The 144,179-nt window shown below is 41.8% G+C and overlaps 1 protein-coding gene across 1 annotated transcript; it reads right to left on the reverse strand.

The window, feature by feature from the left end:
* Nucleotides 1-21,122: 21,122 nt before the first annotated feature.
* On the reverse strand, nt 21,123-95,322 carry Gda (guanine deaminase). Its single transcript, XM_032891710.1, has 14 exons — nt 95,129-95,322; nt 57,467-57,555; nt 51,349-51,520; nt 48,224-48,311; nt 45,617-45,722; nt 40,812-40,839; nt 38,372-38,479; nt 35,973-36,080; nt 33,852-33,949; nt 32,741-32,808; nt 26,611-26,757; nt 23,480-23,610; nt 22,025-22,052; nt 21,123-21,285 (listed from the first exon to the last, which is right to left on the reverse strand). The coding sequence occupies exons 1-14, from the start codon at nt 95,249-95,251 to the stop codon at nt 21,215-21,217; spliced, it is 1,365 nt and encodes a 454-aa protein (XP_032747601.1). The 5' UTR covers nt 95,252-95,322; the 3' UTR covers nt 21,123-21,214.
* Between the last annotated feature and the right edge of the window lie 48,857 nt (nt 95,323-144,179).

The following is a 144,179-nucleotide window of genomic DNA, read 5'->3' on the forward strand; positions in this document are numbered from 1 at the left end:
GCATCCCTCAGTCCCTACTTAGCAACCAACACCCTCTACCCTGAACTTCCCAGCCCAGGGGCTGGCTTTGCCTCCCCAAGAGGCTCTTTCATATATAATAAAGATATTTTAGTCCCCATCTTCGCTGCTGCTTCTTCTTCTTCTTCTTCTTCTTCTTCTTCTTCTTCTTCTTCTTCTTCTTCTTCTTCTTCTTCTTCTTCTTCTTCTTCTTCTTCTTCTCCTTCTTCCTTCCTTCTTCTCCTCCTCCTCCTCCTCCTCCTCCTCCTCCTCCCCCCCCTCCTCCTCCTCTTCTTCTCCTCCTCCTCCTCTTCTTCTCCTTCTACTCCTCCTTCTCCCCCCCTCTCAATCTCTTTCCCCACTCACCTCCACCACTCTACTCTCCTCCTCTCTTCACCTTGTCCTCCTCCCCTCTGTCTCTCTCCTCATGGATACCTCCCTGGCCTTGCTCCTTGGGACTAGTGAGCAGTGAGCAGAGAGTGGTTTCCCAATAAACCTGTCTTTCTATAAACTTTAATCTGGCTTGAATTGGTTCATGTCCCCAACAGAGAAGTAATTTATCATATTGAAAGGCCACATGTAAGATTATTATTTTATGGGTTTGAAGAACTGTAATTTAACTTCAGTGGTACCTATTATTAGCAAAGATGAACAGCATTTGTTATAAAGAGTCTACCTCATTTCTTCTGTGGATGCACTGTTCCTATCTTTTGACTGATTTTAAAAAAATAATTGAACATTTTCTGATATTTATAGATTTGACAAATTGAGAAAATTACTCCATGACAGAAGCTGTACACTTTTTCCCAAGTGACAAGAAATTGTTCATAATTTCTGTGTTTTTGTTGAGACAGGATCACATTCTGTAGTTTAGGCTAATCTGGAACTCTACATAGCCCAGGATGGCCCAAAACTTTTGGTGACTCTCCTTCTGCCTCAACCTTCTGAGTGATAGGATGAATTTATGAGCCATCATGCCCAACCACTTACAATTTTTTAAAAATTGCTTGAATTTTGACATAATGTTAATATATTTTATGGACATTTCCAAATTAGCATAAAACTCTTAGATGATTATTCATTTGCCTTTGTTTTCCTCTTTCAGGGGAGGGGGGGTTCACAACTTGGTGTGTATTTTGCCTAACCAATTACACTACACTTACACCCTGGGTGGTAAAAAAAAAATCTGTGTACATGTCTCTATGTCTGTGTGTCTCTGTATGTGTGTTGTATCTGGAATTAAACCTAGAACCTTGTACACGGTAGGCAACCATTTTACTATTGTGTCACACCCTTTATAAAATATTTTATTTTATTTTATCAAGACAGGGTCTTTTTAAGATCGGTTGGAATCTTGTGGCCTTCCCACCCCTGCCTCTCAAAGTGCTGGGACGACAGAGTATGCTTTCATGCCCAGCATCAGAAAACATCTTGACTAACATTTTCCTCCTAAAATATGTTGGCATTTTACTATAATACAAATTAGAATGCCCTATGCCAGAATCTCCAAGAGAGGCTTAAGGGGACTGAGCACGTTTGAAGCAGACGTATCCCACTACAGGAGTACTGCACAGTGGCTGCAGAATCAGCTGACTGGGAAGACCTTTCTTTGTGGTAATTAGAAGGCACGGCTACCCATCTCCCAGTTGTCAGCATCCCGTGAATTACAGTCAACCATCTTGAAGCCTGTGGCTGTGCCATATTCCACTTCTAACCCTAAAGGAGCCTGGCCTCCAAACCAAGCCAGCAACAGGTTGGGAATCGGGTTCTATGACAGAGTCATCTAACTTTCCTTTAATCGTTGTACAAGTAGAGTGTCTTTGATGGGTGTAGTGCATTTGGTACCTAGAAACTCCGCTAGCTACAGCAGGAGACCAGCCAGACATGAGTGGTGTCCCACTTTTGTCCCAGATTGGCACGGTAGAGAAAGACGATGTCATGCCATGGATCTTCTGTGAGCCAAGTTATGATCATGAGGTACATTGCGGTGGAGGAGGATAGTGAAGGACCCAGCCAGTTAATTCTATCTTGTTTTCAAATTCCATCTTATGTCCTCAGTTTGAACTTAGTAACTGGAAAAACCACAGCTTGTTCCAGGAACTGACACCCCCAAATAACAGCCACTCCACCCTTGATAAGGGGAAATGTCTAGTGTCATATCCGGGGCAAATGACTCACATTATAGCAAAGTGCATGATGCTAGCTAAAATTTTATGCAAACTTTGCTTTCTGAAATGTCAACCAGTGATGTAACTGCCAAGTTGAAAAGCCCATTACCCAGCTTAAACTGTAAATAAAGCAAGGCAGGTACCAGCTCAGCCCCAGAGATCTGAGCTCAAGCTTGAATAAAGACTCTTTGCTTTTGCGTATGAGTTGGACTCCTAATGGTCTTTGGCAGTCTGTGGGGATCCCGAGGTCTGGGCATAAAACCTAGCAGTCATGCCCTTGGGTGAGGCTAACCTTCTGAGCCCAAGTGTCTTCAGAAACAGAGATGCTTCATCCTATAGAGGTCCTGAGATCTCCTGGGATTTGAAGATCCTCCACTTTTGGTATTTAGCTATGCACTGAAGGGCCTCCAGAGGTACACACAGCCTTGGATTCTAATATTATACTAACAGTATCTAAGTGTCTAAATACTTCATGGATTATAACTGGCTGGGTCCTTCACTGGCCTCTTCCACAGCAATGTCTTGCCTCGGCAATCATGCCTTGGCATGCTCACAGAAGATCCATTCTGTGGCCTGGCTTTGTCCTTTTCTACAGTGCCAAATGGGCCCTGTCTTAGTCAGGGTTTCTCTTCCTGCAGAAACATCATGACCAAGAAGCAAGTTGGGGAGGAAAGGGTTTATTCGCTTACATTTCTACATGGTTCATCATCAAGGGACGTTGGGACTAGAATTCAGCAGTCAGGAAGCAGGAGCTGATGCAGAAGTGGTGGAGGAGTGCTGCTTATCGGCTTGCTTCCCCTGGCTTGCTCAGCCTACTTTCTTATAGAACCTAAGACTACCAGCCCAGGGATGGCACCACCCACAATGGGCCCTCCCACCCTTGATCGATAATTGAGAAAATGCCTTAGAGCTGGATCTCATGGAGGCATTTCCTCAAGGGAGGCCCCTTTCTCTGTGATAACTCCACTGTGTCAAGTTGACACACACAACCAGCCAGGACAGGGCCAGATGTCCTCTTCTCATTCATGTCTTGCTGGCTGGGAAAATTTCTCCAGTCTTACAAGTAGTCTTCGATTCATGGAGTCATCCTCCAAAGAGTGATTGCTTCTATGGAGGGAACTGGTCATTTTATCAGCTGAATTTGCCCTCACTGTTCACTTATTCTGTAAGTGGCCTCTAATGACCTTTGTTTCTCTTCCCTCTCCCAGGCTTCTAGCATGAGCAACTGAAGGAAGCAGGAGACCCCGTTAATCAAAGCTGTTACGAGATCCTGAAGAAATAGGTTTGGGTGGTAGTTAGTTACCTTGTAGGTACAGAGGGCTTGGGAAACAGAGAGAGGCGGGGGGAGGGGACTGGTTCGATTTAATATCCTTTAACATGGGATTTAGCTCCTTTTCACTTCCTGATGACCCCTTTGATATTCCAACCATATATTTTATATCTTTCCTTTCTAATCGTGCTACACTTGTCCAAAATGCTCTTCATGAGGCTTAACCAGAGAGTAAAGTTTCTGCTGGGTTTTTTGAGATTTCCTTTGTCTATGCAATTGATATAAATCTCTTTACCTTAACCTCAGGTAGACTCTTCACACGAGGGCAAAATGCAGCCACATTCTTCACCAAAATACCACCAAACAGACTCTATGCCACACACTGAAATTCTCTTCTGAAACCTCTTGGGCCAGGTCCGCACAATTCAAACTACTCACAGCAACAAAGTCTTCCATATTCCTACTATTGTAGCTCATTAAGCCCATTACAGCATTCCACTGCTTTCCAAATCCAAAGTCCCCAAATCCACATTCTTCCCAGCAAAAGCATGGTCAGGCCTATCACAGCAATACCCCAGTCCTTGGTACCAACTTCTGTCTCAGTTAAGGTTTTACTGCTGTGAACAGACACCATGACCAAGGCAACTCTTATAAGGACAACATTTAATTTGGGCTGGCTTACAGGTGCAGAGGTTCAGTCCATCATCATCAAGGCGGGAGGATGGCAGCATCCAGGCAGGCATGGTGCAGGAGGAGCTGAGAGTTCTACATCTTCATCTGAAGGATGCAAGTGAAGGACTCACTTCCAGGCAACTAGGGTGAGGGTCTCAAGCCCACACCCACAGTGACACACCTACTCCAACAGGGCCACACTTCCTAATAGTGCCACTCTCTGGGCCAAGCATGTACAAACCATCACATTCATTGTGTGGTTTCTATTCATTTATTTGAAAAAGAAATGGTCCTTCAAAAGACATTGTGTGCTCTCTAAAGTATTCAGACATAGTGGGGGATGCTGGAGGAAATTGAGGTGTTTAGTCTTGGCTCTTGAGTTTGTGATTGTCAGAAACATTACAAAACTAGCTCATGCTAATGTCAGATATCGAAGTAGCTCATAACATGTTGAAGCAATGAGAGTCTTTGTGGCCCAGCAAGTATGATGAGAATTAACAGTCATCACCCCTGGTATTCTTCTTGTCACCTGCTGATGGGAATGTCTGCAAAGTTTGATAATAAGCTTTCTGTCTAATGACAAGCAGAATGATCTTTGCTGCATGCAAAACATGCCATTTCTGGACTCAGAGCGCCCTGTACTCTTCATGAGTAGTTCACATGTGATTCTTTCCACTTTCAAAATGTCTGTTCCCACCACACCTATTCTGTGACTTGACTGAGCTATTTTTTTGATAATACTTTTGTCCCTGTCCAGACCTATAGTATCAAATTCTTTCATGACAAGGGCCTGGGACTCTTCATCTTGGAATGAATGCATCTGTTGTCTCTTAGGAAGACTGACATTTATCCCATCCTAAGGCTACTTCCCTCACAGGTCAGGTTTAAAATGACTGGCCAGGGCTCAGGCTGAACACTCTGTTTGGATTTATGCCTCTGAGAGTCCTCACATAAAATAAATAAATTCCAGGGAGGGGACGTGGCTTAGTCAGCAGAATGTTGCCCCGGCAAACCAAAAGACTGGATGCCAAAACCCAGAGCCTACTTAGAGAAGCCAGCTGCAGTGGTGCACGCCTTTAATCCCGGCAGTGTGTGCCTATAATCCCAGTGGTGCTGCCAGTAACCCCAACGGTACATGCCGGTAACCCCAGTGGTGCTTGCCTGTAACCCCAGTGGTGCTTGCCTATAACCATACTGGTGCATGCCTGTAGTCTCAGAGGCTGCAGTGGGGCGCGCTTATAAACCAGTTGTGCATACTTATAACCCAATAATGCATGCTTGCCAGTAGTCCCAGGGGCTGCAGCGGTGTATGGCTGTAACCCCGGTGGTGCATGCCTGTAATCCCAGGGCAGAGGAGCAGAGGCAGGTTTATCCTTAGGGCTTGCTGGAAAGGCAGCCTCGTCTCATGGTCAGAGAACTCCAGGTCAGTGAGAAGGTCCGTGTGGAAAACTGGTGAGCAGCATTAGAGTGTGTCCTCTGGCCTCCACACGCATACACACGCATGTGGGCCCACACAAACATGCACCCACACATTTGAAAACGTGTGAATAAAACACGTTTTACTCTTTTATCAGTTTCAGAGGACACTTCCTCCGTGAAACATTTACCATCATCCTTTGCTCTCTGCAATCCCTCCAACCACGCACTCAGCCACACACTCCTCCCTTTCGACATCTTGAGCTGCCTCTCTGCCAGGAACTTCACTTCACTGCCTTTCCCACACTTGCCCCTTTGTCCTGCCATTCCAATATGTGGGCTCCTCTAAAAGGTAAGTGTCATTTTAGGCTTTAGGCTAACCTGCCCCTGGTACCTAAAGGATACTTGATGGGGTGGTTCCTAGGTAAATACTGTTTAAAATCCACTAGCCTTATGATTAGTAAACTCGATATGACTTGAATACAACATCATTTGGTACTCTTTGCATGTATAAATTGGTACATTGAAGTTTTTCATGTTTATATGTGTAGTGGTATTTGGTCTGCATGTTTATGTGTGCATCACCTGGGTTCCTGGAACTTACAGAGGCCAAAAGAGAGTGTTGGATCCCCTAACTGGAGTTGCAGATGGTTGTGAGCTGGGAATCGAACCTGGGCCCTCTGGAAAAGCAGCCCATGCTCTTAACTACTGAGTCATCTCTCCAGCCCCATAAATTTGTATCTTAAAAATATTTTTAAGTTTGACACCTATCAAGACATGAGAAGCAGAAGAGTTCATATATGCTTCAGGGTAAGCTATAGTTTTGTTTGAATTCAATCGTGTCATGTAAAATGGCCTGTAGTTTCATGAATGACATTAATGAAAAAACCTATGGGTGCTTATACTTTTTACTTAATGAGAACAGCAGTTTTGTAGGGAACATGGATACTTATATGCCTCTCTATGGATTATTTTTACCATGTAAGCCAGTGGTTCTCAACCTTCCTGATGCTGTAACTCTAATACAATTCCTCGTGCTATGGTGACACCTCTCACCATAAAATTATCCCATCGCTACCCCGAAACTGTAATTATGCTACTGTTATGAGTCATAATGTAATCTAATAAATATTTGTGTGTTCCAATGGTCTTAGGTGTCCTCTGTGAAAGGGTTATTCTACCCTCTCCCCACGGGGTCAAGACTTACAGGTTGAGAACCACTGCTATAGGAAAAAAAATTCATCTACAAGGGATTGGAGTATTTGTCTTGGAGGAGGACATAAGATGTCTGTCACTGTAAAGCATCCAGCCAAGCCCAGAGGTTATTTTATGTAGTGCTCTGACTCAATGCCATGGGATTTTGCTGGGTGCCTAACCTGACACTGCATTCTGCTCATGAAGCTGCTGGTGGGGCCGTGGTTATACAAATCAGTGCAAAACACTCAAGTTGCCAGATGCAACTCACCGCACGGTGCTTGAGTTGGGATAAGCGCTTGCCTTCATTTTCTCGAACCCCGTACTCTAGAATGGCAAACCCCCCCTCCCCATCCCTCTAAACAGACTATGTGCTTCCGCTAAGGTTTTCAGAGCTTCCCAAGAACAAGTTTCTCGCTAGCTCAAGTGTGGCTAGAAACAAGTCCTGCCGAATGTCCCAAACCAAACAAAAGAGCGACAACGACAAAAACAAAAGCAAAAACAGCAAACACCAAAGGTACTCTAATCAAAACTGAAATAAGGAATAAAACTTTTCCTTCGGTTGGTCATGAAAGGCTATGAGTTAATTTGACAGAGGTCAATTAGGAGTCTGTTCACGACTTTCGGGAAAGGGCTCTTTTTTGCAGAGAGCAGCAAGTGCTTGTGGTCATGAAGGTGTACAGAGCCTCTTCAGCCGTGAACAGCAGTCATCCCAGGACCCGGCTTTCTCCTCTGTCTGGTTTCAGACCCCACCACTTTGTTTCTCTTCCTATCCACAAGCCGTGCTGTCTTTGTCTCAGGACAGCCTGACAGAATCTAGGCAAAAGGAGATGTCCTGTGTATTCTGCACAGTTCCATCTTTTGAAAACCCATTTTTTGCTCTGAGGGTAAAACATTTCTTTTCTGAGTGACAATGGATGTATTTTCCCAGCAAAGCTGTTATCATAAAGAATGCTTTTAACTGCCTGTCCTTAGTCCCATTCTAACCAGACTCAGCTATTACAGAAGCACAAAGCTATCAAAAGGTGTACTAAATTAATATATGTTTACAACGACAGTGCTTACTAGAGGTGTGGCTGGACAAAGAAGTGATGCCTGACCAAGGAAATGCGTTTTCCCTAAAATGTCTCTTTATTAATGTGAAAACAGAGAATGCTTCCCCTTTAGCCATTTTCATGAAAAATTTTATACAATAGACTTTGATCATATCCTTTCCCTTCTCCCAATGCCCCTGATCCTCCCCACCTCCATACCCCCCGACTTCTTGCTCTTTCTCTCAAAAAGAAAAAAAATGATTAAAAAATGCCAAACCAAAACAAAAAGACAACAACAACCAAGTAGAGTTCATTCGTTGTTGGCCAACTCCTGCTGGCCTTGGGTCTGCCCTGGAGTATGTTTGACATAACTGACAGGACAAAGGATGACCTAAACCCCATTTGTCTCCATTTGAGGACCAAGCCTGATTCAGAAAAGAAGGTCATATGCACCAAATCCAGGAGCAGACCATAAAATCCAGGAAAAAGGTTTTAAAATCCCCTCTCGAAGAACAGCCTGGGAATAACCACCAAAATGGGGAAATGTCTTCTCTCAGGATGGGCCATCTGCTCCGGGCAGTTCTATCCCATCCTATAAGTAAACGTCATTGGCGTAGGAACGCAGACCACTGACCGCTGTGACTCCCTAGCACCCATCAGTGAGGTTTTAGATTACCCAATCCTTCTAGAGAGTTCCCCAGCTCCCTCTAAGGTCTGTGTGCCTTTGTCTGGGGTCCCCATTTCAAAAACTGGTTGAACCCCCCGCATGCTGGTTGTTCTGCAAAACACTCTTTGCTTTGCATACTATCTGAGTCTTCTGTCAGTGGTTTTCAGACCTTTACAGTAACCAGTGACGAAGACAACTGATTTTCCCTTTGCCAGAAAGTATCAATTACAAATAGCTTCTTGACCAGGTGGGACCTCCTGTCTGCTTCCCCTTCTCTGTGCTAAGATTTTTTTTTTTTCTGGTTTAAACATGTGCAGGTCTTGTACAAGCTGTCAACATCTTTATGAGTTCATGTGTGTCAGTCCCGTTATGTCTGATAGACTATTTCCCTGGCATCATCCACTACCACAGGCTTTTACTGTCTTTCTAATCCCGCTGTTGGGGTGACCCACAAATATTGTATTTTCTAGCTGTGAAAAAGTGTGTCCTTGTGTTTTCGGTTGTTTTTTTGGGAGCGGCCTTTTGGGATTTGTAAAGTCACCCCCTCACTGGCCTTTAAAAGAAAGGCAAGCTGTTCCGGGAAAATAACCTTCCCCAGCCAACTGGTTGAGTAATAATGTAGTTTTTTTTTCCGTAATAAAGAGCTAGCAGCTGGGGTTGGACAGGAAGTTTCAGCATAAAGTCCAGGCAGGCAGCGAGATGGAGAGAGACACAAGCAGATGGTGAGAGAGGCAGAAGCGAAACAAGAAGCTAGGAAACAGGCAGTGAGAACCACGCTGAGAGATGGAATGGCGAGGAAGTCTGGTTAGGTTAGACACCAGCTGAGAAACTGCCCAAGCAAAAAACCAACAGCTTTAAGCTATGTAGATGCCTCTGTGTCTTAATTAAACCTCAAGAGGGACCCCAAAAGTCTGGCATAGATCCCTGAGCATTGAGAGGAGGGAGAGGTTTCATTATGGCATCCCATTTAGGATTGAGCAATCCAAAGGTTTCCTTTTTTTTGTACATTGTGTATTTGTGGGTTTCTGTTTTAATTATCATCTACCATTGAGAAGTTTCTCTGAAGAGGGTTGAGAAATACTGCGGTCTATGACTATTGCCATAGATCACTAGAACATGATTAGAATATTATTATGTTCCGATACCTGAATAGTGGTGGTGCTATTTCCTATCTAATCTCAGGTTCTTTGACACTTTCATAGTGTCTGGTATGGATCGAGTATCCTGGGGTGGACCTGAAATCCAATCAAAAAGTGGTTGGTTGTTCCCATTCTGTGTGCCACAATTACATCACTATATCTTGCAGGCAAGTTTCTGTTGTAGGCCCAGAATTTGTAGCCCCTGATAACTATTTTCCTCCTCCAGTAGCATGCAGAGTACTTTCTGGCATCATGCATGCTAGTCAATAGGTGTGCAGCTTTTAGCTGGGAACCATCTTGATTTCTTCATGTTTCATGGCATATGCAAATGGTCCTTCAGTAATAGGACTGTCAGGGTATGGAGAGTAGCCAGTAGCTTTGGCAACAGCCTGTGATGTTTGAGTGGGGAGTGTCTATGGGGGCACTTTGGCCAAGGATTTAACACGATGGAACCCATTCCTGGTACTGAGTGTTTTATTTTATGGTATAACATGTCCAATTGTACAGTTGGAACATTCCCTTTCTCCCATCATATGGTGAATCCTTCACATGTATGTATATATGTATGTATGCATTTATGTATGTACATATGGTAACATACCTATAAAGAGAATTTGAATATATGTACACTTTATGTAAGTATATATGCTTTAGTAAGTATATATGTATGTGTTTTAGGATTAAATTTATATTTTAGAATTTATATATAATATATGTATGTATACATAGCTAATATGCATGTGTATGAAAACATTTATGGAAGTAAGTTTTCAAAAGGTCTTTGGTGTTAGTTGTCCACATATTTCCTCCTTTACCCTCCCATCCCCCTCTATTTACCACTTCCATTCTTTGAAAGATTTAAACAAAAACCTCCTTTTGTTGGTAATGAAAATTTACTGTTCTGTTCCACTGAGTAATGACTTCATGGATCCCTGAAGTGCCTGTCACTCTCCTGGATTTCATGTCTAAATCTCACTTTATTGAATCATTAATTCAGCGCTGTAAAAAACTGTATCTGTTAATTGCCATAACAGAACGCAGTGCCCTCAAATTGGACATTATTATTATTGCGTATTATACTATTATTGATGATTCACGTTCATGGAGTTTTTCTTCTGGATATGTTTACCTCAATTACTCTGTAAAAGGAAAAACTCAGCGCTGGGTGTGGTTGTTTATAGTGTAATCTCAGTATCTGGAGCATCGGTAAGAGGATCAGGTCCTTCTCACGTACCCAGTGAGGTCAAGGTCAGCCGAGGCCACGTGAAACAGTTTCAACCCTCCACACCCCTCCCAGAAGAAGAACAAAGTGTGTGAGGCCTCCCTCCATGCCAGGTAGGGTCTCTACCACTGCGATGAAACACCATGACAAAGCAGTCCGGAGAGCAAAGGTTTCCTTCATCTCACAGCTTGAAGAGCATCTCAGGGGAAGTCAGAGCAGGGACTTACCTACCTGCAGGAACTGAAGCAGGGGGCACGAGGAATGCGGCTTACTGACTTTGTTCCTCCTGGCTCGCTCAACCTGCTTTCTTATATAACTCATAATCACCTGCCCATGGGTGGCACCACCCATAGGAAGCTGGATCCTCCCATATTCATTGTCAATTTAAAACAAAACCTGATGAACAAACAGACAAAACGCCGCACAGCTTGCCCACAAGCCAGGCTGGTAGGGGCACTTTTTTTTTCCATTGAGCTTCCCTCTTTCCAAATGACTCTACCTACATTGTGTCAAGCTGACATAAAACTAGCCAACCCCAAAACCCAGTTCAGTGTGCATGAGACAGGCAAGACGAAACAGACAGCCGTACAATAAGTCAAATAAAGGAACTTTATTATGGTGGGCACTAGGAGACAATATGACCAGAGGTTTTGCAGAAATAGGGGTCCCCCAAAGTTCAAGAGAGCTGCCTAGGTAGGGTAGGCAAGAGTCTTAGAGCATTTGACATGTGCTTCAGTCCTGGGGCTTTCTACCCAAGGGACTGGATCCTTGGGCCACCTCCATCTCAGAAACCCAGGCGGTTCCTCAGTTCTCAGATATGACCCTCCCAACACAAACCCACATCTGGTCTGAGAAACGGGAAGCCATATGGACTTGTTCTGAGAGCTGCTCAGGCACTGGGGATAGGGGTAAATTTATAGACCAAATCTACAACTGGCTTTAGGCTTCATGCTGTAAGTTAGAAACATGAACAGATAATACTATTAAGAAATCACATGTGGGATGTTTTATATATAAAAGACCCTTAATATCTTGATGAATTTTGAGTGGTTATTTAGGTTAATATTTAAAAAATAAACTGATACATATTTAAGTGGTATAATTAATCTCCAATGTGCATTCCATTTTTCCGGTCCTATCTACTGAATTATGAGCCCCCAGGTGACTGGATGCTGTCTTACGGCTGCCTATGCAGCACATCACTTAATCCTCACAACCTAAGGATGGACACTGTTATCCCTAAACATAGCAGGGACTTTTTCTTAAAACAAAAGCAAAAGACCAAACACTGGGGACATGGAGACTGAGGACAGTTCGCCTACCTCTGCCTCCTCCCCTGCTGTGGGAGGCCAAGCTAAGACTCAGACCCTAGCACAGTGCTGATGGTGACACAAGGGCCTTGGATCTGACACCTCATACAGGTACCCTAGAAGCTACCAAGTTTCTAGAAACTACTTAGTAAAGCACAAATATAGAATAAAATTTAAAGAACGAAATGGAATCTAATAGTAGTAAAAATAGACCAGGGCATCACAGATAAAGTACTATTTTATAAAATTGGGCTTTAAGTTTTCGTGCCCATTTACAGTATGAACTTCTTCTTATCTTGTACAAGTAATAGTTTTATCTGACATTTCTTACATGCAGACAGTGTACTTTGGCCATCCTCACTTCTTCAAATTGCCCTGCCTTCCTTTCTCTCCCCTTGTCTATTCCTTCTTTACTCCAGAAGTCTCCCTTCTTCCTCCGTGCCATTTTGTCTTTTGTCTTAATTCCACAGATGAGGGAAGGCACGGAGCTGTTGTCTCTCCGAGTCCGGCTAGTTTTCCTTGCCATGATGATCTCAAGTTCTATTCCTTTTCCCTTCAAGCAACACGATTCTCATCTCTTCTGTCTTTCTTTAGTTTCTCCTGGTGTTTTAAGACAGGATCTCACTGTATGTCCCTGGCTGATCTAGAACTTGCTATGATCCACCTCCCTCTGCCTCCCAAGTGCTAGGATTAAAGGGACACACAGCCATGCTAGCATGACTTTCTTCTTATGACTAAATTATACATATACACACAGGCGCTACATATTTTTACCTTGGCTATTGTAAATAGTGCTATAATAAATCGGGTATGTGGGTGACTCTGTTATATGCTGACTTGGAGCGCTTTGAGTACGCATCCTGGAGTGGAATAGCTTGGACCACATGGTAGTTACATTTTTACTTTTTTAAATACCTCCACACTGGTTCCCATAAATGGCTGTATTAGTTTAACATCCATCCAACCACCTATTACTGTACCTTTCCTTCTCTAGCATTGTTCTGGTTTTCCTGGGGACAGCATTCTGACCAGGGAGACAGGTGCCATTGATGCAATTTCGATTTGCATCTCCCCAGTGGTTGAAGATGCTGCAAACTGTGAATCTCGTATGTACTGACAGTTTGTATTTCTTCCTTTGAAAAAGTGTGCGCTCAGTTTGTTTGCCCACTTCTTGCTTGGATTACTTCTTTCTTCTGTCATTCATTTCTCTGGGCATCTGTATATCTTGATCACTACCCCTCTATCACAGGAATACTGGGTAAGACATTCTCCTATCTGCAGGCTGTTGCTTCCCTTGATGTGCATACGACTTGAAATTCTGTAAATCCCATTTGACAGTCCTTGCTATTGTTTCCTGAGCTGCAAAAGTCCTCCTCAGAAAACCTATGCCTCTGTATTGACGGATTTGCCTTACTTTTTTCTCTAGTGATCTCAGACTTTGGGTTCTTAAAGTCTTTGAGCCACTGGATTGATTTTCATGGAGGGTAACCTGTAGGGATCTAGTTTTGTTCTTTCGAATACGGGTGTCCAGCTTTCTTGGCATTACCTCTTAAAGAGTCTGCATTCTTACTTCCTTTTGAAGATTTATTTATTTATTGTGTGTGTGAGCACACATATTAGGTAGACGTCTTCAGGAGCCAGAAGACTGTCAGATCCCCTGGAGGATGTGGTTACAGGGCTGAGAACTGAGTTTCAGTCCTCTTAGCAAAAGCAGGAAGCGCTCTTAACCACTGAGCCATGGATCCAGCCCAGTGACTATTTCGTTTCTAATGCATATTTTTGCCACCTGTCAAAATTTACATAGATGGGTGTAGCTGCATGGGTTTATTTCTGAGTCTTCTCTTCTATCTCATTGGTCTACATATCTGTGGTGATTTGGTTAAGAGTGGCCCCTACAAGCTTATATACTTGGGTGCTTGGTTATCAGGGACTTGCACTATTGGAGAAGGATTAGATGTGTGACCTTGTTGGAGGAAGTGTGTCACTTGCGGGCAGGTTCTGAGGTCACAAAAGCTCAAGCCAGGCCTAGTGGCTCACTCTACTGACTGCAGATTTTGATGTGGAACTCTCAGCTACTTCTTCAGCACCGTGTCTGCCTGCGTGCCACCATGCTACCTGCCATGGCGATAATGAATCAAACTCCTGAAACTGGAAGCCAGTCCCAGTTAAATGTTTTCTTTCATAAGGGTTGCCACGCTCACAGTATCTCGTCACAGAAATAGAACACCGACTAAGACTGTTTGTACCAATACCTTGCTGTTCCTCTAAGTGTGATTCTGCAGCACAGTGTTAAAGCAGGTATTGTGACATCTGTCATGTTGCTTTCTTTCCTCAAAAGTGGGGGTATTTTATGTTCTGTATGAATTTAAGTTCAGGAAAGCGTGATATTGAAAATTTTGATGGGACGTGTATTGAATCTGTGGGCGTCTTTTGGTGATGTAGTCATTTTTAGAATCTTTAAATTAAAGATTTATTTTTACTTATGTGCATGACTATTTTGCCCATGTGTGTGGATGTATAGTGTGCATGTGTCTGGGCTGCGGAGGCCAAGAAGGCACTAGGGTCCCTGGAACTGAAGTTCTGGATGGCTGTAAGCCACTGTGTGGTAAACGCAGTGCTTCCATCCCTCCAGCCCCTCAGGTTTAGAATTTTAAGAATGTTGGTGATGTGTGAACATAGGAAGTAAGTCTTTGCGTCTTTAAGGTCTTATTTACTTTCTTTGTGCATTCAAGCTCTCATCATAAAGGTTTTTTAATCTCCTTGATTAGGTTAGGTTTATTGCTAGTGGGATTTATTTTGTTTGGTGTGGGTATGTATGTGTGCTCCTGTTTTTTTTTTTTAATTAATGAGTTGGTATATTAATTTTGTATCCTGCTACTTTTCTGGAAGCACTGGTCAGATCTAAGAGTCTTCTGATAGAGTCTTCAAGGTATTTTAAGTATAAGATCGTAACAGTTACAAATGGGAAAATTGATTTCCCTTTTTCCCTTTTGCATCTCTTATTTCTCTTGTCTTATTACTCTGGCTAAGACATCCAGTTATATATTTAATAAGAGGGGTAAAATTAGATATCCTAACCTGTTCGTGATCTTAGAGGCAGTGCATTCCAGTCTCCCCCTCAGTAAAGTATTGGTTATAGACTTAATAGTAGTGGTCTTTATTGTGTTGGTGTGTGATGTTTTCTATTCCTAAGTTCTTCAGAGTTACTAACATGAAGCAGTATTGAAACTCATCTAAGGCTTTTCTGTATCTATTGTGATGATCTCATGACTTTTGTTCTTGATTATATCTCTGCGCTCTAACATGGTTATTGATGAGTGGCTGCTAAACCATTCTAGCTTCCCTGGAATGAGACCAACTTAGTCGTGATCTTAATGTGTTGTATTCAATTCGCAGTACTTTATTATAATTTTTGTATCTTTGTACATCAAATAAATTGATATTTCCTTTTCTGTTGTTATCTGGCCTTTGTATCAGTGTGTCTTCCTGCATAAAATGAAGAGTTTTGATTCTTTCATTCCTATTTTATAAAATAGCATGAAGTGCACTATTGATAGATCTTTCTGTGTCTGATAAAATTCATCTGTGAATGTGTCTGCTCCTGGGCTTTCCTCTGAGGAGAGACTTCTTGTTCAATCTCTTTTCACCAACTGTTTGTTTAGATTGAGTATATATTCTTTATTCAAGGAGTAAACATATGTGTTTAGAAATTTCCCTATTCCTTTCCAGTTTGTGAGAATGTAAGTTTTCAAAATAATCTCTAGTGATTCTCTTGTTTTCAATGGTGTTTGCTGTAATATCTCAATTTCAACTCTAATTTTATTAATTTAGGTCTTTTTCCTTTAGTTGACTTAGCTAAGGGTTTGTTTTCTTTCTTTTCTTTCATCATTTAAAAAAATCAACCCTTTAATTGTTCCTCTTTGTTGATTTTTTGGGGGGTACTAACTCATTAACCTCAACTCCAAGTTTTATTTTCTTTCTATGGTTTTTAGATGTCTTTTATTTTTGATTTTCTAAGGCTTTGAGCTATATCATTAGGTTATTTGAGAGCTTTCTGGTTTTTAAAATGCAGGTTCTTGTAGTTATCAACTTCTCCTTAGATCTGCCTTTCCTACATCCCAATGAACTTATTTTTGGTATGACCTATATTTTGTATTCTGGCTTATAGCATTTAAAACATGAAAAGTGGCCTGGAGATAGGGCTCAGGAGCTAAGAACACTTGCTGCTCTTGCAGATGACCTGCGTTCAGTTCCTAACACCCACATCAGGAAGCTCACAACCACCTAAATCTCTGGTTCCAGGAGATATGACATTTCCTCTTGCCTTCACAGGCACATGCACATATATGATGTACATAGTAGGCATTTGCATACATACATAAATTAAATACAAATATGCTTTAAATAAAAAAAAAGTCAGCGATGCCAAAACCAAAAGCATAGTGATCTGACTCCACAGGGATGAGAATGGTAGCTATGTTAGCAGATATAAACAGTTTAATAGGTTGGGGATTTAGCTCAGTGGTAGAGTGTTTGCCTAGCAAGCGCAAGGCCCTGGGTTCAGTCCTTAGCTCTGGAAAAACAAAAAAACAAAAAAAATACATAAACAGTTTAATAGAGGAATGGTGTACTTTGCTCACAATACCAGAGGTATCAGTCCATCATAGCCAGGAGGGCATGATAGGAAGATTTGTTTCATGGCAGACAGGAAGCTGAATGGAAAAGTAACAGAAAGAGGCCAAGGCAAGAAATGACCCCTAGTAACATGTTTCTAGTGAGCTACATTCTCCCAAGAGGCCTTTCCTGCTCTTCTTCTACCGCCTCCAAATACCATAATCTAAGTTTGAATTCATTAGTGGATTAAATTGGCACGCCTTGATGATCTAATGATATAGACATTATTTGCACTTCATGGACACAACGAGAACCTGTTTTTACTAATCCCCTGATCAACCCAAACAAGCTGACAGTCTAGAAGAGCTGTTGCAGTGGTTTCGTTTAAGAATCCATGTGTAGTAAGTATCCTAGGACAGAAGATGTCAGTCGGCCCACAGCCAAATATCATAGTCAGTTTTCAGTCCATTACATAAAAAGGAAAAATGATTCATCCTTCATCCATTAAACTGATCTGACTTTCAACCAAAGCAAGGAACAAATACAACACACACCGATGGAAACACAAAGTCTCATTTATTGTTTTTTTTTCTGATGCACAAAGGAGTTCACTCAATACATTAACAATAAGCAAATCATACAGATACTGAGGGGAAGGATGTCCCCTTGACTACATACACATATATGTATCTATTCTTAAGAACAGCAATCAAGAGGTTAACAATAATGGAAGGAAGAAGTAGACAGGTAAGTCACTGCCAAATAACACAAGCTCATAATGATCGGTTACTCAAGTAACCTGGCAAATGCCTGCTCAGAATTTACATTTACTTTCCTCATTGACTTTCTTGCCTTTGTGTTTCAATAAATTTGGACTAGGTCCAAAAACTAACCCTTCAAAACTCCATCTCTCACATTCAGTGCTGAAGATGGGCAGGAAGGTGGGGTAGACTTGAGAACATGCATGGTAACGAATGTCAAAGAGTTTTCTCTCAGTGACCTTTCCCCTGTCTGCTTCTTCCCACACCTTTAGAAATATTTTCATGCTTCCTCTGGAGACATTATAAAATGTATTGTGCGAAGTCATATCTGCAGCAGCTAGTAGATTAGAAATTGCAAACATCTCTTTTCGGTCTTTAAAAAAATTTTTTTATTAAATCATAGAGTCCCTATAATTTAAGATTTATTTCAAATCATTGCTCATGATACATGTCTCATTCTACCTGCTAAGATAACTCTTTTCAGATATTTGAATAGTGCAGCAACAGCAACATTAAAGATGTCCACCAGGCTGTGGAAGTATCCGGTTCTGGGTGTCTTCCACATATATGTACTGATGGAACTGATACAATGTGCTTTCCAGGGTGCCTTGAAGGCTTTCCATATGTCTGCTTCCAAAGTGAAACAGCTTAAAAATAGAAATAATCTGGTAGAGAGTGAAGATTTAGAACGCATTGCCAGATCTGGGAGTCATGTTGCCTCTGTGTGATTTCAGGGAAATTCGAGGGCACACCTCAAATTCAGCTAAGCAACAAAGAGGGGGGTTTTCTATCATTTCCTTTATCTTGAAATGTTTTCACTAAAGAAGAAAAGAGACTGAGTGTTCGCAGAACTAACTTAGAAAGGCTCCCTCTCTAGGATTCTGAAGTCTTTGACAGTGCAAGTAAGAAACCAGCTAAGATAATATAAGAGAGGAATGCAGCCTCTTTGGCCCTGTAGATTAGAACCTCTTGGGACCTCTTGTTTTTAATGCCCCTAACCACCCCATTTTGAAAATCAAATTCAACTTGAATAGTCTACTTTTATGTTTTGGCGATAAGAATATTTTATAACTAAAACACACAAGATAACTTTTAATGCCTTCTAACCTTTTTACAATGAAGTCCATCAAAAACTCTACAGGAATTATTCAAATGGTGGTATGGAGTAGGCAGGATAATGTTTTAATCTTCCTGCCCCTCTCTCTCTCTTTTCTTCCTTCCCTCCCTCCTCCCTCCCTCCCTTCCTGCCCTCTCTGTTTCTTTTCCTTTCATCTAAAGAGAGCAATCCATTTAAATATAAAGTGACAACAGTGCCTACCCATCATCAGGGAAGTCAACCTACAGTAGGTGAACACAGCATTTCAAAGTGCAGGACATCTGGTCCCATGTGCAGTACACGCCAACAAGCATCAGCAACACTCATGAACACTTACTTCACTTGGGGAACTAAAACACACATGTTATGAGTGATGCGGGGAGATCAAAGTACTCAAAGTACATGTAAACACTTCAACACCTTATTCTTATGGGAAGTTATCCATCTGGCAACACGTTATCAGGACGAATTGAATGCTTGACAGGATGGTGCTATATGACCCCTGTTTTTCCTGCGTCCAGGATTACACTTACTTACATTACTGTGTGTGAGTCTTAAGTTTAAAAAGAAGCTGATGTTCAACATCACAATGCACACCCTTAAGGAGGACGAGTGTGGGATCTACAAGGGCTGGAAGCAACTGGTGGCCAGCAGACCCAACACACAAAACCACCTAAGCTCCTCAGCTGCCTCACTCCGCTTAGATACCCTGCAACTCAGTCCCTTTGGCAAGAATCAAAAGACACAGCCAAAAACACTTGCCAGCCTCAGAGAGAAATGGGGAAGGAGGCTTGGCAGATCATTTTGGTGTTTCTGACCTGCTAGAAACACTGGACCTCCAGACTGAAACCAGAAGTTGGATGTACTCACTTATATCCCACACAACAAATTCTTTTTTTAAAAAAATAGAATGAAGTAAGGCCTAAGATCTTGAGATGTAATGTATATATAACCAAATCTAAACGTGCTTCTACCAGGAAAATAGATCTGGACAAGTTACTGCTGAGTTAGCACAGACAGTAGAGGAACCGTGTGTTCTTAGCCATGGAAACTAACTATTGACTGACATTTTTCTGTTAGAAGATAAAATGAAAATTTACCTAAACCCTAGGAATGAAATGATATGTTAATAAAACCTGTTCCTGGTCCTGCTTATTTATAGGAGGTGGGATAAATTAAGTAAATAAAAATGTAGTATTTAAGTAGAATTCACATCACTGCTTCCTAAGCCTCTGCCACATGGTTTTGACCTGTTCTTAATTCTGCTATGAGAAGGGACATTATATTAGTTAGAAATACGAAAAGGCCCTCTTTTGTTTACTATTCCATGATTGTCTACTACAGGTAAGTCCTAGAAACCTAGACATTAAGTGGGATTATTTTTTTTTTTTTTTTTTTTCCGGAGCTGGGGACCGAACCCAGGGCCTTGCGCTTCCTAGGCAAGCGCTCTAACCACTGAGCTAAATCCCCAACCAGGGATTATTTTTTATATCCTTTTCACTATTCTAAAATTTTAATGTCAGAAAAATCTTAAAGAATTACAATGACAATTTGATAAATGAGAAAAACATGGTACTTTCCATATCCAGGCCTTACAGAGCCTCATCCATAATTCTTCAAGGGACTTGCACTTGGCGTTTAAGTTCTAGCACATTGACAGGAGAGTGAACTTTACAGCAAGGATGACACACTGTGTTGGGTAGGTTTAGCATTGCAAAGAACCCTGTCCTGTCCGTGTTAACAGCTCCAGGGAATACAGTTCTTCCCCGGTTATGAAGACTCCAGTCTGCAGAGCGGCAATGCACACAGGGCTTGTTTCTCATCCAATAAGACAGAAGCAGCCACAACACCTCACAGCCAGGAGTCAAGGTGACTTTGAAGTACACAAAAAACACAACTATTTATGCCACACGGCTATGTGAATATTATCCCTAAGAGACTTTAAATCTTTAATACTCAACTTCTGTCAAACACTTTGAAGCATACAACAATATATGAAAAGCGGGCGGCATTCGGCCTCTGACATTCATCCCAAGAAGGGAAAGCATTAACAATCACACACCCCGAAATGCAAACTTCACAAAGTGCAAATTTCCATAGACAAAGTCATTCTAGAAGCATGTTTTAAATCCAGGAAGTTCTCTTTTTACAAGAGTGGTCTCAATATCTAATTTCTAAGCGCAACCAATGATTTTCAATGATGTCTTTTCAATGTCTAGCTTGTGCCCTCTCATTAAAATCGGCTCATTGGTCCATACTGGGGCTTCCTAATTTTCCCAGTTATTAGCACAGAGTGTCTAACCACATAAGGAGATCTCCTCGCCTTGTATATCCCTATATGGAAAGGTTTTACTTCACTATTAGAAGCGCATTGCCAGCTGTTAACACTGCCTTTTATGTGAGCTTAACGCAAATCTAAACAGCCCAACGGGAGGCACTGTCATGAAATTACAAATGCTCCTAGACCAGCGCGGAGAAGCAGCACACTCCCTTCAAACAATTTACCAAGCGAGCACTGGAAGTAGACACAGGAACAGAAGTCATCCAAAGAACACACTACTATTTTTTTTTTAATATACTTTCTGATCGGTCCCTGGGTACAAGGATAGCAGACTCATGTCCTCCCAGGAGAGCGTCATGGATGTCCAAGGGCCTTACACAGAGCTGGAGAATGGAACGACCTGCTTTCCACCCACATAAACCTCCTCAATGTTTCGGTCATCTCCTAAGATTCAAACGGAAGAATCATTCGTACTGTACTTTGAGATTTCAAGTAAAACACTTTTAGAAAAAGAAACACAAGCCCCCCCCACACACACACCAAAGTAGAAACTTTATTTCTCCCAGATTATATATAGTCTCCTTGAGATGACTTGATCAAGACAAGACATTCTAGCCTGTTGAGAATTGGTGCCTCCATTCTGTATCTAAGGTTAAAATCATAGGAAGCTTAATAATCCCCCACCTCTGCCGTTCTGCTGGAGGGGCTGGCTGGCGTTTCCAGTCCCAGGTGAAAGGACTGCTATAGACTCTCTTTACCTCCAGAACCATGCTCACACATTGAGAGAAGCAGCCTGCACATGTGCCCTCGCAACGATGCCCATTGGCAGCACTGAGCTCATTCAATAGAAAGGGAGGCAGAGTAGACTCTCTTGATCCAATTATGTCTCAGGGAATGAAACTCTGACTGGGACTTCAGTTCTGTCCCAGGATAAGGAGGTTGTGGGGCACAAGAGGTCTTGACACCAAGCTCTCTTTCCCTCTCCATCCCAGCTCAAGACTTAAGTGTTCTTGGAATTGTTAGGCATTGAATACCATAGCATGCAAGCCCAGTGCTGAGAACTGTTTGTTTGTTTGTTTTTAAAAAATGAGTTAACACAAATCAACATTCATAGAGTTTAATGTGCACCACAGTCTCGAACAAGATAAGATTGTATTTAGCCCAGAAACATAAATCTACCTACCTAGATAGAGGAACTTCTGGATAACAGCCTAAAAATAAAAAGTAAAGGTGGTAAGGAATAGTACATTGTACATTTAGAAATGAAATTTATGGGTCAATGCCATTGGCAAAGTCCAGAAATTGAAATTTATTGCTCAATGACAAAATTTACATTTTAATAAATAGTCTTATCAAAACCAAATGAACAAATGATAACCTAAGTCCAGAGCAGGCAAACACAAACCACATTATTAGCTATTAAGAAGTACTTACCTCACTTGGAGTTTGTCTATTGATTTTTGAAAACAGGGGCTTTCTACGTAATGCTGAAACTTGCTAAGTAGACCAGGCTGGCCTCCAACTTAGACCTGCCTGTCTTTGCCTCCTTAGTGTTGGGATTGAAGGAGTGGGCTACCATACTCTGCTTATTCCTGGAATATTCTTGACAGAAAACCGTAAATTGTCAGAGGCAAAGTACTACACAAATCAAAGAAATCATTACAAAAAAAGAAATGATGTGAATGTGTCAAAAGGGTATTACAGAAGAAAAGTAATGAACTTAAGGAAACAAGGCGTATTTCTCAGAAGTTTTCTCTAATAATAAGAATGAAAGCCAGTTTACAAGGATGCTTGAGTACACTCTCCTCCAATCAAAAGCAGGAAGGACACTTGGCGTTTTCCTTCTCTCCTGAAGCAGGTCCTAACACCTCGAGGGAATTTCTGGACTTTTCCTGAATCAAAGCCTATGGTGCTCCTGTGGACTTGTGAGAGCGGGCAGACGAAATGTGCTATCCCTACCCCAGGCCATCCTTGTCTTTGCCTTACAACTTGAGCAAGCAGGTCTAAGGCTCCCAACTTAAAATCCTTACACCAGATCCATTTCTCCTCAATTCTCCATCACACTCGGCAGAGGAACACTCAGGTTCGTTGGGATCTCACTTCATTTATGATTTCTTGTATTATAGAAAACATATAGCTGTGTGCTTTGCTCTGGTTAATAGGGATTACTAGTTTGAACCTGAGCCGACAGAGGGACAGTTTGTTTCCCCTGAAACAATAAATGGAACTAACTTCAAATAATCTGGTCACATAGTCAGACCTTGTCGAAAAACAAAAACAATTCCAAAATCCTAAACCGTAAAAATTTAAAAACAGGGCTGGTAGGATGGCTCAGTAGTTAAGAGCACTGGCTGCTCTTCCAGAGGACCTGAGTTTAATTCCCAGCAACCACAAGGTGGCTCACAACCATCTGTAATGGGATCTGATGCCCTCCTTAGTGTGTCTGAAGGGAGTGACAGTGTAATCACATAAAATAAATTTTTAAATAAAGATTTAAAAATAACAAAACAAACAACAACAAAATCCAAGGATTAATTTCTCATGAAAATTAATGACTACAACTTACTAAAGATGATTAGTTCAAAAATAACCCCCCCTCAACCCCTAAATGCATTTTGTTTAACTTTCTTTTACTTACCTCAGAAATATCACCAACAAAATCCCCACAAAACAGATCAATGGGAGAGTCCGATGCTCTGGGGTTGATCAAGAGGGCATCAAAATCCTTGCCGACCTCAAAGTTTCCAATTTCACGATCAAGCCCCAGGGCTACAAAGGGACACAAGTGACCAACAGTCAGAATTACCACAGAGTCATTCCCATGTCCTTGTTTACATGAACGGACTCTGCCAACATATAATTAGACCCTCCAAAATCAGCACCTTATTCGTGAAGCAGAAAAGTACTCCCGTACCAACAGGTCACAAGCCTATGCATAGACAATGGGGAACAGAATAGCTCTATTCATTGCCCTGTCATAGTCCTGATGAGGTCTCCACTTCAGCCCTGTCAGTGCGCTCCACTGAGCCTTCAAAGCAGCAAGCCTGACACAAAACCTACCTACGCCATCCCTCCCCCACATCCTCCCCAACACTTCTTAGCTTTACCTTTCGCTCCATAAGATACTTGGTTATGTGTATTTTCACTGTAGTAAACTAAACCTCATATTAAAAAAAAATAACTCTGCAAAATTTTCAATACAAGTATACCCATCAGGAATCCTTTAATTTAAATATTTTGAACAGGAAAAAAAATCCATCTCAAGTTTAGAGACTCTAACTCAAGAGTCCCAGGGACTTTGTAACTTCCAAGGTATTCCGGTTGCACAACAAGAGTGGTTTCCTAAAATAGGGTACACGCCAATAAATGTCTACTGGCTTCCCCCAGCTTACAGCTGTACAATTCATGCCCATGGTTTCTGGAGGCCAAGAAAGAACATGTGTCATTTTTATAATTTATTAAAGAACTGCAGGTGCCCAGTCCTGCTGGCCATGGTGCTGTTTGATTAGCAGCTGCTTAAAGCCTGCATTCTGAGCAAGAAGTGCACTGAGATCCCAGTCACATGTGCTATTGTCTATTCCAAGATTTATGTCTGCTGCATCCTGTCACTTCCAGTGTATTTTATGATAGGGAAGCATTGGGTAGATTTTCCTTTTCTTTCCCGGTATGGCACAGTGTCTGACATGGAATATTTCTGTGCACAGGCATCCCAAGAACATGACAACTTTCAGAACAGCAAATTAGAAATCATACTTGTTCTTCAGACACTACCTAGAGATTCTTTTTCACTGTCTGTTCAGAAAGGACTTTTTAACCTAAAGACATCTCATAGCCAGAGAGGGGTGTGGAAATAATAACTGTTAAAAGCATCAAAATGACTTCTGGAAGAGCCTGGTGTGAACCAAAACACGGACCCTTTCCATTTATTGGTTGCACGCTTTATGCCCTTGACAAGGGAGCAGCACCACACTTTGAGGGGTTTTATTTATTCGCTTGTTTGGTTGGTTGTTTGTTTGTTGAGACAGGATTTCTCTGTGTAGTCCTTGCTGTCCTAGAACTCTATCTGTAGGCCAAGTTGGCCTTGACCTCAGAGATCTGCCTGCCTCTGCCTCCCAGAGTGCTGGGATTAGAGGTGTGAGCTACCCCCATCTGGCTTACGCTCTGAGTTTTCAGTGACTGCATTCAACCTGAAATTGCATGTACTTAGTAGGTCACAGGAGCTGACAGAGTTGTGAGGTCTGAGGGTCTGGGGATATCTAAACTAAACGGGCTTCTTCCTAAGAAAACAGAGAGTTCGACGATGAGCTATGTGAGAAACAAATGGCAGCTTTTAGTGAACTTGCAAATGGATGTAAATCTAGATCTTTCCATAGACCCAGCCAGGCTGGTCAGCAACTTAGTTGGCTTCAGGAAATGCCATCAGGTAGCCCTTGCTTCTTAAGGAGTGTTGGCTGTGTGGAGGTGACTAACAGAAAAATGTGTGTAAACCTTGTGGCAGAGCTGGGAAATGTCACACTTTAAACAGGAATGACTTTCTCCACTTCACTCAGGTTATACTCTATAGACAAAACCAAGAAGAAAGTCCCGAAAGTAAGCAGCCATTGCCAAACAGCAGTGATTTAAAAGTTACACTCCCGGGGGAAGGATTTGGCAACTTCTCACAGCTGCTTGATCAGAAACAGCCACCTAGCAGAGCGGAACACAGAGCCTACGGTGGGAAACACCACTTCAGTTCAGCTCAACCTCTTTTCATCAGTGGGTGGGTAGCAGACCACTGAGCTAAAGTATGTAGCATATATTATGGTGCTGTGGGAGCAGGGCCACACTTAAGAATTTCAGAATTAAATAGATGGCCAAGGAAAATACACAGGATGTAACTATGATTTCTCTCCCTTGAAATGCTCTTTTGGTGTTCATGATATTCTAGAACATGAGAAGACGATATTCCTGGCCTTCTACTTTTGATTTAGGGTATGTCTCATAAAATGTACATAGATCTGTATATGCATATTTAATTGCTCTAGAGCGCCAGTGGTTCAAAGTTACTTTCACTATATCATATTTCTAGAACAAAGCAAAGTGATTATTTCAACTATAGCCACATATGAGAACTAAGGAAAGATGATGAACGATAACTGTCCATCAACTACACTGTTATTCTTTCTTCATTTAAAGGCTTGAGTAATCAGTGCATGGATTAGGTAGGAATTTACATGGGAAAGACAGCATAACAAGGTCCAATTCTGCACTCCGGGTCAGTGCTTTCTGAATGCAAAACATGGCACACTACCCCTTGGCAGCTGTGTGTTACTCGGGTTCCTATTCTGTAAATGAAATTAATGACAGTGGCTGTGAGGAATGAATTGCAGCACACGTCCAGGGCATTCACCATTCTGGCCCATGGAAAGAATACAATTATCTTGGCAATCACTTTTATTGATAGCACTATTATTCAAGAAAAGATAGTACTTGACTCAGTGGAAGAATAAATTATCTTAACTCATATGCCTATGGCTAATGTCAGTATTCACTAAAAGAATCAACATGGCAACAGTGCATTAAACCCTTAAACAGTTATCCATCAAAGACAGAATTCACTGAAAGAATGGTTGCTCAACCACATGACTATGATTTGGGTATGTTACATGACATACATCAGTAGTGAATATAGGATTTGCCTTATTTCACCATGGTGCACCTTCACACTATAGCCATAGACAGATGTACACAGCTGTATGTGGTGTGCAAGAGGATGAAATTAGTCGTTACCTTGGCTTCCTCCAAGAGTGGCTAGTCTGAAGACTTCTTTGAGGGTGAGGCTTTTCTCATTCACCTTATTAATTAAGAGGACGTTGGAAACCATCACTGCTCTTCGGATGGCGTCAAGCATGGAATAGGAGTAGCCACCAGCCACATCTGTGGTAGGAAAGACAGAATGGTGACTTTATTAAGGTGGGTGAGATAACAGGTATACACGTCCCCCCACCACTCTGGTATTAATGGCAAACATTTTATCTTTCCATTTTGAAAAAGTTCCCACCTGTAAACATATTAACTGTAAACCAACATTTAAATGAATTCAAAATTTGTCATTTGCATAAAAGCAGAAAGGGGCGCCATTTACGAGAAGGAAAGGGATAAACAAGAAGGGGGCATGAGACAGGGGGACAAAAGAGAACAAAGTAATGGCCGTACACATCTCAAAATGACACGCATCTCAAAATGATACACATATCAATATGCTTATTGCTTTGCATGATGCTTAAAACAAAACACCTGACATTAAAATCAAATGTATTCCAAAATTAGCCTCCAGGACAGCTCAAACCATCGCAAGCCTTGTGACTTAAGACCACAGAAATCCCTTCTCTCCCAGTCACTTTTGGGGGACAGAAGTGTAAAATCCAAGCATTGGCAGGGCTGGCTGGGGAGTTGTTTGCTGTGTGCTCAGAGTGTGCTGAGACTGCAAGGGCAGGCTTTTAGACCCCAGCACCACCACAAGTGTCAGCAAGGATCTCAGCCTTCTGGAGGTCCGGGAAGTGTCCTGCTTTGTTCCCTCCATCTTCTCAGGACTCATGGAAATCTACTCTCTGTCCACATTCACACAACCTTCTTCCCTCGGGTCTCTGTGACTTTCATTTTTTGTCCCTTCTCAGCATTAATCATTGTGGTTAGGAGCTCCCCAGTTCAGGATAAGTTCATCTTGCCAGCTTTTCCTCAATTCTATCTACAAAAACCCTTAGACCTAATATTGTCATAGTTATAGGTTTAGTAGACATCTTTTTTTAAATGTGTAGACCAAGTTAGTCTCAAACTCAGATCCACCTGCCTCTGCCCCTTCAGCATATCCTACTGGCCTGCACCACCAGAACTGGCGAGTAGACATCTTATGAAGGCTATAACTCAACCCACTACAGTAGCCTCATGGTTAATAAAGAGAAATGTATCTATTTCCTGAACACTCACAGAGATTGTTCAAATAAGGGGGAATGTGAAACATTTACAATGTGATTTAACATAAACTTACAGTTGGACACATTAAGAAGACATCTTAGTTTTAATTCTAATCCAGATGAAAACTTTAGAAAATTAAAATGCCATTTTAAAAAAAAATAATTCTCCAGGAAGCATTAAAAACGGACACATGGTTTGGAGACTTAGTATGATCAGTAATCAAAGCTGATGCAGAATGCTTTCCATGCTGGTTGGCTTCACGGAATGAGAAATGAGAGTTTGGGTGACTTTGATTAAGTCCCTAAGGATAATTAATTGAAACATTGCCTTTGGCAGGAACAAATGCATGTCATCAAATAAGTTGTTACGATCTCAAGTAAAATAGTATGTTCTATTAGAAAATAAATTTTATAGCTAATCAAATAACCATTGGAGCTTAAGTGTTCCTGTCATTTCTGGTAGATGTACATGATCACTAGTGCCTATAAATATCACAAAGATCAAATTTATTTTATTATTTGGCACCAATTCTGGATTACAGCTCAACTTTATGTTCAACTGTCTTGTGTGTCTTAAGTAAACTTATATGAACACTTTTTTTGGCTTGGTTTTGATTTTTTTTTTTGTAAATACTTTTCTTTATCCAGATCAGTCTTGTGAGGGGATCATCTGATACCCAGAAAAGTTTTATTATAGCTACTTAACTTATTAGTGTCTAGTAATATGAAATACCCAAGTCATTAAAGTACTTGCTAATGCAAGCATGAGAGCCTGAATTTGATCCCCCAGTCCTATGTAAAAGGCTGTGTTGGCACACTGGGAAGGGACACACAAATCCCCAGGGCTTTCTAGACACTCATGTAGCTTAATTGGTAAGCACCAGGTCCCATTCAAATATTCTGTAATAGCACCTAAGGAATGATGCCTGAAGTTAACCTCTGGTCTATACAGACATGTGAACACATGCATGTACACTAACTCACATGCATCCACACGCACATGCACATACACACACACACACACACATACACACACACACACACACACACAACATAAGTACAAACACTTGGACACACATAAATAAATAACAAGAACCCAGTAGGTCTTTTTGTGTGTAATTATTTCATATTACTTAAAAAGAAGTGAATTAATTATAAAATAAAAAGGTAACTCAATATCCCCTGTCACAAGCCAGTGTTGTATCACACCAAAAATCACTGCAATAACAACATTGACTTAAACAATTCTCCACACAAACACGTAAGGTTTCTGCTATTAACTCCATTTTAGAGTAAAAAATATCAAGGTCCAAGGACAAGGTAACATGCTATTCAACTACGGTATCATGATGCACCAGCTAGTGGTAATGTGGCAATTCACATAACCTCTAACAACGAAGGCTCTCAAACACAAGCTTTTGGTCAAGTTTATCTTGGAGACGTTTTGTTAGACAGATGTTTCAGGTTCCCTTTGTAAAGCTGCTGTGTTAGAATCAGTGAGGAGTAAGTGCCAGCATCTGTCTTTTAGGGTTATTTTTCAAGTTGATGACTAAAAATCGTACACATGGGGCTAGAGAGATAACTCAGTGGTTGATAGCACTGGCTGCAATTCCAGAGGACCTGGGTTCAAATCCCAGCACCCACAGGATGGCTCGCATCTGTAATTCCAATTCCAGGAGATCCAATACCATCTTCTAGCCTACATGGGCACCAGGCCCACACATGATGTACAGACTTACGTGCAGATAAAATACCCACACACATTTTTTAAAGTATGCATTTATGGTATACAATACATTGAATTTTTGTTTTGTTTTTCAGTGATATGGTTGGACTTTGGGGCCTCGGGTGTTCTAGGCCAATGTTCTGTCATCTTGGCCCTTCCTACACCATTCTGATGTCTGGATGCATCATGGCCTGACTCACTCAGGCTATTTAACTTATACACTGGTTGTTCCCAGCAATGAGACCACTGGAAATGTCCTCTTAGCATGTTCTGAATATCTTGCTCATTTTAGTTATAGTTTCCACAATATACAAAAGAACTCTCAGACTTTCTTCTGTTGTCTAACTGAAAGTTTGCAGTCTTTAACCAATCGATCACACTGTATTAAAAGAGCACAAAATAATTCTAACATGGTCTGCTCTGTAAAGCACTCTCTATAAAGACTACTTGTAAAGTTGAAAGCCCCATTTACTCAAATAGTTCCTCTTAAAGGTGGCTGAGCTGCCTACCCATAATAGACATTAGGTTGTTTGAGGATGCTGTTTCTCTCTCTCTCTCTCTCTCTCTCTCTCTCTCTCTCTCTCTCTCTCTCTCTCTCTCTCTCCCCTCCTCTCTCTCTCTCTCTCCCTATCTATCTATCTATCTATCTATCTATCTATCTATCTATCTATCTATCTACTCATTTAGTTTTAATTCTTCCTATTCCTGCATGCAAGTCTACTTTACTTGGCATGATCAGTGCCCCAGATAACACAGACTAAACTTTGAACACATTAAGTGTTCCACTATTTTGTCTCCTACTTCCTTTATTTTGGCATTACTAGACCGAAATCCTCAAGAAGACCAAAGGTTGTTGCCAGGGAGAATGTATTAGTTAGGTTTCTATTTACTGTGATAAAGAGCATGACCAATGCACTTTGGCAAGGAGAGATTATTTGCCTCATAGGTCACAGTCAAGGGAAGCCAAAGAGGGATCTCAGGGCAGGGACCTACAAGCAGGAACTAACAGAATCATGGTAGAATGTTGCTTACTGGCTTGCTTTCCCATGGCTTGTTCAGTTTTCTTTCTTATACAACCTTGGACCAGCTACCATGGTGATCTGGGCCCTCCTACATCAATCATTAATCCAGAAAATGCCCCACTGACTTCTCTGCAGGCCAATCTCATGGATGTGGTTTCTCAGTTAAGTTCCCTTGTCCCAGGCTACTCTAACATGTGCCAATTTGAGAAAATCTAACCAGTACAGAGGGTAGTGGAAAGGTCAGGTCAGGATGGGGACAGCCCTGGGAAGTGGAACAGTAGCTGCAGGTGCATTCTTTGTTTTGATGAGTTTGTACATCATGCTGTATGGTTTTGTTCTATACACTTAAACCTCCCCTTCAGGTTATGGCTTGGTGGATATTTACTGTTTATTTTGCCTTTTTCTTCATATGTTAGAGGGGAGGAATACTATTTTCAGAATTCTCCAAGTAGTTTTCTTTATACAGGGTAAGCATTTGAGATCCAAAATTCTGAAATCTTAAATGTAGGTTATAGCACACTAGAAAATTCTGCATCTGATATCATGTGACACAGGTGTGCTAAAAGACTTAATAAAATTCCCCCAGTCTATGTATATGAGCTATCTATGAAACATAAATGAATTTCAAATGAAGACCTGTGTCCATTCCTCCAAATGTTTCTTCCTTACCCAGCATATATCACTTAATTCTTTTATGATAACATGTTAAAGACACACAAATAAGTAAGGCATAGAAAACCAAAACTCGAGCATCTGATGCTCAGTTTCAAAACCAATGACCGTGTGTTTCCACCAAAGGAAACTCTTCTTGACTTTATCATCATTGGCTTTTTAGAAATAGATACACGTTTAACAGTGTCAACATATTCTCTTTACAATTTCAAAAATAGTGTATGGTTTCTATAAGTGCTCTTAAACAAATCCGCTTCTCTGGATTCTGCAATGCTTCCACTGTTCTTAGTCTGAACCTCAGCAGAAGTTACCAGCTCTGGTCACCCTCCTTTTGTTATTATTAGTAACACATATTGTGCCCAAATGAGCAGGTTTTGGCATAGCAATTCCATAAATGCACATATCTTGTCAATCTTTGATCATATCTACTCTCCCTTCTTCTACCATCATCCCATCCTCCCCCTCTCAGACTCACATAGTCCCTTTTCTGCTCAGGCCATCTGCTTGGTTTTTTGTTAGTGCTTTGTTGGTTTCCAAATGTGGGGAGCATGTGAACATGCCTTCCTATAACTTGTTGCTTGGCTGGTGACAGCTCCCCAAGACTTCCTCCTCGCATCCCTATGAAAGGACCCTTCTTTTTGACTCACCCCTAATGATAGAGACCTTCGAGTCATTATTTTCAAAGGGGTCATAAGGAGAATATTTTCCAAGCCTTTATATAGCTGAGGAGTTTGTTGCTCTTGTACATGAAAGAGAGATGTCCACATATAGAAATAATAGTTTTGATTAATAAATCTTTTGCTTTCACACTCTTTCTTGTCTTCAGTATCATTTGTCCCACCAACAAAAAAACAATCAACTGCAAGAAAAGTGGCTTATTGCTGGTGGTGGTGGTGCTGGCTCAACTCTGGGAGCATTTTTGTTTTTCTAGAAAGCTAAATATTTTGCCACAACATGTTCAGTTACAGTTTAACACCCAGGAGGGTAAATTCTCTCAACATTTTTATTTTTCAAGCTCTGATTATGACCTCTGCTTCTATCCCAATTCCTTATCAGTCAGGAACACCTGCCTCTGTATCAAACCTGCAGCCCCACACCCATCACATTACCCTTTAATGCTCATGTGCTCTTGTTCGGTTCTATTCTCCATACACTGACTACATTTTCAGTAAGGTAATTTAATTCCTTTTTTAAAGAGCTTATTTTACTTTTCAAATTATGTGCCTGTGTGTGAGTTTATGAATGTGAGTGCAAGTGCTTGTGTTGGCCAGAAGAAGGTGTTACATCCCCTGCAGCTGGGACAGTTGTGAACCATCAGACACGGGTGCCCAGTTTCTAAACAATGAACAGGGATAACAGCTTTTGTGGGAGTTGGGGGTAACAACTTCAAAACTTCTCCGTATTTGGTTGATGTTTATTAAGACACTTATCCCTAATAAAGCTAACAACGCTCATAGCCTAATACTTGCAAGTCAGTTATATTAGCATGGTATTGATCAATCCAGCTCCAGATGGAGGCTGCTTACCTGTCCCAAGCCCTATCTTCACTTTATGCTTCAGGACATCGAGCACGTTCAGTAAGCCACTGCTCAGCCTGGAAAGAAAGAGGATGTGAGAACAAGCAGGTCTAGGTGAGCTGACGGCAGAGGGACCCTGCTAATAAAGATGGTGATGTCCTTAAAAACTGATTCCCATCCTTATTACCCCAAAGGTCAACAGTCAGTCAGACCAGGGTAGGAAAACAGTTAAGTAGAAAGGACGACAAAAAAAACACTTTCTGGCCCAGGTCACTCCAGGGAGTGTTGAGTTCCCTAGAAGAATGGGACTCAGGATCCCACAGAAGTTACTGGTTGACGCTTTTGACTTCTTCCCTGTGTGTCAAACTCCCCAGCAGTCCTCTTCAAGATCAATACACCCCCCAATACACTATTTGTACAACTGTAAGTTTCTAACCGAGCACCTATGGCTAGAATCATGTTGTCCACAAGTTCCCTAAACATAGACACAATATTTCTATGTCTAGAGACTGTTTGTTTGTTTCTTTTGCTGGAGAGACAAGCCACAGCTTTCAGCTGACTCATGAATTTATAACCTTTAAGAAGGTTAAGAACATATTACAAATGAAACTTTCATATCCTGAAGAACAAAATAAGGTGAAGTCCTTCCTGGGTTCTCCTATATGAGTTTCATCTCACCACATTCAGTAGCATGATAAAGCTATAAGTCCTTTCTAAACTCTGGAGTAGACCATTTCCTGGGGACCTGCATCCTTTCATTGTACTGTAAAACCTGAATGCAATTTGTTTTAAACTCTGTAGATTCTACTCCCTATAGCTGCACAAATGTACGTGTGTGTGTGTGTGTGTGTGTGTGTGTGTGTGTGTGTGTGTGTGTGCATATACATGTAGAGATTTCCAGAGGTGTGGCACTCTTTAAATGTATACTCTGCAACAAGGCCCTCTTCCACATACCTTCTTTCTTCACCTTAGAACAGGCGAACACCCATCTGCTTGGTTCCTGCCTCACTCACACCAAGAATAGAAACAGATCCAAAGAAAGAATAATCAAGAAAAACAAAAAGAAAAGCCAACCTACACTGCCCACTAATAATCTACCAAGCAATTGTTGTCTACTTACGACAGATTAGAGTTGGGACAATGTGCAATGGATGCTCCTCGTTCACTGAAGACGTTCAGCTCTTCTTCAGAAAGGTAGCAGCCATGAGCCATCACTGTCTAGAGAGACGAATATGCAGCATGGAGTTTACTGCCAGAAATGCTTGCCCTAGTACTCAGGACTAGACACTGCAAGAAGACACAGAAGCAGTCGCCTTCGCCAGGACAGGTGCTATTATTTGAAAGGACAAATTCTCTGCATCCAAATATGCATTACAAAGGCCTCAACAAATTTGTATGTTTTAACTATTGATCAATGGATTGATTGATTGATTGATTGATTGTAGTGCTGGTGGTGATCAAACCCCAGAACTCTATCATTGAGCTCCATCCGAGCCATATCTCTTGCTTTTGATTCTTTTTGCTCATTTACAACACAGGAAAGGGTCAGCCAGCTCATTCATGGCCTAGAAAATTCTGCCAGGTTGAACACATTATGATTTTTTTCATCTGTACTGTAGAAAAATTTCTGGCTGCTTTTCCTTTCTAAATCAATATGATGTGCTTCCAGTAGGCTGATGCTTGCTTATATTTATCAGAATTTTCTAAAAGTACATGGAAGCTGTACATACGATTTTGTAAAGAACTGTGGGTTAACTCTTGTAGATCATTTGTTTTGGAGACAGGGTCTCGATAGAGCCCAACCTAGCCTCATACTCATAATCTTCCTGCCTCAGCCTCTGGGTTGCTGGCATTTTTGGCACGAGTCACCAAATCTCAGAGAATTGTTCTTTATTTCTCTTACTAGTTTCAATATATATACCAATGATTCTTAACATAGACCATTAGTACATAAAATTGGGCTATGTCATATCATAACAGCTTTTAGTTAAGGAGGTAAAACTTATTTAAGAAAGCAGGTGCCACACATTTGAGACCTCCCTAAACTTTCATCTTGCTAAGATTTATGGGTTTCAAGTAACAGTTAATTCTCTAAAAGTTCTTGTTTTACACGAATATAAAGCTTATACCCAATTGTTTTCTCCTTTAGGAGGCATAGTTCTATGTGCAAAATTATTAAAATAAACTTTCTCAACCTCTGTGCAAATAAAATTAACATGAAGATATAAGGTTAATTTATTAATCATATGGTAATGTATGTAAAGGAGAATGAAACTTTCCATGTAAAATTTACATTATTTATGCAAATTGTTAACCTTTCAAATCACTTACATTCATATCTCTTTTTGTGTAGTTACTAAGAAATTACTTGCTGCAATAAACTCTCTAAGCAGTGTGTTCATGGGAGAGCAGGGCCGAAGGGTATATTGCTCTAATGAGGCCTCTTGCTACTCATACTGATTTTAATTAATTATAGAAGTAACACATTCTCCTTTTTCTAACTCAGAGTTTAAAAAATTAGTTCTGACATTCACTATGTTTCGCTGGACAGTTGTCACCTGTAACAACATGCCAACACATATGCACATGTGCTTCCGACCAGACTGAGCATTCTTCTGCAGAAGCATGCAAGCTTTGCCTTTTGTGAATGCTGGATGGAATGCTAATCACATACATTTTCTGATTGAGCCAATTTCTTGAGATTATTCATTTTCAAACTTCCCTGCATTATCAACATGCCTATTTCTTTTATACTCTTTGAAGAATTAACCCTTAAAATGGATATTCTGACTTGAAGGAGAGCACACTGATGCACCAATGAGCTAACTGTGAAAGCATCATTGGGCCAAAAGGTCATTCTTACCATCCCATGAAAAGCTTAGATTTAGTGGTCGGGTTGAAACTTCCGACCCAGATTAACTGCATACACACACATGCATAGAAAGACCAACACATACCATGCACACATATATAGATAAGCATATACATACATATAGGTTGGCAGGTAGGTATATAGAGAACTATGGATAGGGAAAGGGAAAGGGGTAGAGAGAAGATCGATGGTACACACCATGTACATATATCAATAGATGTACACATACAGAGAGATGCACACACACTGGATTTACTCTAGTTCAGAAAATGCAGTACGCAGGCTGCAGAACAGTGGTCACTCCTGAGAGTTTAAAACTTAAAGGGCACAGCCTACTTTCCACAGATTATATCACAGACCTGAACTTACTTTGTTTGTCAGAAGATTGTTTTTATCATAGACATCTGTGTAGTTTTTGTAGCCAGGGTATAAGCTTTTCACAGCTTCAATTTCTTCACGATTTTCACTTATATGGCTCTGCAAACAAAGAAATAATGTTTCCATTTCTTTCTGCAAAATAATTAATGCTGTAGCTCCCATCTCAACATGCTGTTGGTGGCTTCTGCTTGCTGCTCTTGTTGATGTGAGGGATAATGGATGAGAGCATTAAAGTCTGTACATGGATTTTATTTTAAATGATTATATGCATTTTCTATGACAATTTATATGACAAAGGAACTGAATGTCCTGAACATGGCTCAGTTTGTGTGTGTGTGTGTGTGTGTGTGTGTGTGTGTGTGTGTGTGTGTGTGATCTCTCAAGACAAATAGTCTTTACTCAAGTCTTGAAACAAGTCTATAGCAAGAGCAAATATAGGTTCTAGTTCTCTTTAAGGGTATCCAGTGCCTTACCTGTAGCAGAATAGTTCAGTAACTATCAGAGGATAAATCTATAGTTTGTTCAAAAGAAGAATAAAATTGGAATAAAGAGCTGAATTTTGAGCCTGGTTATATGTTTTTGGGCAAGTCAATTCTTCTTTTAAGCTTCCACTTCTCACCACTCAATAAAAGTGTTGGGCCAGTTAAGTGATTTCCCATCTCTTAGTTGAAGATGTGAAGTCATATTTCATGTGTGAAATTTTACAGAACCCAGTGCATTGGAGGCAGAAGGCAGACTTGGCTCAGGGCCTGTCCTCAGTCTGTCTCTTTTCTTCACCTTCTGAATGATGCTCTTATAGGAAACAAAAAGTTAAAATGGCAGATCTGGATAATCCTGCCTTCAACAGGAAGGAGCTCATGGGAGTTCACACACAAACCAAGTGAGTCTGAGGAAACCGCACCAAACTTTCATGAGGGCACCTGAAATCTGAGGGGACACAAAGTGTTTTCCACTGGAGCAGCTACACAGTCTCTACAAAGAGCATTTCAGACTAAAGGGTAGTGACAGTATGTCGATAAAACAATTCATGAGCCAATGATCATTTCCAAGACAGCTTTACCATGCCTCTTTTTCTGTACCAAGAGGAGACATAGCAAGATAAGAGAAAAGATGAGCAAGGTTCTAACAGGTGATTTACATACATCAAACTCTATCTACAGTCAAAAGTAAATCCCAGTCTATCAGTGAAATGCATGTACCTAGCATGAGAGGAAGAACAACCAGGTGACGTGATTGGATAATACAAGTAAACGCACATCATCCTTTCCTCTAATTTGTAGCCAAAGATAATCTTGCATTTCTTTTCCTCCATCTTCTGTGTGCTGTGCCATCATGCCCAGTTTATGCAATGGTAGGGCTCAACCTCAGGGTTTTGTGCATGCTAGGTGAGCGCTCTATTAACTGCACTACTTCTCCAGCCTAAAAATAGACATTTTTACATGTTCTTTTCATTTCCTTTTCCTGTAGCTTTAAGTATTGTTTGCACACACCCCCTACCAAAAAAACAAAAAAAAGAAAAGAAAGAAAAACATTCTGTTTCCAAAGTGGAAATACTATCCAAATCCAGAACTTTATCACCAGAGAATAATTGTTGGAGACTGAATCCAAAATTCAAATACCACAAACAAGAAACAATAATCATGGGGAAGACACACTAATGGATCCTATGAATGTACAGTTTAAAAATAAGAAAATAAAAGGTAAGAAATCAATATGTTGCCTTCACCCCAACTTTGCCTTCCTTCCCTCTACTCCTGTCAGCTCAGAAAGAGGGGAGATTTTACTGCAGTGTGTAATTAAGTTTGAGTGGGGGAAGGGAACTCCTAATTTTAACCCAGCTGTGAGATTTTTAAAAGCATTTTATTGCTAAATTGTAACAACTTAATGATAAAGGAAGATATACTTTTTGTTCCTGGTTTTAAATTAAGAAACTCAGAACAAAGGGATTTTAACTCACTTCTGTAAGGTAGAAATTAAGTTCTTTTTACTTTTCAAATAATAATTGGTTCTGCCACACATGAAGGTTCTAGAACATCAGGAGAGCATCAAATACAAGCAGGAAGGAAATGTATTAAATGCATTTTACCAAGAATGGGTAGTCTGACATTGATCTTGCTATTCTTTATAAAGCTGTCTTGGCCTAAGACTGATCAGTGAATATTGAGGATGAAAACAACTTTAGGTTTCTGACCTACAAAACTGACCAAATGTGTCAGTTGACATTAGTAAAGGTACCTCCTGGTGACGTCAGTCAGTCAGGTCACCTCCTGCCCTGAAATTCTTTGACTCTAGGAGATCTCAGTAGAACTACAGGTTACTAGAGATGACCTGAGAGTACCAAGGGATCTTGTAGGTATAGCCCAAGGCATAAACCAAAGACAAATGCCTACCTGGATGTACAGATCATGAGTCTTGGCGATGTTGCCAAGTTCACTCATCAGAGTCTCCGTGCAAGAAAGAGAAAATCGCGGGGTCACTATGGGTTTCACCCTTGAATACTGGAAATAGTAAAAAAGATAGGGGTGAGAAAAATGTGAAGATTATTGAACACAGCACTTTCCACAAACAATGTGATTTTACAAGTTTTGATATGAGTGAAAATCCCCAATTTCTAGTTCACAGAGGTTCTGGGTTCCAAAAACAGCTCATCATTGAGAAGAGAGGTCTTCAGCATCAAGTTTGCAGAAGAAAGTTCTATGTCTAATTACAGGCAATTCCCTCACCATTACCTCAAATGAGATGTGGGTGACATAACTCGTAGAAGGTGGTAGCTCATTTCCTTGCCAACACCTTGAGGAGATGTGCTGGCTGCCTCCTCAGAATTCCTTGGCAATACCTCAGTGTATGGCTGAGGATACTACTAGAAGGTTAGTAACAGATAGGGTCTACAAGCATCATCCCTAACTCTCCCAGGATTAAACTGGAAGAAATTCTGAACACTTCTATGGTTTTTAATGTGACAATGGAGAGGCATAAATAAGGGAAAGAAGAGCTATGCTTAGTAACCTATGAATCTATTCACTGAGCCATAAACCAGTTTCCACAACTAGGCTTGTAGGCAAGAAATATCACTGTCTTCCCAGGCCCTAGAATGCCAGGGCAAAGCAGATGCCCGGCTGACTATGCATCGACCTGTACTGTGCCACAGGACCATGTCTGAGCATAGCCTATTTTTTCCACCCACACTGGAGACTAGCAGCAGACAGAACCAATGGAGAGGGGGCTATCAAACAGGTCCTCAGTGCCCACATGCCACCTATCATGGATCAGGAAGTCCTCCCTCTACAGAGACCAATGTTACAAAATTAAAGGGCCCTAGACCAGGAAGGAGAAACGCAGTGGAGATGGGAGGGCTGAGTTGAGAAGGTGACTCTTGAGGACACTGACTGGACCACCATACCTTAAATGATGGTTTGTATCTTAAATGTCTCACAAACTCACGTTGGAGTAGGGATCTTGGCTGAGAGTGCTATTGGGAGATGACAGAACCTTTGTGAGGTAGAGCCATCATGGAGAGAATAAGCTGTGACCTCTGGGAAGCCATGAAGTGAGCAGCTTTCTTCTGCCTACCTCCTCTCCCATCATGCTCTGCCTCACCATAGGCCTACAAGCCACCAGACCAAGTGGTCATAGACTAGAGCTGTCTGAAACCAGGAGTCAAAACAAACCTTCCTTTCTTATAACTTGCTTACCTCAGGTATTCTGTCACTGTGACAGACAGTTGACCAATGCACTTAGGCTAAGAGCTTCATGAATTTGGGATGGAGCTCATATATCTGACTAAACTTGTGTTCTCTGCCACAAATAGACAAAGGGCATGGGAACCAAAAGTAGGTGCACACAATGTCCCTGAAGCTGTAAACAAGTGCAGAAAACATAAAGTTTGTAGCACATTTTAATACTGAATAACCAAGTCCACTAAAATCAGGTAATTATTCCTGACTACAAAACTGTACTTCAAAAAAAAAACAAAACAAAACAAAACAAAAACCTCTAAATATAGTATCATATGAGTCTTCACCAGAAAGCAAAAACCAGAAGCTTCTATGAATTTGACAGTTCAAATTTGTATGTGTAAATGAGACCATGCAGTATTTCTCTTCTGAATTGGGTGTATTTCATTTAAATAATACAGTCCAGATTCATCAATGCTATCTCAAATAGCAATATCATTTTTACAAATGAATAATATCCCATTATTATGCACATATGTGTATAATAATGTATACACATATGTGTATACATTTAAATTGTATACTATTTAAACATATAAATTGTATAAATTGTATATATATATATTTGTGTAAACATATATGTATATAAAATTAGTTTTGTTTATCCATCATAGGTTTCTAGATTGCTTCCATATTTGGGTTATGGCAAAGAAAGATGCAGTAAACATAAGTGCACATATCTCTCGAAGATACTGATTTTGTTTTCTTTATAGACACCCAAGAATGGGGTCTCTGGATCATATGAGATGTTGACCAAAGGGCATGAGTTCTCAGTCATAAAACGAACACATTCGCCAGACTTTTGGGCAGTCCTTACACGTGTGACTAGATCTCACTGTGACCACCTTCCAACACTGCATGTATGTGATAGGCCATCACCCTGTACATCCCAAAACTCACGGTCTTTGCCAAATATTTTCAGTTGTAAAAATCTGACCTGTCTGAGATGCGCCACCAGGTATGCTGTGTTACCAATCAATGGTTCTAGGAAAACACCTCTTATGTAGAGGCAAAGCCATAGGCACACAGATTAACTTAACAAATCCCACAGCTAACAGAGCTACATGCCAGGTGAAAATGGAACAAATTCACTTACATTCTTTTGAAGCATTTCTGACACAAATCTGAAATGAAACAACAAATGCAAAGTTAGAAAAGTTAATTATTTGCAAATAAATGTTTCTAACAGCGTGGGGGCTCACCACCACTACCTAAAGTTTAACAAGGAATAATTACTCAGCTTTTTCTTTGATAGCAAAAGAGGGAGAGGACAGTCACAGTGAATATTGTCCCATGACATCTTGTGGGTCATTCTGAACATCCACGCAGGTCCCAGGCCATGCTATTGACCTCAGTTCTGTGTGATACAGTTGCAGCGAGCCATGTTCCATGACAGGCACGGACTCTTAGGCACACCCAGGTACTTGGAAGCCTCGGACACTGTACTTCTAATCCCCTTTTATGTGGAAGTGACTTATGCACACAGTATCACTATCAGTCTCCAAGGCCAGCGTCTGACAAGGGGTAGATATTAGAGGAAGGCGAAGGACTATGACAGAGGTCTCTATCTGCAAAGTGTATGGAGGAAGGGACAAGTGGTGAACCTGGGGACTTATGCCTGCTCAAACAGTAACAATTGTTCTACAAAATAGTTAATTCTGTCCTGGCCAGAAAAGATTGTCATTAGTTGCTTCCTTCTGGGATGCTTTCGGACTAAAATGTGAATTGAGAGCCTAGGGATGTAGCTTTGGGATAGACACTTCCCAGGTGAGAACAGAGCCCTTGGCTCCATGTTTACTCTCAGGGAAAACAAATTATGGGTTAAGGTACAGTGACCATGGCAGGGGACTGTGCAGGAGCTGAGCATATGGACAGTGTTGACAGCAGAGAGGCTGCCATCTTCCAGGGATTATATTCGTCTCTCAACTTAACACTCCAGAGGAAACATGCTCGAAGTGAGAGAAGCCCATACAATAGAAGCAAGACGGGGATTTAAATTTAGGCCTGGATAGTGTGAACCTAAAGAAATTTCTCCTGTGTATCTCCTGATTGTCACAATGAAATACAGTGACATTCCTGTTTCAAGATGCCGTGAAAAAGCTCTCAAAGGTCATGTGAGAAAAGGCAATGATGTCCCCAGTGTTATATGAAACTGAACATAATGGAAACTCATGAACTAATATAACCCACCACTAAAAGTCATTTAGGAGGCTGTGGATGTGATCCAAGTAGTTCATATATGCCTATAGAAATGTCACAGCATGGGACATTTGCAAGTATTATTGAACACAATTTAATGAGCAGGGCACCATACTTAACAAATCTGGTCTTCTGGTAGAACCCTGGCCTAATACGCGATACGTTTTATTTTTTTAAAAAAAAAAGCATAATTTTTTTAAAGAAAGAATTCTTCATTTATGGAGCTGAGGAGATGGTGTAGTACGTAGGAGCACTTGCAATGCCAAGCATGATGACCTGATTTTTGAACCCCCAGCACCAATGTAAAAAAAAAAAAAAGATCCAGGCAAACCTCCAATGCCAGTGCTGGGGCTCAGAGATCAGTGCATGCTCAGGACTAAAAACATGCAGTTCCGTGAGACCCTGTCTCAAGGGAGTAAGACAGAGGGGCAGGGCAGGACACCCAGCATCCTCCTCTGACCTCCACGGATGCATCTGCTAGCACACACAACTTCACACAACACGCGCACAAACATAAACAAATGTACACTTTTCAAAAGAAGCTCCAATTTTATAAAATGGTCTAAATCTGCTCAGTGATCTTGGCATACTAGAAGGGGGACATAATTTGTTCTTCAACTTTAACGCTACATCTGAAGAAGACTCTAGAATATCCTGCTACATCTCTTGGACTTTAAAATAAATTGCTTCTTCACATGATCCTCTCCCTCTTTCTTGCAACTTCTGTTGTGTGTGGAGGGGTGGGGGGCAAAAGCAAGAGGCTGGATATGACAGGAGATGAGAGAAACTCTGTAGTAATGAGAGGGTCACAGTGTGGGAATCTGGAAAATGCTCCATTCTGTTCTTACAATGTCCTTATCAAGAACCACTTTCTTATGATTTCAAAAGCAACCCTTCCAAACTATGCACTTAAAACTCTAACCTTTCCCACTTGACTCTTAAAGAGATTGTGCACTGGAACATATTTCTATTTTTTAAAATCATTTTTAGTGAAGTATAATTTACATATTATAAAGTTCATCCATTTTATGTGTTCTATTCAATAATTTTAGCAAATTTACTGGGTTGTAGAGTTATCATAATAATATAGTCTTTGAATTCGTCTCCGGAGAGAGATCGCCTGGGTATGTAGGCAGGCTATAGACAGTTGTTTCCTGGCAACAGCAAACCTCTCCCACTTTATGTCTCATGCATGGACCTGTATTTTCTATATACTCAATATACATGAACGTTTATAAAGTGTGCCCTTTTGTGTTACCCTTTTCTTAGAATAATAATTTTAAAGTTCATCATGTTGTAACTACTTTTCTTTTCTCATAGCTGATCAATTTTATTGTACATCGTATTTCCTGCATCTACACACCATATGCATAGACATGTCAGATGTGTGACAAGTCCTCTGATAGCCTTGGTCACATGATCCTCTCCCTCTTTCTTGCAACTCCCAAGATTAACTGAAGAATGGCTGCAAATCTGACATCTGGAAATTGGAGGAACCAGACCCTTCAGCCTAGGTTCCTTTGAGAACAGGATACCTTGTGTTTTTTCATTTTGTTTTGTTAATATTATTTCATGTGTGTATTTGTCTGCATATGTGAGTATACACCTGCATGTAGTGCCTTTGGAGAGCAGAGGAGCATATCAGATACCCTAGAACTGGAATTACAGATGTGTATATAACCATGCGTGCTGGGAACCAAGGCCAAGTCAGGTACTGCTGAGCCCTCTCTCTAGCCCCATCTTGCAGTTTTTTAAACTCAGTGAGCCAAGTGTCCACCTGGACTAAAACCCCAGCTAGAGTGTGTTTGAGGGTTCCCCAATTTAGTGCAATTCGGGCTATATATAGATGAGCCTCCATTCATCCTCAGCAGCTCTGCTGAGCATTGCGAACTAGCCTGCTTGGGGTCCTAGGCTTCTACTCTCCCCTGTTGTCTATCTGTGACAGAGAGCCATCTCATGCTGAACTTGTAATATAGCATGGATTATCTCTACCCTCTTGCAACACATTGCTTGGATTCCTGTCCTGGAACTGACGCTGGTAAATCTGGGGCACCTCCTTGAATGTTGCATCTATGAGAGGTGACTTGACAACCAGCCACATTAGTCTCTTCATGGGCACCTGCTATGTTGTCTCTGTCCACACCATGGGTTGACATTTCTATCTGCATATGGTGCTCTATCCTCTATCCTTTGAGATACCCCAAACAAGCTATTCGCATCCTCTGATGAACTCACTCTATGCCCAGAAGCCCTAGAACAGGCACTTTGGTCTCTACCACTCAGTGTCTCTTGTGACTGTATGTCATAGTTGAATGTGTCTAGATGTTTTACTATGTGTCCACAGGTATGGGGTAAGGGTACATCAGGGATACAGCTGTGTCTGTCCCATCTCCTCATGTAACAGTTGTGAAGAGGAGAGATTCTAGTTCAGTACTTGTATATGCTGTGGTCATTCCAGGATTCATGCAGATATTTTTCTTTCTAGGACAGGATATAATGATGGTGGTGCTAGGTGGTTATAACACATGGACAACCCACGGAAAGGACACGGTAAAATCTCACACTGGTGTCTTTGGGTGACTTAACTAGAGAAAATGTCTCTGCTTTGTACCTCTTCCTGCTTCTCTGTGCCAGAGAAGCACATCTTCTTTGGTTGTTTAAAACAATACCTTTGCTTTGGTTTTAATAAAGGGTCTCACTGCATGGCTAAGGCTGCCTTACAACTCATGATCCTCCCCTCTCAATGTCTCACATACTTGGATTGTAGGCATGTACCATTGTGCCTGACTAAGACATTTTTACTGAAATGTCTGTCACTTATTTACCAACGTAACATTTTCTGTAAGTGATCCCTCACACCATTGTTCTTGAGCATGGGTGTGCATAGCAAATGCTTATGTATGCCTCTGACTCTTCTTTCTACATTAAATATAACATGAGACCCATGTCATCCTAAAAGGAACTCTACATTTAAAGTCATAGAGATTCATTGTACTAAATTCTAGCTCTGCACTTTAATCTACACTATGAACGTGGTTTAGATGAGTGTCCAACAAAGGTTCATGTGCCAAAGTCTGGACTCCAGGTTGGTGCTATTAGGAAATAGGGTATCTTAGAAACTGGGGCCTGTTGGGACATCTATAGGTCATTGGGAATGTATCCCTAGGAGGCTACATTTTGGGGTTCTGGTCCATACTCTCTGTATGGCTGTCTTTTCTCACTCATGAGATAAGCAGTATATCTTTCCATTGACTCCTATCTCATCAAAAGCATGTAAGCACTAAACCATACACTGAAACCTCTAGAACAATAACCTCAAAGAAATGTTTTCTCTTTATGAAACAATTATCTCAGACATTACATCGGAGTAATATAAATGGACTACACAAAGGATACGGACAAGTTACCCAGGCTATGTCGGATCCATTTTCTTGTCATTAAAATAAAACAAAAACCAGACACTTCATGGGGCTTTCTATGAGGGTCAAGAATGGTATGTGAGTGACCCACTGAACAATATCACGTGATGGAGCAGTGTGGATTAACGAGATACTGCAACAATCTGAAAATTGTCACTGTGCTCAGATCTCAACTGGGTCACAATGGTATTTACTTTCCTATCTCCATTTCACACTCCATCAGAATAGCAGATAAATCATCCAAAATATAGATCAACCCCACCCCACCCCCAAAGCATACTACCTCTCTGTCTCCTTGACTGACTCCTCGGTGGTCTCCTTGTATTCTGGAACAGTGTTATTTAAATCCATGCATACTTTGCCCACAAATGCTCGCTGCCCAAATTTATCTGTGAAGCAAACAGAGAAAGAATCTAAAAATGTGCTTCTTTAAAAAAAAGAAAGAAAAGAAAAACCACTTTAAAAAAAAAGAAAAACCACTTAAATTAAAAGTCACACTAAAAAGTGAGAGTGTTAAGAATTGTCTATCTCCACACTGTGACAATAACAAAGCCACTAAATTCAACGAATAATAACTAGTCTTCCATTCAGCCCCCATCCCATTCCCAGCCTGTCAGGAAATAACCAGGTATTTTACACTTCTTATTTGCCTTTTCCTTTTGGTTAAACAGTTTGTCCATGTTTCTAACAATATTATAACTATCGTGACACTCATCTTCCCTTATGGTACCAAAGAGGATAAGATTTTCAGATCCTAGAAAATGCATTAATATTCCTCATCATAGCAAGTTTTCTCCTTTCCCCCATTTGGTTGTCTACCCGCTACCCTCCTGCCATCACTGGATGCATCCAGTGCCCCTATCCTAGTTAAACACAGCATATGAAATGTTAGGAACACTGATCCTGAGTAACTGACTTGGATTTGACTCCTTGCCCCTGTGATTACTCCAAGATGGTAGCCACACTTGTGATTCTGTTATAGGTACCAGACATTGTACAAAATACTCAGCCCTAAAGGGCCATCTGTTGTCTATTGATGACCTCATAGCACAGACAGCTTAACTAAGGCACAAAGATGTTCACATGTTTATATAGCTGGGAAGCAGAACTGAGCCTAGATTTCGGTCGATGATTCCACATATATCCAAGTCCTGCTTGTCTGAGTTCTAGACTCCAGTGTCCCAGAGTCCACTGCACTGTGCAGGATGGTAAGAAATACAGAAGGAAAGATGCATGAGGCACATGGTTCTCAGATGCTCCGGCATCGCTTCCCCTAACCACAGCAGCGCAGATACTGTTATCATTGACTGAATGCCTAACGGTGCTGGCAGTGAAGGACCTTCGTCAGATGTCCTGGGGGAACTTGTATTTCAGTTGAGCTACATAGGTGGCCTTGTTTTACAACGTTCCTTTGTTAGCATTTTGTCTAAGCTCCGCCCCACAGTTACCTGGCAACAGCCAGGTAAGCCTGACTTACTATAAAAGGAGCTGCTAGTCCCACCCCTCTTGCTCTTGTCTTCCTGCCCCTACCCTTTCTCCACCCTGCATTCCCTTCCTCCCCTCCACATACTCATGATGGGCCTCTCTTCCTTTCTCTGCTTCTATTACCCTCTCAACTCCCCTCCCCATGCCCTGAATAAACTCTATTCTATACCTTACTATCATGTGGCTGGTTTCTCAGGGGAAAGAATGCCTCAGATTGGGAGGTACCCTCTTCCCCTATACCTCACCACACATTCATAAAATATATCCCCTCTCTTTTTATCTTTCTATAAACACATCATCCTTGCTGTCACAAGCCTTTCAAAAGCCTTTCTGCCACTCTCTCCCTGGGGGGTTATTTTAATATTAGTCATCATCAGATTAATCCCTTAACATCTTTCTTATTATATCACTCCTTTTGAGTCTCTGGTGCATATCCAAGGCCCTCTGTGGTCTGAACATCCTCACCCTCCTCATTATGCAATGAATTTCTCCCTTCCTTTGAGCCATCCTATTTGCTGTCTCCATTATCAATATCCCTGCCCCAGCCCTTCTGTCCACCTCATTTCCTCCTTTCAGTCTCTCCTGGTTTTGTCTTCCATTCCGTCAAAGGACGCCTCCATGGAGAAGACACAGACGGGGCCTGCCTTTGCCTCTTCTGAGAACTTTCATGATCATTTTCAGTGTCAACAACCGGCCATTGGTATCAACTATCTTGGATCCCAACAGCATGGCAAATACAAAATCAGCCAACAGTGCTTGCCAAGTACCTGCTGCATGTCAGACACTGCCTTGGGTATGTGTGGGATCATCAACCTAAATCTAGGCTCAGTTCTGCTTCCCAGCTATGAGGACATATGAATATCTTGCTTTAGTAAATCTATCTGTGCTAAGAAGGTATCAGTAGATGTCAGACGGCCGTTTAGGGCTGAGTATTTTGTACAATGTCTGATACCTATAAAAGTGTTACTAAAATTATTAATTAATGTGTTTAAGTATCCTTTCTGATTCTTTTAGGACCTTGATTATCTTCTATTTCACTGCACTCTAGCATCAAGCACCAAGGCCCTGAATCTACCTAACTGCTAAGACCTATCTATGGATTGCAATGTAACAAACTGTTGTCACAACTCCACTGATAACGGTGCTCTAAAGAGTCTCGAATCAAAATGCAAAATTCTGATCTATAAATATTATCTTGGAATCAGAACCCATATAGAAACAATTAAATCATTTAAACAGTAAAAATCCATTTAAGACTCTGGGATATTCATTGTCACTTACAAAGTAAAAAATGCTCAAATTCTAGATCCAAAGGCACAGTTTCCCAACCGAGTATAAGCTATTGCTAGGCACGCTCTGGTTGTCTTTGCTTGATAAGCCCCTAAATCTTGTTTTAGCTGCTCACCTGTAATTTCTGCAAGGATCAGGGATGAGTCAGTGTGAATTGTTCCAAAGTAGCATGCCGTGGTGGTGCCGTTCTTTAGTGTTCTCCTCTAAAAATAAACCACAAGAAATCCTGAATCGCATGTGCTCAGAAAAGTCACATGGCACACATGGATGAAAATAGAAGTCTGGTTTTTAATTTTAAGATGTGTTTATTTAAAGGTATGCCATCTTGATGTGGAAGAGACTAAGTAAATGGCAAAAGTATTTATAATCTAAAAGTGTGAGCTTAAGAAGTTGGCGCTTCTGATTTCCTAGACTTACATGCTTGGGTGTTCCAGAGGTCATAAAATGAGATGCCAATTAACTCCTTGTTCCTTGGGACTGTTTGAGGCTATTTGGATTTTTAATCTGCGAGTCTACAAATGGGATTTTTTTTCTGTGTATGACTAAGTAAAAGTATTCAGCTAGACTTCTGCTTCAACCTGGCAGAACAAGTAACATTATGTCTTTTTTTCCTTAGCAAATTTTCCTTAGCACTTGCACTGCAATAAGTGAGGGCAGCATAGATTAATTCCCAAGAAAAACACAAGATGAGACAACAGCAGAGGAAACCACAGAGAAGATGCTGGAAACCTTGGGAAGAGAGTAGCCACTCTCGGAGCTAGCAGGACACTAGCTGGAGTCTATGCAGTCACTCCCTTCCTGTAGTAGCTCCCCAACCATTCCTAACCCACTCTGTGTACGGAGTCATTCTCCTTAGAAACTGCTAAGTGTGGAACGGGCACAAATCCTCAATAATAAGATGAAGAAAGGATTTAAATCGAGATCTAGCTGATGGCCAGGGTCCCCAGAACACCGAGTATGTCACTAACACTACTCTTGAAGAGGCTGAAGAATTCCTTCCTGGAGAAAATGTTCTCCAGTGACACTGAGGCCAGTGTTTGCTCCCTCCAAAGTTGATCCTGTAATGAGGTTTCTCAGTCAGTGTTGCCATGGGTATCAGGAAAGACCTCCAGTCTTGGTTTTCCTGAAGAAAAGCTTCAACTGGATGAGAAGCTGCAGTTTCACATTGGGCTAGAATGAGCTAGAGACACTAGAAAACTCAGAGATCTATGCAAAGTACAGTCAAGGGACAAGAAAGGGAGAACACAAGGAGGGAAGTAGTTGGGGGAGTGGAAGGGAAGGCGGGGTGCCAACTCTCTTAAGCAGAAGTCAACTCCACCCTAATCTTTGTCAGCCTGTGTAGGCCTACTCTAAACCAGAAACATAGGACAGGTCTGGCAAATAAATACTTGTCCGGGTTAGGCCAGTTTGGAACTCACTGAATTTAAATACCTACATAAAGAAATATGTATGGATATTGCCTGAAGGACATATAGTCCTTGGTGCTCCATCTCAAGTGTAAAAGATCTGATATAATGGAATTTCTGCTTTATTTCTCCTCCTTCTCCTCTTCCTCCCCCTCCTCTTCCTCCTCCTCTTCTTCCTCTTCTTCCTCCCCCTCCTCTTCCTCCTCCTTGTCTTCTTCCTCCTCTTCCTCCTCCTCTTCCTCCTCCTACCCACAATCATCTTTACAACTGTATTTTAACACCATAATATCCACCCACATTAAGCAATGTTAGAATTTTTTTAATTTCAGTATAAAGAATGCATTTGCCTTCCCCCCCCAAAAAAATGCAGTTCTCAAAATTACACACACAGTGAATTTCATTTCTGATTTCCCTGTCTACATCATGTGCTAGAAACATAGAGCTAAATCTGTAACAGACACTACCAAGACTTTGACTTTGGGGTTTTATTTCTCCATTCCCCTCTTTTTCCTCTGCTGTGATTTGATGACTCATTTTCTTTTGTTTCATACTATGCAATTTTAAGCAATTTCAACCCCTTTTTAGAACAATGAGAGGTATAAATACATTTTGAGGATAAAGATTTAGTGTGGTTAACACAATTCATTAGCACCATGTGCTAGTCAATTCATAACCAGCTTTTAGCCTGAAAAGTTTTTCTTGTGTCACATGGGTGCAGGCTAAAATATAAGTCCCACAATTATAATTAAGGAAGACAAAGGAATGAATGTAAGCACTCGCTTCTATTCTTGAAGGCTGGAATGATACTGGCACAATGGCTAAGCCAGTCCCTGCAGAACATGTGTGGCCAGTACCATAGAACTACCAGTAAGTCCAATAAGAACCCAAGAACATAGTCCACAGTGTTCACTGCAAGAGGCAGAGGCCAGATGAAAGCATTTGTATTCTGCCTTCTGTACCGCACATGGTTTTCCAGTGTCTGAGTGCACTCTCATTCTGGAGCTAGTTTTTTTGAAAGAGGAAAAGGTGAAGACTTTTCCCAAGCTATCAACATGCAGTGGGCACACACTGCAGCCACTGCCCAAGGACTGAATTGACTTCACTGTTCCCACTAATGCTGTCAGTGCTCACATCCCATTGCCGCCTGTTCTGCAATGTGGGACCACCCTGTCTTCCCTCCTCGAAAACCTACTGAAACAATGTGCTATCTTCCTAAATGTAATTTGAACTTTATTTTTTCTTGAATATTAAACAAATAGAGAAATAAATAAATAGATAGATGGATAGATTGGGTAGGTAGGTAAGTAGGTAGGTAGATAGGTAGGTAGGTAGGTAGATAGATAGATAGATAGATAGATAGATAGATAGATAGATAGATAGATAGATAGATAGATAGATCTTACCATGTTCTAGGCAATATTTTAAGTAGCCCACAAATATTAACCTGGTGTATTATCATAATAATCCCATAAAATAGGTACTATCATTATCTGAGTTTTACAGATGGGCACAGTGAGTCATAGAGTCTTTTAAAAGTCACACAGATATTCCATTTGGTCCTCAGAACAGGGTTATGGCTGCAATGAGAGAAAGCACCCAGAGGACAAGACTAAGAGAATGCTGTAGAATCTATCAGGCTGAGACAAGGGTCCTGAGACTCAAATTCTCTTGTCACTGTGATGGTAGCATAGCCAGTGGATTTTGAAAAGAGCTAAAACTGTTGCAGTCCTTGCCAACCTTAATGTCCTCTGTCTTATACCTGAAGTCTGGTCCTAGAAATGAATGTTTGCACAGATGAACAGGCATCACACAGGACCTTACACACAATACTCACAACAACTCTAGTGTAGACTTCTTCAGCCACATCAGTGCTCTGGAACCTTTGTTCTGTAGGAAATGTATACTTGTTCAGCCAGTCCAAAAGTGGCAGGTCGACGTTGCTTCCAGCAAAGGCATACTGAGGGGCATGGATGTGTGTATCAACAAGGCCTGGCATGAAGAACTCACTGAGAAGCAAAGAGAAAAGGAAAGCATTGAATAGCATCTTTAGATGAGGGTACCATTTATCCCACAAATTTACAACTTGAAGTTTCTTATTTTTAAGTAAAATGTTGTGCTAAAAGAGAGAGAGAGCACTTAAGTTGCAATGTGTACAGTTCTAATCCGAGACCATGGAAGAAAGGAAACATCAAAGTGCACATACGCCAAGCCGCTGTAGCAGAAGAAAAGAGAGGGGCACAGGCACATCCTATGACTCCGTTTTCACAACTGGACAGAGAGCACAGGTGGGGGTGGGGTCTTTAAGCCTCAAGATCTGGGCTGAGGGACAGACACACATGTCACAGAGAGGGACTAAAGTTAAGAAACAGTGATCTAAGGCTCAGTGGCTCTCTTCATCTTAGAAGACTGCGAGAAATCCTTGTCCTCCATGTGTTCAAAGGCTGAGCTCTCAACAGAAGCATCAGGAACATGCTTGGGCTGTTCTGAGATCCTAGATCTCTCCCAGGAAAGTGTAGACATGAGCTGTTGGTCTGAAGGTGAGGTACTGAGAAGGGAGATGCTGTGACCACCATCCAAGCTTCTGCGTTTCTTCTTTCCTTTTTGAGACATGATTTTGCTGTATAGCCCCCGCTGGCATTGGACTCATATTTCTCCTCCGTCTTCCTTCTCGGTGCTCAGATGACAGGCATGCACTACTGTGCACATCTTCATACTTCATACTGATCAGCTGAGCCCTGCCTACTACCCAGCCACATTTCTGTTTATTCTATATTTTAGATGGATATTTTTATGTTGTCAGAGCACTATCCACAAAAGGGAGGCAGGCCAATGCTAGTAGACATGGATGAGCTAACTCAGTTCCCTTGGGCAGTCATTGCATCAACTCGTCCAATCACATATCTATTAACAGATGATATATATACCCTATTACTGTCACTGCAGCACCTGAAACGTCACCCAACGAACCTGAACTCAGCACTTGACACCACAAGAAAAAAAAAAAATCTTAGCCAGCAAATGAAATGCATCCATACATCCAGATGTAAGATGCGGTCACGAGCAGCTTTAAAATGCTCTATTTTAAGAAGAGAACTAGAAGTGGTGGCACGGCTAAAGTTATTACAGCTAACACTGAATGTGTGCATGCACCGGAGCTGGGCACAGCATCCTCTGAGCGTCATGCCACTTGTGGTAGGCAGCTTGCTATGGCAGTTACATATATACAGTCTAGATCAGACTGTCCGAGTGAGGACTCACCATTAACCAGCAGGGGGATACGTGTCATGTGACCCAGTCTCTCTGAATCTCACCTTTTACCTCATGAAAAATAAGTAGTGTTAGGGCCACAAAATTGTGGGGAGGACTGAGTTACTGGATGTAAGAGTGGTGCCTAGGCAAGGCAGAAAGCATCAGTAAATGCTGCTGCTGGTGAAAACTTAATGTTCAAGAGTAGGCAAGTTGCATCCTCGTTTGTATAACAATAAACGTAAACTCAGGAAGTGTCCTTAGCTTGAAAAGGCTAATTTTTAGCTTAGGAGCTTTGTCTTCTTGTTCACTACACTCTATGTGACAAAGAACAGTGACAACTCATGAATAAGAAAAGAACACACATGGTGTGCACTCACTGAGAAGTGGATATTAGCCCAAAAGCTTGGAATACCCAAGAAGCAATTCACAGATCATATGAAGCCCAAGAAGAAGGAAGACCAAAATGTGCATGCTTCATTCCTTCTTAGAAGGGAGAACAAAATACTCCTGGGAGGAAATACAGGGACAAAGAATGGAGCAGGGACTGAAGGAAAGACCATCCAGAGACTGCCCCACCCGGGGATCCATCCCACATGCTGCCACCAGACCCAGTCATTATTGCTAAGGCCAAGAAGTACTTGCTGGAGGAGCCTGAGATAGATGTCTCCTGAGAGGCTCTGCAGAGCCCTACTGATACAGATGAGCATGGTTGCAGCTAACCATTAGACTGAACAAGGGGACCCCAATGGAGGAGTTAGAGAAAAGACTGAAGGAGCTGAAGGGGTTTGCAACACCATAGGAAGAACAACAATATCAACCAACCAGACTCCACCAGAGCTCCCAGGGACTAAACCACCAACTAAAGAATATACATGGAAGGACCCATGACTCCAGCTACATATGTGGCAGAGGATGGCATTGTCTAGCATCGATGAGAGGAAAAGCCCTTGGTCCTGTGAAGACTTGTTTCCCCAGTGCAGGATAATGCCAGGGTGTTGAGGTTGGAGTGGGAGCATCCTCACAGAAGCAGAGGGGTATGAGAGGGGGGAAAAGGGAATAATATTTGAAATATAAATACATAAAATATCCAAGAAAAATATTTTTATAAAAGAGAAGGGATACTACAGTGTGAAATGTGTCAGTCACTGTCCTCTCTCAGAACCTCTGTCTTTGGGGCTCTTACTCTCTTTACCACCACAAAGTGAAACAGCTTTGAGTTCACAAGCAGGTGAGTACTCTTCAGTTACGTTTAGGAAGCTCGGCTAAGACTTGTGGGGAGTCTACAGAGAAATGAGGCATCTTCTTGTCTTCAGAGACTTCATAATAGTTCAAGATATTAGGGTAGTATGTGGGCATGTGTGTTAGAGAGAGAGAAAGAGAAAGAGAAAGAGAGAGGGAGAGGGGAAGAGGGAGAGGGAGAGGGAGAGGGGAAGAGGGGGAGATCTTGTTACACAGGATCTTAGTGAATAATTTCACTCTTCAGTGTCTACTCAGGAGAAATGAAGAGTAAGTTTATAAAACAGATCGTGCAGGAATGTTTGCAGCAGTTCTGTTCATATCATAGCCTCAAGTTAGAAACAATATAAATAACTGCCATGGGAAAATATGGATAAACAAACTCCGGCCCAGTGGAATACTATTCAGGGAAATAAAAAGCAAGTGCTCTTACAATATGAATCACTTCCAAAACATAACGTTGAAGGGCCTGAGAGATGGTTCAGTGGATAAAGTGCTTCCCAGGCAAGCCTAAGAACCAGAGTTCAAATTTCTCATCCTCAGGTAAATACCAGGAGGGCATGGTGGCTCACCTTGCACAGGGGAAGCAAGCTAGCTGAGTAGATTAGCTGAACTGATAAGCTCTGGATTTCAACAAATAAGGTGGCAAATGGTTGAAGAAGATATTCCGTATCAAACTCAGCTTTTCCATGTGTGCATGCATGTGCACACACACATAGCCTTGTACAAATATACACATGATAAAAATACATGAGCTAGGAGAGTCCTGAAGCCTTCTACATGCAAAGTTTCTAACAAAGGTGACAGTAATGGGAATGGAAAAGCAAATGATCAATACGAGAGGAAGAATATAGCATTTTTTCAGACCCTAGAAGCAAAGGAGAGGAGTCAGAGAGATAAAGTTTTAAGCATATGAGGGTGAACACACAAAGTACAGAGAACCCGAGTACAGAGTCTGGTGTGCAGGGTCACATGATGTCAGCCTAAGCCAAGTGTCAAAGTATGAGGCAGTTCACTGTTTCGTATTTCTGCAACAAACTACCTAAGGGTAGATACTTTACTTTTAAAAGAGGTTTATTTAGCTCACACTTCTAAAAGTGTATATGCACGATCTAGGCAAGGGCACACCTTGCTGCATAACACCACACAGAGAACTATAAAAATAACCAGCTGCATATGGAATAAGCCAACTGTATGGAATATAGTCACTTTAATTCAACCCACTCTCACAAGAACCCCCTCACTTTGTGCGATCATCACGAATCATCTCTAAACAGGTCCCACCGTTCAAAAGTCCTACCACTTCTCATTAGTGGTACTGTACACTGGATCCAACTTCTAGCATATGGACCTTTGAAGGACACACTCAAACCACATCTAGTCTCTAGTTTGTGACTTCTACATGTCCAAGAAGTTACTGAAGGTGTGGGATAAGCTGTCACACAAGAGTTAAAGACAGGATTCAGGGTTGAGAAGCTTCTCTTTAAGCTTCAAATGGCAGAAATGTCTGTAGAAATAAACAAAGCTAACTCTTGAGCAGCAGTGTCCATTTAAGGACAGAGAAAGAAAAGAAGATGCTGACTGACATTGCCAGAACTGTCACCAAGAGAAAAGAGGGGAACCAGGAAATAACAGGGGGGGGATGGCCATTGTGACAAGAATCTGAAGGCAAGGGATATGAAGCCTTAGAGAGACTATAGAACCCAGGATGCAGTGACCCCACAGTCACTGAACTATGAAGGGATTTACTCCCTGAGGCACAGATTACCTTAGCTCTGTCCAAGGTGCTGAGGAGTAAGGGGCTCCCCATGTGGGTGATAGAGAAAGAATTGGGCATATTTCATAGCAACAGTCATGATGGGAAGAGTACATGGGACTTCATGACTTTACTTTTTATGCAGGGGGAGCCTGTGTGTGCTTATCAGGACTCAAGAGCAAAGGAGGTGCTTGAGGGCGCAGTATTTGAGAGCAGAAGATGGGCTAGAAAGGACTTACTGTGGCCTGAGTGTGGCTTTTACCCAACATAAGAAGTGCTGGGATGGGTCCCCACCAAAACCCACACACTCGAGGGTGAGCATGCGGTTTGCCGAGATAGAGATGTAAGAGTGTGGGATGTGAGAGATGTGTGTGGAACAAAGTTCTTAAGTGCACTACCTCATTTTACAGAGACAAGATGCAGTTCAGAGATGGTTACACACTTGTAACCTGTCAGGGTAGAAGTCAATTCTCCATATGACTTGGAGCTGGATGCGAGCTACCAAGAGCCAACTCGAGGCAGAGCAGAGAGGTGGTTCACTGGCTTCCCCTGAAGGAGGTGAAATAGCTCTCCTCTCTTCGCTTGTTGGTTTTCTCCTCCCCACAATATTTAGTCAGCATAACTCCCTTAGAACATCAACTTCACACTTTAAACCCAGCATTTTAAAAAATGGAGAAAAAAAGAATATACAGAACCCTATATACAGCAATCAGGATACCTACCTACCATCTTTTATATTTCTTTATATCTATTTAACTTTATTTTTGTAAACCCGAGGACTTTGTACATAACAAGCATGTGTTCTATCACTAATTTACATCCACAGTTCCATGCCCCACCCCACCCCTCTTCTCACTTCCTTTTTGAAGTGAAGTCTCAATATATAACCCAGACTACTAGCCTTGAACTTGCCCTAGACTAGCCCCAGCCTCCCAGTGCTGGGATTACAGGCATGTGATGGCATTCCCCATCCATCACTCATGTTCTATCATGAGTATCATGAGTTCTATCATGTTCTATCATGTTGTATCAGTGACAAACACTGATACAAGCTGTACAATAAGAACAGTTGACTGAGGGCCTAGGCCAGTGTCACAGTCTGTTTGAACACTGTCATTAGTTCAGTGAACTTCCAACTCCATTACCCTAAAGTCACTTTCCAAGTTTTAAATGGATTTTCAGACTAAAAAATGATGGTGCCACACAGCCTTCTGAAATTCGATCAAATATGTCAGCTTGAGACAAGTGTTCTCATTTGTATATAACAAATCAGTCAGGCCATGGAGACAGTGAGCCCTCCATTAGAAGTGCATTTTACGTAGGTAGTAAAGACCATAAAATTGCAACTCAAGTGCACTCTGAACACAGGTCCTCCCTAACCACGCCATCAGAAGAGCTTCTCAAACTCTGTTCCTTAATACTTTCCCTGTTTTTGTCCCTCCCCTCCCCCATCTTATATGGGGCTAAAGACTTGTTAAGATTCTAACACTGCACACGAAACACTCAATAGATGTTTGCTAAAGAAATAAAGGAACAATGGCAGCCTCTGGTCCTTAAAGTTTCTATCCTTCAGATGGGCTTCGCCTCAGCCATCTTCCTCACTAAGGCTAACTGGTTAGCTAGCAAGCCTCCCCTCTCTCAATGAACACTTCTCATTGCTTGAACCTGATATTGGCTTCCAGCAGTAGGGATGATGTTGGCAGAGACTTACTGGTGGCTCAGCTCTCTGATCTCACACGGTTTGAAGCACCATTCTTTGGCCAGTTTTTCTTGCTGAGACGATTCTTCTAGAAACACTATCTTTAAGAGGAAGAAAGGAAAAAAAGGTCAGATGTTAATAAATCATAGCCATTTGTTGACACAAAACACACTAATGTTTTCGAAGCAGAGTGATGCTGAGTTAATTTTAAAAGATATTTGGTGCCAAATGAGATTAATTTTGGAGGGAAAAATATGTCAATAGTTTGTGTTTGGTCATCCTTAGAACTAAAGTGCATCCAACTTCTCGTCTGCAAAAATGTAGACCTGAGATTTCAAATGTGTTCTTCCAAAGACTCACACTGACAAGGACAAGGGGCATCATTTATCCTTCATTAAGGTGATTATGGGAACTACTGTGTGCAAAAACACCCGACTTGAACCTAATAAGAGTCTGCTGTTAGGGGAAACACTGCCTCATGTTTGTGTGGAGACTAAATATGATATAATTCTGGTGATGAAATTAGCCTGTGCCCAATACATGGGAAATGGTCAAGTCTGTTTATGTCTATTTTGCACACTGTGACTCATTTCTCTATCAAGTAGATGGTTCATCAAGAAAAGATAGGAAGTCATGAGGTTAAAATGCAGAAAATATCCTGTTTGGAGCCTTTGTTTGCTTTGTTTTGCTGTGTTGGGCATGATCTACCACCGGGCCAGATCCTAAAGCCTTTCCTGTTTCAGTTTTAGATGCAAAATTATGAGGAAAAAAGGTGTTTTATTAAAATTAAAACTTGAAAAACCTCTAGAAAATAAAAATTATCTATCTAGTAGAGTGAGAATTAAGGCAATATACCTCAGGACAAAATAATTTGTATAACTGAAAAGAAAAAAAGTATTTCTTTGTTCATTGAGACATGCCTTTTAAAAAATTGTGATATTGATTAGAAATAATTCCTAAATTAAAATAATTAGATGATTATAAAGATACACTTGAAACGATAAAGATTTAAAAAGGAAGAATGAACACTCATCAAAGTCTATTGCATAATTATTTTAAAAGCCATAAAATTAAAATTAATCAATATTTTTCAAAAATGATCTAATATAAAGTTCATAAATAGGTAGTATTATAAAACTTACAGATGTGAAATATATTAGGAATAAATAGTTTTGAGCAAAATAAAGATGAAAAAAATTGGAAACTGAGGCAGTTTTGCTACCCCTGTGAGAAGTTCAGAGTAAACAGTGGTTTTCTACAATAAATAGAATCTCACAGAATCAAACCCTTATGTGGTGATATCTTATATAATACATAACCTCCTGTGCCTGGCACTCTGTGAGACTTCTCTAGGTCTGTGGCCTTTGCTGTCAACAGAACCAGCTGACTGGCAGATGAACTAATTGTTTATCACCCAATAGAGGATTAAAATTAACTTTAACTATTAATATATTATTTTAACCAAATAATTTAAACGTTCAAGGAATGAGTCAATAATGCTACAATAAATTTTTTTCTATCTCCATTCTTTTGATTTATATAAAAATGGTTTTCATTATTGATATCTATAAAAATAGAAATTAAGAAAAATTTTGCTGCCTCTGTTTCCAACAAGAAATAATCAATGACCCATTATACAATTGCAGGGAGTATCTTTTTACTTGTATGTAACAAATTGCTTTTCAATATAGACAACAGACATTTTAAAACTTCTTCATGTTCCTGGGAAATTTCAATTTATGCCCATGAATGTTATAGTAAGAGTTATTCAATAAGACTTCCAAGAAGAAAATATCGTGCATTAGATTAAAACTGTGTACGGGATTACACCAGAATTTAAAATTCAGTAGGAAAAGGGGAACTGTATAGCATTTCAAACCATAAAAAGAAGAAAATAAGAAATGGGAGAGACAGGAAAGAGGGGCAGAGAATCAGGAGAATGAATAGAAATCTGCAGCTGCTGGGGGTTGGAGGGTAAGGGAATCTCTAGGAAGTCCCAGAGACCTGGGATGAAGGAGGCTCTCAGGAGTCAATATGGGAGACCTTAGCTGAGGTACATAACAATGGGAATGTGGAACCTAAAGGGCTCACCTCCTGTAGCCAGGCAGAACCCCCATGGAAGGATAAGAACACCAACCTACCCCCAAAACTTTTGACCCAAAATTTGTCCTGTCTAAAAGAAATTCGGAGACAAAGATGGGGTAGAGACTGAAGGAACGGCCAACCAATAACCTGCCCAACTTAAGATCCATTCCATGGGCAAGAACCAATCTCTGACCAATCTCTGACCAATCTTCTGTTATGCTTATAGACAGGAGCCTAGCACAACTTGTCCCCTGAGAGACTCTATCCAGCAGCTGACTGAAACAGATATAGACAGCCACAGCCAAACACTGTATGGAAGTCAAGGTCTCTTATGAAAGAGTTGGAGGACGGAAAACTCTGAAGGAGATAGGAACTCCACAGGAAGACCAACAGTCAGCTAACATGGATCTCTGGGAGCTTCCAGAGACTGAGCCACCAAGCAAAGAGCATACACGAGCTGGACCAAGGCCCCTAGGACAGGCAGGCAGCTCAATCTCCATGTGTGTTCCCCAAATAACTGGAGCTGGGGCTCTCCCTAAAGCTGTTGCCTGACTGGAATCTGTTTCCCAACAGGGTTGCTTCATTTGGCCTCAGTGGGAGAAGAGGCTAACAACCCAGAGACTTGATGTTGACCAGAGTGAAGGACTACCTAGGGGAGGGGCCACTCTCTCAGAGGAGAGGAGGAGGAGGAAAGGGGGAGGAACTCAAGGGGGGGGACTGAGAGGAAGGAGCAGTGTTTGGGATGTAAATAAATAAGTAAATAAATAAATAAATAAATAAACAAACAAGAGGGAGAAAAAAGAAAGTCTATATGTTGGTCTCACATCACCCTGGCAGGGTTGCTATGTTGATCAGGCTGGCCTTGAACTCTTAGATCTGCCTGCCTCCACCTTCCAAGTGCTAAGATTAAAAGCACATGTTACCACATCACCCCTGCTCCCATCCAAGAAATTTTAAAGATTGTGGTTTAATTTGAAGGAGTGACTACTTCTAAAATGCTAGAAATAATGTACTCTACATATCTACATCCGACAAGTCATACATACCTCCAATGTTTAAAAGTTTAAAGTCTTATACTGCTTATAAAAATTCTTTTTAGGAAGATACGAGGTTTTCTTTTAAGAGCGAGGAGTATTTCTCCCGGGAACTCACAGTGTAGACATTCACAATGCTGGTTTTATAGTTACCCTCTCTACAAAACTCTCACTCCATCTATCCTCAAAGTCCATACCACACATAATCAAAGACTATTATCTCAAAGTCAGAAAGGACTAGCTAGATACAGCAAAACAGAAGAATGATTAAAATAATGGAGACATATCTGCTGAGTGGAAAATTATCCTTTATATAATGTTGAGGTTTGGTCTGTTGCTTTGTATTGTAATGCTAAGTGCAGGCCCTAAGGCCTAGTTCCCCCAGAGATGAGACAGTCCAGGTGTAGACCCAAATGATATGTGACCTTGTCCCCAAGTTATTTTAGATGCTGACAGCCTGGGCAGAATTGAGATAGGCGGGGCTTGGTGTTTCTGGCTTTGGGGTTGGAGGAGACTATGAGGAGGAGAGAAGAAGAAGAAGGAAGAGAGAAAAAGCCAGCAAGGAATAAGAATTTTAAAATAATGGCCATGTGGATTGGTGAATTGGGGTAAGAGCAGCCCAGATAAAACGTAGCAAATTATCTAATGGGATTTTTAGCTGGGAAATAAGCATCATAGCATAGAGCATAGATATCTGCCCAGTTCTAAGGCTGATTACAGTGCTGATTAAGGCTTATTATACATATAAAGGTTGTGTGTGTTTTTACCTGGGAATTAAATGGCCAAAGACGGGATAGAAACACAGGATTGAGATTAAATATTTTCAATAACAATATAATGTTAAGGCATCTTTTTAAAATCTAGATTACTAGATTATAATGATGCTTTTGATGATAATACGGTATGGGTGTGGATATGGGCACACATGTGAACATGTAGGTTGAAGTCTGGTGTCTACACACAGAGCCTATGGCTGGGGAGGAAAAATACACCCAGATAGGTAAAGAGTAAGATATACGTGGAGGGGAGGGCGCATGGTGGAGCCCTCCTCCACTGCATCAGAGGGAGGAACAGTGGTGCGGGCAGGAAAGGTCAGAATTGGGCAGTAAGAGGAAGGAACTGATACTTGATGAATATCAAGCGGAGGAAAAGGGTTGGAAGGGGCAGCCACAGGAACAGAGGCGAGGAAGCGACAAACAATAAGAGGCACAGCAGCCAAAGGCATGCTGCCCACGCTATCGGAGCAGTGGGTGGGGAGAGCATCGATTCCCCATCCACTCCACCTTCTTCTTGCTCTTGTTTGCCTTTTTGTCCATCCAATACCGTCTGTGGACCTCTGCTTGAACAGCATTATCGAAGGAGGTGGGAGCAATCGATTCATGGTGGGTAAAACGCATATGGTGTTACTATGACACATCGTAATGGAAAGTGAAAAATGGATGGACCGAAGGATGAATGCAATGGTCTCCGGGAGAGATATTGTTTAAGCATGGATTTTCATGATGGGATGAGTAACCTGAATCCTCTGAGGAAAGGTCAACATGGGGTGTGTCCAGAATGCTCAGAAACACCAAACATACTAGTGGAGACCCAGCTCAGCCCTAGGAAAACACATGGAAGGAATCCAGACCAAAGATAAGCACACACTGTAAGTCATGGTCAGCCTTCAGGGTTATTTTTAGGAAATCTCTAAAAATCTGCAGGAAAATATGATTGATGCATTCTTCCTCGTTCAGTAGCTTCCTTACCTCTGGACTCTCAGGGCTTAGGATACCCTTGCTTGCTTGTTCATTCAAGTGCCTGGCATGGTCTCAGTCTAGGCAAGGTGTTAATCACATACACTGATCATTAAAAACAAGGTTTCCGGGAACCATAGCAAGTTCCAACCAGCAGGGGCTTTCTCAGCCAAACTCTTAGTTATCCAGATGAGGAAATCAAGTCCCTTCTGTTAAGCAAACAAGTCCAAGTGCCTCTCATGTGAAATGAGGGCTATTTAGGAGTAACGATAATTTCAGAAAGACTTAAGCCAAAAGCAGATGAATAATGACTATCAGCTTATGATACAAGTCCCTGCGAGATACAGGCTTCAAACACCAGATGGAAATTTTTGGGCAAAAGGCTTGTTGCCATGATGTAGAGTAAACTTCTAGACAATTATGAAATAGTCAATCTATGCAACAAAAGAAGGTAGCATGTGTCTGTACTCATCACAAAAAATCTACTAAAGTCACTTTGAGTCACTTGTGGGAGATAAGAACAGATGAAAAGATATTTTACTTCAAAGACTGCTGAAGTCCTTGTCAAAGACAAACATTGGTATATTTGTGTAATTCATATCAAACTGATTAATGGAAAGTTGAGATTGGTTTGAAAAACAAAAGTCAGTCTATTAAGGCAACGTGAAGTGAAAATTACCACAAAGACACCAAAGAATATCATGAAGGGCTTAGGTTTTCTGATCTAATATTTTCTTTGTAAATATGAGAGCACACCGGGCTGGGTGTCATTCCAGGTTCAGAGCAATCAGGAGTGTTTGCTGGGCTAAATCATCTGCCTAGAGGTTGTTCCAGTCAGTTGATGGCGTGTCTGGTCATATAAACTAGAGGTGATTTAAAAAAAAAACTTTCTCCAGAACTTTGTATACTAAATTTTTAAGTACAGGGAGACACAACCATACATTCTTCAGTAGACCAATAAATAAGCTACAATACTAAAACATGAAGGAAATTCATTGAAAAAATAAGGATTTGAAATCCATTATGAAACCAAATGCTAAACCCTGGATCTGAAATTTGGTTACACAACAGGATATTTAAATAATTATAAAAGAACCCTCCCATAACATTTATTTTATAAAGAAAATAGTAGCTTCCCAGTGAAGAAACACGGCTAAGACCACAGACATTGTTAACACCGACATTGCCATAACAGCACACACCTCCATGTTCTGGCAAGACTCACTGGGAACGTCACATTGATTCTGACATTCCTTCTCACATGGATCAGCTGAAGTTCATCATGAGGAAACATGCGCACCAAACTGAGGGTCAGTGTAAGAGTTCTGAATTCTTGAAAAGTGTCTGCCACACAAAACATGAAGAAAGACAAAGACTTGGCCCCAGATGAAAGGCAAGTAAAGAAGTGTGACCCACAGATGGGACTTGGGATTTTCAGAGCCGATTCTGCCCCAGAGGGAGGAAGGGACATTTAAAGGCATTACTGAGACCATGAAGAAGGTCAGAAGGAGTTCTCATTGTCTAGTAGAATTACACATCAATTTTCTAATCTGCATGGTTATGATTATTACATAAGGCTTCATCCCCAATGTTTAGAAAGGGTGCAGTGAAGGATTTAAATGGGAATGGTATCTTAGTTTCTTGTTCACTGTGATAAAAAATAGTCTGACAAAACCAACCTGAGAGAAGTCACTTGACTTAGAGCATAAACCAAACTTACAGTTTGTCTTATTTTGTTGTGATAAGACAGTGACCAAAACCAACTTGGGGAAGAAAGGGTTTATTTGCCTTACATCTGATCATGGTCTGTCACTGATGAAAGCCAAGGCAGGAGCATAAGCAGAACATTGCTGATGTGAGTAATGATACACGGAGATGAGAGCCTAACATAACTGACAGGCTCTGCTCAGCAGTGGACTGAAACAGATACCCACAGCCAACATGAAATGGAGGTCAGAAGCATTTATGGGAAAGATGGGGGAAGGATTGAAGGCCCTGAAGTAGGTGGGAACCCCACAGCAGGACCAAAAGAGTCAATAATCCTCCACCCCTGGGAGCTCTGAGTCTAAGCCACCAACTAATGGACATGGCAGTCTTCATGGCTGCCTTGTCTGGCCTCAGTGGGAAAGGATGTGCTTAATCAGGCTGAGACTTAAGATGCCAGAACTGGGAGAAACAGAGGTGGCCACGCCCCACCTTCTCAGAGGAGAAGGGGAGGGGGAATGAGGGAAAGGGACTCTGTGAGGGAGAGTCTGGGAGGGGGAACAGTGGGGTGTTAACTAATAAAACAACAACAACAACAACAACAACAATAACAACTGAAGCTGAGATTATAGCAGAATGCTGCTTGTTGGCTTGCTGGCTTTGCTCAGCCTGCTTTCCTGTAAAACACAGGACCACCTGCTCAGGGGCAGGACTTCCTACATAGAGCTGGACCCTCCCATATCAGTCATCAATCAAGAAAAAAATCCCCACAGACTAGCCTATGGGCTAATCTGCTGAAAACACTTTCTCAGTTGAGGTTTCCCTTTTCACAGATGACTCTGTGTTGTGTCAAGCTGATAAAAAAAAAAAAATTAATGGCACATAGACAGTCTGCCACAGTGGGAAGTCATAGTGGTAGGAGCCTGAGGGAGCTGGTTACATTTTATCTACGATCAGAAACAGAGAACAAAGAATATAAACAGGCTTGTTTGTACTCAATCACTTTCTGCAGGATACCACTGTTCAGCATCTCCTGACTAGGGAATGGGACCACCCACACTGAGTGGGTCTTCCCATCTCAATTAATGTAATCAAAACAGTCCCCCACAGATAGACACACAGGCCAACTTAGTCTAGACAATTCCTCATTGAGATTTTCGTCCCAAGAGATTCTAGATGGTATCAATTAGAAACTTTAAACATCACAACTCTACCCCTTGTCAACTTTGCACACAACTTCACACTTTATGCCATAACCTTCTACCCACTGTTCCAAAAGTCTTGTGCTTGTCTCATAGTGTATAACACAGGGCACTTTTAGTCCCCATGGTCTTAAAACTTCCAATTTTAAAAACCTGAAGTCTGTTAACTCTGAGCTCCTATGGAAACCAAACCATGTTTTAGACTTCCAATATATAATGGCACAGAATAAACCTTCCCATCTCTAAAAAGAAAAAGTTGGAACATAGCAAAGGGCAATCAAATCAATACAACATCCACAGCTCTGTACCTGACATCTAAGGTTTGTAATGGAGTCAACTGGCCTCCACAAGCTCGGGCAGCCTTACTCCTTAAGCCCCACCATCTGAGGAATAAGCGAGTTCCTCAGGCTAGTTCTACTCAGCCTGCCATTCTCCTTGGCATATGTCCCATAGTCCTGGCATCCCCAGTATCCTGGGGTCATCACTGCAACTGAGACTTCTTCTTCACAGCTTTACTCAATGGCCTTTTGGGATCTCTCCATGGGACTCCAAATCCTGTCACACATAGCCTGGCTCTCTAGGTCCCCTCAATCCTGTATCTTTTACATCTTTAAAAGCAGAACTACATGACTGATATTTACTGCCAAGTTCTGTTACCAGCTCAAGGTATATCCAGGCCCCCAAAGACCACAGCTATATCAATTTCTGTATGATAACTCCTGGGAAACAGTGCTAGACAGCTGCTTTTAAGACACAAGAAACCACTTTAACTTGAGGGGTTTTTATATTTTATTTTATTGTGTGTGTGTGTGTGTGTGTGTGTGTGTGTGTGTGTGTGTGTGGTTGTTTTGCCTTTGTGTAGATCTGCACACCGTGTGCATGACTGATACCCTAGAGGCTAGAAAAGAACATCAGATCCCCTAGAACTGGAATTAGAAAAAAATGTGAGCCATGTAGGTGCTAAGTATCAAACCCAGGTCCTCTGGCAGAGCAATCAGTGCTCTTAACTGCTAGCTATCTCTCCAGCCCAAGCTTCCTTCCTTAAAATCAAAGTGTCTCTTCACAAGATGGAACCTCCTTCAAAGGACAGAGTTTTGCCCTCGGGATGCTTTTCCATTCTACCAGTGTAGTGGTTTCTCTACAATTTGTCTCTCTGTCAGTTACAGCCACCAGTCTAAATACCTTCCCGTCTTAAAATTTCCCCTGTCAACAAAATCAGTCCATTATCTTTAAACTAAGCACTCAGGTGTTCAAACCTAGACAAACTAAAGCCAGGTTTTTAGCCAAAACAGGATACAAATAGCTCCTCTCCCAGTTCCTGATACAGTCCTTGATCCCCTCTGAAACTTCATGGTCTTGGCCTCTTTATTGCCCAAAATTTTCTCAGCATCTCGTAGAAGGACCCATTATGCTCTGTTTCCAGTAGTCAATTGCTTTTCTAGTTCTGAACTCTTCCACATTCTCCCCACAGAACTGTCCCAAAAGTCTGAAAGCCAAATCAATTTATATACAGCAATGATCCCACTTCTTAGTGAGCATTTTTAGTTCAATGCCCTTTCCTATAGCTGTGATAAAATATTCCAAAAAATCTTAAAAAATATGGGATGTTTGGGGCTCACAATTCCAGGGTCTATTATTGTGGGAAGTTAAGAAGACAGTAACTTGAAGCGGCTCTACATTACATCTGTGGTTAAGAACAAAGACCACGGAATTAATGAAAGCATGCTAGCACGCAGCTTGCTCTCTCTACTCTTACACAGTTCAAGATCTCCTGCCCAGGGAAGGGAGCCACTAACAGTGAGCAGGTCTTCCCATCTCAATTAATACAACCAAAACAATCCACAGATATTTCCACAGGACCATCTGAGCTAGACAATTCCTCACCACGACAGTTTTCTCTGGTGAGTCTAGATTTTTGTCAAGTAGATAGTTGAAATAATCACAAATGGGATGTCTACTTACTCTTAGCTCAGAAAGGCATAACTTGTGTATATGCAGGGGTTCTCGATCTGTGGGTCATAACCCCCACAGGGGTTACATATCAGACATTTGGCATATTAGACACTATATTACACTTCACAACAGTAGCAGAATTATAGTTATGAAGTAGCAGAGGAATAATGTTATGGTTGTAGAGCACCCCAACATGAGGAACTTTGTTAAAGACTCATAGCATTAGGAAGGCTGAGAAGCATGGGTCTAGAGATGCTGGGGGAAAATAGAAAATAGTTGGCAAAACGTTAACCCTAGGGAAACGTATGACAGTTATTTGTATTCTTCTTACAACTTTTTACAAATCCAAAGTAGTTTAAGAACTTTTATATGTTTATAGAAACATAAATCTATAAAGTAGGTGAATAAAGATAATTAAGAACATTACAGAAAAAAATGTAGGATCTGAGCGGTGAGGATAAAAAGAGACGGGGATATGTTGGGAGAATCTCGGATGATGAAGGGATGCTTCTATTGGTCATTGCACCTAACATAGCCAGAAAGTGTCCTTCCTTCTGTTAAATGAGTTAATAAAAGTATTTAACAAAACACTATATTCTCTTTTGAAAACTCAGGATTTGTTTCTTATGATGCACACACATTGGTCATCTATGGACTGGCCATATGACTAGAAAGAAAGACCACAGGAGGGGTATACACAATGGGATGCGGAATGGCAGCTATGGGAACATTTACAGCATCCTAACACCAGCCATCTGAAGTCAGGTCATGTTCTGCCCCTCGGCTTTCCAAGCAGGTGGGACCGTGCTGAACACTTGGATGCACTTCACATACTGCAAATTGCTTTGACATACAAAATGTTATACCCTAATTTTTGCTTCCTGCATTTGGAATCCCTTGATGCCTTCACCAACTATGGAAGAAGGAAACTGCTCAGATGGTATCGAATTAGCACTAAGCATTGAGTGAAATTCACCACAAATGTCAGACACAAAGTTAAATGATGCATTTGAATCCTGAAATCATTAAACAAGTGAATAAATCCAGCAGCTGCCTCAAAAAAAAAAAAGTCTTTCAGAGACTATATATTCAGCAAGCCGCGACTAGGAACGATTCAGGAAAAACCCTGACTCGGCCTTTCAAAAAACCAAATGGTGACATGAACTGACCACAGCAATAGACCACAGAAGACACAATGATCTTGGTAGCGATGGGGCTTGGATAAAAGAGCTCCTTTCTTGTTTAATTCTCTTACAGTCATTTGTTCAGGCATAAAAGTTACCTTACAGCTCCATTGTTTGAATTGGATGCCACCTTTCCAGATATTATGTGAAAGCCCTAACTCTCCCAGTAAGGGATGAGACCTTGTTTAACAATTAAGGCCTTTACAATAATAATCAAGTGACAGGGGGTCATTGAAGTGATCCTTAGTCTAACATGATTGGTGTCCTTTTGGGTCCAGAGACACATAGAAATAAGACGGTATGAAAGACACAGGGAAAAGTAAGTCTTCTTCAGGCAATAAGAAAGACCGTAGCACATCTTTTTCTGTATGACTCCAGAATGACCCTGGTACTGATGCCTGCATCTTAGACTTCCTACCTTAGAGGACAATGGCTTTCTCTTAGTTAAGCCACTCTGCTTGTGGTACTTTGTCACAGATGCCTTGAAACTAATACAGACCCTACAGGAACGTAAATCTCAATACTGGTCTAGTCTAATAACTCAGTAATGGGTAAATACTGCAGAAATTCCTTTTCACTCCCATGTAGTAACCTCCTTTAAGAGGTCCAGGAGGTAAAATTAGACTGAATCAAGGTTCTGTTGTTTACTGACTCTGTTAACACAAGCAATCTCCCAAACCCTCTGATTTACTGTTCAATGAAATGTGAGAGTGCTCTGTTGTCTCCAACTACAAACACCATCACTTCCTACTCAAAGGACTGGACTTGGGACTCGGGAGACAGCTTTGGTAAAGTACATGCAAGACCTGAATTTAATCCCCCAAAGCCAGGCTGCATGGACTTGTAACCAACACTAGGAAGATAGAGCCAGGCAGATCTGTGGGGTTCCCTGGCCAGACATACACACACAGACACAGCATACCACACAGACACAGCATTACACACACACACACACACACACACACACACACACACACACACACACACCTACCACATTAAAGGAACTCCTAGAGAACTATTTTAGAGATATTTTATAGCTATCTTAGAAATAGCTCAAGAAATATTGACACTCACAGGATTTGATGCTGGAAGAGCATCCCGACTTCTAAAGCAGGATGACAAGTTGCTAAGGAGATGCAAAGAAGCTCGCTCTGTACATTACACAGCAAGAAGGTGGTAGCGAGCACTGTTCAAACTATTCTTGGAACTCACGGTTTATTTCTACAAAGAGAATTTAATTTTCTAGGCTTCAAATGTTTTAAGTTAGTGTACTAAATGAATACTATGTTAACACTTTTGAACTTCAGTTTCAAATTAACTCTGTGTGTATATATGTATGTATATGTGTGTGTGTCTGTCTGTCTGTCTGTCTCTCTATCTGGTCTCTTCAGGGCCTCACTGTATAGCCATCTGGCCCTTACCATCTAAGACCAAGCTGGCCACAAACTCACAGATATCCACTGTCTTTGCCTTCTGGGTGCTGGGATTAAAAGTATGCATGACCACTCCCAGCCCAGTTTTAATCTTGTAACAGAAAATAGTAAAGGTCACAGAATCACTATTATCTTTGATACCAATTAGTAAGATTCTGCATGCTTTCCATGTTCACAGCCACACTTTGGGGCCTGCAATCTATAAGCAATGAAGACTGCCTCATGGAGGCAAAGCTCATAGTATGTCTTCAGGTTTGGAGGAACAAAACAAATGGGAAGAATTTTAGGAGGAAGTGACCAGAACAAGAAAATCATGTAAATAAATTATGAAAGTCCTTCATGGACTAGATAATATTTTCTCTGAAGAAAAATCGAGATTATCACAGTCACACTTTCTAGAAAAAAATATATCCCATAAGGCCGAGCCAGCTCCAATAATAAAAGACTCAGTAACCATGTTCAAGTTCATGAATAGAAGCTTCTAACAAGTAAAATGGGATCGAAGTGACATCCACTGACCCACACGCTTCGCTCATAGCTGCAGTGCCACGCTGAGGCCGAATGGCCATCTGCTGGGATGCTAGAAGCAAATTTCAGCCTCTCTGAGGGAAGAGGGAAGTTCCAAACCATGCCCGCAGAATGTCTGACAGCCTCCTGTCAAGGACAGGAGCCTAGTGCCCTTCTCGACCCTGAGGAATGCCAAATGCATGTGCTGACATGCTCCAAATGAGGTGTTCAGCACATGGTGGGACTTCCCAGGATTCCTGAAACAGTTGGTCAACATACACCGTGTGAATGAACTTACCTGGGAGGAGGACCCTTCTGTCCCAGTCAAATTTCCAAATACCTACCAAGTGCCCCCTGAGCCCTTGATCTGAAGTTCTCTAGAACCCATGGCCCAGAAAAGTTATAAAGATGATGGTTTTTATTGTTTTAAGACACCGATTTGGAACATTATTTGTTATTCAGCCAATAAATATTTCAAACAAGAGTCACATATGAAAAAGGACGGTTGTAAGGTAGGCTAAGTGGGAAGTTTAGGGACAGCCCTTTGTCAATCATTTGAGTGGTCAGATGTAGTGAAGAGCACAGAGAGAAGAAAGAGGTGTCAAAATCTTTGAAAACATGAAAGGTCAGACCTAAGGAAGACAAAGCCAGGCTGCATGTGGTATGTGGTGTCTGTGTGTGTGTCTGGCCAGGGAACCCCACAGATCTGCCTGGCTTTGTCTTCCTAGTGTTGGTTACAAGTCCATGCAGCCTGGCTTTGGGGGATTAAAGTGTGGGCTATGGGACTGTCAGAGTGATGGAGTATGCAGCAGAGCTAGGCAGCAGCATGTGGGAACACAGCCTGCAGCTCTCAGGACAGCCAGGCCCAGAGATGGGCATCCTCTGTGCACAGGTGAATGTGAGCTCTGAACACGATGATGCACATGTGAGAGAGGGTAACAACGCTTCAGACTCGGGGCTACTTTACAGTTTAAAGGAGTGAGGGAAGGCAGGAGGGAACAAAAAGTTTTAGTCAGAACAGAGAGTCACCAACTCAAACTATATCTATCCAAAGTCCCAAAGGAAAAATAGAGAATGTGCGAGGAAGGCAGTATCTGGAGAGATAGGGGCCGAGCTTGTCAGAACTAATGTAAAATGCCTTCCCAGGAGCATGGTGAGCAGAGCATCCTCTGAGCGGAATGCACAGTGGAAACAAAGGCAAGGAACAGACATGGAGTCTCAGAAGCAGCAATGGGAGTCTGAGAACAATTGACAGTGATTTTCAAAACGCTCAGAGTCGAATAATTGTCCTCTTAGATGTCTGTCTCCAGCAGAACTGTTTCAAGGACAAGGGCACAATGAAGACGTTTTAAACTTTAAAAGCTAAGGGAGACTGATCTGGGGGCTGAGGAGAAGGGCAAGTGCCTGCCACTTCAGCGCTCAAGAGACACAGGCAGGAGGATCAGGAATTCAAGGCCATTTGGGGATACATAGTGAGTTCCTGGCCAGCCTGAGCTATATTATCAAGACCTTGCCAGAGCAAAACTAAGTAAGTAGATAAATTCTAAGGAAGTTTTGAGACCAGCAAACCTACACACTAAAGGAATTCTAGAAGATGGATTTCAGACTATGTCCACAAGATTAGTTATCATGGAAGGAGCAGTAGAAGACACAGAAGGCAGAGAATGTATAGAGAACCAAAACCGGTAAGCCAGAAGCGTGAGGCACGAGCATTAGAAATGTAACCCCCTAAAATATTCATGAATTAGAAAACATTGGCCTGAAAGTGTCTTGAACAAAGAACACGCAGGATAAACAAGACTGGGTCACCAGCTTTCTCAAGCCCTGGCTATCTTTCTCCATTCTGTTGTCTGATCACTTTTCCTCCCAAGTGGTCACGCACTGCCTCAGCTCTTCAATGGTGCTCTTTGTGCTTTAGAATGCCATTTCCTACCTACTACACTCAGGCTGCAAGATGCCACCTTACCCGTGCATATCGAAGTAGCACTGATGGGACTAACTCCCTCTACTCTATTCCCTGACAACTGCTTTGTTCTTGGTGGGTCACCTCTGTTAGAGACAGTAAGCAGGTAAGCTATGCTAATCCAAGGTCCTTTATACTTCAAGTAACCCGCAAATATTTAAATTGCTTTTAGGATCAAATTTTAAAATGAAGAAGACCCAAGATGATTACACTCATCGTTATAATTTATCAGCACGAGTCTTAAAATTAAACTATGACTAATATAAATTATATATTTGTATATAAACAATATATATTCCAATTACAACTACATATTTTAACAAAGGCATCATGAAGGTCGTAATTATTCCATAATTATTTATAAATTGGTCAAAAATGTGATCCCCAGTTCCCTAATCAACAGAATTCTTAAATGATTTTTAATTAAAATGTCTGAGGTGGGCAAAACATTTTTCTATATGTTGCCTTACTTTACCATTGAAGTACCTATCACAGATGACCTATGTCATGGCAATAGGTAATTCACAGGAACTTACAAGAGGTCAGACAGTGTGTCTTCATCTTATAACCCTTGTCACCTATAATTGTCCTACACACGGTAAGAACTCGATACATACTGACTGACCTGAAATTCTTGATGATTTTCTCATGAAAACGATTTATAAAACTCAAAGGGATTAGCAGAGGCCTGACTGAAATGGTCGCTCTGGTGCCTGTTTCATCCATGTGTTAAGATGCTGCCAAGCCACACTCATAATCCTCAGAGAAACAGAATCCCTCGTAGAGCTTAGCTATCCCAATTGGTAAGCTGAGCTCCATTATTATTTTACTTAGAAAATTTCCTTTATGTACAACTTGACAAAAACCTCGTTACTGGGTGCTGAGAAAACCTGTTTGGGTACAAGGGCAGCAGCTAAGCTTCCGTTTTCGCCTGGTCTTTTACATGCATTGCTCACCTCTCTAGGGACCACCTCCATCTTGTTGAGGATCGCATCCACAACCCAGAATACGACCGCTAGAATCACTATGTTTAAATGTCGCGCTCCAAGATCTCCAAGCTAGTTAGGGGCTCAGCACTTCAGTACACTAATGCTCATGCAGAACTGCACCTGCTAGTCAAACAGAATACTTTTTTCTTTTGCAGATACTAGAAAATAATCTGTGATGTCTACTCCTCAAGTTTAAAATGACAATACATCCTATTGTCCCATATGCTTGTCTTTTTTTTTTTCCAGCCTGCTTGGTCACCGGGACACAACTGTACAGCCTAACAGAGAATACTCCCCCACAGAGCCATGGCACAAGGGTCCTTCTTCCTATCTGAGGACTTGCTGTGGCCACGAGCCCCACCACTTTATGGCCTGTGACCTGGCTACTTTTATGTTACCTTGACACAGGCTAAAACGTCAGAGAAGAAGGAGCCTCCATTGCAAACATGCCTCCATAAGACTCAGCCATAGGCAAGCACGTAGAGCATCTTCTGGATTACTGATGGATGGGGGTGAGCAGCCCATTGTGGGTGGTGCCTCCCCAGGGCTGGTGGTCCTAAGTTCTACAGGCTGAGCAAGTCAGTAAGCAGCACCCTTCCATGACCTCTGCATCAGCTCCTGCCTCTGAGTTCCCGCCCATCAGGATTTCCTGCCCTGACTTCCTTTGATGATGGGCTGTGATAAGCTAAAATAAACCCTTTCTTCCCCAAATTTGCTTTGGTCATGGTGCTTTCCCTCAACAATGGGAACCCTTACCTGTAACACTAATCTCAAAGCCATTCCCAGTTCCTCTGGAAAACCAAACATTTTATACTGGTTTATTTTTACCAGGCCACTGCGTCTGAGGAGTCAAGAGGTAGCAGAAAAGCTAAGTGTGTTCCTGTTTGTTTGTACTTAGCAAAATGCTTTGTGCCTTCAGAGACAGTCTTCAACTCAGTCACATGAGGAAACCTATGCCAATTTTGTATATGAATCCTGCTTATAAAGTCAACAAGAGCATAGAAAACAACGATTTCTGGTCACAAGGGAGCATGGCTTCAGAAGAGCCAAATTTACTAAGGTCTATTCTTTATAGACTTTTAAAAGTGTGTGTGTGTGTGTGTGTGTGTGTGTGTGTGTGTGTGTGTGTGTGTGTGTGTGGGGGGGTGCTTTGCATGCCTGTATATCTGTGTACCATAAACACGTAGTATTTTTCTGAGGCTAGTAAAGGGCACCAAGTCCCTAGAACTGACTTTATAGATGGTTGTAAGCTGCCATATGGGTGCTAGGAATTGAACCTAGGACTTTTAGAAGAACGTCCAGTACTCTTAACCACTTAGCCATCCCCAAGAATATATTTTGTTTTATTCTGAATATTTTTAAAACAAAACAATGGAGGCAATTTTCTCCTGGAAATTCAGCTACAGGGATCTCTTACCTGAATTGGTAAGAATTACCTGAATTGAAAGGGTTCTACCTCAGGGGTGGAAGATAAATTTTATAAAAACAAACAAACAAAAAAAACATTTTTTTCTGACCAATTCTTATTCCAATAAGAAATATTTCCTGTGACTTGATACTGTCTCCTTGCATATATTCTTTGTGGTAGCTCTGGAATAGATGTGGGGTTGGGTTTCACAGGATCAACACACTGTTGGCTTTGTTGAATTAGCTTAGCTCAACAGCAACTGCAGCTAAGAAACGAAACTCGAAACTCGGGAGGAGCCCAGCTCCTGGCCTTGCAAATTCTTCTCCTGTGTAAAAGTCCTGGCCACACAACTTTTAGTTGACTTTCCTGCACTGCCAAAACTCACCTCAACTAATTTTAATGTCTTAACAGGGGGCTCAGTGTGTGGCTAGAGTCATTACCTAGCACGTATGAAGTCCTGCCAGCTGTCAGCTGACTGTCCGCTCTGTAAAGACAAAGTAGACAGATATGACGGTAGACGGCTCTAACGTGCGTGTAACAACATGGACAGGGTCACTGGGAATAGTTAGAAATTTGATTTTTTTTAAATTAATGACCTTGGAAGGGTCACATAATTGCTTCAGAAAGTTCACTGACATATCGCAAGAATGCCTCGAGGTTTTCCTGGCAAGACAATAAGGCAGAAGGCAATGAAAACACACAGGGCTGATGGGCTGTAGCATAAGACGGTCATGCACCTCCAAACATTTAAACACCGGTATAATCTTCAGGTGTGTGCATAGCAGAACAGCTGTGAATAGCCTATAGAATCAGGCTGTTAGACTGAAAGTGCCTTCAATAAAGAACTCAAACTGTTGGTGACTGTTTCTTCATCTAAAAATAACGCATATAAACAGTAAGTAGCTTACAGAGACCCTTCGATAAATTACATGAGATAATAAATTGAATTTTGAATCAGTGCCTGGCATATGGTAACTGTGGCTTTTCCATTACTGTGACAAAACACCCGAAATGATCAGTTTATAAAGAGGAAAGGTTATTTTGGCTCAGTGGGTCAGTGCATAGATACCTGGGCCTATAGAGGTGTAGTACATTGTAGATATTAGTGTGTGGTAGAGTGGCCCTGCTGATCTCTTTGTCAGCATGCAAAGAGATGGAGAAGAAAGAACTAGGGACTCAACATCTGATCTCACACACACACACACACACACACACACACACACACACACACACACACACACACACACACACTGTACTAGATACTACTTTCTAAAGTTTCCACTGCCTTCCAGTACCAGCACCAGTGCAGACTGAGTCTTTGGGGGACACAGGGTCATACAGTGATTTACCATTACTAGCAATAATCATTTTCCAACCTATCCCATGAATGTTTGCAGAGCACATTCTAAGTCCCTAATTACATGCTCCAGCTGTAGATATGGTGTAATCAATGCACACTCACAGAATCGGTAGACCATAGCAATTGGTATTGGTGGCAATACCAATTTGAAAAAAAATAAATAAAACTTTTATAAGAGCACATCTTTGCATCTTTCTTATTCACAGATTGTCTCAAAAAATATGCTAAGCTTTGCTTGTTTTTCAACTGCTTTTTCTAAAGTGTGTGTGTGTGTGTCTGTCTCTCTCTCTCTCTCTCTCTCTCTCTCTCTCTCTGTGTGTGTGTGTGTGTGTGTGTGTGTGTGTGTGTGTGTGTGTGTGTGTGTGTGCATACAGGTGCCCTCAGAAGCCCGAGAATGCATCTAATCCCTTGAAGCTGGATTTACAGGTAGTAGCGAGTGCCTGGTGCAGGCACTGTGAGGTGACCTTGAATCCTCTGGAAAACAACACAAGTGTTCTTATTCAGTGAGCCATTATCTCTCCACCCCTTCCAGAATCTTCTTGGTACACACACGCCACGATAAGATTACACAGAGGCCCTTAAGCGACACAGATAATGAAGAGATAATGAACAGTAGACATGGTCAAACTATAGATTACCTTCTGGGTTGATCAGCAGAAAGTCACAGCTGTGTGTGACAGGGCCCCTGACAATCAAATCCTCACACCTAGAGCCTGGGAGCAGAAATACCAAGACTGGACAGAAGTATGATTAACATGTTCTTGAATACATTTTTGCTATGTCCAAAAAGGCAGCAATCCAAGAATCTGGTATTATTTAAGTCATGTCATACGTCCATAAAGCTGCTAAACGTTCAAGCAATTGTGCAAGAACTCATCTTGCTGACATAATGAAATTCTTATGAATATTTGAGATGGAGACTAATGCATAGAAGTGCACTTTTAAGCGTCAGATCGGCATCGTGGACTGAGTTGTGGATGCTCTCAGAAGGCACAGTGAGGGGTTTCTGGGAGTGGAGGAGTGACTACAGAGAAGGGACATGGGCGGTTGTCAGAACATGGTCAAAGGAATGGCACATGGTGGACAGTGCCTTTGGGGGAACTGTGAGCGAGGCTGGGGGGGGGAAGGTGGAGGGCTTTTACCTCATCTGCATTTTGTTTCCTGGACGGTTCTTGGATGTGATTTCATGCCTCCTGCAACGATTATTTGCATTTAGTTTATAGGACCTGTTTTTTTCTTGCTGGATGTCGGAGCACAGCTATAGAACCCAGTCTGGTTCTGGTGGTTCTGAGCGTGCTGGGCTCAGCGTGTGCTGCAGCTGGATATGGCCTTCAGCCCTGCTTTCATGCTTCCCCGGATAGAATTTATAGGACTTGCCAGGCACTTGTGCTTAAATTGTCTGTCCTGAGAAGGTTCTGGAAAGGGCTGCTCTATTAATATGTGTTTATTTACATGCTTTTTTAATTTTTTTTTTCTGATCATGTTTTTCTAAACTCAACCTTGGATCACTGCTTTCTTTGTTACATTCGTGTATAAAAGTACACTGAAACGGAAGTAAGACTGTCTACAGGATTACTTACTGCAGCCTGCCTTATTCTTTAAGGTCTTCAAATCTCAGGGCTCACAGACAGATCTGTACAGATTGGGAAAGTCAACAGAGGGTGTGGACCAAAAGATGGAAAATTCAACAATCTGAAAAGTTGGTCCATAAGAGTTTGCCTTGCTCCATTATTTCTCTCTACCTTTTGTCCTGTCCCTCACTCTCTCTAACCACATGCTACTTCTGAAGCTCCTAAATCCTGTCTGAATTACAAGACAGTTTTCTTTGTTCTCATTTCAATTGCCATAAATGTAGCAAAAAAAAAAAAATCCTGTGTTCCTTCTTCCCACTTGAGTGTTTGGACAGATGGGGATGAGAACGATTGTAGAGGCTTCCATTCATGCAGCCAAAGGTTGTGATTTCCTTCTTAATGTGAGTCACTGGTAGGTTGTTTTGCTCAACTGGATTAAATCATTTTCCGTGTAGTCATCACTGGGGAGGGAGGTGCGTAGAGAATAGGGAGTCTGTTCTCAGTTCTTCAAGAGAAAGGATACATTTTCAAATGCTTCCCTGGAGCCCAGGGTTTTTCTGTTTTGATGTCTTTGTTCTCAGTGCTAAGGACTATACACAGGGTTCAGAACACTCTAGACAAGTCCTCTGTCACTTGTCCACATCCCTAGCTCTGCAATTCTGAATAACGGAGACATCTAACTCTACCGTCTTACTTGGTTTTATTTGTTTATTTCATTGTAAAATGATCTTATTTTTATAGGAAAAAGCATGCCTATTTGACCTTTAGAAGTGAACCTTCTCTTTGAAACAAAAATACTAATTGTATCTAGCATCTGAGAGATACAAGATACTAAATTCTACTCCTGAGAAAATGAATAGCATGCATATATATATATATATATATATATATATATATATATATATATATAGTAGCTGTCTTCAGACACACCAGAAGAGAGTATCAGGTCTTATTACAGGTGTTTGTGAACCACCATGTAGTTTCTGGGATTTGAACTCAGGACCCCTGGAAGACCAGTCAGTGCTCTTCACCACTGAGCCATCTCTCCAGCCTGGAATAACATATTTTTAAATTCTGTGTTTATAAATACTTTGCCAGCATGTATGTGCATATGCATGCAGCACTGTGGAGGACAGAAGATGGTGTCAGATCCACAGGAACTGACATTATAGGTGATTGTTGTCAGCCTCTCCATGAGTGCTGGGAACCAAATCTGGGTCCTCCGCAAAAGTAGCAGTGTTCATAACTGCTGAGCCATCCCTCCACCCCTCTTATTTCATTTGTACCAGGGCTACAATTACTTCTGAACTCTAACATTTAAGTTGTGTCAATGCTGTGGCATCCACTCAAAACAAATCCTTACAAAAGGGAAAAAGAAGCATTTTAAAACACAAACACACACACACACACACACACACACACTCTCTCTCTCTCTCTCTCTCTCTCTCTCTCTCTCTCTCTCTCTCTCACACACACACACACACACACACACACACAAGTTTTGATCATATCCATGCCCACTCTGCCTTCCAACTCCTCCAAGACCTCCCTTCCAACTTCATGATGTATTGTTGCTGTTTAACATGGAGTCAACTTAATACCAAAAGCAGCATCTTAACTTCTGTAGTACCCTTGGAGAGAAATTTCCCTACAGCTCATGGGAAAGTTGGAAAACACTGTGTGAACTAGGGCTGTGTCAAGGGAACCCATAATCAGTGATATGCACGTATGTGTGTCACTTGAAGTGAAAAGAGCCATAAAACATTAGCACGGTGTTTAAGTCTCCAGGGCAGGGAGGTAGGTACTCATTCCATAGTGGCAAACGCACAAACATTTGCGCAAAAGTCCTCTGATAGCCACGGGGACAATCATTCAGTGCTTGCCTTATCTATGCAGCTCCATCGAAGCCTTTCTGCTTCTAAAAGTTGCTAGCTCCTCTCCCCTCTTAGTCTTTCTGTGCATGTGCCTCTCCAATCTCTCTCTCTTTCTAATTAATATCTCCATAACCTTCAAACAAAGCTCAAATGTGCTTTCGTCAGAGATGCCTCTTTGAAGCACCTCCTCAAAATAGGCCAAGTCCTCTGGACTTAAATCTCTACACAGCCTTCAGTACTTCCCTGCTTGGTAGACATTATAGACCAACTCACATGCATCTGACTGCTGTGAGTCCCTGTTCTAATGCTATGAGGAGACACCGTGACCACTACAATTCCTATAATAGAAAGCATTTAATTGGGGACTGGCTTACAGTTTCAGGGGGTTACCCCATCATCATCATGGCAGGGAGCATGGAGGCATGCAGGCAGCCACTGAGCAGTAGCTAAGAGCTACATTCTGATCTGTGGGCAGAGAGAATGAGTCCGGGGCTGCTGAGGGCTTCTGAAAGTTCAAACTCACCCCCAGTGACATACCTCCTCCAACAAGGTCACGCCTCCTAATCCTTCTAATCCTTCTCAAAGAGTGCCAATCACGGTTGACTAAGCGTTCAAAAATATGAGTCTATGGAGACAATTTACATTCAAACATTCTAGATTCTCCTCAGCTATTGTCAGCCTTCAAGAACTCAGAGCATAATGGCTCCACAGGCTTTGCCTGAACATAAAGTCTGAATAGATCTCCTGAGCTGGGTATTCAAAAAAACTTCCACGGCTTTTTAAAAGGGTAGGGGGCTCAGGCTTTCAAGCACCCATACCCCCGTGTACCTGTTCCCCTCCACACAGAAAAGCAAAACCCAACAACAGTTACTGGACTGAGTAGTACAGGACAAAGCTATTTGCCTTTCTGTGTAGAGGCACTAATGATGCTACTTCCTAGGGGTAACCACACTGATCAAAACAGCCGGGACTAGTAACTGTGCCTTGTCTACTCTATACTCTGAATTGCAGTCCATTCTGTTTATTCTTTCACTCTGAAGCACTCATTGAATGCCAGTTTTTGGTGTTTTGAGTTTTTTGCAAAAGCACTGTCAAATGCTGTGAGGAACAGGACACGGCTAATAAGAGCTCTTATTTGCAGAGGGTGTACCATGTTCTAGGACTATAAATTGTCAAGTGGTGATTTTCAATCAGCACTCCAAGTTAAATTGCCCTTTCATGAAAAACCAAAGCCTCCGCCACACTGTGGAATTAAAGGACTAAGTGGCCTTTGTGATCTACATTATGCCTTTTACCTAAGTCAAAGCATAGAGAGCTGTGTGCGAGGTTTCAGGTCTAATTAAAAGTCTACTTTTTCAAGGGTCTTAATTATATACCGGGACATGAGACCAGCAAGAGCTCCCCTTGCCAAATGTGGTATTACTCAGTATCTAGTCTGCAAAATCCCAGAATTCTCATTCAAATCCTTTGGAAGACAAAATCCATTTGACTGGTCTGTAAAGTCAACTTTTCCAATCATGTTAAGCCATGGAGAAAACAAAAGAACAACCAAAAAGCCTAACCATTGTTTACCCAGCATATCCTCGTCAGAGTGCCTACCAAATTCAAGTATGGTCTACACAAAAGTATGAAAGCCAAGGACCCGTCTCAAGGTTAGACTATGGGGAAGATTCCTGAACTCAAAGAAAGACCATAAAAGATTCTAAGCAAAAAAGTGGAGCATTCAAAAAATGTCAGGGGTCTGTCTTGACTGTGCTGAAGGTTAGGAGTGCCGTCAGCAGGGACCTCAGTAAGGAAGTGAGGGTTAAATTATCAGATTTTTATTTTGGTTTGAGATAGAGTCTCAGGTAGACCAGGCTAGTCTCTAACTCATGATGTAGTTGAGGCTGAGGCTGGCTTTGAACTTCTCCTCGCCCTCCTGCCCCCATCTCCTGCTTGCTGGGATTGTAGGTGTATCTAGCCAGGCTCAGTTCAAGTCGAGTCCTCAGAGGAACATTCTTATAGCAGATGGAAGGTGAAAGGGATATGAACAAGACACGAAGCATACAATATGGAAGCCTGGGTGATCAATAAGGCTAGATGTAACCCACAGTGAGGCATCTGGGAACCATGAAACCATGTTTTTTAAATAAACTGGTTTTCAGAATTTGTGGATAAAATGTTCATAGAAAAACTGTTGACAGTAGCCAAAGGGCATAAATATCCCAAATGTGCCTCCGCTGAAGAACAGATTTTTTTTAAATATGGCATAATCAAACAACGAAAGAGTATTGAGCTGTAAAAAGGAATGGGTTTGGGCACACACCATGACACAATAAGCTTCGAAACAGTACAAGTAAATAAAGCCCTACATAAATGGTGGTCCATTATCTGTGTCCCTTTCTTAACAAAATCCAGCACATACAAGTCTATGTATACAGGAGGCAAGTTGGTGGATCTAGTGGAATGAGGGGAGGAAGTTTGGTGCAGCTGCTCAATGGGTCATGAGTTTCCTGTGGGGGAGTGAACAACTCCAGGGCTAAACACGGCTGATGATAGTGCTAAATGTCCAATGCTCTGAATACAAGGAACAAACTGAATCATATTCTTTAAACTGTGCGATGTATGCTGTACAATTTTAAAAAAAAGAAAATACAAAGTTTAAAGTAAAATCATGGAGGTTAATAAAAACCAATCTAACAACACAAAGGGTTAAAACTACTCCTGAAATAATCAACTTTCCAGTCCTCTATTATAAAATAAAGTGTTTACTTTAGTTTTAATATTTAGTCCAGAAGTTCAATATATGTATATGTATATGTATATGTATATGTATATGTATATGTATATGTATATGTATATGTATATGTATATGTATATGTATATGTATATGTATATGTATATGTATATGTATATGTATATACTTGTTCAAAAGTGAAGAAAGGCTTCTAAATAAGAGTAGCACCCTATGCATGGGGATTTAGTCACTTCCTGGGAATGAAATAGTGAATATTTGGATTATAATATTCCCCAGAAATCCTTGTCATACAAAAGAAAACAAAACAAGGTTCTAAAACAACTGACATTAATTGTTCTAATACCTGAAATTGAGTAGGACCTCAATTTTCTTTTTTTTTCTTTTAAGATTTATTTATTTTATTTATAGAAGTACACTATAGCTATCTTCAAACACACCAAAAGAGAGCATCAGATTCCATTACAGATGGTTGTGAGCCACCATGTGGCTGCTGGGAATTGAACTCAGGACCTCTGGAAAAACTATCAGTGCTCTTAACTGCTGTGCCATCTCTCCAGCCCCCTCAAATTTATTTTGTTAAACATTGGGAAATGTTCAAAAGTGGACGTAGTGATATGCTTCTAGTATGTTGTTCCAGTTTGCTTTTTGTTGCTGTGATAAACATGACAAAGAGCAAGTAGGAGAAGGAGGGGCTTGTTTGGATTCCAAGTGATAGTCCGCTGCACCAGCTCCACTGGAGCCTGTCTGACACGAAACAACCGTGGACAGCAGGCCAGAGATATGTGTTCCTCGGAACCTGGTCTCCCGGAGACACTTGGCCACTCCTCCTTGACTTTCTGCCTAGCTGATTGGAGTTACATATTTGCTCTTTTGTTTCTTTTTCTACTAACAGGAACATAGTTACATGGAAGAAAACATTATTTTATTAGAGGAAGGTGGTGGGCCCCTCCTTTAGGTAAAAACAGCATGAGTAGATACAGGACTACTACAGAGCCATTGCCCTACACAGGGACATATGGTGAAGAAGGTGATAGATGGGTTAATATTGATGGAAAGAGAGTACTATATTATTCTTTAAATTTTATAGAACACTTGGCCAGATCAGGTCCCCGTGCTTGCCTATTATCAAAAGGAACTTTCCTATCTTTAAAAAGACAATTACATAAATTTTGGCTAAGAGAGAGTAAAAGACTAAGGATTCCTTTCAGCTGGCTGTCCTGTTGTTATCCGAGAAATGATGTTTAAAGATCGAGATAAATGAGGTTTATGATCACTGTCTGGCACCAGTCTGATTCTCAGGAAAGTTTATTTCCTGTTTTACTTTCTGTTCTGAACGTCATGTAAACTGTTAAACTTTTTTCTTGGTTATTGTTTGAGTGTACCCTGGCAGGGGGCTGAAAAATTAGCTCCTGTTCAAGCATTGTATATAACCGCAAAGCAGATTTCAGTAAAATCGCAGCAGATTCAAACCACCCTGAGTGTGCTGTGTCTGTCTGTCTTTGCGCCGAACCTGTGCCTTCCTGAGTACCAGAGCCCTGCTTCTCTGGTGGTGTCCTCGGTCTGAGCGGTCCGTGGCAATAGTCCATTAAGAGAAGCCAGCATAGGAACTCAAGGCAAGGACATGAAGGCAGAACCTGATACAGGAACCATGGAGGAACTCTGTGCATACCGGCTTGCTTTCCTCGTCCAAACTACTTTTTTTGGATAGTCCAGCCCTACTTGCCCAGGAATGGTACTGTGCATAGAGGACTGGGCCCACCCGCATCAACCAGCAATCAAGAAAAAAAAATGCCACTTAGACTGAACCACCAACCAAAGAGCATACAAGGGCTGAACCTAGGACCCCTACACATTTGTAGCAAATGTGCAGCTTGGTCTTCACGTGGCTCCCCTAACAACCAGATCTGGGGCTGTCTCTGATTCTGTTGCCTGCCATGGGATCCTTTCCCCAAAACTGGACTGCCTGACTGGGCCTCAGTGGGAGAGGATGCACTTAATCCTGCTACAACAGGATGTGCCAGGGCAGGATTGCACCCAAGAGGAGTAAGGTGATGGGGGTAGGAGTATGTGAGGGTAGGACTAGGAGGAAAGGAGAGATAGGAGGGGGTGCAATCGGGATGTAAAGTGAGTAAATTAATTAAGATTGCAGTTGTGAGAAGGGTGAGGATATTTTGATACATCCAGATGTTACTTAGATTTGATGGGCTATGGGAACTGATAGATAGGAATATCTTTACCGACAAGAAATGGAAACACTGCTGAAGGAAGAGTCCAAGAACGAGGTATCACAGTTCCAAGGGGAAGGAACGAAGAAGGGATGACGGGTCAGAGATCTTAGACACCACTGCGGAATAAATGATGGGTCTCCCTGTCTGGAATTCATAGGTATAGGATCGAGGAGGCAGAATGGAAAGGAAAAGTTAATGTTTCAGTTGCTGAAATATACGTAGGGTCATGTGTGTGTGTGTGTGTGTGTGTGTGTGTGTGTGTGTGTGTGTGTGCACGTGTGCTCTGTATGTATGAATGTTCATGTTTATGGGTGACGCCATGATGCAGGGAGGGTTGTAGAGGTCAGAAGATGACCTGAGGTATTCCTGCCTTTGGCCTTGTTTGAGATGGGGTCTCTTGTTTTTCTGCTGCTCACAGTAGATTAGCAACCCCAATGTCCATTCTCCTGGGAGGGACTTGCTGGTTTTACTGGCTGTGAGGTGCATGTTTTAACAGCTGATCTCTACCCCGGTCCTGAAGGAGGGCGGGTGTCATTTAATCAGACTCAGAAAGTTGTGGATGCTGAAGAGAAAACAGATTTGGATTCAAACCCCAACATTGCTCTGTATCTCACTGAGAAAGCCACACGACTTCTCTGGGCTTTCGGTTACTTGCCATTGTAGTCACAAATGGTGTTATTTTGAAGTCTAATTTTCATTGAAGAAAATTAATTCATTAAAAAATCTATTTAAAAATTGTCTGAGTTTTCATAGAAAAATCTACATTGTTTTGAAGCTGGAACATGTTGCTCCTGAGGAATTGGTTAAGAACCTAGTTCTTTGGTACACCGAGCATGTATAAACAGCAGGCACTCAATATCTGTAGAATAAACCGGTAAAAGTATGATATATTAGAGGGAGCAAAATCAGAAAAGCAAACCTTAATTCTTGCATTTTATCATAAAACAAAATCTTCTTTAAAATAACATCATTTACAAAGCAGAATGAATTTAATCATCATCACAGCTTCTGAACATTTATATTTTGTTCAATAAAAATCACTCCTGAGACCATATTAAATTATATCCAATAGTGTTCTTACTAAGGCATGTAAGAAAGACAAATTGTATAACAGTTGCTACAGTTTTTCAGAAGACTGGAGAAATATCTACTGAATACCTATACTATTTGAAAGAGCCTGTGTTGGCTAGGAAGTTTCACATATTTTCTCCTTTTTTACAGATGCAGCATCAACACAAACTTATGATTTGAATGAGAATGGACACAAATCAGATAGAGCTAATGCATATGAGTTTTCTATAATAAAAAAAGACAATAAAGGACATCGAATGGAGGAAGAAAAAAACAATAAAAAGTTTTGTGGTGGTGATGAATTGAACCTTGACCTTTGAGCACACAAGAAAGGGAGACAAACATCTCAGAACTGACACACCTTCGATCTTAGTCCACATCTCCTGCTGGTTTTACAGCACTGTGAATGTGGTTATTCAAAGAGAGTTGGCAGAGTCCTGGGGTAGTGCAGAGTACCATAGAGTGAGACTGGGCGTGTGTGTGTGTGTGTGTGTGTGTGTGTGTGTGTGTGTGTGTGTGTGTGTGTGTGTGTGTGTATTCTTGTCTTTCACTTATAAAAACACCAATTTTACAATGGGAAGTAAACTCTAAGGATCTTACCCAATCTGATTCACATATCAAGGACCACACCTTCTAAACCTTATCCTCGAATTAAATGTCTGCCCTCTTAGTACCTCACAATGAGCATTAAACTTCAAAACATAACCCTCAGTTCTGGAGGCCAAGATACATAAGGAAATTTGTTCCAGATAAGTGAAAGAGCTGAGAGTTAAATTCACAATCTGGCTTCAGAAGTCCTCTCGTAATTACTAAGAAAATACTTATTTGAAGCACATGCAAAACTGGGCTGACAAGGAAACTGTTATCCAGTTGCGAAATGGTGGCCAGAGGAACTTTGGAGAAACCAAAACCAAGCTTTAAAACAGTAATATTCTATCTCACGCCAGTCAGAATGGCTAAGATCAAAAAACTCAGGTGACAGAAGATGCTGGCGAGGATGTGGAGAAACAGGAAGACTCCTCTATTGTTGGTGGGATTGCAAGCTGGTACTACCTCTCTAGAAATCAGTCTGGAGGTTCCTCAGAAAATTGGACATGAGAACCCAGCTATACCACTCCTGGGCATATACCCAAAAGATGCTCCAACATATAACAAGGACATATGCTCCACTATGTTCATAGCAGCCTTATTCATAATAGCCAGAAGCTGGAATGAACCCAGATGCCCTTCAACAGAGGAATGGATTCGAAAAATATGGTACATCTACACAATGGAGTACCACTCAGCTATCAAAAACAATGACATCATGAAATTCATAGGCAAATGGATAGAACTAGAAAATATCACCCTGAGTGAGGTAACCCAACCACAAAAAAATACACATGGTATGCACTCACTGATAAATGGATATTAGCCCAGAAGCTTGGAATACAATTCACAGACCACATGAAGCTCAAGAAGGACGACAACCAAAGAGCAGATGCTTCAGTTCACCTTAAAAGGGGGAACAAAAATACACATCGGAGGGGATATGGAGACAAAGTTTGGAGCAGAGGCTGAAGGAATGGCCATTCAGAACCTGCCCCATCTGGGGATGTGTGTGTGTGTGTGTGTGTGTGTGTGTGTGTGTGTGTGTGTGTGTGTGTGTGTACACGTCCACCAAAACTAGACAATATTGATGAAGCCAAGATGTGAATGCTGACAGGAGCCTGATATAGCTGTCTCCTCAGAGGCTCTGCCAAAGCATGACAAATACAGAGGCAAATGCTAGCAGCAAACCATTGAAGGAGTTAGAGAAAGGATTGAAGGAGCTGAAGTGGCTTGTAACCCCATAAGAATAACAATACCAACCAACTAGAGCTCCTAGGGACTAAACCACTATTCAAAAACTACACATGGACAGACCCATGGCTCCAGCTGCATATATAGCAGAGGATGGCCTTGTTGGGCACCAGTGGAAGAAGTCCTTGGTCCTGCCAAGGCTGGAGCCCCCAGTGTAGGGGAATGTCGGGGGGCGGGGTAGGAAAAGGTGGTAGTTGGGAAGGGGAACACTCTTATAGAAGAAGGGGAGAGGGACGGGATAGGGGGCTTATGGACAGGAAACCAGGAAAGGGAATAACATTTGAAATGTAAATAAAAATATCTAATAAAAACAAAGAAAAAAATCATAAGATTTCAATGTGACACAGGTGCAATGGAAACTGGGATACAAAAAAGAGGGCTATTCTAGACAGAGACACAAATCATGGGAGCATAAAAGGGCCTAGTGTCATGGGCAATGTATCTGATTGTTCCTCGGCTTATGTCTGCTTCATGGTGTGAACGAGTCATAGTCAATCTATTCCATTTGACAGAGAAATGGCATTGGAAAAAAATATTAGACTGTCATGTCTAAAATTCCTTCTAAGAGACATTCGGACTTTACAGTCAGTAGTGCGCCACCGATGGCTGCAGAAGAACTACCCATGATCCAAGAAAATAGCGGTCAGTCCTGTGGAGGAAACCTAGGGAGAGAAACAAGAGGCTTCAATAATATCTCAGTCAAGAGACAAGGGATATTTTGGAGAACAACAGTGGAAATGAATATGAATGAACATTCCTAGGCAACGTGGCTGGGCATGGCTGGGTGTAAGTGCCTGAAAAGACATTGATAGTTGGGAAGAATTAGAGCCAGTCAGAAGACAGTGGGGAAGACAGCTATCAATCCTTGGGAAAGAATGAAATTGCATCCTTAGCAGAATTAATTTCACCTTCCTTTACTAACCCATAACAGCCCCGAAGGCTAAATACTAGAGATGTGAACATTCTAGAAATTGGGGCACCTTAGTTTCCATCTTCGATCTAACATGGCTTCTCTTTTGTCATCCTAAACCTTCAGGGAGACTATACTTAGATAATTAAGATATTAGTTATTGAATGACCTCTCCCTAACCCTAAGAACATCCAATGAGCCCTGAAATGCCTCTCTGGGTAGAGACCTGACATTGTAAACTGGCCCCAAATATTATAAACTATTTGGATCAACTGGATTAGATGATGGCTTGGGCACAGTAGAACATTATACTTGACCATCCCCTCCTTTAAGAGATTAACCCAACTGAATCTGGCAATTACCTAGATGGGACACCACCTGTTAGGAAAGCTGATGTACCTTGAAGACCGACAAAAGGAATGGGAGGAATAATTGATAAGATAATATACATTTCAAGAGCCCCTCTCTCATGCTATTGCTTATAGTTCACTGTTAAGTCTGCCTAATTTCTGGGTTCTAACTCAAAAGGCATAACTTTTCCCTTCATCTTTCTATCTCTTTTGATATAAGCCAAGATCCTAAGCACACTTGCCCCGGCACACAAGATGTTCTCACTCTTTGGAGACACTCATCCCACCCTACTTCAATATGGCTGCTTGCTGATCTCCATCGCTGAGTCTTAGACCCTAATCTGAAAGGTACCATGGTCTCTTTTTCTCCAGCTCCCAGCAGCTGCTGAGATTTATAGGTTTACTACTCTTTTCTCTCAAACTCTAAAAAAGATTTTTTAAAAATGATCCTTGAGCTCCCTTCAGAATCCAATGCTTTTAATTTCCTTTATCATTGAGACTCAGAAGTCACAAAATGAAACCATGATTCCAGGGCTACAAACTTTCTATGACTGGCTACTATCATAGTGTATCCTCAAGCCCAGTACATTAGAGGCTAATCAAAATCAGTGTGTGTGAATAAAAGGGTAGTCATGGCTCTTGAGTGAATAACCAAATTTTTGCCACACTTTGTGTGTGTGAATATGCTTCGTGTGTGTGTGTATGTGTGTGTGTATGTGTGTGTGTGTATGTGTGTGTGTGTACACCTGTGTATGTGTGCTGTAAGTATTGAATTTGCATTATGTGGGAGCATGCTCCTATGTGTGCACAAAAGGGTGTAGAAGAGGTTGTGTCTTTCTTGATCACCTCCCATTGCACTGCTTGAGACAGGGTCTCTTACTGAACTGGAAATCTACTCTTAGGGTTAATCTAGTTGGTCAGCATGCTTCCAGGATTTGCCTGCCTTCACCCTTGACCTTATTGCTGGGGTTACAAGTATATGCAGCCAGGCCACATTTTTATGCTGGGGATTTGAACTTGGGCAAATACTCTTACCCACTGAGCCATCTCTCCAATCCCTGCTAAGAACATTTTAGGTGGAGAAATTGGTTCTCAGGACCTCACAAAGTCACAGGATACTCCTGTGATAACTTGAGAACAAATATATCATTTTATAAAACCCATGTTCCTACCCCAGCAGCCTCCTCCCTAGGATTGGTTACATCCAATTTCTCTCTACAGGACTAGGACAATATTCTGAGTTTGTGAGCTTGGCAGGAAAGTAGCTCTCCACCCTCCCAAGCAGGAGGAAGGGATGACTCAAAGCCAGAGATTTATCATTCAGACTGAGAACTTCAGCAAAGCAAGATTATAAAGCAATGGCAGATGAAATAGGACTCCTTCATCCTGTCAATTTGGGGAACTAAAGAACCCTTTGCCAGATCTGCTGAGTCTTTCTCTGCATGTTCGAATTCTATCTTTTCTTTGAGGTCCAGATTGACGACTGCTTCCTTTACAAAGACTTTTCTATCACTAGGCAGATGCTGCCTCCTGCATACATCTGCATATTCTTAGACAGCATTGGTATGTACTGTCTACATGTCTACATGGCTTCAGGCTCCAAAAGCTAGAAATAACACTATGTGCCCAAGCCATCACTCAATCCAGTTGACCTGCTCTAAATAGCTGCCCATTCTGTCCACAAGTAATCTTTTCCATGGATAAACAAAGCTGCTGCTATATATTGGCCCTGGACAACCTGTATGGAATTATCCTACATAGTGTACACTTATAAAATAATTTATTATGTCCTACTACCTTATGAGATAATAATAAGGATAATAAAATCCTAGAAATTGAAGGGTTGAGTTGACCAGATTCATATAGGTGTAGGTGACGAAGACAGCCTTAGGAGTTCATGAACACTGTGCTTCAGGTAACCCACTGTAGTGATCTCCAAGCCCCTCTTCTTAGCATATCCACATCCCCACGCATTCTTTATCCTGAAGAATTGTTGTCCACTTCTGCATAGCTCCCACCAACCTACAGTGTATTATACTGTGGTATCCTTCTCCTCAACTTGTGGCTTCTAAATTGCCGTTGCCTTCCATCCTTTCTAACCCCAGGATATTTTCACAGGCCATTTCCTCCATCTAGAAGATTCTTTTAGGTTCCAAATCTAACCTGCCGATGGATCTCTATTTACCCTGCACATCATTATTTAAATGTCACGATGTGTTGTTCAACTGGAGAAAACCTTCCCTCTACACTCAGACCAGTCCAATTCTAACAGGTCACAGTGGATCTGGTTAATATCTCTCTAGATTATAGATCTCTCTAGGGCCATTTGCATACTCCACTCATTTGCTTATCTTCAGGGAGGAACCCAGTTTTTGATCTTTCTTTTATTACCACAAGCTTGGTTTATTGACTAAAATGGTAGTGTGTGTGTGTGTGTGTGTGTGTGTGTGTGTGTGTGTGTGAGAGAGAGAGAGAGAGAGAGAGAGAGAGAGAGAGAGAGAGAGAAAGAGATGTGCATGTACAAAGTGGGTGGAGGAGATTGGGTCCTCTAGAATTAGAGATACAGATGGTTGTGACCAGCTGTGTAGATGTTTAGACCTCTAGAAGAGCATCCAGGCTCTTAACCTCTAAAGTATTTGCTTTTTAATCCAGTGGCTATTCCCTAGGGAAGCACACTGCTATGGGAAATAGAACATGGGTGTTGGTCCAAATTTCAAAAGCTGACTATCACACCAGATCTGTGGATGTATGATTCCTCCCACCTGCTTCTTCACTGTAGTGGAAGCCATACTATGAGGATTCAGAAATCCTGACAATAATGGTCCAGTGACCTAGCAACTAAGAACCCTAAGATCTTCCCAGATACAGCTTTGTGTCATGATGCACGAATGGCTGACATGACCACAAAAAAATGCACAGCTGAGGCCCGGCAACAGTGCTTCTTGCCCAGGTTTGTTTCAGACCTCAGCTTCCTTCTCTATCAATCACTTAGCTGCACATGCAGAAAGATACAAACATGCCAGGATGGGCAAGAGGCTTCGGGTTTACCAGGAACAGAGGAAAAGAGTAGAGGAAGAATGATCATAGTGTGAGCAAAGTCTCAACTAAGTGCAGACGTGTTCACACCTCAGCTCGTTCTGTACCTGATTTAAACCTGACTCTATAAAGGAAGAGGCTGAAGCTTGGTATAAAAGTAACATTAATTTCCAGACATAAATATCACCTTAGAAGGTTAAGGCTGAATGAGATCACCCTTTCTAGCTCTTTCTGAACTCTGGCTGGCTGCTTCAACTCAGCTGCTCTGGCTCAAACTCTTCTCCAAGCTGACTGACTCGATCTGGCTTCTCTCAGCTTCTCACTGAATTGCTCTGCTTGGACTCAAACGAACTCTGGCAATTTGTTCTACTCTTCTGGTTTCTTCTTATTCTCTGGCTTCAACTGTCACTGGTGACCTGCACTGAACCACATGAATTCATGAAGGAACTCGGCTCCACCGCACTGCACTGACTTCCAACTGACTGACCCCCCCCTACACTGCTCTTAAATAGCTTGTCTCCTGTGCTGTTCTCCTGTGAACTGGGCGTATCCTATCTCTGACTCTTCCTGTCAAATCTTACTCTGATTCATCACTTAGATTGCCCTTCAATTAGATGTCACTTTCAACCATGGCTGTTTCCTTCTACAAACTAATTTTACCTTAAAGGTATATAGTAAGTATGTGTCTTTATTCTAGCCACAGGGATTAAAGGTGGTAGCATTTCTGCATTCCAGCCAAAGCACATAGACCTAGGTCTTTGGATGTGATCCATAGCCAACCATGTTGCTTGATTAAAACTCCTCTACAGCCTGGGAGAGGTTCATTTCTCATTCGTAGTCTCAAAGCAGGTAACAAGTGAACGTTGTTACCCAGAGCTTCGTTTCTACACAGAATTTGCTTCTACCACCCAAGACACTACCTCCAGGCAGTTCTCTTTCCTCACTCTGGGTTCTCTGTAAGTGCACACTGAAAGTTCTAATTTTTGATTCTTTAGAGTCAACTTGACCCTGATATATGTGGGAAGAACTAGGTAACAGTAATATTTGAGCACACTGTGTTTCAAGATTAATGAAATATTTGAAAATGAATTTCAAATTCATTTTGGAGTCATTTTTTTTAAAAAAAAGCTACATACTTCTTGAGTGTAAAAATTAACTCTGAATTCTAAGTAATACCAAAATGTTGCCTGCAGAGGGTTTTTTTTAAATATTGTTTTGCTTTTTTAAATGTATCAACTAATTTTTAATGTGCTGTACTTGAATGAATTAAACATAGTCATTATCATTCTTTAATCTTAAATCCTGAAATGAGGGGTTAGATCTAGAGAAAAGACAAGAAAAGCTGCCCCTTTCCTTCCCTGAGATTTTGCCCCAGACCTAGGTCTGAAGTGAAGTGAGATTTAGACATTTCATTCAGGGGATTCGCCAGGACCTCTCAGAAGGTGAGTCACACGCTCGCTGCCTTGCCTGAGCCTCCAGAGATGCTCTTAAGACTCCACCCAAGGCCTGTGGGTTCTCTGAGGATACTGTCCAGGAGCCAGGGGTTTCACAAGCGCTTCCAGATATTCCCAAATCCATCCCAAGCTATGTCCTGACACCAGCTCAGTAAAATTCAGGGGCAACTAATGAGAATTAGCTTCCTTCAAGGATATTCTAGTCTTCTTGCACCTTTAGGTGTTCAAATGATAAATATGTAAATAAGCGGTTTATCTTAGCAAATCCCAATTGTAAAACACTCTCTATTTTAACACAAGGGAGATCAAATACTGAAATACATGCAACATCCTCTCCCTTTAAGCCCAGGGAAGGGGTAACTTCCCGTCTTACACTCAGAAGAAGAACATTAGCTAACAATCCCGTGACAAGGGGGAGTTTCAGCTTTGTATCTTGACTAGCCCACCTCTGTGGTGGCCAATTTCTGATTAATTTTGTCTCCTGTGGTAATGGCACACTCTGCAAACTAAGAGTCTCAGCAGGCTCCCAGAGGAACGGGCTCTCTGACTCAACCACTAATTGCATGTTCAGGACACTCTTATTCTTCCGTATAAACTCAAGGAACGACTCATTTTCTGAAAACGTGCTTCCTTCCCTTACTTATTTCCATCATGCCCCCGAAATACTGTTGCATCAGTTACTCTATCAGAATTGAGGGAGTGGGAGATTAATTCCAAACAGAAAGCTACAAGCTTGAAAAGCTTCTATGGCCAAACTAGCACCCCCTCTCTGTCTCCAGCCTCTCAGCGTCTGTATTTGGTTTCTCGGGGACTTAACACAGGACCATACCCCCAGGCGTGGAGTGGATATGCATGCAGGTCTCCAGGTTTACTGAAGTCTCTCCACTAGGTGAGCTCTGAGAATTTTATCACCTTGGAAACGCAGCATCATGCTTCCCAATGTACCAACAACAACAAAAAAAAAAATCAAGTACCACAAGATTGGAAGCCTGTGTGGTGGCCCAGCACGTAAAAGTGCTTGCCACCAAGCCTGAGGACCTGGGTTTGGTCCCTGGAATCCATGTGAACTAAGGAGAGAACCAACAGAGAGAGCACATTGTTTTCTGACCACACATGTTATTTCAAATATTTGTATACACACACACACACACACACACACACACACACACACACACACACACACTGATGTTTAAAAAATCTTTAAGAATATTAGGTTTGGTTACTCCCAAATCTAAGTCATAATTCAATACTGTCAATGTCAGTGTCTTCAACTTGGCAGACCACAAACTGGTATACTTTGAGAAACAATTAAAAATCCTCAAAATGACATGACTTCACTTATCAAACTGGCCAGGATGTTGCTAATATATATAGTCACCATCTGTGTGGACAAAGAAGTATCAGACAGACATCATAGGACACTTGTGGAAATCGAATTTGGGGGGAGGGTATAAAAAATCTATAAACTCAGAAGGCAGTTTGAACCTTAAAAACGAAACAGCTTGTTTTTATTCAAATGGCTGTGTGTGTGTGTGTGTGTGTGTGTGTGTGAGAGAGAGAGAGAGAGAGAGAGAGAGAGAGAGAGAGAGAGAGAGAGAGAGAGAGGTTGTCTCCAGTTTCTCCCTTCCAGCATTAAACTTGTGTAGCACGTAGTGTTAATGCATTGTTTGATGACTTAGCCCGTGAATGAAACCAGGTGCTTTTGCTTATTCTATCTGATGAATTCAGCAAACAACACTAATCAAATGATCCCCCACCCCACCCTGGTCAGCTCTGTCGCAAGGCAAAAAATTCAACCATGTTTTCTAGGGGTGCCTACAGTGCGGTGTGAGTACTCTGCTGTTTCAGGCTTCTGGGGTGTCATTCCGCCCTAGCCAGGCTACAAACCCGGTGACCAGATAGTCTGACTTCCCTAGAAGTCAAACGCCAAAGTTCAACTCTGGAGCCACCGTGCTCGCTCTACAGGAGCGAACCCCGAACGCGCGGTGCCTCGCCAGGGTCCCTCCACCTGTCCGCGGTGCGCGGGACCCGATGCCCACTCACTTTGCCGCTGTCGCTCACGCCGAGAAGGTGATCGCGAAGCACCTCCATGGGGCAGGTCCAGGTGGAGTGGACGAAAGTCCCTCGGAAGATGAGCGCCAGCTGCGGCGTCCGAGCCGCACACATGGCAGCAGCGGGGCAGCGCAAGTTCACCGGCCAAAGAGGGTGCACCGGGCGGGCGCAGAGCGGTCGGTCCCTGTGGCTGCAGAGCGGGAGCTGCTGGCTCTTGGGGCTCGTCCTGCCCCCGCTTCCCCAAGCGATCGCCTGCCCCCTGCAGGCCGCGCCCAGGGGCTGGCTCCCTGCCTCCTGGATGCCAATAGGATTTTCTCCAGCGAGTTGGCTCCAGCTCCTTTGGGGTGTGGTTTCCCTCCCCACCCCTGCGTTGGTTTTGGATGTGTTAACTCCTTGAGTTATCGACATCAAGCCACTCTACCTTGCCTTCATTGTACACCTAGACTGTCCTCTCTGAGTCTTCTATACTCCTAGGGCTCAACTTGAGCACCAGATTCCGAACGTGCACCAACATGGGGAAAAGTGAAATGTCAGTTGGAACAGTACACCTTGTAGCCAGCTTCCCTTCCTGAGTGTGAGGGATGCTGACTATGGGTTCATTCTTTGTGGGGTTCTGGAAGCTTGACTTTTATGGAACTTTACAGGGATCTCCACCCATCAATGTTTAATCTAGATCTCAAAGTTCCTCTCTTCCACTGAGGTCAATATTTTAGTCCTTTTGCCCACCCATATACAATACCAAGGCTAATTTTTCTTGTGTCTGAGGTTAAAAAAAAAAAGATTTACTCAGTTGTACAAGAGGAGAAGATGACATTCCACAGCAGCTGTGAGCCGAAGTACAAGGGTAGGAATCTAGAGACCAATTGCAAGTTTCCAGTCTAAAGTCCTCAATTCCTCTTTCATGATATCAGAGCCTAGGCCAAGTCACTGCACAACCTGTCCGGGTTCCCCCCCCAGATAACAGCCTCAGGCTCGTGTACTTAGGTCCTGCAGGCAGGACTTTCTGGTTACCTTCAAAGTGTGGATCCCAGGCTTCTTCTACTGCTCCCCACAACGCTGGGCTCCCTTTGAGTCTGAACCAGGAAGTCTCTCTTCATTGCTTTGCCTCAAGTAGTAACTCCATGCTGTGACTGTCCCTGCCCAAGAGTAGTTAGCTGTCCCCTACCCAGAAGTTGACATCCACGAATCCATCCTTCTCCTGCTACTTCACGGGTCATATCCATTTCTTTTTAATGTTAATATTTTATTTCTTTGATAATTTCTTACAATGTATTTTGATCATCTTTACTCACTATCCCACACTTCCTCCTAACCCCCCCCCCACCAGAGGAGCAAGAATTTGCTTCAAGAATTTGTCATCTATATGCAGGAAAACTGCACCATGTGATCTCCACAGTATAGCAGACCTGAACACCAGCTAACATTTTAGCTGACAATCAAGCTTGGAAGTGGGAAATCCCACAAGGCCTCTCTAGATGAAGCACTACAGGCAATTAATGAGTGCTGAGAGGGCCAGTCAGCCTTCCTCGGGGATGAGCCCTGTAATTAGTTATCTGGTGCCAAATGGTCACCTCTATAAACACATCCATATGAGCAAAACTAAATGGGCTTAAATTTAGGTATGTGTACATGTAGCAGACTATGATTCTGTCACCACCCCAGAGAAGAATTTAGAGATGTAGATGGTCAGCAATGGCTACCACTCTCAGGAAATATTTGTAAAAGTTGTTAGTGAAGCTAGGCTGAGATGTTTTTACCACTGGCTCTGTTGAAAAAAAAAAGCCCTTAGGGAACAATCTAAAGTGCAGAAAGACACATTCTTTACTTCACTCCTTCTTTAAAAGGGGAACAAGAATACCCTTGGGAGGGAATAGGGAGGCAAAGTTTAGAACAGAGGCAGAAGGAACAACCATTCAGAGCCTGCCCCACATGTGGCCCATACATATACAGCCACCCAATTAGATAAGATGGATGAAGCAAAGAAATGCAGGCCGACAGGAACCGGATGTAGATCGCTCCTGAGAGACACAGCCAGAATACAGCAAATACAGAGGCGAATGCCAGAAGCAAACCACTGAACTGAGAACGGGACCCCCGTTGAAGGAATCAGAGAAAGAACTGGAAGAGCTTGAAGGGGCTCGAGACCCCTATATGTACAACAATGCCAAGCAACCAGAGCTTCCAGGGACTAAGCCACTACCTAAAGACTATACATGGACTGACCCTGGACTCTGACCTCATAGGTAGCATTGAATATCCTAGTAAGAGCACCAGTGGAAGGGGAAGCCCTGGGTCCTGCCAAGACTGAACCCCCAGTGAACGTGATTGTTGTGGGGAGGGTGGTAATGGGGGGAGAATGGGGAGGGGAACACACATATAGAAGGGGAGGGGGAGGGGTTAGGGGGATGTTGGCCTGGAAACTGGGAAGGGGAATAACAATCAAAATGTAAATAAGAAATACTCAAGTTAATAAAGGTGGGGGGGGGAGAAAGACAGACTCTTATTAGTTAAGCTAGGGAAATTTTATGATCAGAGAACAAGAACAGCAGCAGCACTGGCTGACGTGACTCTCACTGAGGCTGCACTGGAGATGAGTGATTTCTTACACCCAAGTTTGCCTCATCTTCCTGATCTGATTTAATAAGGACTGCTGATGAGCAGATGTGCATTTTGAGGACTTAAGTTAGATATAACTGGTTTTTTAAATAAAAGTTTCGATTTGTAATTCTTTTAAGACTCTTACAAGATTACTTTTAAAGAGAAATAATGAAACAATTACTCCTTTCTTTGTAACTGCAAATTGCCAGTGAGAGAAACTGACTGAGAAAAACTACCTTGCCTTTGCTTACACTTTGTTAATCTATAAAGAGTTGCTTGGTTATGAAAGTATGTGGGTTTTTAAGGATAGTTTGTTTTCTTTACCTGTACCGTTAATGTAATGTTATTTCATGTATAAATATTGGAAAGCACATTGTTTTTCATAATCATTTATTAGAAGAAAATTAACACGTAATCCTACTATAATTAATTGTATACTGCTTGAAAGATTTTGCTGGGCTATATAAGCTATGGAAGAAAGAATAAAGTATAGTGTGGCTGGAAATATGTTTCTCCCATCCATCAACTATGTGTGTATGTATAAAGTTTGTGTGAATGGGGCTTGGAACATTGTTCCTTCCATCCACCAATTGTGTGTATTTCTGCATGTATGTGTGGAATACTTGCAACCTGCTTGCTCAACTTTGCTCTAACCATTCATGGTGAATAGATACATGTCTGTTTATAGGTCTGTATACATGTATATATGCATGTATATTTATGTGTATGAAGCTATTGGACTCTGATCTTTGTTTCATCCATTCAGTCTCTGTCTCTCTGTCTCTCTGTCTCTCTGTATCTGTCTCTCTCTCTCTCTCTCTGTGTGTGTGTGTGTGTGTGTGTGTGTGTGTGTGTGTGTGTGAATTTTCTCTCTTTCCTTCTCTTTCTCACCCACCCTCCCAAAGTTAAAAGATTTCACAGTTTTCCCACTGGCCACAGAGAATGCCAGCCCAGTAAATTAAGCTTTTTGCCCTCAGTAAAAAAAGTCTATAGAGCAGCTTCTCTAATCGCTGACTGCCTTTAGCAGCAGCCCCTGTAGGTATCTGGATTCATCCTGTCAGCAGCTCTAAGCCCCGGCCCCGGACAGCTGCCTGCTTCGGTTTACCCACCACATGGATGCCTCAGCCAGCCATTGGCAAATACGAAGGTAAGTATTTAGAATATAGCTTGAAATTTTACTGGCTTAGTAAAGTGGAAATGATAGGTTATGTGGCCTCCCCAGCAATGAGTACTTGGCCAGGTTGGATCAAGACTGCAGCCTGGAGAAGGCTGACACCCAGGCAGCTAGGAGAGGCTCTCAACACCCACCCTCACAGTGACACACTATTGGAGATTTGATTTGTGCTTACATGGGAATTCGCACACCTGCTGCAGGACCCTGCCAACAGTTGGTTTTTTTCGACTGGTCAGTGAAGAGCCAGAGGCCAGTGGCTGGGCAGGGGGGATAGAGGTGGGACTTTTAGGATTTCCCAGCAAGAAATGCAGAGACAAGAAGAGGAATTCCACCATTAGGAGGGCAAAGGAGACAGACCATGTGCAGAAGAGAGAGCCGGTGGACTTGTAAGAATCAGAGAAAGTGGCCCCAGGGGTCACTTCCCCTATTGGGTTTGGGGAACAGAGATGAAACACAGATTTAACAAGTATTAACTCAGAAATATTGGAGGGGGTGTGTTAGCAATGTGAGGTTCAAGAGTGGTTCAACTATTGAACTAGTCAAGACATATCAAGTATAAAGGGTGTGTGTGGGGGGGGGGGTGTCCTTCATTTGTGAATCCAGAGCTTTTGGGCAGGTGCAGAGCCAAATGCACACCCACCAGGAGCATACACACTGGTTTAAGTATTTACCACAACAAGACACTTCCTCCAACAAGGCCACGCCTCCTAATAATGCCGCTCCCTGGGCCAAGCATATTCAAACCACCACAGTAGGCAACACAATTGGATAGGACTGTTGACTGAGATTTCTTCCTTGGCAACTTGCACAGCACCTTCTGACACTCTGAGAGCCAGACCTTAAAGCTTTCAGGTCAATTCCAGCTCGATTCTTCAAACTTCTGTGACTGAACTCTGTGGAGGCTTCAGCAACAGGGAATTAACTTCAGCTCTTGGTGGCAACCAGGAACAATGCAATAGCCTGTATTGTTTCTATTTTGTGGAAGAGGGATCTCTTGGACTCTCCTGAGCAACAACTTGAAAAGAGATTTTTCACGACTCACGGTTTATTTCCATTTCTACTATCCATATGTAGGTGCACTGGTACACATAACAGAAATGCCAGAAGAATAAAGGGTCTCCCCAATGCTTGAACAATGGCTAGTGTTCCCTGCGTATTTATGAAACGATTGGGTGTACTTTTTTTGTTTTTGTAAACAAACTCTAATAAAAGGGCAAGGCTTATTGCATAATCGGCTGGTTTCTTGGAACTGAAGTTTTTAATGACACAATCCTGGCTTATGTATAAATGATTCATTCTTTCCCTACTCAGTCCTTTCACTTCCTCTCCACCAAAGTCCACACTTACCATTTCATCCCAACTGGCACTGAACTTGCCTAATTCCGACCTCTAACATCTCAAGATCGGAGAGAACACTCAGTCCCAGGCACATGAAGATGGCCACACCCAGCCAGTGGCTCCAGATTCAGAACCCTCCAGGCCACACTCTGTGTGCCTATTCCTTGGAGAATTCAGCCAAATCACCATTATTTTCTCTTGACTCTGTAAGCCAGCTGTCCTCCTTGGGTCCCATTATCTAGTACACTGGAAACATTTCCTCACCCCAAAGCTTATGTAAACACAAAACCTCAGCAGGACAGACGCAGAGAATGTCTGAATTTAGTTTGAAAGGGGTTAAATGTTTCCAACAAAGGCACTTGTACCCTAAAACAGATACAGTTAATCAGCTTTTCAATGAAAGCTTCCTCAGTCCCAACAACTGAGACCAGGATGGGGGAATTATCACATCATATACACTGTAGCTAGACACAAGGACTCGAGTCTGCAATCCCAGCTACCAAGAAGTCAAGATAAGAGGACCCCTTGAACTCTCAGCTCAAGGCCAACCGAAGTACTGTGTAACCACACTTGAAACGTAATTCCATGTTAAGTTTATAAAATGCTATCTATGCTAAAATTGGAGTCATAAAAGGCTCTGGGCATGTAGAATTGCTATCAGAATAATGGATATTGCTTTGTTGAGGTAATGGGATCAATATAGAATTTTGTCGATGCTCGTTTATACTATTATTATGTGCCTATAGAATGGAAAAAACATTAGGTAGCTTTATGTACAGTAAATCTTAATCAGGGGAAGGACACGGGCCCCTGAGTTACAGGAGCTAGCATCCTACAAAAAGAGTTAAGTGTTGGTCGCGTTGAGCAAGGCATGGTTCCATTCTATTCGCAGGCAACTTGTTGGCACACAGGTTCAGGATTCTATGCCCAAGAACCAGCTCAGAAGTCGTGATCTTCCCACTCACTTCTGACTCTCCAGTCCCAGACTCGAGGGCTTCCTACAATTTTGGATCTCATCCTGGTGTCCTTGAAGAAAAAAAAAAGTCTTCAGGATACTGAGGATGGAGTAAAAGAACCCACTATGCCTTCAGAACATAGTATCTCCATGGCCTGAGCCTTGTGCTGCCTGGTTCTAGGTTAATCAGACACAGAGCAGAGTCATTTGGGAATCAGGACCCTCCACTGAGGCAAATGGCATTCCCAAATTGGCCTGTGGGAAGGTCTGTTTGACATTTTTTTTTAAATCAGTGATTGATGTGAGAGGGCCCAGCCCACTATGGGTGATACCCTGGGCACTTGGGACGTGTAGAAAAAGCAAACTGAGCAAGTCACAGAGAGCAAGCCAGTAAGCCATCACCCCCATGGCTTCGGTTCCTGCTTGTCAGGTTCCAGCCCTGACTTGCTTTGATAAGGGACTGATATCAAACCATAAACTGAAATAAACCCTTCACTCCCCAAATTGCTTTTTATCACGGTGTTTTATTACAGTCATAGACACCTAGCACAGACAGCACCGCATCCCACTTTTTTTCAGAAAGAAAGACCCCTGCATTGGCAGGGAACATTCCTGGGGTAGCCACTGGTCCCTTCTTCAGATTCATCTTCCTTCCTTCTGCCACAGGCCATGGATCTGCCCTGCTCATTCCCTCTGCTTTTTGCATCCTTTTTTACAAGCAGGCATCACACCTGAGTTTCTCACGACTCCATACCCCTAAAAGCTGCCATTGACCTATCCGCCCCATTCTTCCCTTGTCTGCTCTCTGAGATGTTAAGTCTCACTCTGAGATGCTGTGTTTCTTTGCTTGCTAACATGAGAAGATTGTGTCTTACCCTATCTCTTCCCTTCCTTCCTTTCCACTGATCTCCTTTAAATAGTGCCTGGTTATGAAGTGCTCAGAAGGTTAACTGTGTGGATATTGGATTTATAAAGATAACTCTAGTGCCCACAGTGTAGCGACTAAATGCTAACAGGCAAAGTAGTGAGTTCAGGCTAACGGTGAGCAACTCATTGGGCCCTCCACTTAAGACACACCACGATCTCACTTATTCCTTTATTTTTCCATAACTAAAAAAAATCTCGAACACATAAAAAACTCAAATGCTTTATTTCTCAAGATCAAAATTCTTCTTAATTTATTTGGAACCAGAAGTACCCCCACCCAAAAAAAATCTCAGATGCTGGTTGGTTTAAGTGTGTTGTGACCCTTCAAACTGTCAAGGCAAAGTATTAGATTGAAGCATGATCAATTGTGACAGCTGGCTGTCTGATTATCCCCGCAGCTTCCTCTTGCTAGCTAGAGAGAGCCTGAGGTTTGCAAAGGCTTGCCTTCTACTATTCCCCCTCGGTCTCACAACAGCCCTGTGAAATAATAAAAATATGTTAAACATTTTACAGAGGAAACCGGAGTTCCTTAGCTAGTTAGCACAGAATGGACCTAGGTCTTGACTCTCATTCTCCTCCCGCACAGACCTGCTGCGGTCGACTGGGGGACTACACGTTAGGTTGAGCAGAAGTTCCCTTGGTCACTGTCATGTGTTGTATCATCTCCAGGTTTCACACTGTACCACATTTCTAACAGTTACCGGTGACACACAGCTAACCAGCTGGAAGGGAAAGCAACGTGTGACTAGTGAATCTCAAGGAGGACAGCCGTCTAATCAGCACAGGTCACTAGCAGGGTCCGGTAAGAATAATTCATGTTTTCACGAAGCACAGATTGAGCAGGGCAAGGGGGTTAAATGCCATCTGCTTCTCTCCCATCTAGGAGAGTTGTCACCGCACAGTCAAGTAAATGCCTGCCTATTTTATTTATTCTTTTAGTGTAGCTAAATCTATCAGTTTCCATGGCGCCCTGTGTTCACCATGGAAACTCTGACAAGCTCAGTATGCTTTAAGGGGGAAAGAAAAGATACACCAAAAAATTCGAGATGGGATAAATGGATTCCTTTTAAAACTGTATTCTTCTGAGTGGGAAGCTCTGATGAGGAGCAAATCATAAATGCTCACGATTTTCCAGTTTGAAGTGGGGAGCACACGTTTACCTTTTTAAAAAAGACCCTGAGCCCTTCCCCCATCACTTTGTATGACGGCAGTTATGTCTGCATCTCGCTTGTCTGCAGACTGCTAGTAGGGATGGAGCCCAATCTGTGCCTTGATGATTTTGGTGAAACAATAAAGCAAATACCTAAACATATTGTTCAGGAAGCATTTATTGGGCCTCCCTACCCAGGGCACCATGCTGTGTTTACAACCTGTTTGCCCCAGATATTTTCCTGTCCTGTCCGTGTTGAATGTCCCTTAGCCTTGCTTCCCTGTGCCAGCTCCATAAGGAAAGCGAATGGTTTTCTGAGTGCCACCATAGCACAGTATAACCTGGTGAATGGTATAATTTCTGAAATGTCACATACCAAATTCTAAATGACATGAACGTCATCAACAGAGCAGGCACTTAAGACTAGTGCTGAAGGGACATATTGACAGGAATGCAGACATGGAGTATATATTTCTTAATATTTTAAAGAAGTCTGATGTTTTAAGGACCTACTACGTTACTTTTGTCAAATCAGAGCTTGTTCATTTTTTAAAGAGTCGAGCATGAAAGAAAACACCTACTGTTCCATTTTCCATTTTCACCCCCCGTTGCCCAGTTTTCTTGTGATGAGACAACACAGTCTAAGTTAGTGGGAGAAAAGTAAAAGACAAGAAAAGCCACCTCAAGTCTGGAGAACAATTAAATGTGTAGAAATGGCTACATTTTGCCTGAGTTTTAATAAAGAAGGGGGGGTTTCTCAATGAGAGCATTGAGTTGGGATTGAAGCGTTATGCTTTTGGGGGCTGGAGGACTGTAAGGACTGAATAAGCAGAGGTCTCCTGACCGACACCTTGTTGGGGAGTCACAGCAGACAGTTCAACAACGTTCTGGTCATGCCTTTCCTGGCGTGACAGCAAGTTGGAGGTAGATGCCGTGGCCCTGGATTACTTAATGCATGCTTGCCCTCCAACAAGAAGACGATTCTAAAACCAAGGGGAAATGACAAATAGTACCATTCCATCCCCTTTCCAGCTCAGTCACTGGCCAGTGCTACTTGGAAAAGCCATTCATGTGCTACGCAGATGGACTCTGTACCTTCAAGACTGGAGGTCACACATTGCCACTGCTTCCACATGCTTCTTCCCTTCCAAGGGACCCCCATTCCCTTTTTCAGGGCACAGACATTATGTTTCAAGAGCATGCTGTCTATCAAACAAGGTAACATAACAGATAAAGTAGACATTCAAAACATCGGTTACATAAGTGATTTTTCCCAGTCAGAGCTTCTGGCCAGCATAAACTGCCCAGTATCCCATTGAGTTACGCAATCAACTCAGACAAAAAGAACAGCCAATATTTTATTTGACTTTCGAAATCTATCACTGGTTGGAAGATTTTATCAAAGCCATGTGAAATGTTAGAAACGCCCTAGGACATCCAATCTATTGGATCTTCCTGTGCAACATTCTGGACACTAGTTCCATATACTCTGAAGTAGGTTAGGGAAGCCACTACCATAGTTTCTTGCATTTAAGGGAGTAGGGAGTAGTTGTGGATCATCCTGCCTTAAAATAGAGGAATGAATACACTCTCACTGTGTCACACTGACTACTAAACACTCCAGGATAACACAAATGCTAGCAGGAACTAAGTTTTGAGACAGCAGAGAGAGGTCTGTTAGACTCAAGCAGTGACCAGCTCAGCCACACAGTCAAGTTCAAGGCAGCAGTCTTCCACAGGAGGAAGATCCTCAGCCAGCTGACAAGCTGGGACGGTTGACATGCCAAGTTGCATCTGAACCTCACATTCTATTATTATTATTATTATTATTATTATTATTATTATTATTATTACTATTTTTCCTTAATCCTATTTTACAGTCCAGTCTTTATCCCCCTCCCAGTCCGCCCTCTGACAGTTCCCATTCCTCCTCCCCCACCCACACCCACACCATCAGACCTCCCCACTCCCTGGGGTCTCAAGTTTCTCCAGCGTTAAGTGCATTTTTCTCACTGAGACAGACCAGGCAGTCCTCTGCTGTATATGTGTCCAGGGCCTTGGCCCAGCTAGCGTGTGCTGCCTGGTTGGTGGCTCAGTGTCTCAGAGATCTCAGGGTCCAGGTTAATAGAGACTGCTGGTCTTCCTATGGGGTCACCCTCCTCCTTAGCTTCTTTCAGTCTTTTCCTAATTCAACTACAGGAGTCCCCGACTTCTGTCCATTGGCTGAGTGTAAGTATCTGCATCTGACTCCTTCCACTGCTCGCTGGGCTTCTCTGAGGACAAGCCATGCTGTTCCTGTCTGTGAGCACAGCACAGCATTGGTAATAGTGTCAGGCCTTGGAGCCTCCCTTGAACTTGACATTCTTTGAAACCCCAGTTAATTAGACCCCCAGCCAAGCAGAAAGCCAAATACCTCTGTCACAGTAGCAACTGTTCATTCATTGTTCTCTCGAAGGTAGGAAATGAGTAAGGAGCATGAAGATGGACCAACAACATGATACTTTTATTAAAAAAGAAAAGATCTGAGGAATTCTAGCAATATTTCCTAATAAAAGTAAACTTACCTGGATGGCTATAAATGAATGTCAAGACTTCTGTTTGGGGCTATTTCCATCGGTTTGGGTTTGAGTGTAATTTTTAAATGATCTTTCACATGAAACATCAAAGTCACTAATCTAACCTTAATGGAAAGGAGAAAATATTTCTGAAAGAAAATTTTAGTTGTTGCTTTTTTAAGTTTGGTGTAGGTTTTCAGGAGTGTTGTAAAAGGACATGTGATAGTGGAAAGGCTCAGGAAATTGTAGGCGAATTAATGTGATTTTAGCTACACTGAAACTCTAAATCAAGGGCTTCATTAGCTCTCTGGAACATTTAAAAAGCCATGGTGCACATGTTACTACAACATGCTGGTGAAGTAGGAATGTGTCATTAGGCCTGGGGATCCAACAATACTAAATGTCTTAGAAAATGAGCCCAAGCTTTGCAAGCAGGTCACACAGGGGTGGGAATACACTGACTCCATAGCCAGTGCATCCAGTCACTGCATGCTGCACTGCACCCAGTCACTGCAAGCTGCACTGATGCCACAGCCAGTGCACCCAGTCACTGCAAGCTGCACTGACTCCACAGCCAGTGCTCCCAGTCACTGCAAGCTGCACTGCACCCAGTCACTGCATGCTGCACTGACGCCACAGCCAGTGCTCCCAGTCACTGCAAGCTGCACTGCACCCAGTCACTTCAAGCTGCACTGCACCCAGTCACTGCAAGCTGCACTGCACGCTGTCACTGCATGCTGCACTGACACCACAGCCAGTGCTCCCAGTCACTGCATGCTGCACTGCACCCAGTCACTGCATGCTGCACTGACATCATAGCCAGTGCACCCAGTCACTGCAAGCTGCACTGACGCCACAGCCAGTGCTCCCAGTCACTGCAAGCTGCACTGACACCATAGCCAGTGCACCCAGTCACTGCATGCTGCACTGCACCCAGTCACTGTAAGCTGCACTGACACCACAGCCAGTGCACCCAGTCACTGCAAGCTGCACTGACACCACAGCCAATGCACCCAGTCATTGCAAGCTGCACTGATGCCACAGCCAGTGCTCCCAGTCACTGCATGGTGGCCACCCCATTCTGGTGCAGCTCCAGTCCATATCTGCAGTTCTCTGCATCTATCATTGGCTCTGTGCCTGTCTTTGTCTCCCTGTCTCTCTATGTGTCTTTGTCTCCCTCCCTGCCCCTCTTTCCCTGATCCCCTTTCCCGTCTATTCGACACTCCCTTCTCTCCCTTCACTTCTTCCGATCTCTTCTCCATGCCTTCACTTTCTGATCTCTTTTTCCCTCACAGATTCAAAATGGAAGCCTCAGTACCAGACTGTATATTCTGTCCAAGTCAAGTAAAGGGAAAAAATTAAGCATTTGACTTCTGACAGTCCCAAGGTTTGGTGTATGAGACAGTGTTTATGTTTATGTGTGTGTGTATATGTTTGCATATGTACGAGGGGGTGCTTACATATGTGTATGTGTGCATATGTGCACGTGTCTATATACGTGTGTGTGTGTATGTTTCTGGATGTGGAGGTTTATTTTAGCCATCACATTACTTGGCTCAACTGGACTACAATTCAGCCCAAAACAATAAAATAAATCTTTGATCAGGCCAATGTGTATGGTGATAGTGTGACCTGATTATATGTTCCAGTTCTCAGTTGTGGTTGGGTACAGAGGCTGAAAGCAAGAAGGGAGTGCTGCCCCAGATAAATGAAGATACTGTGTTCTGAAGGTGAGTGGATGCTGGGTACCAAAACCAGTAAATGTTTATTAGGGTGTGATGGGTGCAGGGTTCTTTGTTCATGGTTGTTGGCTTAATGACCTTCACACAGTAAGAAATAAAATGAGCATAAATGTTGATAAAGTTATACACAAAATAATTATAAGGCTTTCTTCTTATCTCTCAGTAAATCAAATGCCTTATCTACAAAGTATAATGCCACATGCTATGTTTTCCATAACAAATAAAATGACTATGGGCAAGTCCTTGCAGAAGAGCCAAAAGTACTGAACTATATGACCCCTAAAGGTCATTTAGAGACCTCTCAGTGTATATGTCAAACATAAATACATGGATTTGGTTCAAAGACTTGTTCACAGTGGCTTAGATGTAGGCCCTGCTATTTCTGTGTCATAAGTATTTTTTGTGAACAGAAATTTTAACGTGGTTATTTTCTTTTCACTCTTTTGATTTGTTGTTGTTCTTATATTTTTAGTCAATATCTGAAATGTGTGTGTGTGTGTGTGTGTGTGTGTGTGTGTGTGTGTGTGTGTAATAAATCTTGGCAATATCTCTCTCCACAACGTATATAATAGATCTTGGTCATACCTCTTTTACACCCTTTCTTCAAGTCCCACTATGATCCCCTTTCACACCTCACTCACAACTTTATGTCTCCCTTGTTGAGTTTTGAAGTAGTTTGATACATGCAGGTAACCACGGCTGCTGAGGGCTCGTATGTGTCATGTTCAGAGGTCAGCATTCCAGGGCCTTCCTCCCATCCTCTGGTTTTACATTCCTGCTGCCCCATGATGTTCTTGAGCTTTGAGGGAACAGGTGATGCAGATGACCCATTTGAGGCGAGCATTCTATAACCCACGTCTTCTGGGAGCAGCATGATCCCCCACTGTGATATGTCTATAGAGAACTACTTAATGCCCTAAAGTATATAGTATAAAACTGTCAACTTGTCAATTTACATATATCATTAATCTTACAATCTTCATCCCTTCCTCTCACTGTATTCGAACTGCATATGAAATCCAGTTAAGTTTGCATTTAACTGAGTACTTACACCAGAATAAGCCACATCAAAAACCCTCTATTTTCATCATTTCTCACCATTGAATTTTTCCCTGTCGATCATGTTTTATGAAGAACGATAGGCCATGAGTGACCCCTGGGACTAAATATGCTTGCATGTGCTATCATGAAGGAACATGAATATAGGAGCTATATTCAGTCAGATTCATAGAAAGATAAAACAAGATGCAGTGAAAATCTAACTATATAGAGTCTACTTTTCCCCCAGTCAACCAAGCGTCTTCAGTTATGTCCTTGTTGTGGACTACTCTACCTCTTATCATCTCCCCATCATTTCTCTCCTCATGGATTTCATCAGCAAACACTTTTCTGTATTCTGGGGCAGTCTGCTAGACTTTGGGAATCAAAAAGATGTGGCTTTCACACTTAAAACGCTCCCAAGACAATGCTGAAAATGGACAGGCACATGTGGCACTACCAGGGACTGTGTGGGAGATTTGTCCCTCCCTCTCTGCCCAGCCATCCCTCACCCCCGTCCTGGTATCCTCTGAACTTGTATGGCCTTTTCTCCACTGACAACAATTTAATGCAGTGCTTGGCATGCTGTAGATACTCAATAGATTTTTTTTTTAAAAAGACTCACCAAGGACAGTGATGGGTTTATAATGCTTAAAATATAAATATTTAATAAATTCCTTATGGATCGTTTATCTTAGCAGAGTAGCTGCATAGACAGAGATAGATCTGAAGTAATGACTTCAATTGAAAGTGGTTCTGCTCCCCAGAGGAATCCTGACAGTGTTTAGAAATATTTTTGATTGTCACAAGTGGGAGTTATGATTTGCTTCTGGCGGACAGAGGCCAGAGATGCTACTAGGCATGCTCTGAAGTGAAGGACAGCCCTGTCACAGGCAGTTGTTCATATGTTGATACTGAGAAGGTTTTGTCAAGGAGCTGTGGAACTGGATCGTCAGCTGTGGGCTATTAACAGCCTAGTGATATTAGAGCTGTGAGAAGGACCATGCTGTCCTAGAGAATGATGCAGTTGAAACGTTCATACAAAGGATTTTCAAATCAATGCACCATTGTTATTCTTTCTGCCATAGTCTTGGAAAATGGCCTGCTATCAGTTTTCCAGGGCCGAGAACTCTGTTCTTCAGGTGATGGCCATTTGTCTGGTTAGTTTTAATTTTGCTTTGTGTCCTATATTGGGGTAAAAGTTGCATTTCAAAACTGCATTCCGATTTGTACCGGTTTCGGTGTGAGTGACTTGTGGGATATAAGGCGAGTGTGAACGGTTCTGGATGTCATGGTTTAGACGTGAAGCATCCAACCTAAATACTCGATTGCTGAGGGTTTGGTCCTTAGCTGGTGAAGATAATGAGATGTGATTGGATCATGAGGGTTTTCAGTGAGGCAAGCTAATCCACTGATGGGCTCACGTGTAATCGAGAGTCACTGGAGGCATGTGTTTAAAGAAAATCAGTATCTCTCTTTCCCTCTTTCCTTCCTTCTTTCTTCCCTCCCTCTCTCCCTCTCTTCACTCCCTCTCCTTTCCCTTCCCCATCCTCTCAATTTCCATGAGGTGAGCAGCTCTGTCCATACAGTCTCTCCTTCATGATGATTTAGAGCAACATTTCTTGACCTGTGAGCTGCAAACCCTTCAAAAAGTCTCTGTCTCCAAAAATATTTACCTTACAATTAATAACGGTAACAATGAGTAGCAACAAAAATAATTTTATGGTTGGTGGTCAACACAACATTAGGAATTATATTAAAGGGTCTCAGCATTAGACAGGTAGAGAACCACTGTTCTAGAGAAGTGCGCATGCCTACACTAGCATTGTAATAGTAATAGGAATACTTAAAGCTCAGTGAGTTTCCCAAGAGTCTTCAGAATTATAATTTTAGGTCTCACATATAGTATAAAACTATCAACCTGTGTGACCGGCTGCATGTCCTTCCCTGGACATGCATCCTAGGAGGTACCTGTCATGGATAAAGGAATTGGGGTCAATATTGTCATTTCCAAAGTCATAATGTTAATTCTTTAAGAACTCTGGACTTTAGACCAGTAGTTTAAGGCCATTTTCCAGTTAACTCTTGGCTCTTTCTGTGACCGGTGCTTCAGCACCAAAAGACAGCTGTCTGTAGGTACTGTCTGTAGGTACTGTCTATAGGTACTGGCTGTAGGTACTGTCTGTAGGTACTGTCTGAGTGCCTTTCCCTGGTCCCTTCCTTCACTTGCCTCTCACTCAAGCTCTTCCAGCTCTTGTTATGCAGTGATTTCTGTCTTTTTCAACACTAGAGACTCTGACGGTTTTTATACACTAAATAAGAAAAGGGAACAGTTCAATTTGTTACCCTAAACCAGACTACTAAACACTGAAATAGCATATTAGGACATCACTGTGAGGTTTCAAATCATCTCAGAGTAGGATCATAAACTGACCTTGATTCGCACAGCAGGCCCTAGCACACACACCCTGAACCTTGCTTAAATGCAGCACCACACCCCCTTGTATGGATACTTTGGACCCATTTGCAGTGTGACAGCCATGTTTTATTGGTATAAAATCTCTAGCATTCTCTGTGATATTGATGGGAAGCCTGAACTTGCTGCTATATTATTTCCTGGTTCTCCTTCTATTATAACTAGAGTGAGTGAACATCCATTCTGCCCAGGAGAAATGAGGATGAAGGACCGACCGCCTTGGAGTTTAAAAGCAAACGGTTGGAGAATAATTGTTCCCTGGCTTGAGGTCACTCAGATAGTCTATGTGCTAGCACAGTCCTAAGAGCAAGTTCACACAGATAAGCCCACATCATATCGAAATTGTTCTGCTGATCTTTGGAATGGCAATGTATGAAATGGCATAGTTGATATGCCAATATGTGACAGAGACTAAGCCAGAAGCAGGGAGCTCAATGGTTGCTTCGAAAGCAAAGTCTGCTTCTGGTTATCAGATCGGCATGAGGCACTCATTTGCCTCCTTTCTCGCCCTGCTCCACTTGGTTCTTGCAGAAGACTGGCCTGAATGCCTGGTCAGGTGCAGACAGCATTCTGCATTACCAGGATTCAAAAGTGAAACCAAATATAGGACACCTCAGTTAGGTACAGGTTCATAATGGAGTCGGGGTAGTGAAAGATGAGGTAACTAAGAATCATTGCTACCAAGAACCAGAGCACCCTCAGTGGGCTGGGAATCTCTCTACGGCTCTGGATTCTGTAGCAGTGTTCACTTGACTGGCTTGGAAGTCCTCAGAATGATAAAACAGCAAATGCAGGAGGTTACCACATTTGCCATTCACTGTCAAAATGGAAGAGGTCAAACAGAGTCTTCCTGTGTCGATTGCACATTGCTACCTGCCCACCATCCATTATTCCACCTCATTCAGTGTGGGCATGTATTTTTCCTTGCTTGGAAGCATGCTTCTACAACATGCTCAGACCTCTCTCAAGTTCCTGTTGGGGCATTATTATATCCCGTGTCCTGGGAGAATGCTCTCATTTTGGCACTCCCTCTTATCCAAATTTATCTTTCCCTCACCTTGATTGGTTCCCTTGGAATCCAGCCCCAGGCATATTCTCCATTACCTAGTCTTGAAATAGGACTAGGGGGATGTAATTCTTTTTTCCTTTAAAAAAAAAATACAGCCCCGGTATATTTTTAGAAGAATTATTTTTATTACTTAACTGCCATTTCTTGACCTGGTAGTTGGTTGGGAAAGTGATGTCTTATAGAGGAAAGAGCTCTGCACAATTTCCCCGGAGCAGCTGTGAAACAGAATGGCGAAAGCCTGCTCCTATGTCGTTTTGATTTTTACAGCTCCCCTTTCTCAAATATGTGACCGGTTGCATGTCCTTCCCTGGACATGCATCCTAGGACAACACTGGTGACAGCATTAACAAGTGCACAGCTGCCTGGGTGGCCCTGGAACAGCTATTAGTTCTGAGGTGTCACTCAGTGTGTGCTCTCACAGACTAATCTTGTAACCCTGAGAAGGAGCTTCACAGGCAGGGCGCTTGTCAGGGAGTGCACTGGGAATTTACTCTTGTTGTGGAGGCTATGGGTGAGGAAGAAACAGGAGAGAATCAGGGAAAGCCTGGGTTGCCATAACCACAGGGAGCCAAGACGCTAAACATGGCTCTTCAGATGCTATCTGAGTCGAGAGATAGGGGGCCAAAGCTTTACACGCACCCCAAGGTACACAGTCATTAGTGGGATACCCCAGTAAGAATCATGGACTTTAGTGAAACTCTCTTCCAACATGGCAGAGGGTTGGCAGATACTCATTATCTTTTGACAGCTGGGGAAATAAGAATACTTGGGGTAGCACTGCCAAACACAGTGGAGCTTGGTAGTCATTTTAAGACATGTTGCAAATGATTACGACGTGACGGCTGAGGAAAATGGAACACATAGGGTTAAATAATATTATCTCAGGGACACATAGCTTTGGAGGCCACAGAAACTACTCATCTTGGCTTTGAAGGCAACCGTAGATAATACTTAATTGAATGAGTATGGTCGTGTTCTAATAAGACTTGACCTTTACAAATGTGGTAGCCAGAATTGGCTTGCAGGCATACAGCTCTCTAACCCTTGTCTTAAAGCGTCAGAAACTGCAGCAAAAACATACTTGATCTACAGTCAGTAGGTTTTGCTGCAGGCTTAGAGAAAGGCAATTTCCACAAGCGGGAAGACACCTATAAACTCAAAATGACTATCTAGGAGCAGTAAGGTTAGTGTTGTGGTAACAAGAACAGTTTGGGATGTCAGGGCTATTATGAAAGTCTAAAGGAACAGCTGTAGATAGGATAGGCGGTGTGGAGGTTTGAATAGGTTTGGCCCCCATAGACTCCTGTGTTTGAATGTTTGACCCATGGGAAGTGGCACTATTACAGGTGTGTCCTTGTTAGAATAGCTCTGGCCCTGTTGGAGGACGTGTATAACTCTGGGGTGGGCTTTGGGACCCTCCTTCTAACTGACTGCAGAAGACAGACTCCTCTTGTCTGCCTTCAGATCGGGGTGTAGAATTCTCAGCTCCTCTAGCACCATGACCTGCAAGCCACCACCCTTCCCACCATGATGATAATGGACTGAATCTCTGAAATTGTAAACTAGCCTCCATTAAACATTTTCCTTTATGAGCGTTGCTTTGGTCATGGTGTATCTTCACAGCAATGGAAACCCTAAGTAAGACAAGAGGTGAGAAAGACTGGCATAAGAGCTATCAGCAGCATGTTTGCCAGTCTCGTTCACCCACCTGGACTATTTCCCCTACATTACCTGTCTAGTAAAGACTCTACAACCTTGACAACTGAACACACACTACAATGCGCTTTCCAATAAAACCTTTCTTGCGTTCCTGGGTTCTGCCTTGCTATTCCCAAGGCACCGTAGTGACATCTGCTACATAACACCATCCCTGAGCATGCACTGTACCAGTGGGTTTTATCTCTCACCAGCCTCAGCGTTGCCTGGGCAAAATACCCTTATCATTCAGTGCCTGGCGTTCTCACCTTGTAGCTCTCCGGGTGATTCTGAACTGTCACTCAGCTTGGGAGCAGCTGCGCTGTGCTGTGACTGCCCCTAGATAAGCCTATACTCGAACTCATCTTTCACTACTCAGAGTGGCACATAGTAGGTGCTCAATAAATGGTAATACATCTCTGGGTGAGTAAATGGAAGCTCGTGAATAGTGTTACGGGAATCAATGTGTGGAGATGACTTTAGAGAGACGCTTATCTAAATAAAGCTGCGTGCAGTAACAGCCTGTACGTCTTCTTTCGTTTTAAAAAACGCATGTGTATGTGAGCATGTGTGCTTGCAGCTGCCTTGTGGGAGCCTCTGGAGCTGGAGTTACTGGCAGTTTTGAGCTGCACAATTTGGGTACTGCGAACTGAACTTAGGTCCTCTGCAAGAGTGGCACACACTCTTAACTGCTGAGCCATCTCTCCAGCCGTTTCTGTGGTTTCTTTTTTTGTAAAATTCATGCTTTCCTCTAGCTCATAGACCACTGTCTCCGTAAGCCCGTTCTTTTTGGTCCAGTAGGACTGTAGTGTCCTCTCCACTTCATCACTCTGTTTTAAATGTGTTTGGATCATGGATTAGAGTATTCAGAATTGTAATCGCATGAGCAAAGCCTCCTCCATTGGACTATGGGTCCTTAAAAGCACAGACCGTGGTATTCCTCTCTGTGTCCTCTGGGCGAGGCACGCTGCACATCTCATTTGCAGTTTGATAAATATGGAATGAAATCACTCGTTTCCCAAAGGTATGCGCTAATCAGAGTCTCCAGGTCCTCTTTTCCATCCTGTTTTTCTCTCGTGTATTCAATGATAAAACCAAGGGGGTTTGCAAGCCAACGTGATTGGGGTAGCAAACCCAAGCGAGCCGAGCAAGCCTCCGAGGGTTGCTGCTCTAATGGAGATTTGCGATGTGGTCCCCTCCGTACCCTTGGGTTGGCCCTTGGGGATACGCAGAGGTTTGGTTTACTTGCCCCTACTGATGTCTCGGTTTCAAACAGATCTCCCTTTCCTCTCGCTCCTCTCTCTCGCAGCACTCTTATTATCTGGTAAATGTCAACAAGATGATAGAAGAGTCGCCCGCAGAGAGAGGGGAGAGTTAAGAAGAGCAAGCTCAGAGTTCGCCGCTGCTCTAGCAGTCGTGTGGGCTTCTTATATAACGTTCTAAATGATCAGGCTTGGTAAACCAAGCATTAGATCTCACTAAAAAATATGACACATGTAAGTGCGCTGAGTTATAAGTCTGAGGTGGGCTTAGCTTCACTGTTTTGTAAGAAACAAACAAACGAACCAAAAAAATCACTCAAAGATCCCACTGTGGTGGCAGGCAACTGTAGTTCCAGCACTTGGAGGCAGAGGCAGAGGGATTGCAAGCTCAAGGTTAGCCCAGATTACATAGCAGGAGCCTGTCTCAAGAAAACCAATAAACAATCTCTAATCCATGTAAAGAGGGCACAGAACAACACAGTAGCATGTCTGTTTAGGAGTCTTTCCCCCTTCCATACCTTTTTCTCCTTTTCTTTATAGCCTTAACATCACTTCTATTCCCTCACGATACATAAAGGGAGTTCACTTGGTATCATACTTCAGAAAGATGGTCAGTCACTTCCTACTGTGAATGCTGTTGGACTAAAGGCATGTCATGACTCTGGGCTGTGTCTGCTGATCAGTGTCTGTTCAGTGTCCTGTGGTGGGGGGAGGCAGAAGCTAGGGACAGGACTGTCAGTGCTCATCCAACCTCATCTGGCAAACACTAGCCACTGGAAACAGATCAGGAATTTTCCAGAGGAGAAATGTCCTAGCTTAAAAATTCACCTAATCGGGGTTGGGGATTTAGCTCAGTGGTAGAGCGCTTGCCTAGGAAGTGCAAGGCCCTGAGTTCGGTCCCCAGCTCCGAAAAAAAGAACCAAAAAAAAATCTTGTGAGCAAGATGAGAGGCCTGACCCCAGTCTCATCTAAGCTTTGCCTTAAACACTCAGTTCCTTCTGCCCCACCTCTCTTGCCCCTTTGCCTGGCTTTCTTACTTAATAGAAAACATTCCGATCAGCGCTTGGTTCATCATACAGGTTTTACTAGCAGAGAGGAAGTCTGGTTGGGGACATTTGCAATCCTTTTAGTCAACCAAATGCCCAGCAGTTTGAATCTTCTGTAGAATGGATTGTGAGCATTAATTAGTCATCTTAGATACTCTGGGGCCGTGATAGCTTCTGTATGAGACTAAGTCCATAATACATCACGTGGAAAACATACTGCCACAGGCAGCCTGAGCTGGGTAGGTCTCCTCCAATGATTTTTTTTCCTCAATGACTCACACGTATGATTCAACACTAACATGTCTTGGTCTGGAGCTAGCAAGATACTAACCATCCCAGAGGTCTTGTGCGACCAAGGGTCTAGATGTAGAGTGGGGGGTCACCCATGCCGTTGGCCAGGAGGATCCAGGTAGTCACTGCGGGTCCCAACTCTACCCTCATGGCTTGCTGTTTTGCTCAAGACTTGTTCTGTTGAAAGCGAGAATAATTTTCTTAGGAAACAATTGGAGCAATTTCCCCTGTCTCTCATTGCCAGGTAACGGTCTATTTCAGACACACTAAAAAGGAACTACAGAGAGACCCACTCAATGTCTGAAGCATATTTAAATAGGGTGGATTGTATTGATTTCCACTGTTTTGTTTTTAACACCTTGTGCTGCAATCTGAAAATAAGCTTAGAGCGCAGGCCAAAATGTGAATCAGGCTCAAGTTCTGCCTATAGAAAGATGTAGGCCAGCCTGCCCCACCGGACTCCCATGAGAGGTTAGAGCTGGCTCGAAACCGATAAAGAATCTATTAAACTATGGTTCGCTGCAATTGCATTGCTCTGTGATGTGGTAGGTATTCTTATATTTGTATGAGATCACTCTTATGGCTAGATATAGTGGTGCATGCCTTTGTTTCCAGCACTCAGGAGGCAGAGGTGGGTTAAAGGTCAACTTGATCTACACAGTGAGTTCTGGGCCAACTAGAACTGTTGTGAGACCTTGATTTTTTTAAAATAAATCTGAGAAAGATGGCATGGGATGGTGTGGCTGAGGAGGTGGGAAAGATCTGGGAGGAGTTGGAAAAGGAAACCATGAAGGGAATATATTATGTGAAAAAATTATTTTCAATAAAAAATAATAATTATAACCTCCTGCAAAAAAATAAACCTTCAAGGAGTTGTCAGAATACTAATGAAAGTCATTAATCCACACTAATTATATTATTGTTATATATTTCCCATATTATATAACAATATAGGAAAGTGAATAATACTATCTGGCATCCTTACTGCTTTGAAGGTAACGGATACAAAAATATGGAAGTATGTGGGAGATGCTCAGAAACAATGGTTGTTTTAAAACTAGTATCATTGTTGCTACTAAGTAGCAAAGTAATCCTCAATGAGTATTAAGATGTTTCAGAAAACAAATAGCAAGGGATTGGTCCAGAGTGCTCCAGCCACCGCCATTTCTCTCACTGCAGTGTTTGAGCTGCTTAGAAGTCCGGGAAGTGCAGAAGAGAAGGGAGAATGTAAATAACCACATTTGGCCCTTTCCATCCATTAAGAAATAGAGATAGCTTCATAAACATGTCAGAGGTAATGTGGTCATAATAAGCCCAGAAGCAGGCAGGAAATTGCACTTAATCTGTTTATTTCTTTACCATTTGCATTCATGCCATTCTGATGTAAAATAATTTCCCATTCATCAATGGTCTATTTTCTCTGGGGATGTGGGTCACGGATAGCCAAACCCATAAACAATGAAATCTGGAGCTCAAATGAAACCACCAGGCTCAGCCATTGGCAAGATTGCAATAGGATTCAAAGTCCCCTAATAAATGGCTTAACGTCTCCCACAGATAAGAACTGGACCGCAGGGGCCAAGCATAAGAGATAAGCGGGTTCATAAAAGTTAGATGTGAAACCCATCTTAGTCTCAGAACAAATCAGTGCTGGGTCATCAGTTGGTAGTGAGAGCCGGGCCTGTAGAGCCTGCTCTCGGTGTTCTCTTGCCCACAGAGCGGAGAGCTGATCATGGCTGCACCAGCAATTCTGAGAATTCGCCTAAGTGACAGAAAAGCTGAAACCTTCAGCATGTTGGCAACTCTCTGCAGGAAGACTTGCTTCCTGTACTCCTTTTGGAAGTGTTTTATTCCTTCTGAATTGTTCACTGCTGAAAAGAGCCGTCTTCTCATTAGCTAATATAAATTTAAAAACTGGTTACAGTTCAACCTGGTTCAAATACTTATTTTAAAAAAAAAGAGTGCCTACTCTACTAAGTGCTCAGTCCATGATTCCATGTAGCAAGTGCAGAATATAGACTGTATCCTTATTTATTAAGTATTGATCAGCCTAGATGAGCACGTTAGTAAGTAGTAATTTATATAAATGTTTGTGATAATCAGGATTTCTTTCCTTCATTGTTTTCGGCCCAATCATTTTCTGTACTTTCTCCCTTCCTCTCCCCTCCCCCCCTCTTCCCTCCCCTCATCTCATCTCTCCATCCTTCTTCTTCCCCCTCCTCTAGGTTTTTGACAACCTTACTATATACAAGCTGCCCTAGACGTCACTATGTAGCCCAAACTGGCCTTCAATACACCCACGCCACCCTCCTTCCTCTGCCTTCTGAGTGCTGGGATCACAGATATGCATCCTCAGGCTGTTTCCTTCTTTTTAGTTCTGGGTCTATAATAAATAAGATACCAGGACAGTAAAATACAACAGTCAGTAACGCCATAGGCCCGTTTGACAGAAGAGCAGGTGCCCTCAATAGTATTGCCACAAACGCACTCACAGTAGTGCTCAGGGCAGGCAGGAATGGGCATATTATACAAGAGACTCACGCACTCCTTCTTTTGCCTACTGTACTATTAACGCAAAGAGCCAAGAACTGAAAATCTCTCAGGAATCTTATTCTGAGAGAAGGAAAACACTGAGGCCTGGTGCGAGCCTTAGAGGGAACTTGTCTCCTCAAGGGAGACTTCACACGAAGTTCCTTCACATGAAGGACCATAGCACTGCTGAACACTTAGATCTGCACACCGCTTGCCTCCCACTTAAACCTAACCCCATGTTTGCAGTTGGAGATGGACATGGGGGTCCACAGGGACCCTTAATTCTTCATTTTAATGTGATCACATTGAACGTATTGTTTTTCCTGCTTTTCACTATTGATATGATGCTTTAATTGGTCTATTGAAGATGGGTGGCTAATGCAAGTTTGTTAGGGCTGGGAGGGCCCAGGCTCTGACCCTATTGCTGGTAACATTAGCGCCATCAATGGTATAAAAACAGGTGCTTCTTAAAAACAAAATACATATATGTGTGAGAATGAATGGGCCTACAAATATATACATTAGAATGACCACCTCGTGAAATCTTCTGACATCAGTGTGATGTGCATTATTCCTGTCTTAAGGGCAGCAGTAGTTTTCAGCGTCGTGTTAGAAAGAACAAAGCAAGGAACACTATTGAGCCCCCATTTGGTGCCAGGCAATTTCGTGTGCTTATCTCTTAGGATGTTTCCGACACTCTCAGACATCACCATCCTCAATTTTCAAGAAAATTTCTTACTAGTGTTATGCTGCACATACACACTCAAGACACAGGCTTCGTGTGGATATCAGAGGACAACTTTACGTATTCAGTTCTACGTTTCCACCTTGGATACTGGGGCTGGAACTCTAGTCATCAGGAAGTCCCTGGTCCACAGTGGCACCACCCAAGATTTGCCACTAAGACTCATCGACGCACTGTTAGGAGCTAAAGGCCTTCTTCCTACATGCTAAAAGCAATCTCTCCACAATCAAGACAAACACAGCAGACACCAAATTCCACACACATTCATATTTTACCATCACTGCCATTTTATGGTAAATTGTGACCCGTGGCATTTTATGGCTTACATAGGAGCAGCTTTTCTTTCTTTCATAGTAGCACTAAATAATGGTACGTTTACAATTCATAGACTCTTGCATTTTATAAAATGTGATGTTACATAAAAACACACACACACACACACACACACACACACACACACACACACACACCCTACTCTGCTATTTGACATGTATTCTTCCTTTAGAGTACTGTCAGTAGCTCTTAAGTCTTCAAATAACTGACAAAAAAAAAAATTAAGGGCATTAGTGAATTCCCCCACCACAGCCTACAGAGACATCCTAATCCCCACCCCTGTGGCTGAATGTTGGTATTTTGAGCATCTCATAGTAAATTTTGTCCTTGCTTCCTTCTCCTGTTGACAGTGGCAGGCTACTCCACAAATGTTCTAACCTTAGCGTGTCTTTAGATTTTAAGATCTATCCTCACTGGTTGTGGTGATTTGAATATGCTCAGCCCAAGGGAAGTGGCACTATTAGAAGGGGTGGCCTTGTTGGAGGAAGTGTGTCACTGTGGGGTGGGCTTTGAGGTCCCATGCTTAAGTTCCACCCAGTACAGAAGAGAGCCTCTTCCTAGCTGCCATTGGCTCCTCCAGCACCATGTCTGCCTGGAAGTTGCCATGATGACAATAAACTGAACCTCAGAATCTGGAAGTCAGCCCCATTAAATGTCCCTATAAGAGATGCCCTGGTCATGGTGCCTGTTCACAGCAAGAAAACCCTAACTAAGGCAAGGCTTTGCACTGTCCCTGGGTTATTCTGTTAATCAGATTCACTGAGCACATGAAGTTGTCTGACACTCTCTCATTATACTTAGAAGAAAGTGTGCAATGTCTGCTTTACAATGACACACAGAAAGACAAAAGGAGAGAACAGCCCTGGGATGTGTTCTTTAAAGTGGAGAAATAAGAAATATAACTGCCTTGGGGGGAGGGAAATAATTACAGAACAGAAGGGAGCATCTAAAATAAATTTATATGCAGTGTTTTGATAACATCTGAGAAAATGTCTTAAAGTAAAAAACAGTGTCACAGATTCACAGACAATTGGGATCAGAAAATATATTCTAGACTTAAAAATGTATGGAAGGATTTTAACAGGTCATAGACACCTCCCCTTTTGGGAATCTGCATCCCTCGCCCCACAGTCTGAGTGGAAGAGAGCTAGACAGAGATCACCTTTCGTGCGGGTTAATAAAGCTGTGGGGTGGTGGTCACTGTGAGAAGGGGAAATGGAGGAAACTGAATCACACTGAGCCCATGTGGCTGGAGGTGTAGGTCACTGTCAAAGCGTGTGTTCACCACCCATCACACCTGGGTTCAACCTCCTCCAGCATCAGAGGGACCCTCGACACAACGATGACAGCATTGACATCAAGAGTGACATAAAAAATAAAATTTAAAAAGGACTAAATTCTTCTCTTATTTGCTTTCTATGGTTTCTGTTACTCACGGTCAGCTGTACTCTAAATACATTAAATGGAGTAATAGAATTTTAATTTTGTGTTTTCTTTTTCTCAGTAGTATGGAATTCATCCCATCCAACTCCATTCCACATGGCAGGAAGCATGGCAGCATCTGGGCAGACATGGTGCTGGAGGAGTCAAGAGTTCTATGTCTTGATCCAAAGGCTGCTAGGAAGAGGCTATGTACTGGGCAGAACTTAAACATAGGACCTCAAAGTCCACTCCACTGTGACACACTTTCTCCAACAAGGCCACACCTCCTAATAGTGCCATTTCCCTTGTGCCCAGCATATTCAAAATCACTGCAACCTGTGAGGATAAATCTAAATCAGAGTCTCTCTCTCTCTCTCTCTCTCTCTCTCTCTCTCTCTCTCTCTCTCTCTCTGTCTGTCTCATACACACACACACACACACACACACACACACACACACCCCAAATCATGCTGCTTGGGTTCAAACACTCTTATATTATTTCATAATGTCCCCAAAGCACAAGAGCAATCATTCTAGCAGTTCCCCTAAGCCAACAGGAGGCTAAAGAGAATTCTTTTGAAGTAAAAAGACAATAGTATACGTTGAGACAGGGAATATCTATTTGTTAATCATTTAGTCTCACTAAATAATTATTTAGCAGATGATTTTTCTGTGTCAAATTAATTAATACGCTTAATAACAGATATATGTGTGTAGGACAGAATGGCTTGTTTAGAAATCAGCCCAAACAATGAATTCAACAACCACTCTGGGGTTTGGGATGTGTGTTGTCTGTGGATCAGAGGAGCTATTGTACAAACTCATTTTTGTCCTATCAGGTTTTTGTGTGTGTGTGTGTGTGTGTGTGTGTGTGTGTGTGTGTGTCCCTGTGTATTTATGGATATATAGATATATGTGCTTTTTTACAATGGTGATAAAATGAGAGATTCCTGAGTAAGTGCAAGAGGAAAGAAAAGCACAGATCTGACCCACAAAACATGTTCCACTGACAGGTTTTAGTGTTCATAAGGTCCCTCACAATAGGTTAAGTGATTTCCATAGGAAGGGCATGGTCATAAATACTTTTCACATGTATTTTCATTTAATATTTAAGGTACCCCTATCAGATTTTAATAATGAATATGCTCTCCATTTTATATTTGAGGAAAATGAGGACCCAGAAAGAGGTATTCTCAGAGAAATAAGATTCTACATGCCTAAGAGCCATGTAAGATCAAAAGTCCTACAAGCAACAGACATTCAAGTCTAAAGGTCAGGAGAGAGTTAGACTCCAGAGACAGATGTGGGCTTTACCAGCAGTGAAAATGAACCCCTGAGGATAAATGAGATCTCCAGGGTGGTGTTCACAGTAAAGAAATGACAAGCCTGACCTAACTCTGATTATCCATAAAAAATGGTTATAGTTTGGACATGAAATGCCCCTTCAAACACTCATGTGTTTAACGCTTGATCCCAGTATTGCAATGTTCATAGATAGGGGCTCTGACATCATTGTTGTATTAATTCACAGGTGTATATATACTTGAATGGACTATTTGGAGGTAGTAGATACACTCACCCCTTGCCACCTACGGAGGCAGGAAAACTGGCCCTGAGGTCAGGAAAGCAGGAGAGCTGGCCCTGCCCCTCGCCTGTGCAGCAAAGTAGAGCTGGCCCTGAATGTGGGGATTGCAGGTGAGTCACCACAAGGGTGTGAGTTTAGGAGAGTCAGCCCTGCCTTTTATCTGTTCAGTAGTGTGGACAAGGAAGAGAAGCCCTCCTCTCATCCCTCATCCCTCACCACCTACGGAAGGCAGAGAACTCGCTCCAACGTCATGAGATTGAGAGAACTGGCCATGTCCATCACCACTGGAACATTCAGGAGAGGGGGGACTGAACCTCTCTTGGGAAACAAGATAGAGTTGTCTCTGGCAAACCAGACCCAGATCCAGGGCTTTGAGTTGTCCCACCCCAACATCTACCCCATTGATGAACTGCATGAAGGGACCAGTCCTACTGTTCCAAAACTACAGAATCTTCATGACACAGGGCAACAACAGGGTATCTGAGAGGAGTCCCAGTGAGGTTTCAGTATCAATGGAACAGCAGAAGCCAGAGGCCTCATACCAGACTCATTGCAATGAATATTTGCAAGCAAAGTAGCATGCACAAAAGGGTATATTGTGGGACACACTGTGACACTCTGCAGCTTCCACAATGAGATTTTTTCCTTCTCTGAGGTGGGGGAGGTTGCAATTGTAAAAGGCAGGTATGAGGGGAGGGAGAGATGAGTGAGATTGGAGTACATGATGTGAAATTCACAAAGAAGCAGTAAAAAGTTAAAGAGGGGGAGGGGACTATGTGAAGGAAGTGGTTCCTTCTGTGTCTATCTCTGTCTCTGTCTCTGTCTCTGTCTCTCTCTCTCTCTCTCTCTCTCTGTGTGTGTGTGTGTGTGTGTGTGTGTGTGTGTGTGATATTCTCTTTGCTGTCACAAGTTTGGTACCTGTTACCAACCTCAGTCTCAATTACTACAGAAAACAGACATATCAGGTGTCCTGTCACAGTAATATGAAGCTGTTCTAGAACAGAGGAGAGAACTGGACACAGGAAATGGAGCAACCTGTAATCCCATAGATTAGTAACAGAGAAACAAGTAGGGTGGGTATCTTCCGAAAGCCCTTAGAAAGACTGCTTCAAAGATTCTCAACAGTGTCAAGGGTGATACAAGTCAAGGTAAGGTGAAGGACCCAAGATCCTCTGGCCTTAGAAACAGGACGGGAGGACTGGAGAGATAGCCTAGTCATAAACGGCTAGGCTCATAACAGAAAGGTCAAGAAACAGGAAGTTAATTGGTGATGTTGCCCAGAGCAGTTTCGGCGCTGTGAGGCCTATGCCAAAAAGCTATGGGTTGAGGTGTGCAGAGGAACGAGGAGATGACAAGTGTACACAAGTCTCCAGGAAGTCTGTTCGTGATGAGGTAGATGGATGCTCTCCAAGTTCAAAGAGGATTTTTTCAGCGATTACCCCCGATTAAGATATAATCTCATAATCACAGTTTGTTTTGAATCTGCACTGTAGTGATTACTGTATGGTGCTTAACCCTTCTGAAATTTAGTTTCCTCCTATATAAAGAACAGAAAACATACGGAAGTATGTGTAGGGGGTGGAGGGGTAGGAAAAATAATGAAACATATTTTAAAGTCACCAGTCCCGTGTTCAGTATAGATAAAATGCTTAGTAACTGGAGGCTGCCATTTTGTTGATGTTATTCAAGGAGATGTGAAAATTGTCACTGTTGAAGAAGCTGAGATAAAGGAGAGGAAAGTAAGTGATGGAGGACAGTCCCTGAAGACACAGGTCAAGATGAAAGCCAGAGCACAGGAAAGAAATTAATCGTGGAGAGGAAAAAATGTTGACCTGTGTTAATGCAGGTCAGGAAGTAGCTTATGTGAGCAATGTAGACTTGTTTTCTGCCTGGTTGCTTCTAGTTTCTAAATGATGCAATGTTGGGGTCAAGGGCTAAGAGTCAGGTGATGGGATTAAGGCCTGACAAGGTGAGTAAACTCTCCCACAGAGCTCCCCAGACGTTTCTGATGGACATGATGAACCTTACAAAACATGCTGGAGACAATAGATCCCACATGTCAAGTGGGTGGTGTTAAACATACCATGGTGAATCATTCACAGCATCAGGGATTGGCCAAAAAAGACCCCACTGCTTCTAATCAGCTTTGAATAGCGTCCAGTCACATGTTAAAATGTCATTTTGCTTAGAGTTTTTTTAAAAAAAACCAGCTGCCGTCTCTTTGATAAAAGGATAAAATGTCTTCTAATTAGTAATGTGACTCCTACATCCTATTGATACGTGTGCTTACAAAGACCTTTAAATAGCTCTAAAGGAAGGGGTAGGGGTGCGCGATCCTACAGCATTGCTATCCTTACTGACAGAATTCACAGGGGAAGCTCATCTTTAGAAGTAATGGAAGACCCACGGAGACCAGATGGGAAAAACATGGTTCCATAATTTATACAGAAAGGTGATTCTTTCTGTGATCATTCTAATATTTTAAACCTTATATCTTCTCTGCAGATATCACAATGGAAACACAGCCCACAATCTGTCACAGAACTATGACTAATTGGTTCTTTATGCTCAGTTTGGTTGACAAAAATCGTTATCACGTCATTTACTGAAATAAGAGACATTTGATGAGGCTCAATCAAATGGCATTGTGTTTTCTAAATAAATAAATGGGCATTCATTTCCATTTCTTATTATTTAAAAAAAAAGCCATTATGCTGAGTTGATGTAAGAGACCTGTAATCACAGGCCTCATTCGTTGGAGGCAGGAGGCCCAGAAGTTCAAAGTCTTCCTCAGTTCAAAGTGAATTCAAAGGTAACCTCAACTCACTGTGAGATTATGTCTCCAGAGAAGTAAACAGTAATTGATGTCATGTGAATAATAGCTATAAATGAGCTCTTTTGCCACTACACTGACTATGACTATTTGCATTTTACTATATACCCTTCCTGTACTTTCCTACACATTTATTTCTCCATTATTTTAAATAGAATCTAGTTTGATTTGACAGTATACATTATAAACAACTTTCAATGTTACTAACTTTTTCACTTATCTTTTCCAAAGATTTAATAGTTTATGGATATGAATGCTTGACTACATTGATGTGCATGTATACCACAGGCATGCCTGGGGCCTGAGGAGGTCAGAAGGTGGCTTCGTATGTCCTAGAGCTGGAGTTACTGATGGTTTTGAACCACCATGTGGGTGCTGGGAACTGAACCCAGGTTCTCTGGGAAAGTAGTCAATGCTCTCCAATGCTGAGCCATCTTTCCAAGCCTGCAGTGATCTTTTTAATAGCTGTTTTCCTGAATATGCCAACATTTAGAGAGGTGATTCCTTAATGCCATTTATTTTATCTCCTCAAACATTTTTTTTCCATGTTGAGTCAGTAACCTTTCAGCAGGGTAAATATCTTTATTTAAAATTCTTGATATATAACTCCTATCTTTCATGTAGATCCCTGGAAACCTAATGAGATATTAAAGACTATGCTTGCTTCTTAAAATATTTATTCAAACAAATTCAATGACCCTTCAATAAGTATGCAAAAATTAAATATGCATCTGGTAAAAGATTAATGGTATGGGCCCAAGCCAGACTCAACTGTATAAAATACAGCCTGCAGTGCAAGATCCTGAAGAGTGGGGAGGAGAAAGACAGCCAGCAACCTTTGTCACACAATGATAAAACTGACAACCAGAAAGGACACAGAAAGAACATTCCATCAGCACATCAGAGCACCTGTTTCTATAAGCTCAGCTTATAAAAAATTAGTACCATGCTTATAAAAGAAATTAATCCCACTTTGATGAGTACAATGTTTCCACACTCATTTGTACTTTTGTGATTACTAATGGAACTCATGTACCATTATGTATACTGCTTTGACATACCTTGGGAGAGAAAAATGCTACTTAAAAGTCTGCATGTTGTTTGATTTTTCTTTGAATCTCCTGGAATTTCATTTCTGTTCCTTACGATATTTCTTCAGCCCCTGGGAGTTGATTTGGAATAATCAATATTGTGATGGAATCTCCATTTGCAGGGTAACTTTATGGTGTTTGGTTGTCTTGATAAGAGCACGAGGAAGAATGGGGGCGGGGGTCTTTACACAATCTCTACAGATGTTTTCATACATTCTCAAGTACTCAGCGATCTTAAGGAGAAGGACAAAATGTCTTCCTGCCCCTCAACCCTTGAGTCCACATGCATGTTTGTATTCATACCTGCTTGCTCAAGCAAAGTTTGTATAGTAAAAGTCTCCCAGCATTGGTATTAAAGTAGCTGACTTCAGTGATTGACATTAGTAAGAATTTCCCTTCATCTGTGTTTTTAAACAAGACCTTCCCATGTAGCCCAAGATGTTCTTAAACTTATAATCCTCCTACCTCAGCCTTCAAAGTGTGAGATTGCAGGTGTGGACCACATGCACCATAATGGTCCTCCTTCTGCTTCTTTTGTGTCCACATAAACTGATATCTACCAATCAAGAAAAGTAATCCTTAACCCCACTCAGTGGTACACTCCAGCAGATGGTTTATTGTTTGTGCCACAGTGGATAGATTGCCACATGGCATTCTTGTTTGGTTGGTTGGTTATTTGTTTTGCTTACTGGTCTCACATTGCAGCTCAGATTGAGCTGTAGTTTACTATGTAGACCAGGATTCAAATTCAAAGCCTCTGCCTCCACTTCTGAAGAGGGAGAATTGCAGGTACCATCACCACATTCAAGGATGTGATACATTTTTAGCCAGTGAGTTGGGAGAGGTTCAGTGATCGACCTCCAGAACAGATTCCCACATTTGCAAAGGACAAACACTACAAGAGCCCCTTTCTTCTTCCGTAATTACCAGGATTAACTGCCTCATTGAAAACAGTGTCACCCTGTTGAGGACCGGCAACTTTGGGTTTGAATCCTCCTTAAGGGCATCATCTCACTTCATTGAATTCAGTTTCTTCTTGGAGTTCTTTAAGGACTGGAGTGACTGTGCTTCATTTCTTTCTTCACCACCCCCCTTCAGATTGTCATCACTTTTAAAAATAATTTTTGTGTGTTGAGATTATGATATAATTCTATTGTTTCCTCCTTCCTCTTCCTTCCTCCCACCCCCTTTCCCTCTTTCAAAGTCGTGGCCTTTTATGATTAATTGTTTATATACACATATGTAGTGTGTGTGTGTGTGTGTGTGTGTGTGTGTGTGTGTGTGTGTGTAGATTTTTTTCAAACAATATATTCTGACTATGGTTTTCCCTCTCTCGTGTCCTCTTAGATCCTCCCCACACATGCCTCATCCAACTTTTCTTTCTCTCTCTCTTTAGAAAACAAATAAGCAAATACAAAAACAACCATACTGGAATAAAACAAAACAATAGACAGAGGAAAAATCAAATAAAAAACCACAAGAAGCACATACACAATGCCTAAACAAAGCATCAAGAGACAAAATATCTCTAAAACCACACTTGAGTTCATTTTGTATTGGCCATGGCTTGGCATGGGCTCTGCCCATTAGTGTGATTTGTATACTCAGCGAGATTCCATTGGCGAAAACTGATTTTTTTCCTTCAGAAGTTGTCAATTGAAGATAGCTTTTAGGTTGGGGGGATTTGTTTCTACCCCTGCCTGAGCATTGGGACCCCATCTAACTTAGACCACCTATGCAGGCCTCATGCATGCTGCCACGATCTCTTTGAGTTCATATGTGTGTCCGTCTGTCCTGTTATGTCTGGAAGGCACTGTTTCCTTAGTGTCTCCCAGACTCACTGCCTCTTAAAATCTTCCTGCCTTCTCTGCTGTGGAGCTCTCTGAGCCCTGAGGATAGGGTTTGACGAAGACATCCCATTTAGGACTGAACATTTTAAGGTCTCCTACTCTGTGCACAATGTCGAGTTATGGGTCCCTGTATTAATTCCCATCTATGGCAGGAGGAAGCTTCTCTGATGGCTGAGTGAGACTCCGACCTATGAGTACAGCAGAATGTTCCTGGGACTCATGTCATTGCTACCCTTCCTCAGTAGGACAGTAGTATTTGACGTTTCCCCCAGGTCACCACTGGGGTTTGTAGGTGGGATGGTGTTTATCTTTCTCCTCTGGTAGCCTGCAGAGTACTTTCCAGTACCATAAACATCAGTCAGTTGGGGGACGGCTTCAGTTGAGTGAGATGTGTAGGCATTGACTTCAGCAATACGGCCTTACCATCAGTTTGTGGACAGCAACCAATAACCTTGGCAATAGTCTGAGCAGCTTGGGGTTTCCTTGGGCCCCTTTGACTGACAACTCCATTAGACGTAACCCATTCCTGCTGGTTTCACTTGATGCTGAGAGAAGTCTAGTTTGAAGTTTGCCTCTCGAATTATTTAATGATTCCATTTACATTTCTTTCATGTATGTATATATTTTCGGAAGCTTCTGCTGTATTAGGTTTCCATATGATCCCTCAAATAGCCCTTAGTGTTAGCTGTTCCTCCCTCTATTGCCTTCATCCACACCCACTGGCTTTTTTCTCTTTCTTTCAATAGCTATGTAGTCTCTCTCCCTACCTTAGGTTCCTTCCCTCCCCCAGTCCACCATTCTCAACCTATGGGTTGCAACTCCTTCGGCAAAGCTTTATCTCCAAAAATATTTACATTACAATTCATAACACTAGTAAAATAGTATAGTTATTAAATTAGCAAGGAAAACAACTTTATTGTTGGCGGTCACCATTTCATCTTTGAACAGATGAGTAATATTTCATTGCGTAAATGTATCACGTTTTCCTGATCTACTCATCTAGGCTAGACACCTAGGACATCTGGACATCTAGATGGACATCTAGGCTGTCTCCACTGTCTGGTTATTATGAATAGAACATCACTGACCATGATGGGCAAGTGTCTCTGTAGCATAATGTAAGATCCTTCAGGTGTATGCCCGAGATTGATATATAGATATACCTATGTATGTATGTATGTATGTATGTATGTATGTATGTATATATGTATGTGTATATGTATGTATATGTGTATGCATGTGTGTATGTATACATGAATGTGTGTGTATACATGTATGTGTGTATGTATGCATGCATGTATGTATGTATGTATGTGTATATATTATGTTTGTAATGTTACTTGTATGTATATTTTTAGGGCTGACCATTTAGTATTGGATAACAAACCAGTGTGCTTTTCCTTCCAGAAGCACATTTCACTGGCTCTCAACATTCTTTAGTTACCTGTAGTTCTTTGTGTGGAGTTGAGTCCAAATGGTCTCTTCCTCTCTATCACATCTGTTGTTGCTGTCCTTTTTCAAATCACGCTTAGGTAGCTAACTTAGTGAGACTCCATGGCATTCTCAGGAGACACAATCTCACAGCAAAGTCCCTGTTCCTCCGGTTCTTACAGTCTTTTCTGTCCCTTTTCCCACAATGCTCCCCGAGCCTTAGACCCAGGAGTTGTTTTATAGATGTATCAGTTCTGACTGGGCTCAAAATGTGATGTTTTGATGTAATGTGGTTTTTGTAACGGTCTCTGTCTATTGCAAGGAGGAGTTTCCTGGATGAAGGGTGAGGGGAACCACATTTATTTGTGGGTATAAGGCCAAATATTTAGAATGTAGCTAGGGATTTCGCTAGCTTAGTAAAGAAGTGGTTGTAGGTTCTGCTCCAAGATCTGTTATTCATTATTTTAGCCCTGGGTAGTTGGCTAGGTTTTCAGTTCCAGGTAGGATTTTCTTCTTGTGAGCAGGTCTTAAGTCCAACTGTGTCTTCCAAGGTGTGTGTGTCATTACTTCACCCTCAGGGCTATTGTGCCATGCTCGGTGCTGTGGTTTATAGGCATCAGGGCTGGGTAGGGCTATTGGCTGCTTCCCTCCTTTGAAATTTCGCATGGTACCGTAGTACCACGAAAGCTAAGTCCTCAGTAGGGACAAATATAGATATATATCAGTTTTTATGTATTATAGGAGTTTTTGGTTGACAATAGTTACTAAAAATAGACAGTAGTTACTAGCAATAGTTAAAGCTACTGCAATCAGAATGTAAAGTAAATAAATAATTTTAAAAAATAAACAATATGACTCCTAATGATCAAGTCACTTTTTTATAAAAATCACCTAAATATTAAAAAACAGAAAATAAAAATATTTTAAGGTTGAGTTAAACTTTTTTTTCTCCATCTTTATTAAATTGGGTATTTCTTATTTACATTTCAATTGTTACTACCTTTCCCGGTTTCCAGGCAAACATCCCCCTAACCCCTCCATCTCCCCTTCTCTATGTGTGTTCCCCTCCCCATCCTCCCCCATTACATCCCTCCCCCCAACAATCATGTTCACTGGGGGTTCAGTCTTGACAGGACCAAGGGCTTCCCCTTCCACTGATGCCTTTACTAGGCTATTCATTGCTACCTATGCAGTTGGAGCCCAGGGTCAGTCTTTGGGTAGTGGCTTAGTCCCTGGAAGTTCTGGTTGGTTGGCATTGTTGTTCATATGGGGTCTCAAGCCCCTTCAAGCTCTTTCAGTCCTTTCTCTGATTCCTTCAATGGGGGTCCCGTTCTCAGTTCAGTGGTTTGCTGCTGGCATTCGCCTATGTATTTGCCATATTCTGGCTGTGTCTCTCAGGAGAGATTTATATCCGGTTCCTGTCAGCCTACAATTCTTTGCTTCATCCATCTTATCTAGTTTGGTGGTTGTATATGTATGGGCCACATGTGGGGCAGGCTCTGAATGGGCATTCCTTCAGCCTCAGTTTGAAGAAACTGAGTTAAACTTTTATAAACATTTCTAACACATTTTCTGTCTGCCTGCCTGCTTTCTTGTGTGCAAAGTTTCTCCAGACTCTGGTTTATAATCCACTTCATAAAACAAGCTACTTACTTATAAACTAATGATGATATGAACATATTTCTAGCTCATATCAACATATATAAGACAAAGATCATTGAAGACAATGCCTTTGGCTATATGCTCAGTAACTCGTATCTGGTTTTGAAAAAGAAAGACACAGTCTAGGCAGGTGATCTGTGTAAACATCCAAGGCCATGTCACTGGGGCTGTGGAGATGTAGAGAAACATTTCAGCTGGAGTAGGGTAGAGATTCAGTTAGGAAAATGTTTTCCAAAACTAAGGCTCAGAGCTCTTTAACATACATTTTCTCACAATTCCTGCAGATTTCAAAGAAAAATTTAACATTTAATGGCATTATTTCTACACACACACACACACACACACACACACACACACACACATGGAATTCATGAAGCAAATATCTTAATGATGACTATCTAAACTGAGGCATAACACATACAAGGGGATTTATGTCAGCATTTATGTCTATGATTTGGCTTATGCAAGAAATTCTGGTTACACATACATAATTTTATATATAAGAAATATATTTAAAGTATATTTATATTCATTATATAAATGGACTCTTGTGTGTTTGTTTGTTTTCTTTTCCTTTTAGTACATAGCTAAGTACTTTAGTACATGTACTAAGCTCCTATGATTTGGGTATGGCCAGATGATCAACTTCTACATGACAGAATGTAGGTAGAATGTATTCTTTTAGTCTGTTTCTGTTGCTATAACAGAATACCCGAGATGGAATAGTTCATAAAGGATAGAAATTTATGTCTTACAGTTCTAGGATATAGAGCCTTCATCCGGCAAGAACATTTTTGTTGTATCATCTCATTAAAGAAGGAGAGAGAGAGAGAGAAGAAAGAGAAGAAAGAGAAGAGAGGGGAGGGGAAGGGAGAGAAGAGGAGAGGAGAGGACAGAAGAGGAGAGGAGAGGAGAGGAGGAGAGGAGAGGAGACTGGCTTGCACTATGCAGATGCATTATCTACACGGGCAGTAGACCTATTCCCTCCATAACAACATTATTCCAGTCATTAAAGCAGAGTCTTGGCACCCCTAGAACCTCAGAACATTTTCAGGGTCCTACTTCACAACACCATTTGCATTGGGGATTAAATTCCCAGCACACAAACTTTAGAAGACATATTGAAATCACACATTTTATAATTTCTAGTTCTGGCCCATAAAACATCCACTGTGAAACAGACAATCTTGGGGGAATTGTTTAAAAACATAGGATTCTAGTTAAGTGAGCTATGTACCTAGCAACCTGTTAGCAGCCCAGAACCACCTCTCATTTGTGCATAGAGATGCTCTGTACACTGGCTTTAAACAATGGAAATAAGTTACTCCCCTTAGCAGCCCTCTGATTGCCTTGTTTCTATTCAAGCACATCCTGGAGCATACTCCACAATGGGCAATGGACCAGTCTTTCCCAGACTGACTTGGGGTGTGTAGCCAGTAAGGGAAACCATGTCCTCAAAGTAAACCTTTTAGATAGAGTTCTCTAGGTAACATCTTGTATCAGTGCATAATTGGGTATTCATATGATTAAATTCAGAGGCTTTGGGAAGGGACATGGGCCGTGAATGAAGACTTTTACATAATCAAATCTCATCAATCAAAATAGAAAGCCACCTAAGCCATGTTCCTATTCACCAAACTCCTCCTTCTTTTGAATCCTAAAACAATAATCCGGGCTCTTAGAATCCTTTTACTCACTTGGCCCGTTGCCCTCTTGACAAGTGTTTTCTGACTTGACTATTGTTATGCCTTGAGGTAGTTTCCTAGGTACTTTGTTTTCTATGCAGATTTTTGTTTCATTCTCAACAAGAGGCCAAGATCTTGGAAACACCCAGCCCAGACTCCAACTAGTAGCAACTACATCCCAAACTCTACCTAGCCACACAGTCTTCAGTCAGCAAAGCTGACTGGGCCAGAAAGAGCAAAGGCAAATTGAGCCATAATGTGAAGGCAGGATAGACCCTTAAGAGGCAAACACAAAATGCTTTCAATCAGAATTTAGCAGAAGTCAGATGTGAGCTCCTCTGGGTTCCACTGCTGAAAATGCAGGGGACGGCTGTTTCATCAGCTAGCATTGTCTTTGAATAGTGAACAGGACTTTTCAAAGAGAAAAGTGGATGGAAAACGAAAGCATCATAGAGCAGAGCAGTGCTCATGAGAACCTGATTTCAGACTACATCAGCAATTGTGTGTAAGATAAGACATATTTTGAATGGTGGTTAACATATAACCCATCTGGAAAGCTTTTAATATTACTTTCTGTTAGTAATATAACCAGCTAATAATTAATGCGGCATTCAGGGAGCAAAGGCAAAATGGTTACCTCATCTTCAAGAAAATAAGATAATTCAGTTATGACACTTCATTAAAATTGGCACCTGAACAATTTCATCGACTCAGAATCATTAATAAGGTCCTGAACATGATTACATTTACATATCGTCTCCGGTCTACATAATTTAAGTTTTATTGGTTTTACATCTCACTTAGTATTTTGTTTGTGATTTATTTTGTCTTTATGCTAATATGAGAAATGCATGACAAAGTGTTGTTCTAGCATGAATGAAGTGCTGGCTTGGATCCCCAGGCCCACATAGGCAAGGTGTGGTAGTTCACGTTTTAGATGAAGTCCTGAGGGTAGCACCCCTACTATAGGATTAAAGTCATTACGGGCAAAGGCAGCAGAGTGCCCTTTGTTTCCTATGTAAGATAATGTGAGAAGCCACTGTCTATAAACTGGAAAGAGAAGCCATAGCAAACACTGAGTCTGCCCGTAACTTGACCTTATATGTCCCTTCCCCCAGATGAGATGGGAAAAAGTCCTGTCAGGTCACTTGTACATGATTTTGCTGTGGCATCCAAAACCCAAGATGTCTGAGATTCCGTTCTTCTCTGTCTTTTTTCTGCATTCTAACCAACATAAACATTATGCTTCCTAATCTTGGTCCTAAATGTCAGCTCCAAATTATACAGGTTAATAAAAGCTAGGAACAGGTTCTCCTGAGCCTCCTGAAATGATTTCAATTAAGTGAGATTGGCTTTTGAAAGGCATTAAAATGTACTGACATGAAAAGAAGAAAATGATGTCTTTTCACTTAATTGTTGCAATCCCCTCATTTATGTCCTACCCACATAATTCTCAACTAATAATAGCCCATTTCACTCAGTGTGAGCAAAGAATGCCGAGTGCTGTAATGCACATGTGTGTTATTTGGTTGCACATGCCTGCAAACTGTAATTAATAGATATCCTCTTCAAACGCCAAGTTAAACATTTCTGAGCATTTTCCGCTGCTCACAGAAAATTCTAGGGCAGGCAGCTTGAAAAAACATTTTTTTAAAGCAAGGAAAAAAATGAACCTTGTTCTATCTTATAATCACGATTTGGTACTACTCTTCCTTTTAAAGCTACGAGGGTTGAAGCAAAAAAAAAAAACCATATTTCTCATCAAAACAACAAAGAACACACATCAAGGAGGATGACAGCAGGGGACATCTACATTAGGTACGTCAGAAAAGGAACTCATTGGGGGCTGGGGATATGGCTCAGTGAGTAATAGCACTTGCTATACAAGTGTGCAGGCCTGAGCCCAATTTCCAATGTCCACATAAAAAGTTGGTCACGGGTGCATGTCCATGGGAACAGACACAGCTAGGTTCTGGGGACTACCTTGGGAGCCAGCCTGGATGAGACGCTGGGCAGCCAGTTCAGGAAAAGAGCCAGCCTCAGAGCAGAGAACCACAAGGGAAGATATCCAACATCTGTTCATGGCATTTTCACGGGCATGGGAGTATGTAGCCACAGATGTGTGCATGCACTAAATACACAGACCACAAACATATACAAGCATATGCATACTACATATATACACATGCATACCCATGTGAATGCACACATACACATTTCTCAATCACATGTACACACAAATACACCACACACATACATCATTAGATGTGGAAACATGGAAATAATTGATGACAAGAGTCATTTTGTTTTCATAAATAAAGAAATACAACGACAGTGGATAAAAGTCTTTCTGGCACCTCCATGCACTGGACTGTCCTGCAGAACTGAAAAAGATGATGGTGTCTGGGTAACTACAAGATTAGACCTGTGTCCAGAAGAAAAGCAAACAGTATGAACAACATGATTTCATATTTGTATACGTTGCATTATTCATGTATAAAAATGTATGAATCTATAGACAGCCTTCTTGTGTATCAGTAAGTGAATAAGTGTCTAAAGAATATCCAAGAGGGCTGGAGAGATGGCTCAGTGGTTAAGAGCACTGACTGCTTTTCCAGAGGTCCTGAGTTCAATTCCCAGCAACCACATGGTGGCTCACAGCCATCTGTAATGGAATCCAATGCCCTCTTCTGGTGTGTCTGAAGGCAGCTACAGTGTCTGAATATATATGTGTGTGTGTGTGTGTGTGTGTGTGTGTGTGTGTGTGTGTGTGTGTGTGTGTGTGTGTGTGTGTGTGTGTGTGTGTATCACCCAAGAAACATTTTGGACCCCAAGTCTCATCCACGCAACCCATCTCTGACTTCAAGCGGAGATGTGGCAGATGATTCCACACAAACTCTGGCTCATGCTGCTGACCAGAAAAGCTGCCCATGCTCTCTCCACACTCCACCTTGTGGTCTTCCAAGGGAGTCCACTTAGCCTTGTACACAAGAGCCAGGTACAGCAAGATCAGGCCGCTGTTAGAAACAGTCCCTATCTGGTGGACATAGGGACTAACGGAGAGATTTGCTAGCACATGTCAGCAGCCTTTGAATGGACAGGGTCAGGAACTCTTGCTTCTATTAAGCATCATAAAATATTCAGGAAATAAATGTACCACTATAACTATTTTCAATGTAAAATTCAATAGCATTGAATACACTTGTGATCTTATGTAATCATCACCAGTATCTATTTTCAGAACTTTCATCTCATCCCCAATATAAACTTGTTGGTACCATAAGCCAGGAGTCTGCATTTTCCCTACTCTCTGTCCATGATAACCTCTATTATACTTTATGCCTTTGTAATGATAATTATTCTATGTAATAAAGCCAGGTGTGGTAGTGTATCCGAGGACTCAGAGGTGGAGGTGGAGGTGAAGGTGGGAGGACAATGACTTCTAAGCTAGCCTGAGCTACATTGAAAGTCCCAATAGAGAAAAAAAAAGTAAGAAAGGTGGAATCATTAACTCTGTCCTATCTACTCTAGCCTAAAGCATAGTGACATAATTTGTTTGTGGAATGCACCCCAGGTTTTTTGTGTTAATTTTTCACCCTTAGACTGGTGCAACTGGAAGTCAGTAGCATCCTGAGGCAGTATGGCCTAATGAGAGGAAGGTATGTCATTGAGAGCATGCTCTCGAAGGGAACTGTGAAACGGTCATCTGGTCATCTGTCTTCTGTGTTTCCTGGCTGTCATGTGCTAAGTATCTTTGTCTGTCATGAATTTCCACCATATTATGCTGCCTGACTGCGTGCCCAAATCAGTGAGTCAACTGATAGTGTCCAAAGCTTCCAAAGCCTCTGTTTCAGTTGATCATCTCATTACATTTTTTTAAACCACAGTAGAGAGCTACTGACACTCTTAATTTGCTAAGCACAACCTTTCAAAGTTTTCATTCCTTTTGTAGTTGATATCAGTATTTCATTATTTTTCATTCTTAACCTTCCATTGCAGGCTAAACCACACTTCGTTTTTATACAATCATCAGTTGACGGACATTTATGTTGTTTCTGGCTTTCGGGTGTTGTCAATGGCCTGCCATGAGCACTGGTAGGCGAGCATCTGCTCACATTTGTGCTTTCTGTTGTTTTGGGTATACACTTAGCATTGAAAAATGCTGCCTCCTCTGGTAACCCCACTTAATGTTTCGAGGATTACCAAACTGTATCCTTCTTGTGGCTCTCGGAGGAAGGGAACCTCGGAATCTTGAATATATGGCCACATATGGGTACCTCACTTTTATCTGACTGCCTCTGTCTGCTCCTATGGTGTTCTTTACCTCCTGTCTGCCCATTAAATGGCCAAAGTCTTGCTTCAGGCTTTCCTTGTGAGGGAACCCAGGTAGGACAATGCCTAGCTGTAATGGGGGTTACCGCAGGGAATTAGGATAGGACGGGAGAATTATTCACTTTATACGCTTTATAAGTAGTCAGTGCGCTCCAACTGCTCCAAACCACAGAAGCACACTGGCGATTCCTGCCACTCTGCCTTTCAAACGAGTTGTGAAGCTTTCAAGATCGATTCTTTTCCCTCAAGGGTCTTAAATTCTTGATCGGAGATTATACTGTTGTCTTAGGTTTAGACCCTTAAGACCTTGAGATCTAACTCACATCAAGTTTCACTTTTAATTGGCCTCACAACAACCTATCTTTCAGGTAATTAGATGGTTATTAGACCCCCATTGTCAATGAAGAAGCTGAGGCACCAGGACCTTAAGTCGATTCTTCCAGGTCCCTCAGGCAATGAGTGTCTTCACTGCTGTCTTGGGTGGCTTCTTGGGGTTGGTACCTCTCGGTTCTGTGAAGACCGGGGCTGTCTGTCTCTGACTGCTCTCCAGAGTTCTGCTTGCTCCTGTTTCTGTCTCTCATGAGAGATGAAAGCTTCATGCCATCTCTCCCAACCCCCCAGACCCAGATAACCCTGATTGCCTGCATTCCTCATTCCACTCTTTAGCTAGCTATTGAGATGCTCAGCGTCTTACATGGCTCCTGTTGGCCTTCTAAATGTCCAGGCTAAATGGGCAAAAGAATGGACAGGAGGTCAATGCAAATGAAGAAGCCTAGGCTATCCTAAGCTTTTACAACTGGAACCACTGTCCTAGGCCAGGGATGTCACCAGTTTAGAGTTTGGGGTTATGAACTCTACCGCCATACTCAACTTTGCTGTTAGCACAAACTCACATACAAGAAATACATGAGTGTGGACGTAACCTGGCAAAACTACACAGATGTTGAAATTTGAATTTCATATGATTTCTTTAAGCCATGAAATATTCTTTCAATGGCTTTCAAACATTTAAAAATAAAGGAGATAGTCTTGTAGTTCGCTGGTCGAGTAAAAATAGGGGACTGCCTAAGTTTTAGCCTGTAATCTAATTTACTGCCTTGCACCTTATACTTCTCATCTGTACATGTATGCATACTATTGTATTTTAATATGTAATTAATTAAGAAGTGAAATAAGCATAGACTGGGTTCACTTATTTCTCATGGGTCACTGCACTAAAATATGGTGTTTCTGATGTTCATTTGCTTACTTTGCACAAACCATTCTATAGACTGCATTGGTTCCTGATTTTTCTGATTCCTCATCAGTAAAATAAAATGTTAGCAGGAACAGTGAGGGATTTCCCAGCCCTGAGCATTAACTTCTAGGAGTATTCACCTGGGACCCAACATGATGGATGATAAGGGATACAGTAGGTAGATGGCAAGGCAGCTTTGTTTTAGTTTCCCCTTCTGTTGTGATAAAATACTCTAGCACAACTTAAGGGAGAAAGTGTTTATTCTGGCTCAGAGTTTAAGAGTACAGTTCATCATGGTGGGGAAAACCGGGAACTGGGAGCTAGAAGTAGCCATTCACATTGCATACACAGTCAGGAGCCCGTCTAGAGAATGGTACCACCCAGAGTGGGCAGCTCTAACCTGATCACCTCAATGAACACAATCAAGATAACCCACAGGCATGCCTAAGAATCTGCCCCCAGGTGATTCTAGATTCGATCAACTTTACAGTTAACCCTGACCATGCCAGGTCTGTCTGCTCATAGCAATAAGTGCTTTGCCCTTATCTCTTATAGAGATTTGGCTTCTAGGTTGGGTTTATTTAGAGGAAGGGGAATATTTTTCTTCTTATTTTATATTGGAATTACTATCAGTGAAACTATGCATTAAATAAAATAAGAGTAATAAAAATAATGTCAACTCTGAACTATTATTATTTGAAGCGGATGTGATTACACATCTGGAAACTAAGGAATACACACTAAAAAAGTCATTTAAAAAGTAAGAAAAATGAACAAAAAGGATGAAAACTACTTTTCCTGTAAGGAGAAAAACTTAACTTCAACAATAAAGTGCATACCTAGTAATAAACTAGACAGAATTTATATGAAAAAATATTTCTAGTACTATCTAAAATCAAAGTTTTAATGTTGTAAAGGTGCTATTTCATTAATGGCACCAGAACTTTTTCACTAAATAAACAGATTCTAAACTGTTTTTGTTTTTTGTTTGTTTTGTTTTGTTTTTTTTGTTTTGAAAGAAGAGCAAGCCAGAATAGATGATAAATTTTTTCCAAATTTTATAAATAAAAATTATAATTAATTAAATACAAATGCTATTAATAATAATAGGCTAAATTATTTATATGCAGTATATGGGTATGTGTTCATATATGTATGAGGATACATATATGAGTAGTACAGAATGAGGAGTCTAGAAATAGAGAAAGACACATATGGGACTTCAGAGTATGATAAAGGTGGCATTTTAATTTGCACTAGTCAATAACTGATGGTGGTAAAGTGACTAGCTGTCTGGCAGAAAAGTAGAACTGGAATCCTTCTTCATTTCTGATAACAAAACAAATTCCAGACAGGTAAAAGAATTGAGCTTAAAACCTGAGCGCACAACAAATCTAAAAGAAAATATGGGTTTTCGTATTTAATACTGCAGTAGGCAAACACTTTCTAAGCAAGAAAAACAAACCCTGGAGATGTTGAAGTGTAAAAGGAGCCATTTGAGACATGCAATTTCTGTAACTGAGCATGGAAAAACATACTACAATAAAGTAAGTGACAAACATGGAAGAATGCTTGTAGCCTACACAACAAAAGAAGATAAATTTTGCACCTATGAAGACATCAAGCTAATGAGCGAACGTATATTCCATTGGAAAGATAAATAACGACAACAGAATTCACAGAACAAGAAACACAGGCAGCCGTTACAGTGAGTAAAGTGGGGTGGAGGGAATGTACTTCACCTACCAGAAAAGTCAAAGAGATGCTTCTTTTCTTTAATATTTTTTCTTTTATTGCATATGTTTATTTACATTTTACATGTTATCCTCTTTCCTGGTTTCCCCTCCAGAAACCCGCTATCTCATCCCCCCCACCCCTGCTTCTATGAAGTGCTCCCTCACCCACCCACATCCTCCCACCTCTCCCCACTGGCATCCCCTTATACCGGGGCATTGAGATCTCTTAGATGTTAGATGCTTCTTTATAGCTCACTGGAAGGTGGGAATGTTCGCAAACAGGCCCCGTCATATAAGGTAGAGGAGGTATAATGTGGAACACATCGGGAACAATTTGATCACCATTACCAAAATTTAGAACTAGAAATCTCTTCTAAAAAAAAAAACCCTACGAGTTTACATATGTACAGACTTAGAATGATGGCTATTGACATGGATTCACAACACAAAACATAATTAAATGTCACCAGTAGGACTTCAGTTATGAACATCTAGTGGGAAATTCTGAACCTATTGGAAAAGAATACATTAAATCTACGCGCACAGTTCTGGAATGATCACCTAAATACATTTCATGCAGAAAAAAAGATCAAGCAAGAATTAGTGGGATATGAGTTACAGTATTCTAATCCTCTAGAACAGAACCATGTGTGTACATGCAGAAAATATAGAATTCATATAGGATATTTCCTAAAGGCTAAATCAAGAAAAAACAAGAAAACAAACAGACAACAACAACAACAAACATGTAACAATGTTATCTTATAAGAAAGTGAGTTCAAGACAGGGTTCCCCCACTGCATTATCTAATTTTCAATAATCCCTTTATGGGAGGCAAGATTTTAGCTAATCTTGTGGCTTCTCGCAATAAAAACATTTGTGTTTTTCATGAGAAGCAAATATGAGTTCTTTCTGACAACTGATTAATTTTTTTCCAGGAGGAGCGTGTTTTTCCCCCAAGTCTTTTTTTCTGGCCAGATTATGGACTTTGATATCTACAGGAACCACAAGAGAATGCTCACATTTTGACCATGGCAAGGCCACAGGACAATGATAACCTCATCATGCCAACCTCTGACTGCTCACCCCTGGACTATCTTTCTGAAAAAATCAATGTCTATGCGGTTTTAATCATTAGGGTTTAGGGGTTCATAGCTAAAGCTAACCCTGACTAACTCTGGAAGGGAGCCAAGCAAAAACAAGAGAAAGCAGAGAGCACACAAACACACACACACACACACACACACACACACACACACACACACACAGAGTCTACTTTACAGCTTTAAAATGTAGAAGTTTATGTGCATTCTGAATAAACACCTCTTCTTAAGTTCCTGTAACTTTTCAAGGACTATTCAGAGCATCTTCACCCATTAAGATTATCACAGTTTCCCAGTAGTTATTCACTCAAAAAGCCTAAAAGCCCACGTGACAGACCAAATAATGTCTTACTGAGCATTCTGGCTGTGATAGTCTATGAAAAGAACAGGTGGGTGTGTATGCAGTTGGCAAAGAGAGGGAAGGAGGAGTGTGCATCTAGCACACCTCAGCCTCCCCTGGAGTCTTCCTAATTACAGATACTCAGAGACTAGGGCTTTTTATACCAACGTAAATTAAGTTGTTTGTTGTTGGATCGATTCTTAGCTGGACTCGTTCCAATGCTCTGCTAGGAGAAGCAACTCTTTTATTTAATTTAGGATGTGCTGGAAAGACTGCCAAACATCAAGAGCTCAGAAACAATCTCAAACCGAATGCAAGCTATGAAGCCAGGATGGTAGATATCTCTTAGCCATCAACATTAATTTGTGAACATGGTCTTAAGAGACTCAGCTAGACAAGGGATTCATTTGGTAAGGATGACCCAAGTCAATGACTCAGAACCATTTCTCTTTACAGCTTAAGCCAACAAAAGCAAGCAAGGGAATTTGGAAATGTTAACTAAACATGCTGGGGCACAGGAGTCCTGTGACTCGCTTCTGTGTCCACTGAAATAAAGTTTCTTATTTCTCATTATGTGCAAGTGGCTTTCGGTCATAGTTCAACGTTGGAATCATCCTGAGGCACATTAATTAATATACATTCTTGGACTTCACATCTCAAAAATTCTAATTGTGTACATTTATTAAAGCCTAAATATAATTTTTTCCTTAAAGTTGCTCTGATCGTTTGAATCAAGCCCATGTTTTTACATGGCCATTGTGTGTTAAATTCCTTGTCAGAAACAGACTTTCATTCTTTGCTTTGGGATAGTATACTCCAATATATCCCATACTGCCTTTTCAACAAAACTCAGAGTATGCTTACATCACTGTAATTCTGCTTTACTTCTTCCCTTGGTTGATTACTCTCTCCTCGTTAGTTCATGATTCCTCTTGGACTTCCTCTACTTGTCTTCATGTCTTAACTAATGTTTCTCTCTTATGACTTCATGCATTGTCTTCTAGAAGATGCCTACAAGAATCTAATATCATTGCATACTACATAGCCAACCATGACTACATGGCTTCCGATGTTTTCGATTAAGATCTTGTTGGAAGTGTCCATCATACCACAACTCTTGTAGTTATCATGTCTATAAACAGTGACAATGACACGTCTGATGGCACAAGCTTATGATCATAGCTATGGGGGGGGGGCTAAAACAAGGTCATTGCAAGGTCCTCCTAGACTGTACACTGGCTTTAAGAACAGCTTAGTAAATTTAGCCGGACCTTGTATTAAATAAAAAATGAAGGAAAGACTAGGAATATGGCTTAGTCATAGAGTACTTGCCTAGTGAGAGCAAGGTAAGAGGTTTAGTCCCCAGTGCTGAAAAAGATAGATGATAGATGAGAGAGAGAGAGAGAGAGAGAGAGAGAGAGAGAGAGAGAGAGAGAGAGAGAGAGAGATTCATATAGAAAATGTCAGAGTGTGCCACCAGTGGGAGCAGGAGTCAGGACTTCATGAACCATGTCAGCAACAATCTCTGAGTACTTGGGCAACAACAGAGGGAACCTAGATCCTAGGGAAGCAGTCACTAAGCAGTTTTATATGGGGAGGACACACTGTGGCTTTTTCAAAACAAAGCCTTAAGCAACTTAGACTCTACACCCTTGAACCTTCAGCATGTGAGGTCTGACCAACAGCTAGGATGCACCCAAGGTATCTCTACTCTTATCCCAATGCAAACCATTGGATTTCTTATGACTCCAGTCTCTTTAGCAGCCATATCTTCCAGGCTAAACTTTAAATGTATTCCTTTCATATACA

The sequence above is a fragment of the Rattus rattus genome, chromosome 2 (genome assembly GCF_011064425.1).
Source record: "Rattus rattus isolate New Zealand chromosome 2, Rrattus_CSIRO_v1, whole genome shotgun sequence".
Lineage (NCBI taxonomy): Eukaryota > Metazoa > Chordata > Mammalia > Rodentia > Muridae > Rattus > Rattus rattus.

Excerpts from the sequence above, each read along its gene's own strand:
- Gda (XM_032891710.1), bottom strand. The coding sequence starts at position 95,251 with ATGTGTGCGGCTCGGACGCCGCAGCTGGCGCTCATCTTCCGAGGGACT. Across the intron at positions 32,809-33,851 it reads TGTCCCAACTCTAATCTGTC|GCTGAGCAGTGGCTTACTGA; the intron begins GTAAGTAGACAA and ends CTTTCTTTCCAG. Across the intron at positions 26,758-32,740 it reads GAAGATAGGGCTTGGGACAG|ATGTGGCTGGTGGCTACTCC; the intron begins GTAAGCAGCCTC and ends TTCCTACCACAG.